The sequence below is a fragment of the Argiope bruennichi genome, chromosome 6 (genome assembly GCF_947563725.1).
Source record: "Argiope bruennichi chromosome 6, qqArgBrue1.1, whole genome shotgun sequence".
In the NCBI taxonomy this organism is placed as follows: Eukaryota; Metazoa; Arthropoda; class Arachnida; order Araneae; family Araneidae; genus Argiope; species Argiope bruennichi.
Genome location: NC_079156.1, coordinates 105,781,908 through 105,926,086, shown reverse-complemented (window position 1 = coordinate 105,926,086; position 144,179 = coordinate 105,781,908). Strand labels below are relative to the sequence as shown.

General features: G+C 29.5%; 1 protein-coding gene across 1 annotated transcript; it reads right to left on the bottom strand.

The window, feature by feature from the left end:
• Window positions 1–35,579: 35,579 nt before the first annotated feature.
• Window positions 35,580–101,818, bottom strand: LOC129972871 (uncharacterized). Its single transcript, XM_056087171.1, has 2 exons — window positions 100,700–101,818; window positions 35,580–35,723 (listed from the first exon to the last, which is right to left on the bottom strand). Exons 1-2 carry the CDS (start codon window positions 101,816–101,818, stop codon window positions 35,580–35,582), a joined length of 1,263 nt encoding a protein of 420 aa, XP_055943146.1.
• Window positions 101,819–144,179: the final 42,361 nt, after the last annotated feature.

Below are 144,179 nucleotides of genomic sequence, written 5' to 3'. Positions count from 1 at the left end.
TGCCAGCTGAGGTATCGTCCTCGTCATCTGACAGCGATTCAAAATTACGAGGTACATTCCAAAATAACCTTTGTGTCGCTTTAAAACTGGACGTTTAATATAACTAAACCAGACAAAACCAAATAAATATGAAAAAGTACTTTAAAACTGAAGTTTTGTTTTGATTCATTTTCTCTTAAAGTGTCCGAAAATAAAATTAAGATTGAATTGATTGATGAATAAATTACTAATTGAATTGATGAATAAATTACTAACACATCCGAATAAAAGAGTGTGAATAAAATGTTACTAAGTTATTTTCATATATGTTCCACCTTTTAAAAAAAGGAAAAACATAAAAGAATCTTAAAACATAGCAAGATAAATTTGAATTTAAATATGCTCAGCTTTTTAAAATTTACATCGAAAGCCAAAAAAAGCCTAGGGGGAAAAAAAGGTACAATTTTTTTTTCTTTTCTTTTTGCTTGTGATAAAAAATAAAGACGGGAAAGAAAAAAAAAAGTATTTTGATGGGCTATATTAGGAAAATAAATAAAAAATAAAAATAAATAAATCCCTTGCTAATAGAAACTGCAGAAATAAAGTCTTTCTTTTACCATGTTCTTCATCAGTCAATGTAAATTGTGACGAATCGTAGAAGCCGATAAGTTAGCACGTAGTATAAAAATTTCTTGGCGCTATTTTAGTGTTATGCAAATAGAACGTAGTTTGAGAGAAGACCGTTTATCTCTGTAACTCTCTTTTTTCCCATCTATTTTTCTCGTTCTGGTTAACTTATTCTAGAGTTATTTAGGGCGCGTAGAAATGCTGGAATTTATTACACTAGAGAACAAAATCACACCTTTGAATTATGAGATGATTTAAAGGATTTGAAGTAAAGTCCTAAAAAATTTGTTGAAAGAACCTGGATTCTTATACGTTATTAAAAGTTATTTGTTACTAAAAGATTATTTTGTTAAATACTAGCCGCCATTTTTGACTAAATGGTTAGATGGAATCGGGTATGTTTTTTACATTTGCAGAGAGACTAGACTCTTTATAACTTCATTATAAGGTTGATGAAAATAATCGACGAGTTATTTAATTATTTTCTAAGTTCCACATTTCACAGGACAAAACAAATACAAATAAATACGACATTCAGAATAAAATCTAATAATGAACAGCTAGAAGGATCATGGAAAATATACCTTGATGTTATTAAGGTAACGCCATCTATTGTATCAAAAGAGAAGCTAGTAGAGCAATGTAACCACTATACATTTAAACAAATTTCTTATACATTATTTGGCGTTCATGATTTCCCTGGGAAAATATATGTGCACCGAATTATGACAGATTATAAATCTGTATTATTTGAAGAAGTCAATATCTGTGTTTCTTCATTGTATGGATTACATTCCACAATAGAATCAAATCCCATGACGTCATAGAGCTCATAAATATTTAACTGTCCGCATAACCAATATTTTAATTTTTGCAGTGTCGTACTTTCTAACATTAAACAAAATTCTTTTTTGTTAGATTTCAACAATGGAACTAAATAATGTTATTTAATATTTGTTAAAACAATTATAAAAGTTTGAATCTCAATGCAGAAATCAAACCGTTGAAGATTAAGCAGATAATTAAAGCATTGTCAAAATTCAGGAAATTTTGTGCACAAAAATTAAATTGCTATCACTAAAAAAGCAATTTCGAAACTTTAAAACAATTTAAATATCAGGTTTTGCAACAATATTTTATTGTAGGGAAATTTAAAATTCCGAATAATTTTTAATTAATTAAAATTCTAATTAGAAATTTGAATAAATTTCTTCAAGGTGCACATTTCACTTTCCGAAGTATATATATATATATATATATATGCCAAATTTGCTAAGGTAAAGTGAAATATATAGAAAAAAAATTAAGAAAAAAAATATGTAGTTATGTGAACTATAAATTAACATGAAATCATTCAACTGTTAAATTCTAAACGTTTATTACAACCATAAAATTTTTTTAGAATGATCATATTAAGATTGCATAATAATACATAACAAGAGACATATTTAACTCTCTAAAGTAATATAAAACTAATACAAATGAGGTACGATTACGATTTATTACGATTACGATTATATTAAAATACTACTCATATATTCGGTGTCTTGAAATAAAAATAATTTAATATAAATTTACAAATTTTTTATTACAAATGTTATACTAAATTTAGATTTAGACACTGATTTGATAAAATTGATGCATGCAAAATTTAGAATGTTAATTTTTCTTTGACATAATATTTGTACACTGTATCTCTTGTATGGAATCAAGCATTATCTATCATGTGTATAAAAGTACCGAAATATTTTTAATGATTTAAGAAAGGGCCTTAAATACTGAAGTGTAATAAGAAAGGAATTTAGCGATTTTTTATTCTAAAGATTTTTATTTAAAAATTAATAAATTATTTACCGAAAATAATTTTATTTTTTATCAGAATTCAAAAGAAATTCAATCGAAATGTTAGGATAATTTCGAATTAATGAAAAAATTAAATGCTCTCTGATGTGAATATTTTTGCAAGAATGATTTTGAAAAAAGCAAGCCAAATATTACTTGTATCAAACCATAGAAAGTTGCATGTTATTTATGGTAGTTATTTTGTATCGAAAACAAAAAACAAAACAAAACAAAATCAACTTTTCACTTGTGTTTTTAATAGATGATTTGGTTAAATTTGCCTGAATATGGATTTAATTTATTTTTTAGATCTTATTTACTAGATAGAGCTATGCACAAGTTTAAGTTATATTATTAAACTTAAACTTTTTAATTAGATAGCAATAATGCAATTATAGTAAGTTTCTTTAATCATTCAAAAGGTCATTTTCTTCTTACACTAATTCAAGAATTTTTTTCCTTTTAAAATTTTGTCGATTTTCAAAAAGTGGCATTTTTTTTTCATAAGTCTGTCAATATTTTTTTCAATTTTAATAGTAAAATCTATTTAGTTTATTCTCTAAAATAATTTATGGATTCTTATTTATCTCCTGAGATTTCATTTACAACATTATGATTTCTCTTTGTGAAATTTCGAAGAAAAATTTCACATTTTCTGTATGAATAATAATTTTTAGGCCAAAGCAAAAGTTTATTTATATGCAAGTTCCCTCTTTTTCTCAAAAAATCAAATACAAAACCAGATGTCATTCGAGTAAATTCTCTGATATTCATCATTCCTTCCAAACGAGCTATTCGATCAAGCAAGAAGAAAATGAAATCGTTTCCATAAATGGCAACACTGTAAACCACTTGCAGTTTTTCCCATATCCTCTGCTCCTTCCTTGTATAATACATTTGAGAAATGTTCCGTAAACTTATGGAACGCAAAAGCGAAAACTAAAAATACTTCTGCCAAATCCATTTCCAGTGATCATGCGCATGACCGTGAAATATGAGTTTCCGGACAGTCACGTCGCAAGAATTCACCCAATCAAGCTTTAATCCCGATTGGCGTGAGAGCTGCCTGTAACTCCAGGGAATATATTTCTTGTAAATTTGTAACATTTTCTAAGGACCACTGATGTTTCTTCAGTGTGACAAATAGGTCAACCGATTGGATGGAAATATGGGAAGTACAGCAGATGTTTTGAATTTCTTTACTCAACATTAGTTTTTGGAATTGTTTCAAACAAGGAAGAGAAATATTCTAGAAATTTACGAATTGCATCTTCAGAATGTTTTATTGCACTTCTAGGTATTGTTAACAATTTATAAAGAAAGATATATATATTTTTTTTCATATACTCAACATCAAACATTCATTTTTAGAATTGCTTCAAACAAGGAAGTGAAATATTCTCGAAATTTAGGAGAGGTATATTCTGAATATTTTATTGCATCTCTAGAAATATTTATTTATTAACAATTTATAAAGAAAGATAAAAAAAATTCGTATACTCAAAATCAAACATTAGTTTTCGGAATTGCTTCAAACAAGGAAAAGAAATATTCTCGATATTTAAAAATGGTATATTCTGAATATTATATTACATTTCTAGAAATATTTATTTATTAACAATTTATAAAGAAAGATAAAAAAAATTCGTATACTCAAAATCAAACATTACTTTTTGAATTGCTTCAAACAAGAAATATAAATATTCTCGATATTTACAAATGGTATATTCTGAATGTTTTATTATATTTCTGGAAATCTTTATTTATTAACAATAAATAAATACCAAATTTTTTTTGCTTAAACATAAAATTTTATTTAAATAAATAATTTGATATAAATTGAGTAATGGTTCAAATAATAGAAAATATTTTTTTCTTACATAATTCATTTATGATAATTTTAAATTATGAATTAAATACTCTTTTTCTTTATGACGTGATTTACTTTTCAAAGTATGAGTAATAAAAGACACATTACATTTTCTGTCGTATGCCTTGACACAAATGATGACACTTTTCTTGGCAATGCAAGCTTATTATATTTTAGAGATTAAATGATTGATAACTATTTACATATTTGCAATTAAATTTCGATTTAAATTTAAGCATATATCTCGGAGTTCCCATTGGAGCTCCTACTAACAAGCAGTCTTACCGGTATAAACCACATACTCCCGCGCAACTGTTACTCTCTCTTTTCACTTCATCTTCTTTTATCCATGCGGCCGAAACAGCTACATCTTCAATAATAAATAACACCATTTAACACCTTCAATAATAAATAACATGCGATTTTCTCTAAAAACTATTGACTGATAAATTTGCATCATTTTTTATTACAAATATTAAAAAACTCAATTGTATTTTATCAATATTTTTAATAAAAATCATGAATAGGATATAAAGATTTTTTTCTTTTGTTTAAAGTTGTTTGAAATAAATTGCTATGAATAATTAACAATGGAAGCTACCGTTTTATTTCTATTTTTATACCAAAAAGTTATATATACATTCAAACATAATTAGAATCTTTATACAAAAACAATCAACGTTCCATTCCAAGCCAGTTAAATTCTGGAATCAGTACTCAAAAAGGTAAAATTAAAGTCAAGAAATGAAGTGTGCAACCGAATAGGGATATATCACCAAAAACTCTACTATTAGTTTCCGGCAAAATGTTTTCAAATATATTTTTTTCTCGAAATGAGATAGTTTTGGCACAGAAAAATATGTCAGCCTTGAATCGGCTTTCATTTCATATTTAGTATAATTTGGAATAGGATTATTAATACCTACAATATCAGTATTTGATATTTCTTTATATGAAAATCTTTTAATTAATCAGAATTTTACACTATGCTAATTCATTAAACATATAAAGTTAGTTTTATGATTTTATCAAAACATTAAAAATTTTTTTAAGTAGTTATCACTTTTCTTCGTAACGATTTTTACATCTAGCAATATGACTTAACTTTAAATTATAGAAAAATTTCTCATCTGGCAATATAATGTCTTCACATTAAATTATAGAACAATTTCCCATTTGGCAACATAATGTCTTCATATTAAATTATAGAATAATAACATTCCAGTGATTTTTTTTTCATATAAAGGTTCTCTAATCAAAGAAAGTTGTTTCAAAATTTATACTGAAAGAAACTACTGGAACTTATAGACATACTATCAAATACTAATTCGGTTTTAGAAATTTTTTTTTCAGATTTTCCCTTCAAATACGTTTAATTATGCCTACTTCAGAGATGTTGCATTTAATAGTTCAAAATATTCTCGATATTTCTCGCTTTCTGACTTCTATCAAGACTGGAACCGAAAAATAAGAAGCCCTAAAAAACATATTCAAGCCTTAAATCGGAATTTTATATGCATAATGCTAATTTGGCGCGAGCGAATTTTTCTTATACGTCCTTAACTTCATCCCTTCTCCTAACCTTGCAATTATGTTAACTGAAGAAGAACAAGAGAGGGAAAAAAATCAACACTTGCCGTATGTAATAAGTCAGGGATTCATTTTGGTTTATTTCTCCATTAATCCCATCTCAGATATTTTTTTCTGAACTTTCTCCTACCGTTTTTTTTTCTCTTTCTTTTTTTATTTCAGAAAGAAAAAAAAATGAGCATTTTTATACGTTTTTTTATGCTCATTTATGCACTTTGTTATAAATTTATTAAAATAGTATAAAGTATAAAGGAAGTATTTAAACTTGAATTCTTCAACTTAAACTAACATGCAATTCAAGTATGTTTAATGTTAAATCTTAATTTTTCAAAGAGATATATAAAAGGAATAATTTAACAGAGAAAGTACATTTGAATACTGCAATAATAATCAAATTTTCTTTTTCTCTCTCTCTCTCTCTCCTCCCTCTCTCTCTCTCTCTCTCTCTCTCTCTCTCTCTCTCTCTCTCTCTCCTCCCTCTCTCTCTCTCTCTCTCTCTCTCTCTCTCTCTATATATATATATATATATATATATATATATATATATATATATATATATAAATTTCTTAAGTCTTAGGAATAAATGTGGTGTATTTGAAACAAAATATAATACATTACAGCAACTTATTTTATAAATCATGAAAGTAAAGCTAAATCAGCATGAAAGAAAAAACGTTATTTCTTATGAAGCACGGAAAAAGTTCTCGCAAAATATTCAGTAATTCCAACTTTCACCGACTAATTATTTTAAGTAACTCATTTTTTGTGCTTGATTTTAATTAATTATTTCATGCATTACTTTATATTCATTGCTCCTTTTACAAAGTACTTTTATGTTTCAAATTGCGCTAGAATTGTAAATATACATGATAGAGAAATATGATCAGTGTAGCCGATAATATGCATGTTAAGACAATTCTTTTATCTACTAAAAATACAATATTCGAACATACAATATTCTTTTTGTTGGTAAGGAAAGTTGAGTAAAGGTGAAATACGTGGCACATTTTTTGCATTCCGCTTCATATTGAAACCTATTTTAATTATTTATTTGTATTCCAAATATATTCACTTTATTTAAAAATAAGTTAGTTTTATTTCAAGCAAAAACGAAAAATGAATCGTTAATTTTTTATTAATTTGGCACAGAAAATTTTTTTTGCATAAAATTGCCGGATATTTTTTAGATTAATAATTTTGGAATATTTTTACTATTTACAATGCTATCAAATATATTACTAGAAAGCATTTTGCTACGCTTTTAACCCTCTCTAGGGCCGTGGAAAGTATGCTTCCCACCAAATTTATCAATCTTTGAATGAAATTATGTAGGTTGGCATAAGTTCTGACAATTTTTGGTAGTAAGTGAGTCTTCAGTTCTTTATCTCAGATAAAATGATGTGTCTTATTACTTAATTGTTAATGAACCAAATTAATTAATTAATCAAATTAAATTTATCTAATAAGCTAAATGAATCCCTTTTCTTATTCTAATTTCAAGCCTAAAATTATTTTAACATAATATGACTAGAAAAAAAGGGCCATTTAAAGGGTTAATAAACAACCAAGAAGTAGAAATTTTATTTATTGTAATAATTTCATACTTTTTTACTTTTTATTGTACGAAATGCAAAGAAAGCTTTATAATAGTAAAAAATTAAAGAAAAAAAACCGATTTACAGACTATGATGAATTTCCATACCTGAGTTATAAAACATATTTTGTTTTCTTTCCCGTTTTTGTGAATATGATAATATAAAAGAATTAGGAGCTAGATAATTGAAATTTGGTTTATATATTTGCGATTGAATTTGTAGATTTTTATTTAACTTTGAGAGATATTCATTTATACGAAGTTTATCTGTTTGAGTACATGTAGACTCGATAAATACAAAACTCAAAAATCTTGATAGATGAAATTTCGTACATAAATCTTGTGTCTGATATATAGATTTTTTTTCAAATTTTTAATCGAAACTGTCAAAGGATTGGCCGTCTGCCGATCTGTACTTTTGCATAGGCGCCTGAAAAATTCATAAATAAATGAAATTCTGTACTTTGTCTTGTGTTTATAATTGCAGTTCCGTATAGTTTTTTTTTTCCAATCCGTTGGAAAAAAGACGTCTAAAATGTATTTTTTGCTCAATAGATTCTGTAAAAATGCTTATTCAAGGGTCACATTTTTATGCTGGAGGTGGTGAGTATGTGAGAAAATTTCGTAAATTGTTGAGTAAAGGAGAAAATTACGTAAATCGGTGAGTATGTGAGAAAATTTCGTAAATTGTTGAGTAAATGAGAAAATTTCGTAAATCGGCGTATATGTGAGAAAATTTCGTAAATCGGCGTATATGTGAAAAAATTTCGTAAATCGGCGTATATGTGAGAAAATTTCGTAAATTGTTGAGTAAATGAGAAAATTTCGTAAATTGTTGAGTAAATGAGAAAATTTCGTAAATTGGTGAATATGTGAGAAAATTTCGCAAATTGTTGAGTAATTGAGAAAATTTCGTAAATTGTTGAGTAATTGAGAAAATTTCGTAAATCGGCGAGTATGTGAGAATTGTTAATATAACTTCCTCTGATTATATTTCAGATTTCTGATTAATAGCTTCATATATCACACACCATTCATATCAATTATTTCTGCTAATCAATTATTTCCATTTAACCCATTAACCGCTGGTGTTGCGTTGGCGCAACGGTAAATATAAATAAATATAAAAAAATAACGATTTAACAAATTTTTGAATAAATTACAGTTTTATGTTAAAGAAAAGCACTACTAACAAATCAGTGAAAAAATTGACTGAAATAAATTATTTTACACCTAATAATCAATGTTTTACTTTAAGCATTTTTTTGTTCAAATTTCCAAACTCATTTTTTTTAGAAAAAATAAAAATTAAAAACAAATTGGGGTTTGGCTGTGAAATACATTAGCCAAGGTCACTCTTTGTCAGTACATTCCACAAAGCAGGTGTTTCTGTGGGGGAAGTAAAAACAGGTGTTGCGTTCGCGCAACGTCAGCGGAAAGGGGGTAGACTGTTATTCTTCTTGAAATATTTCATTTCAATGCTGTGCGCCTTATTGGTAGCAATTTTTTTATCCTCTGTGGTTTAAAATGCGTAGAACAAGATATCTTACGTTAAAAGAAGCTTTGGAAAAAATTTTCGAACAAAATTCCGATGACGAAGATGCAGATGCAGATGAGACCGATATTGTTGTCGTACCTCCAGAAACAGCAGATGCTTATGATGAAGAAGAAGGTAATGAAAATATTTTAAATAACGATAATGAAGTTTTACCTAGAGATACTGCAGGGGAAGTTGATGTAAAGAAGAAGTTAGATCCTCCCAAAAGTTCTGCTAAAAAAAAAAAAAATGGAAAAAGGCAGAATTACGATAGACAAGAAAGGAACCAAGGAATTGATAGGCCTCAACCACAAAAGGAATAAAAAGCTTCAATTGATTATAAAACAAATCAGAGAAGATAAAACTAGTACAGATATTTTCAATCTTTTTTTTTTCAGTATGAAGAAAACAAAAAGGTACTTGCTGTTCGGTGGAACGACAACTCTGTTGTGACAATAGGGTCAACGTTTGGAAAAATTGAACCACTAAAAAGTGTTTCTCGATACTCTAAAAGTCAGAACAAGGAAATATTAGTAGCCCAACCTCACTGCACTGAGCAATATAATCAGAAAATAGGTGGTGTAGATTTGTGTGACAATTTTGTTTCCAATTACAGAATTAGGGTCCGTGGCAAAAGATGGTGGGGGCCGATATTTTCGAATTTCATCGATGTTTCACTCACAAATGCTTGGAGAATATCAAGATTTTCTGAAGAAGGAAGTAAAAAGTAACTGTTGGAATTTAGACTAGAGGTTGTGCTTCATCTGTAACAGACAACCTTGGAGAGTAAGATAAATAAGAAAAGATCAGCTACAGGACGTCCGAGCAAATTCAGCCTTACAAAACCAATATCCGAAGGACATTTTATTTTTAAGTCTACAGACAGTAGAAGACTACGTTGCAAGTATTGCCACAGCCAAACTATTTCTCGCTGCAATGTTTGTGAAGTTGCTTTACACCACAATTGTAGTGAAGTATATCATACTTGAAATTCATATCACCTTATTCTTACATAATAAGCTTGACAATTGCATTTATTTGTTAGTTTTTAATAAATTAAAATTTTCAAAGAAGTGTTTTGACTATTTTACACCCTTTAATAAGCTCACAAAAATTTCTAGTTTTTAAAACGTGAAGAAAAGGCGGCGTAGTGCTCGGTGATAACGATCAACCTACGTACTTCTTTTCCGCTGACGTTGCGCCAAAGCAACACCCTATATTTTTAAATGTAAGTGCAATTTTTTTATTTTTACATTAAATTACTATTATAAGTGATCAAAGTAATAACTTGTATTGTTTGCATCGAAAACAAATAATGATTTTCAGTTTTGGCGTTTAATGAGTTAACTGGATCTCTTAGAATATTGACCATTGTTGATTTTAGTCAAAATTTTTAATCATAACTTGATATTAATGTTTCCGTCAGTGAAATATTTCCAACTTTATAGTTAAATAAAACTTTTAATAGCATTATCTTATCTATCTCAAAACTTTCCTGCTCTTAATTTTTTTTATTATTGATTAATGTCCATAAAAATGAAAAAGTCGCAATAAATCCATGTCTGATTTTCTTTCACGCAGGCTGCTTAATGAGGTATTGTTACTTCACTATTTTATTTTCCATATACAATTGTATCCAACATTAAATTGCTTTGTAGCTTATTACCTAGAATAAAACATTTTGATAAAAAAATGCAGAATACTTTATGAAATCATTCATCCTGTAGATTTCACACACACAAAAAAAAAATCAATAAAATAAAATTAGAAAGAAAAAGATTCATTACAATATTTGAAAAAATTTTAAGGGGAGATAAACTATGTTTTTTTGTTTTTTGTTTTTTGGTCTTTTACAACAAAAAAATTCCCGGCATTAAGTGTTTGATGAGTAGCTGAAATTAGTTGTGTTATGACTTATGGTACTTTACAAGCCCGCTGACAGTTATCTGTCAGCGCTTTAAGTCGAAGGAGCATCTCTTGTTTTTTCAGTAGCGCCGACTAGGACCAAGAGTACGACTTAGTTACTTCATGTATCACTTTCGCTTGCAAAATCCCCTTTTACAGGGGGGCCCAGGTCCACGCCTCACAGATAAAACACAGAAGAACAACCATGTCCAAACCGGGACTCCACCGGGGGGCGTTCAGATCACGGGGAAGAAGCGCAATTCCAATGCTAGGAAGTTAGCTAGGTGAAATTAGTTTGAATTGCATTGCAAAGTTTAGAAAGGAAGAATAGTTGGTGAATTTGCATAAACATTTAACCAAGTTAGAGAACAAAGTTACATAACAAAATTGGCAATATTTAAAGGAAATGGTGTAAAAATACTTTTTTGTAGTTTTGTGTTAACACTGAATTGATTCTGTTCGGTGTTAAAACTGAAAAATATCAAACTCGCAATTAATTTTTAATTAATAAAATAAAACTCCATCCATCAAATAATATTCGTATAAAACCTGCTAACTCTAGATCAGATGGCCTATCTTGTGGTACGCGCACACATTTCCTCCTTTTTTGTAGTAGCAGCTAAGGGAAATAAAGTAGAAGGTTTTTAACCTAGTTTAATAAAAATAATCTTAAATTACATCTTTATTGCATTCTGTTTTTGAAGAAATTAGAATTTTCCACCTCACTTGTTTCAAAAAAGCATATCACTCCGATCATGGCGATATACAATAAATTACTGAAAAACTTTTTGCTTGAAGGAACACCAATTACTGAAGCGAGAAAAAACTGTGTTGTTGCACTTTTGGCGATTTTATCAGAAAGATTTATAATTTCCAAAATTTTTAGTTGCCATTTTCAAACTGACAGCTCATTAAATTTCTTCTAGAAAAGCAATTTTCGCAATTAATGATTTGTAAATAACACTGTTTTAAACAGGAAGAGATTCTTTTCGTCCAGAATGATCGAAGACAATGATATGTTTTTATCAAATTTTGTACTGCAAGACTACATTAATTTTAGAGATTAGATTAAAATGCGTGCGTAGGTTAATTATATCTGATGTCAAAATCTATTGTTGCCACAAAACTTGTAACTTTGGTTCCATATGTTACTAAACATTTTTTTTTTTTTTTTGTATATTTTGCTGTGTTTTGTTTCAAACATATGAAATGCATCCATGTTAATTACAATTTTTTGTGAGTATTAAAAAGTCGGTTTTAAAACATGAATTTAATCCTAATGAACTCATTTATAATGAACTAATTTTATTCTGTAAGGAACTTGTGGATTACGACCTTATTTAATTGCAAAGAAGATAATGTACAGAATGAAAAGAAAATTTGTTGTTACCAAATGACTGAAAAAGATTCCAGTGTGCTATTTTAAAACATAAATGATTTATTTCTAAGATATATATTATGATTCTCTTATAATTAGACGAGATATTTTCACTGACAGATATAAAAATTTCAGAAACATGCATTAAATCAATTCTGAGATGTTTTTTTTAAGTTGTTATGATTAAAAGTTTTGAAATATTGATTATTCGTAAGTTTTTCCTCGTGTATTCATTAAAAAAGCATAATATTTCATTTCTACAAATTTTTTGCAATTTTTTATTTTAAACAATTTAGAATAAATTAGTTAATATTTTGTAAAAGTTTACATAAATTGGATGGTGAGACAAATTGGAACAATCAAAATAAAGGTGTTTCCAATTTTATATATTTGTTAATATATGTGTATATCAGAGACATGCATTTAATCACACCTTGAACATATTTATTTCTTTTTTTAGGTTGTTATGCTTAAGAATTTTGGAGCATCGATCATTCGTGCGTTTGTTCCTTATATATTCATTAAATATGCACAATATTTTATTTCAGTAAATGTTTTGCAATTTTTTTATTTTAAACAACTTGGAATAAATTGATTAACATTTTGTAAAAGTTACAGACAGATTGAATCTATTTTAAATCATTGTATAGATGAATGGAAACTTTAAATTCATTTTTCTCCATGTTGTGATTTTCCATTCTCCATTTTTCTAAAACCTAATGTAAAGTCTCGATCCAATAACAGGTAGCGTTATGATCAAATTCTTTATTTACAGCTTTATTACATAAAAACAACTCTTTCTCATCTAGGTTAAATGAATGATGCTATTTATAGCACGAAATTTAAACAAGAATAGTTCCTCGAACAAATTTGGAGAAAACGCCTTCACAAGAACAGCTAACAGGCGGTTGACGTCTCAGGCTACTGCAGGGTTAGCTCTAGGAATCCACCGAATTTCCTTCGGGTTGAATTTTTCTCAGAAGTCCACTTCATACCAAGCTCCTCTCTCTTCTTCTTCCGAAAAATCTCACCTTTTATCTTTCTCTCAGACTCCACCCTTCCTGTCCACTCCCTGTTACCCAATCACCGTTCAGAACAACCTGAATCGTCTCTGGTCGCCCGTGGGAAATGTCCATTGATGATCCACCCTCCACAATGGGAAAAATGAAGGACATCTGGACATCTGGAGTGTTTGACACTCTCGCCTTTCGAAGACACGATTTATTTCCCTGGGAAACGCACGTGTGGTTCCTTATCTGGATTAGCACTAATTGGCCAGACGACCGTACTTAAAAGGAGGGTCTTCCATTTGGCAATCTGGAGGCACTTAACACCGTGGGAGTTTCGTTGATGAAGAATGGCCCGGAATGTAAATTATCGAGTGTGGGAAAAAGGAATGTCACAGTGGTCACCCAGGGAAGAAGCTGAATCATTACACTAAGGTGTGTGTTTTTTTTAAATTAAAGTAGCGGTGCGAAATTATTTATAAGTTCTCTAAAACATACGTTTTTTAAAACTTGCTATGGAATAGACTCTAAGGCTTGAAGTATATTTATAAAAAGATTCAGAATAAAAATTAATGTATTTTTCAGAATTCTTGCGTGTTTCACAATAAAAAGAAAGTTATAAAAACTTAAATATCATTAGCAAGAGGAAATTCAAAGCAAGAGTTATGTAGAATATACAAATACTAGTATTATGTAGAAAGTACTGGAAATAATTTGTAAAAAAATCAGCATTTTTAAAAAAGTCACAGGGAGTTTTAAAAATCGTGAAATTCTTTTTAAAAATTAAATTTTACATTTTTAAAAATAATTCAAAAAAATTTTGAGGAGCAGTTGGCCTCACTACTAGGGCCGTTGCGGCCTGGTGGTAAGGTCTCGGCTTGTGAGCCGTAGGGTTTCAGGTTCGAGACCCGATTCCACCGAAGAACCGTCGTGTAAGGGGGCCTGTTGCCCGTTAAATACGTCATGCCAAACGTCCTCCCGCTGGTGTGGTGTGGAGAGGGGGGTGCCAGCTCAGGTGTCGTAATCGTCATCTGACCGTGGTTCAAAATTACGAGGTCCGTCCGCAAAATAGCCCTAGTGTTGATTTACAACGTGACGTTAATATAACTAAACTTAACTATAGAATACTATTCTACGCAAAAAAAGAAACATTTAAAATATAATTCCATGCACTAATTTTTATTAAAAAAAAAGTTTAAATGATAATGTGTCATCTTAATCCAGTAAAAAGTGCTCATTTGGAGCTAATGACTAGGAATGGATATTATAATAAATTATCATCTCGTTTAAAAATGATTTTATTGTGAATATATGAAATAAAGAAAGTCGACTAAAGTAAAAAGTAGATTTTATTTGATTTCAAAACCCACAAGCAGGTACACGACTGGACATAGTGTATTCCCATCAAGATAGAGAGTTGAAGACGTTAAAGCCGAAAGCAAAGAGGTGATAAAATACACGGTGTCATTTCTTCGCTTAGAAAAACAACAGATACACACAATACATCGATTGCTACAATACTTCACTGTGCAACATCGGTGTGACATGCAATGACAACGAACATCTTGCACAAAGGTAACACAGAGCCGGTGAACTAAAAACTATGGTAATGCCATGAGTAAACAGTGAAACAATGAAGAAGTCGAAAAGTAAACTACGCAAAACCTAATGATTTTTATGCGCATTCATTGAAAATAATGAGTTTTCCTTATACATTTCAAAATTATTCATAGAATCATCAGAAATGATTAATCGTTCATTTTTATCATGTAGAAATTATTAGTACCAAATATTTTATAAAGTTCCAAATAACAACTTTATGTGCCAAATAGTTACTTAGAACCTTCAGTCGGAAGGTGATATTTTTGAAATAAATTCGTCAATATTAAGTTGCTTAATCAAACGATTTAGCATTATGATAAAAAGTTCTGCATTCTAAATTGAATTTTCGCGAATCTGTAAATAAAATTATTAAAGTAATTGCTTACACTTAATTTTATTTGAAAAGATGATTCTATAATTTATCCGATTCTGTATGTTATTATAAATAACGATTTAAATTTTCCAAATATCGATGTTCCATATTAATTAATGAAGATTATATATCATATTGATAATATATTATGTTTCATTTCTTAATAGCAAAATAAAATTTTGAATTCGCAGAAAATGTTTCAGTGTTTGTTTGATTTTCTTAAATAATAATAGGTAAATATAATTCAGAAATTTAACCAGAATATTTTATATAAACGGAAACGAATAACATGAAGTAATAGGAAACAGTTAATATCTTTAGCTGAGAACGTTTAATTTCACATAAGAGTAATTGAAGACTTTTTAAGTCCTATGAGTTGACGAAAGTTAAAAAACGTTGAAAGAATATTTAAAATAAACACATCTTAACTGAGATTAAAATTCTAAGCTGATATAAAATTTAAATTGTCATTATGAATCATAACGTTAAATTATACAAAATGAACTTTATATTAAAGCATTTTCGAATTTCTGAAAAATAATTTTTGATTAGGATTTATTAATAACTATGTATTTAAAAATTTCTTTTTTGAAATAATTTTATCAAAATGGTATGACTGTTTCAATTAAATTGTATTAAGTTAAATTGTATTAAGTTAAAAACTTTTTTCGACACACTTCTGAAAAAAAAAGCTTGATTTAAAAAATGTTATTATTTTAGCACTTATCATTACTTTCAGCATTAAACATCATTTAGTATAACTTCCAGTAAACATGCAGAAGTTTTTTGTCATAATGCTGATTTACAAAAACAATAGCTACATTTAACAAAAATTTGTTCTATATGAATTCACAATAATCAAAAAAGAAATTTCGACTTGCATCAAACGTCCAGATATTACATTGAGAAATTATATTTTCTTTTGTCTATAGAATAATATCCTATACCAATGACATTATCTAGCTATAAACATTATGAATAGAATGAAAAAATATCCATAGAATATATATTAAATTAAAACTGTTCATTCCATAATATTTTAAGTAAATATTTCAATGTACAAATCAACGTACAACATCTAGTAAATTAATGAATGTACAACGTTTAGTGATTAAATCAACGTACAATACATATTGCAGCAATCTTGTTTCTGTGATTTTTGTGATAATGGCATATATATTTTTTGGGATATATATGTACACGTTTATATGAACATATATGTATTACTTCCAACAGCGTCATACACAATCATTTTGTTTATATATTTATATATATATGTATATACAGAGGCACGTAGGGTAGTTTAAGTGCTGAAATCTTATAAAAGTATCTTTGCTTTTACTTTGGCAAATACAGTACATATATAAGGTGCTCTCAGGCTTCATATTGTAAAAGCCATAGTAATATATATTGATATTACTAAAGAAACAGTGACTCGGTGAATAGAGAAATAAAGAGTGTACAAGTGATTATTATGCAGTTTATAAGAAGTTTAGGATTAATTCCCGGTCCAATTTTGAGAAAACCGATTTTATAATTTCACAATGATGACCATGGTTTAAAGTGTTAATAATTTATTACGATGTATTTATTTATAATAGATCAGAACATTCAGAATTATTTTAAGAGATTATTTTTTCTTTTATTTCATGTTAACTTTTCTGAGAAAATTCTCTGTAAGTAAATTTAATTTTACGAACTTTAGAAAAATAATTTAAATAATAGTAAAATATATTCTTCGTCTCTTAATAAAATGGAGTTAATAATAAAAATCGCTTTCAAAAATTAATAGATGGTTATTTAAGGTTGATTTAATCTAGAATATATATATAAGTGCATAATAATTTTGACAAAACATGCTCTTTAACCCTTTAAAAGGATGTTTTATCTAATCGGGGTATATTAAAATATTTTTAGGATTGATATTGATTTAAAAATGTGACTTGTTTAGTTTAATAGACAAATTTAATTTGATTGATTAATTAATTACGTTAATTAATAATTAAGTAATAAATCAAGTTGCACCATTTTTTGTGAAACTGAAGCATTTAAATGTCTGCCTTATTGAAAAATGTGTCAAAGATTGAAAAATTTGGTGGGAAGCATACTTCCCATGACCCTAGAAAAGGTGAGATTAAGAGTTATTAATAACATCTTTTACTACTAATCACATTATATGTAATCATTAAAAAATGTTTTTTACAAATGGGGAGAATTAAAACTTAATTTTACAATAACCTTGAAAAATTAATTCAAGGAATTTCAATCCATTTGAATTTCTAACAACATATGTCAAATAGAGGAAGTTAAGCTTGATGATAAATTAATGCTAATTTTAAATCAGTTTGGTATAGCGAGACATACTCCGTCTATTATAAACTATATCTTCATAAATTTTGTTTTTAGTGTAATTAAGTTATATATTTTGTTTTAATCCATAAGTGAAGATGTGAGATGCATTCATAATTTTGAATATAATTTATTCTTAACTCGACTCAGCGTTAATACACCAAGATTCTACATTAAGTAATCCTCAGCACGTTTTTAAAAAAGAGCAGAGAGGTTTAACCACATCAGACATGTGATAAATTTTCCACAAAACTGGAGTTTTGATTTCCAAACATTTGTTGGAATCAGAGAAAGCAAGTCGCCAAGCCATAGAGGCATAAGTGGCATAGAAATTGTCATACATTTTTTTTTTATTATATTGCAGTTCTCAAATATTGATGGCACAGTTTCCCCAAAATGCCGTTAATATAAATTAGAGATTCAATATGATATGTTTAACGATAATCTCATACATAGATTTACGTTACATAGATTAATCTCATACATAGATAAGTTTAACGATAATCTCATACATAGATAAGTTTAACGATAATCTCATACATAGATTTACGTTACATAGATTAATCTCATACATAGATAAGTTTAACGATAATCTCATACATAGATGAGTTTAACGATAATCTCATACATAGATAAGTTTAACGATAATCTCATACATAGATAATCTCGTACTAAGTTTAATGATGTAGTATGACAATTATTTATAGCAATTAAAAGCATGGAGAAAATGATACATAATGTTTAAAACGAATGACGTGAACATAGTATGACTAGATAGTATATATAGATAGTTATCTTTATAATTTTTTCAAAGAGATATAAGCTTTCACGATGGATTTAGCAAGCATAAAGCGATATTTAATTTTTCGCTTAAAATAAAGTTGACAAAAATTATGGTATGAAGTTTAAAATCGAAGAATATGGATCCGAGTATATTAATTATTTAAAGACTTTTCATAAATGAATAAGGGTAGCTCTCGTTTGAGATACTAAGGCTTAAATTCAGCAATATGAGGCGTCAAAGGGGCTTAGAGTCGCAATTACTTCATAGTTTGAGCGCTTTAGTTTTCAATGCCGCCAGAGGGCTTTAATAAATGGCAGAAATTTCAATTTCAGAACTAGCCATTCTTATTGCAGCGTTAGAATATTCTTAAATTTGAAAGCAAGCTGCATTTTTTTAAATGTAAGGATTATAAAACGCATTTAGATTTTACATTTAAGAAAAGAAACAGTTTATCCATTTTCTTCTTTTTAACGAAACGTTTAGTTAAATATGAGATTTTAGAGATTCTTATTTCCAATGCAGAGATTTCTCACATTTCTGTTATAAGATGAAACGTTTAAACGAGCATTTTGAATAATAAAGTATTTGATCTTGCAATGATACTGTATAAATTGTAAAACAAAATATCACATATATGCTCATTGCCTTTAAAAACTTTTGATATTCTATAATTATTTTTCTGGAATTTAAAGTAATTTAAGAATTTTGAAATGTTTTAATTAGGATAATTACAAAAACGGATAGATGTTTAAAAAGGAATTCGTTCTATTTAATTTCAAAAATGTCGAAATAAACGTGTCACTCTTTATTTCTAATATTTTCACAAGAGCCACTGTTTAATACATTCATAAAATACAATTACAAAACGGCACAACATCCACATATCATCAATATCAAACTAGCCAATACCTGATAGTAAAATGTAATAAATTTTGTAGAAATATTGAAGATAATATATATGCAAGAGCGGTATAACATCATTTTATTTACAAAGCAGTGGTAATAGCATATAAGCGGACAGATACAATTAAGGATGGGATGCAATGGCATAGGGTGACTTGCAAAATATATACCACCAATTAGCATGTTTGACATAAATATATTCACACAATAAATATCAGTTTCTTTCTATAGAAATCATTAATATATATTTATGGCTGGTTAAATATTTACATTGAGCTGTTGAACAAAATTTCATAAAAGTAGCTGTGCGAATTCAATAAACTACTCTGCATTTCTAGATTTTTTTTAATCGTAATAGCAAATAGCGATACTATATTTAAAATTTCCACTGCAAAGCCAAATAAGAAGTGGTTAAAACGGTGGAAATACATTAATGATTTAAGAAGTCGAAATAGCAGTGCGATCCAGGAAGATACAAAAATATCATATCATAGCATTTGTAGCTATACTATTTATAAATAGTGCAATAAACTACACTGTTTAATCGCTACCTTTCTCATTCAGATGCGATAAACAAATTGCATTTCTTTTCTCTCATTGCAAATATACTGTTATACAGTACAAGTACATGTATATATCTGAAAGGGAATAATATTATGTACAATGAATTGGCAAAAGAAATGTTTAGAAAGATACAAAGTATTTTTCAAAAAATTATTTTCGGTAGATAAAGTTTGTTTTATTCCTTATCTATAGAATTAAACATCCAGATTTTTTTCTGTTTTATTCCTTATCTATAGAATTAAACATCCAGATTTTTTTCTGTTTTATTCCTTATCTATAAAATTGAACAGTCATACTTTTCTGTTTTATTCCTTATCTATAAAATTAAACAGCCAGAATTTGTTTTTTTGTTTTATTTCTTATCTACAAATTTAATCAGCCGGATTTTTCTGTTTTATTCCTTATCTACAAAATTAAATTGCCCGATTTGTCTGTTTTATTTAAATTTGGAAAGAGTATTGTTACCAATAGCTTCTTTTTCTTAAATTAACATTGAAATAAAAAGGAATTTTGGGAGAAATAATGAATTTTTTTTTTCATTTCTAGGTAAATAGCAAAAAAAATCATGAATATTTTTATGATTAAATTAAATGTGTATTACAGAATCGTAACTAATCAGCCTTTTTCTCCAGATTTTTATTCTTTTTAAACACATCATTCCAAAAAAAACACTATTAAAACGAATTCAATCCACATATTTTCTAATAACGTGTCATAACTAACAAATTTATTTTTAAAAATCAGAAATAGAAATTTATTTCTTTAAATATTTAATGAAGGGTGACAATAACATTCTTACATTATAAAACTTGAGGTGATTAACATTTCTTAAGTGAGAAAAGTTGCAGATTTGCCTTCGCTTTCTGCATTTAATGAAAGGAAAATCTTACATCGCTGTCTACCCTAGGCCATTCATCGGCACAACAAAGCCACGGGAATGGGTTAAAAAGCGGGCAACCAGCACCACAACCTGAAAAAACATGCATATAGATATCTCTCAATGCGAAAGAGATCGTTCTGCTATATATTTTGAATTCCAGACCTTTTATTGTTGTTGGAAGATCTTGATATGTTTTGTTTTTCTGGCTGATGCTAGGCTACATACAGAGTAGGAACTAAAAAGTCAGAGAAACCGTTCGACAAAAACATTATTTTTTTTTTCATTAAAAAACTTATGCTTGCAATTGAAACAAATTTACTATGATTTCAATAGACAATGTAAAGAAATTCTTCTCAAGAAATGTTAAATAGATAAATTATGACGTCAGATAAATTATTTAAATTTCATTTTCCGATATTAAACTTCCGTTAACTATCCGTTATAAATACTTGATTTTAAAATGTTGAAGCTTAGAAAATAAAATTTAATATTTAAATTACTTTATTTGAAAAGCCATGTATTGAATATAGAATTAATGTTAAATTCATGTAATTGTAGTATGGTTATGGAAACATTACAACATCAAAGAAATAGCTATGATGTATCGATCCAACGTTATGAAATAATTTTGAATGAGATATAATCTAAGTACACTTTTACATTATTCAAAGTTGACTGTCCAAAGTAGAAAAAAGAAGTAGGCTTTAAATTTATGAGCCAGCAAGGCTGTGTTTATAAATACAATATTCTGCTTCTTAGAAAATTTTTACAATGCCAACTGATTCACACACTTTATTTTCTAATAGTTTTTCTTAATCAGACATGAAATGAAAGGTGTTTTACGTTATTTAATGATTCTTAATTAATAGCTTAATAAAGAATTTCAGGTGAATTATTTTGAAAAGACTACTCGCCCTAATAAATTCGATTTTGAATTTAAATACACATTATTAATTTTTGGAAATAACATCTTTTAAATAAACTGAGCTTTATAAACTGCAATCATTAATAGGAAGATTTTATGATCAGGTTGAATATGATGGCCTGGAAATATTAGATTAAGAATACAGAAAACGCAAATAAAGTTTCATTACATTTAAAACATTGTTTTCATATTTTAAAAATCAAATACCTGAAAAAAAAATAAACTTAAGACTTTTAGATTTAGAAAGATTAAGTTGGTTAGACATACCGATGATGAATTTTCAAAACGTCTGTGCTAAATAAACAAGGGAAACAAGTTCTCTATAACATCGTAAGTCTGTTTTGTTTATTTATTTATTTATTTTTTGCAGATATAGAATCATATTTTATGATTGGTCAAGTGGTCAATTAAATTTAATGCTGGAGCACTGATTTGAAAAACGTTAAATCTTATAGTTTCAAACACCCCCCAAAAAAATCAAAAAAACTTCATATTGTATCTATAATATGTATTTAAATATTTTTAATCGTTGGATATACATTGGTTTATTTCTTGCGTATACATTTTTAATCGAACTTCTAATATTTATACATTATATGAATTATTATAAATTGGGAATTATTGTAATTTATAACAAGAAGATTACATTTCATTTTGTTACATGAACTACTTACAGTTTAAAACAAAGAGACCTTTTAATATTTTAACCTATGTGTTGAAATATCAATTAGTTTTGAATCGACAACAATTATAATACATTCTGAATGCAGTTTCATTAGATTTTATGTATTAATGCATTACATGAGCTATTTCATCACAATATGTATACTAATATATGATCACCAATATTTCACTCAATACTATCTTAAATGTATTATTTTAGGTGCTTTTAATTATTGTTATGTCCAAATTTGCTTATTATTGTACTAAATATACTACTTCATCGAAAGTTGCTAATTTTTTATATACTTTATACGATTTTATCGATTTTTGTTCATAAAATTTTCATCGAATGGTTTCTCTGCGTCAATATCTCAACTAACAAGTCTAATTCTACGATCTAACATTTAGCACTATACTGGTTAACCTATAACAAAGCGACATGTAGGAAGCAAACAGTTACTATTTGGTCCCCGGAGAAATTGCGGCTTCAAAATAAATTTGGATAAAAAATGTAATCAAATTCAAGAACATTCTATGATAATATTATACCATGTGATGGGATAAAAAACCAGTCGAGTCTCTGCAGCATTTTTGAAGCCAATTATCTATATTTTTCCTGATATTTAAAATGCAACCTTTGTTACAGCAATATGAAAAATGCCTTTTGAATTTAAATGAAATGTAAGAGTATATTTATACGAATTATGAATTAAATTATGTTATTAATAAAAAGAAAAATCGTCATTTAAAATTACCTACCAATTAATAATTTTTCATTTGATTTTAAAAGAATTAGAAATTTATTAGTGGTAACAATATAATTACAGCCGATGTCACACGGTTGCAGGCGTAAAACACCTATAATGAATGCTTTGATGAAATCACTAGTATTATATGCAGCTAGTTTCCAATGATGTGAAATCCATAGAATATTTAAAGTAGTGCCTGTCGTCTTGTCAGATCTTATAGAAAAATATAACGTTTTAAAATTTTGGAACATTTTAGTAGCGAATTCCACGAAAAAAGTTCCACCTTTTTGTGAAAAAATCCTCATTTGAGTTTAAATTCCAGTGGAACAATTTAATGTTGTGAAACCATACAGTATTTCAAGTAGTACCTTTCATCTGGTTAGATAATATAGAGAGACAGATCCTGTAAGAGTTTTGGAACATTTTAGTAGCGAATTCCACGAAAAAAGTTCCACCTTTTTGTGAAAAAATCCTCATTTGAGTTTAAATTCCAGTGGAACAATTTAATGTTGTGAAACCATACAGTATTTCAAGTAGTACCTTTCATCTGGTTAGATAATATAGAGAGACAGATCCTGTAAGAGTTTTGGAACATTTTAGTAGCGAATTCCACGAAAAAAGTTCCACCTTTTTGTTAAAAAATCTTCATTTGAGTTTAAATTCCAGTGGAACAATTTAATGCTGTGAAACCATAGAGTATTTCAAGTAGTACCTTTCATCTGGTTAGATAATATAGAGAGACAGATCCTGTAAGAGTTTTGGAACATTTTAGTAGCGAATTCCACGAAAAAAGTTCCACCTTTTTGTGAAAAAATCCTCATTTGAGTTTAAATTCCAGTGGAACAATTTAATGTTGTGAAACCATACAGTATTTCAAGTAGTACCTTTCATCTGGTTAGATAATATAGAGAGACCGATCCTGTAAGAGTTTTGGAACATTTTAGTAGCGAATTCCACGAAAAAAGTTCCACCTTTTTGTGAAAAAATCCTCATTTGAGTTTAAATTCCAGTGGAACAATTTAATGTTGTGAAACCATACAGTATTTCAAGTAGTACCTTTCATCTGGTTAGATAATATAGAGAGACAGATCCTGTAAGAGTTTTGGAACATTTTAGTAGCGAATTCCACGAAAAAAGTTCCACCTTTTTGTTAAAAAATCTTCATTTGAGTTTAAATTCCAGTGGAACAATTTAATGTTGTGAAACCATACAGTATTTCAAGTAGTACCTTTCATCTGGTTAGATAATATAGAGAGACAGATCCTGTAAGAGTTTTGGAACATTTTAGTAGCGAATTCCACGAAAAAAGTTCCACCTTTTTGTGAAAAAATCCTCATTTGAGTTTAAATTCCAGTGGAACAATTTAATGTTGTGAAACCATACAGTATTTCAAGTAGTACCTTTCATCTGGTTAGATAATATAGAGAGACAGATCCTGTAAGAGTTTTGGAACATTTTAGTAGCGAATTCCACGAAAAAAGTTCCACCTTTTTGTGAAAAAATCCTCATTTGAGTTTAAATTCCAGTGGAACAATTTAATGTTGTGAAACCATACAGTATTTCAAGTAGTACCTTTCATCTGGTTAGATAATATAGAGAGACAGATCCTGTAAGAGTTTTGGAACATTTTAGTAGCGAATTCCACGAAAAAAGTTCCACCTTTTTGTTAAAAAATCTTCATTTGAGTTTAAATTCCAGTGGAACAATTTAATGTTGTGAAACCATACAGTATTTCAAGTAGTACCTTTCATCTGGTTAGATAATATAGAGAGACAGATCCTGTAAGAGTTTTGGAACATTTTAGTAGCGAATTCCACGAAAAAAGTTCCACCTTTTTGTGAAAAAATCCTCATTTGAGTTTAAATTCCAGTGGAACAATTTAATGTTGTGAAACCATACAGTATTTCAAGTAGTACCTTTCATCTGGTTAGATAATATAGAGAGACAGATCCTGTAAGAGTTTTGGAACATTTTAGTAGCGAATTCCACGAAAAAAGTTCCACCTTTTTGTTAAAAAATCTTCATTTGAGTTTAAATTCCAGTGGAACAATTTAATGTTGTGAAACCATACAGTATTTCAAGTAGTACCTTTCATCTGGTTAGATAATATAGAGAGACAGATCCTGTAAGAGTTTTGGAACATTTTAGTAGCGAATTCCACGAAAAAAGTTCCACCTTTTTGTGAAAAAATCCTCATTTGAGTTTAAATTCCAGTGGAACAATTTAATGTTGTGAAACCATACAGTATTTCAAGTAGTACCTTTCATCTGGTTAGATAATATAGAGAGACAGATTCTGTAAGAGTTTTGGAACATTTTAGTAGCGAATTCCACGAAAAAAGTTCCACCTTTTTGTGAAAAAATCCTCATTTGAGTTTAAATTCCAGTGGAACAATTTAATGTTGTGAAACCATACAGTATTTCAAGTAGTACCTTTCATCTGGTTAGATAATATAGAGAGACAGATCCTGTAAGAGTTTTGGAACATTTTAGTAGCGAATTCCACGAAAAAAGTTCCACCTTTTTGTTAAAAAATCTTCATTTGAGTTTAAATTCCAGTGGAACAATTTAATGTTGTGAAACCATACAGTATTTCAAGTAGTACCTTTCATCTGGTTAGATAATATAGAGAGACAGATCCTGTAAGAGTTTTGGAACATTTTAGTAGCGAATTCCACGAAAAAAGTTCCACCTTTTTGTGAAAAAATCCTCATTTGAGTTTAAATTCCAGTGGAACAATTTAATGTTGTGAAACCATACAGTATTTCAAGTAGTACCTTTCATCTGGTTAGATAATATAGAGAGACAGATCCTGTAAGAGTTTTGGAACATTTTAGTAGCGAATTCCACGAAAAAAGTTCCACCTTTTTGTTAAAAAATCTTCATTTGAGTTTAAATTCCAGTGGAACAATTTAATGTTGTGAAACCATACAGTATTTCAAGTAGTACCTTTCATCTGGTTAGATAATATAGAGAGACAGATCTTGTAAGAGTTTTGGAACATTTTAGTAGCGAATGTCACAAAAAAAGTTTCATCCATTTATGACAAAATCCTTATCACTTGGGTTTAAATTCTAATAGAGCAATTTAATGATGTAAAAGTCATAGAGTATTTGAAGTAGTACCTGTACTCCTGCTAGATCATATATATACAGATATATCGTTTAAGAATTTTGGAACATTTCAGTAACAAATGCCGAGAAAAAGTTCCATCTTTCTGTCACAGAATAATTTAAATTCCAGTTAAGCAATTTAATGACATGAAAGTCATAGACTATTTCAAGTAGACCTTTCATCTTGTTATATCATATAGAGAGACAGATCCTTTAAGAATTGTGGAACATTTTAGTTGCGAATGCCATGAAAAAGTCCCAGCTTTCTGAGGCAAAATCAATATCATTTGGCTTTAATTCTAGGTGAGTTCTTAATTTTAATGATGTGAAAGCCAAAATTTCAAGTAGTACCTTTTCTCTTGTTAGTCATACAGAGAGACATATCGTTTTAGAATTTTGGAACATTTCAATAACGAATACCACAAAAAAGTTCCATATTTTTGAAACAGAATCATTCTTTCTTGAATTCGAGATGAGGAACTTCCAGTTTCTGCTTCACTAAGTGAGAAATCAATCTCGGATTGCTTCTAGGTTATTGAGGAGATTCTTAATTTATAAATTATTTCATTCGAATAATAAAAGATTTGATACTATTTCAGGTATTTTATGACTTCCTCCAAAATGGAATTTAGTTGCATATAGCTATTGTGATATCATCAAAGAACAAGCTGTCACCAGTTTCATATCGACTGCAATTAAATGGTTACTGCAGACTTTCAATCCTTGATGATTTTTGGATTTTTCATAGTTATGGGTTCTTCGCTTTTATTATTTACTTTATGATAATAAATGATAGTTGGCCTTCATTTGAAGCCTTATATTCGCCAATCCATAGATCGGAGTGAAACTTGGCGAGTTTATCAGCGAATAACTGCCCAAAGCTATGGCGGCGAGCAAGCTCACGTGCAATCCTTACAAAAAAGAAAATGGCTATTCTTGAGTTGACAATACAGTCAGTGCTTTTACAGTGTTGTAAATTAATCAGAAAGTAAATTATTCGTGGTATAAATCATTGCAAGAAGCTTTTCATCAAGATAGTGTTACCATTGCAATGAGTAACAATACACATTCTGGGAGTGTTTAAATATGCAGGTGAAATAGTAATTCGCTCCCTTCAAACATCAATATATTTATGGCGTAAAACATTTTTGTCGCCAAAAATATCTGAAAATGTTAGCGTAATCCAAAACCTGTCACACTCAAAATACTATCTTTACTGCCAAAGGACCAAATAAAGAATTTCATCCTGTCTACGAAGTTTCAATTAGAGTGCACTGAGTTCTAATATTTAAGAAATTCATTTAAGAATATAAGTACTAAATATTAGTGCAAGAAATAGAATAATTAAGTGATTTTTATAATTTGAAAGTATCTAATAGTTGTGCTTTAAAGGGGTCGTCTTCAATATAAATAAATTGTGAAGTTTGTTTTTATAGGAATAAAATTTTTAGTGCATGGATGGTAAGCATAAATATCAATAAAAATTATATAATAAATGTTTTATTTAATAAATGTCGTAGAATAATTTGTACGTTTTGCAATTGCGGCTGAGAAAATTGAAATGTTGTGGCACTGCACAATTTGGCAAATATTCATTTTATAAAGCATATCAATGTAAAAATTGTTCCATATCATCAATGCATTACTTTAAAAATTTTAAAATAAATTATAAAAAAGCGATTGTAAAAGCGGAAATAAAATTTTCAGGCTTTTATATTTTCTAAATAAGCATATTATTTCAGTCTTGTTTTACTTTAGAAATCATTTGCCCTGTTATGATTTCTAAAATGCTCACATTTTGTGCAGATATACGAGCAAATATATATTGTCTTCCGAAAGCGCTTATTTAATATTCCGAATTGCTCTTCCAATAATAATTATGAATTTTAATAAGTTTCCAAATTTAAAAAGTAAAATTTCAGCAAAATATACAAGAATTACAAATATACATTTTCATGTAGAAAAAACTGCAATAAGGTTATATAAATTATCTATTTTAAAAAGCCAGTATTTGTCGAAAACTTTGTTTTTTAAAAGAGCAAGTAGTCTGTAAAAGGGATTTGCAACAGATAGAGAAATAATAAATATATAATTGCATGAAAAATCAGAATAGTGTTTAATGCCTTCTTACTTTATTATGCGTAAGAATATATGGAATAAACATTTTTAGAATCACAGAAGAGTCTATAACTTAACAATGAGTAGAAAGATTAATAAAATCAGGGAAGTGCAATTTTTAATCTGTGAATAGAACCTTTTCTGTGAAAAAGCATTTACAGGATGATTATAAAGTGTTACGACAAAATTCAAACTTTGGTCAGGAGCATAAAACAAAAGAGCTTTAAAGGGAACTTATAAATGGCTTGATTAGTTTGGTAACGTTCAAGAAATCCATATTTGTCCTAAAATGAAATTGTTACGACAGCCCCATCATTGTTATAGTTAACAATGTAATGATGACTGTTTGGAAACTGAAATGGCAGCAATGAATTTAGTGCATAGCTAATGAAAATGCCGAACATTGATCGCGAAAATTATTGAACCCGAGTGAAAATCATTACGAACTGTTTCATATATCTTGAATATGATGTAAAAGGCATGCATTTCCAGTATCTAATATTATATTCTGGTCATATTATTCAATTAATTTGTATTATATCATTGGAATATTATTTTTATATTATTTGGGTAGACATACGACGTTCCCATGAATATGCTGTTGAGCAAAATTAGTTTTTTTTTTGTCACCACTTCCGTATTCTTAAAATTTGTTGAAACACTTTTAAATCACCCTGTATAATTTAAAAAAGAAGAAATTACACTCAATCCTCCCTTGACAAGATTTGTTCATTAATTGTTACAATTAAAGTGTGAGGAGCTAAAGCAAAAGGCTGTGAAAGAAAAACCTTTGCTATGAGATGAATGTTCAATTTTTGATACTTTCGGATGAGAAAATAGAATCTGCCAAAAATCATGCTATTGAGGAACATTTACAATTCTTTTTTACTTAAATGGAAACCGTGTTATCAGAAATAAGGTTTGAATGCTTAAAACCTGAATTGCAGAAAAAAGGAGTAAAAAAAGTATCTTTACTAACTTATTAAAAGTTTTTATGTATTCATTCTTTAGTACCAGTTAAATTTCTTACGCAACAAAATGGTTTTGTTTGTAAGGAAAAAAAAAATAACATGGATAGAAAGTATTTAAACAAATATCAATAGCGAGTCTCATCCTCTGGAGATAACATCCCTAACTGATACGTGAAACGAGTTATTATTAATCGCGTTGATTTCCCATTCGGCTTTAGAGTCAATTACTTTATTCTGTGTGAAATCTATTTTTCCTGCTTATTGTTCTTCTCTTATAGTGGACATATTCAGACACTTTTATTTTTACATAATAGCATTGTATCGAAAAACGTGAAGGTCGAATAAAATATTTAAATAAGAAAGAAACATAATAAAATACCGAATTAATCCTCGTTTTTATTTTCAAATTCTCCTTAGAAAATAATATAACTTAATGTTTAAAAAAATCCCCCTAGAAAATATTATAACTTAATAATAAAAGAATCTCCCTAGGAAATATTGTAATTTAATGTTAACAAAAATCTCTGTAGAAAATATTATAACTTAATGTTAAAACATTTGTCATAGAAAATATAACTTAATGTTAAAAAAAATCTCCTTAGAAAATATTACAATTTAATGTCAGAAAATTCTCCCTTGAAAATATTCTAACTTAATCTTCAAAAAATTTTCATAGAAAATATTATAACTGAATGTCTGAAAAATCTCCCTAGAAAATATTATAACTTAATGTTAAAAATATCTTCCTAGAAAAAATCATACCTTAATGTTAAAAAAATATCCATAAAAAATATAAATTAATGTCAAAAACATTTCTATAGAAAATATTATAACTTAATGTTAAAGAAATCCCCCTAGGAAATATTATAACTTAATGCTAAAAAAATCTCCCTTGAAAGTATTATAACTTAATGTTAAAAACAATCTTCCTATAAAATACCGTAACCTAATGCTAAAATAATCTCCCTAGAAAATATTATAACTTAATGAAAATATAAAAAAGTGTGTCTGCAGATAATTTTCTGCATTGAGATATTTGGAAACCAGAACCTACAAATTCTAGCTCAATATCCTGAAACTGCTTCAAAATGTATAAATGTTATTTATTTTTTATTTATATCAAATTATCTTTTGGGTTTTTTTAATGCAGGCAACAATTTTGGATGCGTGAAAAATGTTTTATTTATAAAATCAATAAAGTTAGCATAAGCAACATTTAACATAAACTGTCATTCTTGAATTTTAGTATTCGTTTTGTACAAAATGTTGAACTATTCTATAAAACCTCAGGGATGATTTCTTCAGAGGAATACATATGTTAATATAATTTCAAAATAGCTCTTTGAATTTTGTACCAATGTGAAATTGTATGAGATAAATATATTTTCTGCCAAATGTGTTTTAACTATTACAGAAAAGTAATTAAAAATGAATTACAGATGTGTAGTTAAAAAAATTAATTTCAAAACAAACATTTAGTCTTAAATAGGGCAAAGGAAATATTAGATAAAAAATATATTAAAATATATAAACAAGAATATTAGAACAGTAGCAGCGCTTCTATTAATATCCGCTTTTGTTCCATTTAATTTGAATTCCATTTCCACTTTACATCCTCCTGATTTAGTTGTAAATGCATTCAATAAAGAAAAGTACCCTTCCAAAATAGACTTCATTTGGACCAACTCCAACTGCTAAGTGATTGCTTCAAACAGAAGAAGCATAACCTCACACTTTAAAAAAAATAAAACGCAACGATGCATCCATTAACATTATTGAATAAAAAGAAACACATTGAAAAAAAGAGTGAATTCATTAAAGAAACGAATTCATAACGTGCTAGAAAAACACACAAGTTCTGCTCCTGTGACCTAGACAAGAGAAGAAACGGTTGATTCAGTTTGTTTAAGTGTAAAGAAATGCTTGACAGAAGGACAGACACCTTCCGTATGTGCAGACAGAGAATGCTAAGCGACGGTACACTCCTCTCGATCGAGGGAGTGGTAAGAGTTAGTTTGGTAAACGCGAAACATTATCCCAAACTAGAGTGGGGACCATGATTCGTCTTCGGACTCGGATTCACCATCGGGTGTTGCAGAGCGTCTCTCATCATACGTATTCGGACTCTGAGAAGCTCTGTTCCTTGGATAAGCTCCTTTCATAGTAGTGGTCCGGGTAATACTCGTCCTCCAAGTCACCTGAGTGCTGGGTCCTTGACTGGGCCACTGCCAGAGACTTCTGATAGCTGAACAGCTGTCTTTCCAAACTGTAGTTCTCCAGTTGAAGTGCAGTGATCTCACGTCTGGAAAAAGATTCACATTAGAAATCATAGGTGGAATGAAAATTCATAAAACTACATAGCCTCAAATTTAATTAGCCAGTGAAAGATCCTTAGTACTTAAACATTACTTTGAAATGTAATTATTTTCAATACATACTATAAAACAGTTTTTTTCACTCTCTAGGTATAAACTTCTTGTGTTCCAACAAGCCTTACAAACGTAATAAGAATCACAAACTGACGATTCCGACCCGCTGGAAGGCACACGGAAAAACTTGAATGACCGGATTAGAATATCAGGTATTTTTCTATCAATACTGATTTATTCCCAAAATAAAAGATTTTCAAATCCGATCTAAAAATCTGCATTGCATTATACAGTGATTTATGCCATTGGTAAGAACGCCATAATAAACACATTTCGAAACATAAAGTTTTTAAGATGATACCATGGAGTGTATCTGGCTGTAAATGCATTTTTGGTAGTAATAATCTGTAAGGAAATAAACCTAACATAATGCTGAGATGAGTTACTTCGTCTAAGTCCGCTGACGAATATTAAATGCTGTGTAATCCCGATTGCTTTTCATGCAATGTTTATAATTATTACAAAGATTAGATACTTCTCCGAAAGTATTCGATTCTTCAGTATCCCATTTGTGCATGTGTAGGAGTTACAAAGGAGACATAAATTAAAAAAAAAAAATTAGATTTTTAAAATTATTTCATATGGTATATATATGACTGTAACAGCGACTTTTGTGGCAATAATTTATAAAGAAGCAAACATAACATAGTACTCCATTAAAATATTGAATATATAATGGCATTAAAATATTGGGTGAACACGAATGTTTTTCTTCGAATGTTTACATCTCTATTCGAGGGAGGATATTAAATGGACTACTTCATTTAATATACGTTCATTAATATCATTAAAATGTGGGATAATTACGAATGCTTTTCTCCCAATGTTTATTCGTGGGAGGATATTAAATGGACTACTTCATTTAATATCAGCTCATTCATATCATTAAAATGTGGGATAATTACGAATGCTTTTCCCCAAATGTTTACATCTCTATTCGTGGGAGGATATTAAATGGACTACTTCATTTAATATACGTTCATTAATATCATTAAAATGTGGGATAATTACGAATGCTTTTCTCCCAATGTTTATTCGTGGGAGGATATTAAATGGACTACTTCATTTAATATCAGCTCATTAATATCATTAAAATGTTGGATAATTACAAATGCTTTTCCCCAAATGTTTATTCGTGGGAGGATATTAAATGGACTACTTCATTTAATATCAGCTCATTAATATCATTAAAATGTTGGATAATTACGAATGCTTTTCTTCCAATGTTTACATCTCTATTCGTGGAAGGATATTAAATGTACTACTTCATTTAATATACGTTCATGAATATCATTAAAATATCAGCTCATTAATATCATTAAAATATTGGATAATAACGAATGCTTTTCTTCCAATGTTTACATCTCTATTCGTGGAAGGATATTAAATGGTCTACTTCATTTAATATACGTTCATGAATATCATTAAAATATCAGCTCATTAATATCATTAAAATATTGGATAATAACGAATGCTTTGCTTCCAATGTTTACATCTCTATTCGTGGAAGGATATTAAATGGTCTACTTCATTTAATATACGTTCATGAATATCATTAAAATATCAGCTCATTAATATCATTAAAATATTGGATAATTACGAATGCTTTTCTTCCAATGTTTACATCTCTATTCGTGGAAGGATATTAAATGGACTACTTCATTTAATATACGTTCATGAATATCATTAAAATATCAGCTCATGAATATCATTAAAATGTTGGATAATTACGAATGCTTTTCTCCCAATGTTTACATCTCTATTCGTGGGAGGATATTAAATGGACTACTTCATTTAATATACGTTCATGAATATCATTAAAATGTTGGATAATTACGAATGCTTTTCTCCCAATGTTTACATCTCTATTCGTGGGAGGATATTAAATGGACTACTTCATTTAATATACGTTCATGAATATCATTAAAATGTTGGATAATTACGAATGCTTTTCTCCCAATGTTTACATCTCTATTCGTGGGAGGATATTAAATGGACTACTTCATTTAATATACGTTCATGAATATCATTAAAATGTTGGATAATTACGAATGCTTTTCTCCCAATGTTTACATCTCTATTCGTGGGAGGATATTAAATGGACTACTTCATTTAATATACGTTCATGAATATCATTAAAATATCAGCTCATGAATATCATTAAAATGTTGGATAATTACGAATGCTTTTCTCCCAATGTTTACATCTCTATTCGTGGGAGGATATTAAATGGACTACTTCATTTAATATACGTTCATGAATATCATTAAAATATCAGCTCATGAATATCATTAAAATGTTGGATAATTACGAATGCTTTTCTCCCAATGTTTACATCTCTATTCGTGGGAGGATATTAAATGGACTACTTCATTTAATATACGTTCATGAATATCATTAAAATATCAGCTCATTAATATCATTAAAATATTGGATAATTACGAATGCTTTTCTTCCAATGTTTACATCTCTATTCGTGGAAGGATATTAAATGGACTACTTCATTTAATATACGTTCATGAATATCATTAAAATATCAGCTCATGAATATCATTAAAATGTTGGATAATTACGAATGCTTTTCTCCCAATGTTTACATCTCTATTCGTGGGAGGATATTAAATGGTCTACTTCATTTAATATACGTTCATGAATATCATTAAAATATCAGCTCATTAATATCATTAAAATATTGGATAATTACGAATGCTTTTCTTCCAATGTTTACATCTCTATTCGTGGAAGGATATTAAATGGACTACTTCATTTAATATACGTTCATGAATATCATTAAAATATCAGCTCATGAATATCATTAAAATGTTGGATAATTACGAATGCTTTTCTCCCAATGTTTACATCTCTATTCGTGGGAGGATATTAAATGGACTACTTCATTTAATATACGTTCATGAATATCATTAAAATGTTGGATAATTACGAATGCTTTTCTCCCAATGTTTACATCTCTATTCGTGGGAGGATATTAAATGGACTACTTCATTTAATATACGTTCATGAATATCATTAAAATGTTGGATAATTACGAATGCTTTTCTCCCAATGTTTACATCTCTATTCGTGGGAGGATATTAAATGGACTACTTCATTTAATATACGTTCATGAATATCATTAAAATGTTGGATAATTACGAATGCTTTTCTTCCAATGTTTACATCTCTATTCGTGGGAGGATATTAAATGGACTACTTCATTTAATATACGTTCATGAATATCATTAAAATGTTGGATAATTACGAATGCTTTTCTCCCAATGTTTACATCTCTATTCGTGGGAGGATATTAAATGGACTACTTCATTTAATATACGTTCATGAATATCATTAAAATGTTGGATAATTACGAATGCTTTTCTCCCAATGTTTACATCTCTATTCGTGGGAGGATATTAAATGGACTACTTCATTTAATATACGTTCATGAATATCATTAAAATGTTGGATAATTACGAATGCTTTTCTCCCAATGTTTACATCTCTATTCGTGGGAGGATATTAAATGGACTACTTCATTTAATATACGTTCATGAATATCATTAAAATGTTGGATAATTACGAATGTTTTTCTTCCAATATTTACATTTCTTACAAAAATTACAAGCTTTTTTCAAAAGTATTCTAAATCTCTGCCTCACTCTGCACAATGTTTTGTAGCAATTGCAGGAGCTTCACAGTTAATTTAAACTTAAAAAAGATTATATTTTTAAATTGATTCCAAGTCGGGGTATCTGAGACAGTTAGGCACAAAATATACTTCCATGGCAATAAGACATCAATAACCCAATTTAATATAAAAACGCGTCGGGCTTACTTCATCTGATGTCCATGTATTCTGCAGACGTCGTCGTACTTGTGGTAGAGGGCGCTGAAGAGCAGAACAGATTCCAGCCACTCTATGTGAACTGTTAAATGCGTGTTGTTCTCCAAGTAGGCACTGTTCATCTCGTGCACCTGCAAAGAGAGATTTTTCTATGAATATTTGTCCTGATAAATATCCGAATAGCTTAAATTAAAACCAGATAATTATTGAAAATGATAAATGTTTAATAAAATATTAACTGAATTAATTCTCTAAGTAATTATTGGATTAGTAATAATGAAAAATACATTTCTTGTTTGTCAGAATGTCACATTTGTCGACAACACTGCTTCAAGATCATATCTGGTGCAATTTATCGCAATTGTAAAAAAGTAAAAATATTGTTATTTGGTTGAAAACTATTGGATTTTAAACTATTGATAGCAAATGACCATGAAGTTAAGAAAGTCTAAGAAATTATTGGATTAGTAATAATGAAAAATAAATCCATTTATTCTTTGGAACAATGTCACATTTGATAACGACACTACTTCAAGATCAGTTCGACAAGTTAAGAAAGTCTAAGAAATTATTGGATAGGTAATAATGAAAAATAAATCCATTTATTGTTTGGAGCAATGTTACATTTGAAAACAACACTAATTCAAGATTAGTTCAACAAGTTAAGAAAGTCTAAGAAATTATTGGATTAGTAATAATGAAAAATAAATCCATTTATTCTTTGGAACAATGTCACATTTGACAACGACACTACTTCAAAATCAGTTCGACAAGTTAAGAAAGTCTAAGAAATTATTGGATTAGTAATAATGAAAAATAAATCCATTTATTCTTTGGAACAATGTCACATTTGACAACGACACTACTTCAAGATCAGTTCGACAAGTTAAGAAAGTCTAAGAAATTATTGGATAGGTAATAATGAAAAATAAATCCATTTATTGTTTGGAGCAATGTTACATTTGAAAACAACACTAATTCAAGATTAGTTCAACAAGTTAAGAAAGTCTAAGAAATTATTGGATTAGTAATAATGAAAAATAAATCCATTTATTCTTTGGAACAATGTCACATTTGACAACGACACTACTTCAAAATCAGTTCGACAAGTTAAGAAAGTCTAAGAAATTATTGGATTAGTAATAATGAAAAATAAATCCATTTATTCTTTGGAACAATGTCACATTTGACAACGACACTGCTTCAAGATCAGTTCGACAAGTTAAGAAAGTCTAGAAATTATTGGAATAGTGACTTTGAAAAGTAAATTTGTTTCTTCTTTATAACAATGTCGTGTATTTGACAACAACACTAGTTCAAGATCTTATCTGGTGCAATTTATTGAAAATGTAAAAAACAAAGTATTTGATATTTTATTGAAAGTTATTCACTTTTAAACTATTAACCACAAACGGCCATAAATTTAAGAAAGTCGGAGAAATTATTTGATTAGTAATAATAAAAAATAAATCAATTTCCTCTCTGTAACAATGTTACATTTGATAACAATAATAGTTAAAGATCATATCTCGTACATTTTATCGCAAATGTAAAAATGGAAAAATTTATATATATTGATAATTTGTAGATCATTATTGTATTTTAAACTATTGATAGCGAACAATCATGGGATTAAGAAAATCTAAGAAGTTATTGGATTAGTTAAAATGAAAATTAAATCCATTTCTTCTTTGTAATAATCTCCCATTTGACACCAACATTAGATCTAGATCATATCTGGCGCAATTTATCTCAAATGTAAAAAACAAAAAATAATGATGCTTTGTTGAAAGTTATTGATTTTTAAACTGTTGATAAAGAATGACCGTGAAGTTAGAAAGAATGAAAATTAAATCCATTTTTTCTACATAACAACGTCAGATTTGACAACAACACTAATTCAAGATCATAGCTGGTATAATTTATTGCAACTGTAAAAAGCTAAAATATTAATATTTTGTTGAAAGTTATAGAATTTTATACTATTGATAACGAAGACCATGAAGTTATAATAACTTAGAAAAAGAAGTGCATTTAAAACAAATGGAATTGCTAGTGATACGTTTAATCTAAGATATCTTCATTCTTCTTCAAAATATTTAAGTGGAAATATAAGATGTGTTGGATTTGTTGTACCATTAATTTCTAAATTTCCATTTCAAATTTCTATTGTATATTCTAAACACTGAATATGTTATTAAATTTGAATTTAACATAAAATCTTTTCAGTGTAGTTTATTTCCTATGGTACTGATTCGATATGGAAGATCTAAAAGAAATTCAGGCCTGTTTTCCATTGTCATATATATATATATATATATATATATATATATATATATATATATATATATATATATATATATATATATATATATATATTGTTATGGAAATTCCGAGGTTCATTCCTATTTGTTGGTCGATGAAGAAACACACAGCTAACAGGCTTCAATAGCAAACAACGATAACTTTTACAAAACACGAAGGTTATGAATACATAGGCAGCAAATGCACAGCCGAGACAAACACAGGCAACGCGCAGTATCAGACTACAACAAACCCATAAGTAGTAATCGGAAGTAATAACAACCACAGCACACAAAGAGGCCAAACAGAATTCAGCAGGAGGAGGGAATCTTCGTAGCTACTCTCTAAGATTTCTTCAAACTCCTGCAATTCTCCACTTCTTCTCTCTTTAGCTGTATCCAACTGCCGACTCACTACTACACGACTGGCTACTTCACGCATGACTCGTTGCTGCTTCTACAATAAACACCAGGACTCGTGTTTAACAGCAAACAATTCAGCAATCGCCTGAACTCCACACAACGTTTGCGCTTCGCTGGACTGATCCAACTATACCGCCTTTGACACTTTCTACGATTCAATACACGAATACCACTTCAGCTTGAGACTGCTGGCCTTTTATAGTTCACGGAGGCCGGCAGAGAAGGTTCTGGGACCATCATGCATGTCTCGATTCCTATTGGATCAGTCCTAAAATTCTAGAAGATTCCAGTAATATCTATTTCGTAGCCAAAGTCGAAAATTCATTGCCAAGTTGCCAAATGGTCGACAAGTTTATCGCCAAGCTCTGAGATCACTGACGCGGCACCCTATCAGCACTCAACAGAGCTCATCGTAAAAACGGCCTTCCCAGTGATTGAACCATTCGTGGTGGAAAGCAATATTACAGAATCGTAACAATATTGTCCTGTTGGAACTTTTAAGATTCTTTATGAATTTATTGTTGCCTTATTTATTAATAACAATAATCAAGGAAGGATATCACTTATTTTCAATATAGTTCATTTCCTTTGGTAAAACTTTGATATACAAGATCTAACAGAAATTCAGAACTCTTTGCCATTGTTTTATATATTTTCCTGTTGGAACTTTTAAAATTCTTTATGAATTTATTCTTGCTCTTATTTATTAATAACAATAATCAAGGAAGAATATCACGTTTTTTTAAATAAAATTCATTTGCTTTGGCAGTTTTATATAGTGTTCTGTTGGAACTTTTAAAATTCTTTTTTCTTGCTCAAATTTATAAATAACAATAATCAAGAAAAAATTTAAAGAAATTAAAACAGAAAGTAGTTAATTTTATCATGATTGCTTGAGCGGTTTTTGGTTATCATATAATTATTATTTAACAGTGGTTAAGGCATTAAAAGGCAGGAAAGATTTTAACTTCCATTGAGATTCTGAGATAAGGTTGTCCAATATCTAATTTCGCTGCCAGAATCGATTTTTAAAAAATATTATTTCAAATTTCAACTTCTCATCAGGTTATAGATAAAATAGATAAATTTTAAACACCTCTTAACATACACTTGTAACAGAAACTTTGCTGAACACCTGGTCTTGAATCTTTATTTCGTTTATACGATTCCGAAAATTTTCCCGGAAATCGGAAACAAATTCCGCCTTCCTCTCGATTTCGTCCAAACTATCTCGAGTGTCTCTAACTAAATTAATTCCGATTCCTTAAATTAAAATTAACAACCGTGCTGCCACCGCAGAATTACCTTCCGCCCAAAACGACTCGAACTGTTGCCACCGAGACTATCAATATTCAGGGGTAAACGGAGCTTAAACGGCGCCATCATATCACGTTGGGATGTTGATGCAAATGAGAATGAAATGCGGTGATCGTTTGGAGCTTTGGATGCTGGAATGATGTGTTTAAGATATAGCCACTTGGAGTTCCGTCATTAGGTGCAGAGTGTCAGGCCACCAGGGGAGGTATACTGGATAAAATATGGAAATAGGGCTCTGCAATTGTGACTGGCGTGCCAATCTTGGTTCGAATCGGGTGGAATTCTAACTGAATTAAGTGAAGTATGTTTAACATTTCATTGTTTCTGGAGTGATTAATTATGGGAAATAGTGTTGGTTTAAATAATGGTTCTATTATTTAAATGTGGAAGTATGCGTTTTCTTGAAGTTGGAATTCCGGATTTCTCCTTTGTTAAAAGATTCTTTCTTCGTTTCTATTCAATTACCATTCCGTTGATTGTATTATAATACTTCACATAATTTATATAATACTGTTGAAGTTGGAATTTCGAGTATCGCTTTTATTTAAATTTTCTTTCTTCGTTTCTATTTAATTATCATTCCGTTGATTGTATTATAATACAGTTTAATCTAATGATTATTAGAAACATCCGGTTTTAAGAATGGATAAAAGAAACAGAGAATTTGCTTTATTTATCATACAGATTAAAATATGCTTACAAAGGCGTATAATTTTAATTTTGCGCTACTTGTGAAACTAGAAGTAATCAGTAGTGATTGATATAAAGATTTTATTAAAAGTTTATTTAAATTCTTCTGAAGTTTTCAAATTTCCTCTATCTATTTATCAGCAGTAAATGTATCTCATTTTTAAAACCTGAATATCTTATCAATATTTCATCTAACTTTAAAGCAATTTAATTGAGCTGTAAGAAAATATAATGTGTGGAATCTTATATCTAAAGTAAAGTTCGGCCATACAATTAACAGAAAAACAGTGAATACTCTTTTAACGCTAAATGGCGAACATTTTTTTAAGATTCAAATAACTGTTTTTAAAATAACAAATAACTGTATTTTATTTGCAATTGAAATTCTGAAAATTAATGACATCCCAACATTACTTTGAATGGCATAGATCTTCTTCTAAAATTAAAGATCAATTAGAAGATATACATATATTTAGAATTCTTTCTGAAATTATTACAGTATTTATTGTATTATTAATGACTCTAGTTGTGCCATCGTTGGATATGCAATTGTCATGACTTTTTTAGCTTTATTAAGTAATAAAATAAAAAATATTTATTTTTGAAGAAAAGAAAAGTATTAACTGTTTATTGATGAAAACTATTTCGTAATAAAATAATACAACTTTAATATCAAACGATAATTTTAATTATGATTAAATAATTGCTGTCAGAATTAATTTTTTCAATCCAAAAACGTTTATTTAATAAGTTAAGAAATTTTAAGAGTAGGTTATATATATATATATATATATATATATATATAAACCTCATCTAAATTCATTTAGAATGTCTCTTAAGCAACCAGGAAAAAGGTAGTATTCATAAAAATGCTTGAAAACTTATTATTTTCTGAGTTTGTGATAGCATTTCTTTAAATCTTCACTAAACTCATTTATAAAATCCGGGAATAAAATGATTTCAGAACCATGTTTTCAAAACGCATTTTTTTAGTGTAATGAGCTTTTTGAACATTATGTTTCAAAATTTCATTGAAGAATTATTCGAATTCTCGGATTCGTACAATTATCGCATGAAGCATTTACATTTCTTTCTTGCTAACCAAAATTTCATAAAAAAGCTTAGAATTACATTCCAAAAAGCAAATATAACAGATAGAGAAAAATTGTTTTAAAATCTTTTTTCAGAAATCAAGAATGATAACCTCAATGTAATTTTTTTTTTTAAATATAAGAAAAATTAAATATAAAAATAAAAAGATTCTGCAAACAACGAAAATGTGTTTCATAATTTATAACTGTATCCCGTCAAAGAAATTATAATTGTATCACAAGGAAATACTATAAAAATTGTACTCAAAACCCGCAATTTTTACATTGCTTACACTTTATCTCAACACAACACTTATTTTATCTTTAAAATATGTAATTATTTTTCTCTGGACAATATGAAAAGATTTTTAAATTCAATAAAACATTCTTCCCTTTTATGTAAGAACACAAATGATAAAAAACAAATTCAATAAATGGCCACGCCGGCGTCCTTGCATAGGGGTAGCGCATCTTCCCTGTGATCTGGGCGTCCTGGGTTCGAAACCCGGTTCGGGCATGGTTGTTCTTCATCTGTGTGGTATTTGTGAGGTGTGTAAATGTGTCCCCTTGTAAAAAAGGGGTTGTGCAAGCAATATGTGAGTTTCATATTCATATGAGCTAGAAGTCAGATTTCTGCCCTCGGGTGCTCAGGAGTATTTACCTTCAGAAGCTACTACACCCCCTTTCCGTGGTAACGCGGACACGACGTCATCAATAAATGGCCATATATTTCCCAATTGTTTTTTTTGTTGTTATTTTAAAAATTATTAGTTTTTATATTATATGTATTTTTATCACACATAATTCCAACGAATAGTTTTGCAACTGTATTTTAAAATAGTTGATCGTTATGCTTTCTCGTATACGTAGTACTGTGAAGTGTTATAATCGTCAAAATATTCAAACTTAAGATTTTGACGAATCTCCCCACTAGGGATTGCAATACCGGACCAAAATTTCAATACCGGTATTCGGTATTTTATAGATCTTAATACCGGTATTAGAAATTTTAGAAAAGAAAGAAAACAAGGTGTTTCTTTGTTTTATTTGCCAGTTTTATAAAAGAGTGTAATATCACAAAAAATAATATGGAACTTATAAATTATAACAGTATATAAAGAATCACAAAAAAGTAAAGAAACAACTTATTTATTTAAATCACAAAAAAAAAAAAATTGTAAATACCACTATTCAGTCTGTGGTACTAATACAAATTTTTGAAATATGATCTTAAAAAACATAATGCATCAGTTGTACTGTCATTAAAGCTGAAAAGTAATTTTGTGTAAAAATTACCAGCTGTCATAAACGCTCTTTCGGCATCTACGTCTACGTTCTTCAGATAGTGATTTGTGCTGTTCTTTCATGATTGCAACATGAAATTTATTGTTGCATTAACTGTTAATAAATTAAAATCTCTCCGACATAATGCCTCTATAGTCAGTTTTATTGGAAGTAGAACTGGTATAGTTCTGGATATTAAGACGAATTCACTGTCTGAAAAAATTAATTTGCAGGTTTAAGTTGATTATTGCTCTTTGGATTGGATTTCTAAATTTCAAAAACCGTTCCATCATTAGGAGTAAACTGTTCCAACGTGTCTTAGAATATATTATTGACATATATTCTGTTTTATTTTCAGTTAGTATATATATTTTTAATATGAAATTTTTTGTAGGGGAAAGTTTAAATATCTTAACAATTTTTCGAACTTTATAAATTATAGGAAACAATTCTTGATGGGTTAATATTTCATCCTCATTAGCAATATCTTCTTCCACAATTACATTGTCATTATCTTCATTGTCAATATCACTCTCACTCTTACTCTCTTCAATGTCGGAATCCGAAGTTTCTATATCCACAATATTTGGATTCTTCTATTCTTTATTTTTTTGATATATTTGGTATTTGGTATTTACTCTTAATTGAAATCCATGAGCAAAGCACAATTGCTGATTTGCATCAATCAACTTTAGAAATTTTTTCATAACTGTTGCTCCATGAGTCGTTATAGATACAATATCTTCTTTCTGGGATAATCCATGTTTCGCTAATTTAGATTTAAGCAATTAATTAAGTCATTAATTAGCTAATTCATTTCGCCAGTTGGGGAGACATAAAAACAAAAACGTATACTATTTTGCTATGTTGGCGATCCCTGTGGAGACAATTTAAAATATTTCTAGTAAATACCGAAAAACCGGTATTTAAACTTGTGAATAGCGGTATAACGAAATTGTAAAATGGCTCAAAATACCGGTATTCGGTATCCCGGTATTGCAATCCCTACTCCCCACTATTAGACCTCTCTGAGTTCGAAAATCATATTTTTGAAATATGTCCGTCCATTTGCCTATCTGTCTGTCTGTAAGAAAAATAACTCAAAAACGCTTTGAGGTAGACAGATGAAATTTGGTAAGCCATCTTTACACCAAATTTATATATTTCCATCAAATTTTATGCTAATTCCGTTCATAATAAGTCTGTTTGTCCTGCTCTTTGTATATACGTTAGCACCATAATTTCCAAACGAAGAGAGATTGATGGTAAAATTCAATACACATACTTAACATGTGTAGTGTAGCAATCTATTAAATTTTTAGCCAAATCCAACAAGAGGTTGACTGTCTGTCGGTCTGTAGTTTCAGAAAAATGTTTTTGTGATAACTCAAAAATTCAATGACTTAAATACTCCAAATTTGGCATGTGATTTTGTGACTACAGTTATAAATCTGTGTCAAATTTTGGTGTCAATAAAGTAGGCAAAAATACATATAAAGCAAAAATTCGATTTTCTGATGATATTAACCGTTTGTTAGGTTTTAATCGACGAGAAACTCGCCAAGGAACACACGATAGGTTCAATAAAAATCCTAAATTCACACCAAAGTTTGGTATTTCACAGCTCAATGCGTGCAAGGCAATCTCCAGGATAATACCATTATTAGAGAGCGTGCGAGACAATTTGAGGGAGACTACTCTCTTCTTCAATTTATATCAAATTTACTTTTTAAGCATAAATCCTTTGTTATTAACAAAATGAAATTTAAAACTTATAATATTGTTTGAAAACTTCCTTAATAATAAGGAAAGTAATTTACATTTTTGAAAAAAAAGAAAAAGGCAATTTAAAAAGTTTGATCATTACTACAAATATTTTGATAAACTTGTTAAATAGTATATATTTCGTTTTTAATTAGACAGTTAATTTTTGTTTTTTAATAAACATTTGGAATTAGTATTCATAGTGATCACTATTCGGTTTTAAATCACATATAATAATAAATTTGTCTACAGAAGATGAAGATTTTATTCTAGAGGTACTATGAAAATATGATTCTCATAGATTTGAATTGTCCATTACAAAGCAGTAACCAAATAAAAAAAGGCAATAACATAAGACATAAAATCTCCCACTCTTAAAATTAATTCTTCCTCATTTCTCTTAATATTTTATTCCATAGGTATGTTCCAAATGTTGGGAGTGATTGCCAAATTAATCGCTTTCGTCATCTGACTATGGTTTAAAATAAATAAACGAGTCCATAACTAGTCCACATTCAAATGTAGGCGCCGTATCCCGGTCGTAAGACTTCGTGTTCGGGACCTGGGCGTTCCGAAAACGAGGACCGATTCCATTGACTATCAGTCATGTAAGCGGAGTTGGAGCATGTTAAATCAGTCGGAGACAGATGTCTTCCAGATGATCTGTCTTCGGTGTTGTATGAAAGTTAAGAGAGGGGGTGCTACCTCAGGTGTCGTCCTCATCATCTGATCGCGGTTCAAAATTACGAGATCCGTTCCAAAATAGTCTTAGACTTGCTCCAAAACGGAACATTAATATATCTAAACTAAACACTCGGTTGTTTTCTTAATAATAATGTAATATAATATAATATTGTAATATAATAATAATGTAATGTAATATAATAATGTAGTACAACATTTACTGTCTTACAGTTTAAAGACAAGATTTTTTTTTTATATGATTGGCACAGATCAATTTCATTGTAGGAAATAATGAAAATAATTTAAAGGTTTAAATAATTAAGTTGCTTTACGTAGATTTACATTTCAAAAATTCTATCAAATTTTTACTCAAAGTCCACTATGAGCTTCAAAGAAAAAATTGAGTTCTATGCAAATAATATTTTCATTTAAATAAATTTGAATGCATCTGTTAGTAAAAGAGTGATGTAATAAAAATAAAATTTACGAGTTTGAAACATCCCATGGTCGAGGTCCATCAAGAACAGATGCTTTGAAATCTTCTTCAAGGAAGCCGGAACTAAAGCATATACACTATTCACCGTTTATATAAATATATACGCTTCAGCTCCATTCTGAGTATTACTAAACAAAATTCTACAGAATAAAATGAATACGAAAACTTTACATCATCAACAGATACCGTGCATACAATTTATGACTAGTCCCTCCAAGTAAAAATTGCAGAGTAACTGTACCCTCTGTGCAGTATTGATCTTCCCTATGGACAGTAGACAGTAGCCGATGAGGCTTCCAAATCACCTGGTGCAATATTTCCATATTTTAATATCGGAAAATATATCTTTCTGACGGCAAACAATCCCAGATATCTCTTCGCCTGTAAGAATTATTTGAATTCGAAAAGCTCTTGCCGAGTCTAATGTGTCTGAGAGGTCCTATTTCGAGAAACGAAGACTTCATTTACAGCTGTGAATTCGAAGGAGGTGTATTTCTGTATGAGGATGCACGAATTCTTCTTCTGAATATTTATAGGAATTTTGTTGGATGGTATTGCCATGGAAGTTTTCATCGGAAAGAAAGTTAATTATGCATATTAAATATATTGTTAAGTAAACTGGGAAGGGGGACAGATATTGCGGTTTGCAGTTAAATAAGTTTTAAAAAGAATATTATTAATGATTAAATTAAAGTTTTTTTTTGTTTTGTTTTTTAATTCTGGCTCATAGATTTTTATTTTATGAGATCTGACTACAATAGAAACCAAAATGGATGAGAGTGTTCTTCATAAATTATATCTTGTTAAGAAACCAGAGGGAGTGGTCCCTTTAAAACTTTCTCATATATTCTCTAATAAACTTGTCATGCCAGAGAACTTCTAATATGGCAACGGCGTACAATAATTGCGAAATATTTACTTTTGACAAGAATTTAAAATATATTCTTGAATTTATCGTGTTGTCCTTGGGGAGTTATTTAGCAATTAATCCCTGAAATGCGCTAATAATATCGCCACATTGAAGAAAGACAGTCGAATCTCCATGGCATTGGTCTCATGATCAAGAGACCTGGGTTCGAATCCCGCTAGAGATAATGCGATTAATAGTATATGTAAATACTTAATTCCTCGATTTTATGTTCTTATAGTCACAAAATTCCATACCAAATTTCATATATTTAAGTCACTGCATTTTTGAATTATCGCGCCTACATATATCTGAAACTACAGACCGACAGATAATCAACCTGTTGACGGATTTAGCTTAAAACTTGATGAAGTATCTACACTATGGATGTTAAATCCGTGCACTGCATTTTTAATATCAAGCTCTCTTTGGTTTGTAATTATCATGTAAACTTATATTCAAACAGCCAGGTGGTACAACCTGGCCCGGATAGCCTGATTAGTAGAACATTGGATTCGCGTCCCTCAGCTTGCGAGTTCGAACCGCCGACCGAAGATTCCCCGCGTGCTTGGTGGCTTGCGCGCGTATAAATCTTTCGTGGTCACAAAATCCTCCATCTCGAGCGTAATACCACTGGGGGTACTGCATCAGGGGTGATCGTTCTCTGATTCAGGTCTAAATTACGATCTGTGATTGAAGTCCGCGCCATAAAAAGGGTTGTGACGTATGTGTAACTAACTCGTTCTCTTGGAACTAGATGGCGCTACTATTAAAACAAGAGACGCTCCCACACCGGCTTAAAATCGCTGTCTTTGCAACAGCGGGCTTGTCCATGGCAAGTGTCATAAGAAACAACAACAACAGATGGCACAAAGGTTTCTGAACATATTTTACTCAACATTTGACAAAAATCTGAAAATTTGTCGTAAAGACCGTGTACCAAATTTCAACCGTTTAATTGAAAGCTTTCCTGAGTTGTCTTTGTCAAGGACGAAGCATTTTTCCAAAAATGTGTTCTTTAAACAGGGAGTTTAAAAGTGGAGATTAATCACAATCGCGAGATCATTTTTCTTGATGAGTATGCATTCTCTATACTACGCATACGAGAAAGTAAAAGTAATATAGAAATCACTTTTTCGTGAAATATTTCATGAAATTACAGTCAAGTTAAATAGAAAAAAAAATCCTCCATTATAATATTTGATGGGTTTTTTTTTTTTTTTTTTTTTTTTCCCAAACCGTTTTGCTTCTTATTGATAATGCATTCACCAATAAGTCTTTTGCATGAATATAAGTTTTAAAAATAAGTCTGTAAATGAAAAAAAAAAAAGATTTTTTAAAAATATTTGTTTATAACAAATAAGTAATGCAGAAATATTAGACAGTTTAGGAGTACTTTTTAATTTTTATTTTTTATTTTTTTTTACAATTTTCTGTTTAGGACAGTTCGTATAAATAATTATTCAAAACTTAAAAGAAAACTTCTAAATTTTAGTAGTATTGTACGGAAGCATAATTTTTACGATTTGTTGCTAATTCATTTGTGGAAACGCTTCTTCTTACTTTCAAAAACTGTTCATCCGTTATTAAATTAATTGCTTGGATTATAATATTCCATTAAGAGCAAACAATTAAGCACTAGTTTCATAACTGTTTTAATAAAAAAATAATGAAACAAAGAACAGAAAAAGAAGAAAGAAAAGAAATGAAAGTGGGAGCATTATTTTTGAAAATTGGAATTCTGTGTTAGATTTTTTTTTAAATTAATAGACTGCAATTCATATTCATTCACAAAAATAAAAATTTAAATGATAAATAGTGAAACAACGAGAAACAATGAAAATTTCTTCCATATTAAAAAAATAATTTACTCATTTCGGAATAAATATTTCAATTATATCTATCGAAATATATGTTTACACAATATTTTTAAATATATGTTTACACGCATATTTAAAACATATGTTTAGACAATATTTTTAAAGAAATTTTGTTACGATACTACCAGTATTGGCATAGTGCAACCGGGATTAGGGATTGCAATACCGGACCAAAATTTCAATACCGGTATTCGGTATTTTTCAGATCTTAATACCGGGATACCGGTTTTAATACCGGTAATAGAAATTTTAGAAAAATAAAGAAAACACAGGTGTTTTTTTGTTTTATTTGCCAGTTTCATTAGAGAGTGTAAATGTTACAAAAAATAATTTGTAACTTATAAAATATAACAGTATATAAAGAGTAGCAAAAAAGTAAAGGAACATCTTATTTATTTAAATCATAAAAAAAAGTGTAAATATCACTATTCAGTCTGTGGTACTATTAAAATTTTTTGAAATTTGATAATAAAAAACATAATGCATCAATTGTACTATCATTAAGCCTGAAAAGTAATTTTGTGCAAAAATGACCAGCTGTCAAAAACGCTCTTTCGGCATCTACGCTAGTTAGTGGTACTGTTAGGAATGAGCGATATACTTTTTCCAAGTATTTACCTATATATCCCTAATATTCAACTAAATAGATTTCTCGTTGGGTGGTTTTTGATATAGCTGATTTCTGTATTGTAGTTTGGTTCTTTGAAATTTTTTTTATCTATCGCTAATTCTAATTTTTGTTCGAGACAATTCATTTTCACTATTGACATTGATGTTATCATAAACTTCGATAAGTGAACCGTATTCTTCTGAATGTGTATAGGTTTGTGGGTAAAAACATTTAAGAAAATTTACTACAAACTTAATCAGATTTGAATTGGTTATTTTCTTTTCTTCTTTTTCATTTTTAAAATCATTATAATTAAGTAAATACCATAAGACATTTTCTATTTCGGTATGCCTTTCAACTGTGTGATTTTTCAATGTAATATATAATTCTTCAGATAGTGATGTGTGCTGTTCTTTCAGTGACTGCAACATGAAATTTATTGTTGCATTAGCTGTTAATAAATTAGAATCTATCTGACATAATGCCTCAACAGTTAGTTTTATTGGAAGTAGAGCTGATGCAGTTCTGGATATTGAGTCGAATTCACTATCTGAAAAATTAATTTACGAGTTGAAGTCGATTATTGCTTTTTGAATTGGATTTCTCAGTTTCAAAAATCGTTCCATCATTAGAAGTAAACTGTTTCAACGTGTTTTACAATCTAATATTAACATATATTGTTTTATTTTCAGTTAGTATACATTTTAGTAATATGTGATTTTTTATAGGGGAACGTTTAAATATCTGAACAATTTTTGAACTTTATAAACTATAGGAAGCAATTCGTGATTGGTTAATATTTCATCCTCATTAGAAATATCTTCTTCAGCAATGAGATTGTATTATTTTCATTGTCAATATCACTCACTCTCACTCTTACTTTCTTCAAAGTTGGAATCCGAAGTTTCTATATCCACAGTATTTGGATTCTTCTGGTCTTTATTTTTTGATATCTATTACTCCTAATTGAATTCCATCAGCTTAACACAATTGCTGATTTGCACCAATCAACTTTCTAACTTTGTTCATAACTGTTGCGCCATCAGTCGTTATAGATACAATATTTTCTTTCAGGGATAATCCATGTTTCGCTCATTTAGATTTAAGCAATTAAGCCATTAATTTCGTCCATTAGGGAGATATAAAAGCAAAAACGTATACTATTTTGCTATGTTGGCGATTCCTGAATATTTAGTGGAGACAATTTTAAAAATTTCTAGTAAATACCGAAAAACCGGTATTTAAACTTGTGAATACCGGTATTACAAAATCGTACAAATAGCTCAAAATACCAGTATTCGGTATCCCGGTATACCGGTATTGCAATCCCTAACCGGGATATAATGAATATTAGCGAACTACAAACAAACACACACACAAAAAAAAATCTGCGACAGAGTTCATCAACTCTGACCACTGGACCCATTAAAAAAATTTGATTTTATATGAAAGTCCATGATTTATAGATATGTTATTAGTGATCACATCCCCCTTATCCCCACCCTATTTTCCACCAAAATCGACAAACTTTTCTTCACTTCACATTTTCGAAGTGAAAAAATGACTGCGTTCAGAAACAGACATTATGCTGAAGAAGAATCACCTCACAGGTACTTTATTAATGATCAATCGCCTTTCACGTGAGATACAAGCTTAGTATAAGATGTATCTAACCATTTGTTAGAGCCAATGAATTTTGACTCCAATGTTGAGTTGTAATTTAATTATTATTAAGTGAATACATTTGTACAGACCTTTTGTTTGATTTAAATTTTGCCCATAGTTAAATTCAGTTTATAGAAACATTCATCCATAAACATTCATTTGTCCCACACTCTTCCTCAATTTAAACAAGTGAACATTCTCGACTTGTGAGGTTTTGCCAACCGACAGTTAACAATTCTGTTTGCCTAGACAGCACTTTTTATATATATATATAAATTTTAATTGGGAAAGGAATTGTTTCTGGTTTTTAGCGTTTTGCTTTGACAACATGTCAAATCAATGAAAAAATAAAATTTCTTATGAGGAAATTTTTATTTCTTCACTGGCTGAATCAGCGAAAAAAATATTTCAATTCATCAGGAAAATAATTCATTAAAAATCAGTCAATGAAGGCATTTTTGATCCTTCTTGTTTTAAATTAAAGAAAAATGTTCGAATAATCACCTTAGAAATTTTAAATAAATAATGGAAAGAATAAAATCAGATATAGAAATTTTAATTTCATTCCTTTAAAATTGTTGGCGAAAAGTTCATTCTTAATTTTTTTTAATTCAGAAAATTATGTCAGAAATACAAAACAATTCTTCTGCAGAGGGGCAATTAACTGCTCTTTTTAAAAGTATAAAAACTTGCTTCGTTGAAATCATTAGAAATATTAGTATGAATATAGATTTGTGATCAATCATTCTAAACACTAAATATTAAATAAAATATTTTCTATATAAAATTTTAAAGTTTCGGTTTATAGTTTATAATATGACTATCTATGTATCAGCTATCATTGCTGTAAATGCGATAGATTTGTCTGGGCATCACTGACACGTACACGTGTACACAAACATAAACAGACAAAAACATTAGCAAGTACTTTCTTTTACTAATATAAATCATGTGAAATATTTAATTACGTATGTATAAAATCTGAATGGAAGCATATTCTCTTCTCATCTTTTTATACAATTATAGAATCAGCACCATATTATCGTTCTTCACCTATCCTAAACTTTATCCGTCTAAAATTAATTGGGGTAAGGGAAATGCAAGTCTGAAGGGGTTTACTCTCGAGTATCAAAGTACTTCAGAGCCACCTATTCCAAATTTCGAGTGAAATTGATGAACAAGATTGGTTCAGTTTGTGCATAATAATTTAATGCAGAAAATTGATTATGATCATCTTTGGAATTTGGGCATTTTTCTTTTAACAGAAATGATCCGAGATCTTGCACGGTTTTACAATTTTACCATAAAACCACATACCAAATTGCACTGATCTAAGTCGTGGTGTTTCAGAATACAACCAAATGCGAATAAACATGCCAACAAAACAATCCCTACTTTGATTTGGATTTGTTTGTGTGGATTTTTCTGGCGCCAAGAGCCATGTTTTTGACTATGATGCACCAAACTAGGGTTAAAATCATATTAATGTATAATACTCAAAAACGGATACTGTACAAAAATACCCCAAAACAAACAAGTTTAAATAAGTGCATAACATTTTATGGATTTTAAAAATGCAAAAATTTGAGTATGTGGTGCCTTACCAAGTAAGAAAGGTAATGGAGTGTTCATGTTTTGAAAAAAAATGCAAACTCTGGACATTGAAATTTGGACATTCTGACAATATACGTTTGACAGACATTTGACAACATAGATGGGGTTGTTCACCTAGCAACATGTGGAGATGGGTGAATCTAGTATGTCCAATACGTAAACGGGTTAACACTGAGTTTGCTTTTCGATTCGGTAATAAAAAAGACCACGGTTGTACATGAGGTTTAATAGCATGTAGTTTATTGTTAGTTTCAAGGTCCCACTGAGCTTGTCATTTGGAATAAAGAAGCCTATTAGTGTGCTTCTTTATGTCGCTTACAGGAATAAATGTTATCGCTGGAATACTTGCCAATTCAGCAGCCCTGTCTGCTTCCTGATTGCCCAGAATTCCTACATGAGAGGGTATCTAACAGAATAAAATAGTAAAATCACGAGAAGTCAGTTTGTTAAAAATATCTAGAATTTTTAATATCAAAGGATGATTATGAGGAGGAAGATAATATGATTTTAGTGATTGTAAAACACTTAGAGTACACTACTTTACTCTTAGTACACTAAGAGTACACTACTTTGAATACCTTCATTTCTGCATAACCAAGATTATTCTTTAATTACAGTGATTTCATCCCATAGTTTTCATTGAGTGTATAGTCTCATAGTATCTTCATTGAAAATACTGTCTTTAGATTTTATTCTCCATAAGGGGGTTTAAACCATGATAGTTAAAGGCTTTTAATCCTATTGTAAGACTGCGTCTCAGTGTTACACAATGCTTTTCAGTCTACAATTTTTATTATTTTTCAGTTCTTTTTTCTTCAATTAGTAATATTTAATTAATTTATTCATAAGTAAGGGCCTTTGAATATCAAAAGGCTGCATCTGTAAAAATTATTTTTTATAAGCTCACCCGATAGTCATTGTTTGCTTTTATTTTGTTTCTGTTATTTTTAAAAGGTTAAATGAAGTTGATCAGGATGTAACTTCTTGGAAACCCCGTAGGAAGTTTGACGATTTTTTTCAACTTTTGTCCTTCCAAAGGATTAATTAATCTTAGCGTTGGCCTTAGCGGTGTTATGTGTGCGAGAGAGAAGATAATCTGTATGGTTTCTTGCATTTTTGTCACATGTATTCATGCAGCCAGACAAACATTCATTACTTCGATTGATTTCGTCTAAAGTTTTGTAAAAAATCTTTACATTTCCTATTAAGATTAAATACAAAATTACATTGCTCTAAATTGCATATATACACTGGATACATACAGTTTTGAGTTATCAACATCAGATAGATAAACTGGTTGATATAATTATAAAAATATGTTTTTCAGTGAAATCTAAAGGAGGGAAATTCTTAAAAATCACGAGATCAAATTTTTTGGGAATTACAATATTTCCTCTTAGTATCTTTCTTGTTTGCACTTACTGGCTCTTATATGCAATAATAAAAGTAAATTGTCTCATTTTATTTATAAAGGGATGACAGTTTACATAAAATTACAATGAACAATCACTGTCAGATATTCAAGCGCATTCCATTAATAAATATTGCATACATAAAATAAGGAACAGATATCCTTTTTGAAATTTTTGTTAAGTCCCCACACATCAAGAACTGTGTAGTAAATTGTTCCGTCATGCAGTATTGATCTCGCATAAGGGCAATGCACTGCAGCAAAGGATATTTCCGAATTTTCCTGTGCAATATTACCATATTTTATTACCATAAAATATATCCTACCAATGACAAACAATCCTCAATATCCCTCCGCCTGTTAAATATTATTTGAATTTTAAGAGCTTTCGCCGAATCTAATGTGTCTGGTTACTTCTATTTCGAGCAACGAAGGTTTCATTTATAGCTGTGCATTGCAGGCGATTGCCTTTATGCAGAGTTTTCTTTCTGAAGAAACTCGAGGTTTGACTATTTCGCGGTGATAGTGAGAGGAGACTTGCTTAATGTACTTAATTTTGTACGTTAAACGTTATGAGTAAATTTGAGTATATTAGAAAACGTGTGTAAAGTAAATGGTAACTAATATGGTATATCTAACTACTATTATATTATGTCAGATGAAATGGTTTCTGTTGAAAATGTCTGGCTGTTAGTTTTGAAGACATAAGTTGAAAAAGTAGACAACTAAAAGCTGCAACAAATATCGGTAAGAAGATGCTGCCTGCCTGGCGATCAAGTTAATATGGGTAAATTGCAACTGTGTCAAATGACAGAAATTACAAAATTAATACGGATAAACTACAACTGCACTTAATACTGGCATTTCAGAATTGATATGGACAAAATAAATTTCTCTGAATTCCAGTTGTTTTGAGTATAATTAAAAACTTTTGCTGTGTTGTTGTTTCTTATGACATTTGCCATGAACAAGCCCACTGTTACGAAGGCAACGATTTAAGCCGGTGGGGATGCGCCTCTTTTTTTATTAGTATCGCCAACTAGGGCCATGCGTACGACTTTGCTACTCACGCATCACTCATTCGCTTGCACAACCCCTTTTTACAGGAGGGAACATTCACACATCTCACAGATAGAACAACCATGCACAAACTGGGACTCGAACTCAGGACACCTAGATCACGGGGAAGACGCACTAGGACGACGGGTTAAAAACTTTTAATACTAAATAGATTATGTCTAATCAAATGACGATTCTGCAATGGCACATCTGATAAATAGATGAAATATCGGTGCTTTTAGTGTTAAACAATAGAAAAATTTGATAGTTTTACTTATATTAATAAACGATGCATGAAATAAAAATGCAACTCAAGAAGTCTTTTTTCCCTCCAAAGTTCAATGAATGCTTAAAAAAATTTACTCTTTAAACAAAACAATAAATTATATATCAGTTTAAAAGAAATATAGTGATACTGAATTCAAGACTAGAAACGCATAGTAAATTTTTGCATTATGAGTAGAATTTGCCAATTTATGCCACACAAGTAAGCATATATATTTATATATATATATATATATATAATGTAAAAACAGTGGCAAATCTAAATTATCAGTTAGTCCTAATTTTCCCTTTCACAAACCAAAGAGAAAGCCGTAAGCAGAAAGGCCACGTGGTAATAGTTAATCTTAATTTCTGTTTGCGAAACAATGATATGACAGTAACTTGCAATGTCATGTGGCAACAGCAAATATTAATCTCCGCTTTGTGAACCAATCAAATGACAGTAAATAGCAATGTCACGTGGTAGCAGCAAATCTTAATCTCTATTTTGCAAACCAATGAAATGGCAGTAAACAGCAAAGCCACGTTGTAGCAACAAATCTTAATCAATCTCAGTTTGCGAGTCAATGAAATAGCAGAAAACTTTAATGTCCCGTGGTAACAACAAATCTGAATCTCCAGTTTGGGAATCAATGAAATGGCAGAACCTCTCTATTAACACAGAATATTGCATGGCAGTCATATTATGTCATTCGATGTTCTGAATGCCATCCAATGTCAAGAAGATATTTTAACAATGTTGTGTCGGTATTTTGTGCTAATACAGCTGCAATGTCAAGTGGTAAAAGCAAACCGTAATCTCTGCTTCGCCAACCAATGAAATAGCAGTAAACTGCAATTTCACGTGGTAACATCAAATCTTATTCTCCGTTTTGAGAACCAATCAAATAGCAATAACTGATCAACTTTATGCCTAAGAATAAGATTAATTTTTAAGTTATTTCTTGGATAGATTAAAGTTGTTTCCTAGCATTACTGTTACTGTTATTAGTGCTTTTTATTCAAATCCCAATATTTAAAGATTGGACAGAAATACAACGTTTTCTTTAAGTTAATGAATTAGATAATATATTTTTAAGATATCTGCTATATTTTTTAAAAAATCGTAAACTTCTGAACAACAGATATTTTGCTTTATATCTCTTTTCAGTAAAATAAATAATAATAATAAAAAAGAACCCTTCTTCCGTTTTTAAAAATGATTTTGACATTTAACAAATACATTTAAGTTTCATTGACGTATTTTCACTTTATTTGAAGCAAAGATTCAAATTATAACTATTTTGAATTTCTTTTTCAAAAAAATAAAATCATTCAAAAAGTCTTTACATACATATTTCCAGCAAAATTGAATTACAAGAAGTGACTGCCAGGAAAAACTCTATTCCATTTGTTTTCAGTAATCCATTTCCTTTAAAACACTCAAATTTGATATACATATCAAATTTTACTCCACTTCTATATTCCACATTTTCAATTTAAAAGAATTAATGCAATATTTCAGAATTCAAAAATATTAGGATTTATATTTTCACAAAGAACGTAATTTCAGTATATATCAAAATACTTGAAAAAAAAAACAAATAAAAAACTCCGTCTTTACAAATTAACCTCATTTAATATCTTATGCAAAAGGATTACGTTAAATAAAGTAGTGTAAAAGAACGAAACAATTTCTCAATAAATGCAATTATATTTACCTACTGAGTATTTCTTTTGCCAATTTATTTCAATAAAACATACACTTAAATAATTTGGTATACATTTTTAAAACCTCATTTTACATTAAGATACATTGCATTACTATGTTTAAAGAATAACGCGAAACGGAAGTACAAGATATAACTGTCAAAAAAATACTCTTATTCTTTTACATAAAAAAACGAAAAAAAAACGCATTTCTTACAGCACTTTTTCTGTGAGACGTTCCCATAAAAGCACTCACATTAAATAAATGTATTAAACTTTATTTTACCTCTAGAAGCAAGACAATATTAATTTTAAAATAAAAGCTAAACCTCTCAGAAACTCCCTATGGACAACGAACATACAGAGATCCAAACTTTAATACATTCTACAACAAAAATAAAAGCCAAGCCATTTTGCAGTAGAAAACATTTCTCTCGTCGCATTCTTTCAGGAATATAATGTCAGCGAAAGAGAGGGATAAGTAAAATAAAGGCAAAATTTCAAATCGATGGTCCAATAATCCTTATGGGCTCGCTTATACGGAGCAATATCTTTTCTGCCATACATTTCCGCTGTCATACTAGAGCGGGCAGCCGGCAGCAAATGCTTCCCCCGGAAGCTGTTAGCTGTAATCGTAACTTTCACTGAACAGATGTTATGTGCTCTATTTTCTACATATTAAGGCCTTAGGACACGTGGCGGATTTTACCAGTGTTGTGGGGAAAAAAAGATACATCTCTTTTCTGCTTTTGAAGAATGAATAGGAGGTAGAATATTATATTTGGGAATCCACATATAAAGTTTCATTTTTTAATTTAAAATATATTTATATAGTTATTTATTTTCTTATATACGTTTTATAGAGAAAAAGCAATAATCGTAAAAAAAAATCGAACTCAAGATTGACGAATCTCTACGCTACAGACGTCTCTGAATTCGAAAAATACAATTTTGGAAAATGTCTGTATGTGACAAACAGGCGGACAGCTAAGCTATACAGTTTTGAGCTAGATAGATGTGATTTGGTATACGTTTTTTACATCAAATTTGCCGACTTCTATCAAATTTTGAGAAAAACCTGTTAAGAGGAAGTGCGTTTGTTCGTCTGTTAGAATAAAAGTTAACACGATTTTTACAAAACGAAGAGAGCTAGATAGATAAGATTCGGTACACATATTTAACATTTATAGTGTATACAACTTTGAAATTTTGAGCGGAATCCAACTTCAGGCTGGCGGTCTGTATTTTCAGAAACAAGTAAACGCGATAATTCAAAAACGTAGCGGCGTAAATATATCATATTTGTTATGTGATTTTGTGTTTATAAGTGTATTTCAGTGACAAATTTATGTTTGAATTGGCTGAGAAAAACTTGTCTAAAACTCAAATTCGATTTTTCGATACTATTAACGGCATGCCAAGAATTAATCGCCAAATAACTCGCCAATAATTGTTAATATTCAGGTCAAAAATTAATATTTCGTAACCATTGCACGCCAATGCCATGTATGCCATTGTCTGGCATGACAAGTTTATTAGAGAGTATAGGAGAACGTTGTGGGAAGATTACTATCGCTTATTTGATTATTATTTCTTTCTTTTTAGAGAAATTTGTCATGGAAGAAATAAGAATTTACACTGATTATTTTCTTTATTTTAGTTTTATTTGTCTTAGTAAAGATGAAAAAATTTCAATTTTTTACCAATTTTCTGAATTTTTAAATCTCATAGTCTTCGAAAAATACATTAATTTTACTTCTTTTTAGTTTAATTATCAATAAATTGATTATTTTTTATCTAAATTAGCATTCCACATGATTGGTTCCATCTGGTAATGAATTTTTGAATTAATGACTATCAAAGTCCGTTGTAATTATAGTGAATTTCCATAAAAAATAATAGAGAAAAAGAAACATTATATATATATTAAAATAATTGATGAAAACAAAGAGCCAGTACTCCGTCAAAAACCACCGTTCCGATTTCACTGATTTTTATTTCACACAAAAACACATGATTTTTAGTTATACATTATTAATGGCAACTGTGTTTCGCCATCTTTCGTTTTTGAGATAATTTATTTAAAAAAGATACACACACACACACACACACACACACACACACACATATATATATATATATATATATCGATAAAAATGCCATGAAAATTTGATTCACTGGAGGTCTGTATTTAATATAATTTTATCAGTATTATGTAATTTCAATTTTATTTATAACATTTTTATTTAAAATCTTTACGACTGTAAAAATTTAATAATCTATAATAGAGTACTTTAAAGGGAAATAAATAGATATTCAAAATTCTTATATTTCTAACAATAAAACAGTCGTTGTATATTGCAGCAGTAGACTAACTACAGCTAAATTAGTGGCTATAATGATCCTTTGTCTTAGTCGATTAGGAATATCAATTTGGTCTTTCAAAAGAATAAATAAGATAAATTCCGAGTAAATAATAAAAACATTTGTTCAATCTTGTGCTTAACTACTGAATTCTAAACGAATCGTTAGTTTAATTACGAACGTACCAACAGATGGCGCTCAAAGTCAAGCAAAAAACAACTGAATAAGAAACCACATCTTGATCAAGTTAGTGCTAATAGTTTTTAAATAGCATTTAGCACGCACTTGAAATGTTTAAAAATGAATAATGAATTTATGCCACAGTAATTCAGTTGATGCTGCTGAAATATGCTCAATATTCATGCAGAGTCCTTACATAGAAAAGTAAAATGAAAATAGCTTTTAAAAGAATAGCAAGATGTTTTCGTAAGTATGCTGTTAAGACTAGAAAGAAAATAAAAGTTATTTTAGAGTGATATAAAGTCCTAAAAATTGTTGAAAATGAGTGGCAAATTTATTTCATGTGATATCGCAACTAGGGTTTATACAAAAACCGACATTTTGAAAAACCGGTTTTCGAATTCGATATTTCTAAAAAAACCGGTTTTAGCCGGTTTCCGAATTTTTGTCAAAAAAAATTGAATAGGGAAAAATAAAATATTTTTCCCTATTCTATTTTTTTAAATTTTAATTTATATAAAATAACAAAAAACGAAATCAATATCGAAGTCAAAATATAAAAAAACAAAATTAAAGATTACATATACATATTACTTACAGAAAATAACGAAAACAAACAAAAATTTCAAATAATATTTATATTATTTTCACTAATTTTAATTTCTCCTAAAAAATAGGATTTAAAAAAAACATAAAATATCCACTGAAAGGTGGCTAAGTCTCATTCTTATTTTGGACACAATATTGCCTGAAATTGAAAATACTCGTTCACTAGTTACTGAGTTTGGCATCAAATTACAAATCTAAGTTTTTTGTTCTTTTATTCGTTTGTTCAAATAATGAAAATTCAGCTTTCAGTGTCTTTGTGTGTTCAGTGTCGTTTTTCTTCAGGGTCTTCAAGAAATTAAACAATTATATTATACCCGACAATTATTTTATGAACTGCTTTCAAATGATTATGTAGATTGCTCGTAAATGATCCTTCGCAGCTCAACATTTTATTACAATGATTTCAGATTGCCTTATCTATCCCGAACTTTTTGAAATTATCCCAAACTTCCGACTAACTTCCCAAATTCTATCTAAAAATGAAATTAAAGTTATTGAATAAATATTTTCGACGTTTATTTTACAACTGTATTATTTTAACTATTAATATTAATGCAATTTAAAATAATCTAATCTATACATTTTCTAGGAATTTTGAAAAAAAAAAAAACACTTCTTAATCTAATTCTGATGCTTGCTAAAGACATAATTTATGTTAAAACGTTGCGAAAGAAAAATATGGAATATTTTAACACCCTGTATTTTATTTAAAATTCCGATTTTATTTTAATTGAATATTTTGTATTGATATGGCTAGTTCAAGTGGTGTATTAAAAAAGCTTTCAGGAGTGTTACGAAAAAATTTTTATGTGATATCATTAAATACTGTGATCAGGAAGCAGAAAACGGGGAATTATTTATTCCTTTCACACTTTCTTCCAAACGAGCCAATCAAATTGCTGACGTTTCTATTAGCATCGACTTCATACCGATAGACAAATCATCCGACGAGAAGCAAGAGATAAACTTTATCAAACTTTTGTTCACCTAGAAAAAAAAAAGTGAAAAGGGATGTTCAAGAAAAACATAAATTGACGAATTCGAGGCACAACTGTGCAGTGCACAAGTACTGGCCAACGCAACTTGCAACGTTGAAAAAATGTGTTTGCTGCCCGTTGCATAGAATGAATAGCAAATCAAATAAGTTCACAATTAATTTTTACGTAATAATATGAATTCTTAAAACCGGTTTTCTTAATTTAAAAACCTGTTTTCGAATGTGATAAATTTACTTTAAAAAACCGGTTTTTTAAAACCGAGTTTGAAAACCGTCAAACCCTAATCACAATCCACAATGCAACCTAACTGTACGTGTGATTTAATTAGGTTCGGGATTTTTTTTTTTTTGAAAAACACTTTAAAAAATTTATATTTTTGCTTTTATACTCATGCATAAAAAAGATTGAAAAAAAATTGATACAAAATTAAAAAAGTTTTTTTTTTATTGTTAAAATAAACCTTTTTGGGGCTAAAATTAATTGTAAAGAAAAAAATCTTTTATTGTTCGAAAGTTTATCAAATGATTTGCTTACAATTTTGCAGATCGTTTAAAAAAATATTTATTAATTTTTAAACAAAAAAAGCCATATTCCTATACAGTTTTTAAATACTGAGGTTAGAATAATAAATAAAGTAAAAATTACAATATTTTATAATATATATGAAGCCTTAAGCTATGGAAAATTTCTAAATGTATACATTATTTATTCCTTAGTTCAGGAGCAGGAGAACATACTAAGAAATTGGCATATCAAATTTGAAAAAAATATGCATCATATTTTAATTTATGAGGTTTTTTATATAAAAATCCCACTAAAGATTAGAATTTGAGAAAATGGCTTTTAAAGATATGAAATTGCATTAAAACTTATATAAATCTATACTTATAATAAAGCTCAATGTGTGTGTGTGTGTGTGTGTGTGTGTGTGTGTGTTGGCGCTCTACAGGCCAGGTCATTTGACATACAGCTATCAAATTTGGTACATGTATACCTTAGAGGTCGGAAATGTGCACCTGGGGTCCCTTTTTTTGAAATTTTAATTAGAATTTTAATTATTAATTAAAAACTACCTTTCCCGCCAAAAAAATCTTCAATTTCCCCACCGCCAACTTTTCCGCCAAAAAAAAACTTCCCCACCGCCAATTGAGTAAGGCTTCAGTTTCTTTTTTCTCCCAACAGTAATAAGGCTAGGGTTAACATTTTTCGGCGGATTATTTCAAACGATTCTGTTTATTTTCTTAATGTTTTATGCATTTAAATTTAAACATTGTTAATTAATCCATGTTTCAGATTCATTCTGAAGTACTTTTGAATTAAAATAACACAGAATAAAGGAAATTAAAAATGTATAATCTGCATAGCGTTACCCCAACTGGCGTAGAAAAATTCACGCATTTGCGTTAACGTAACTGGCGAAGAAAATTCACGCATGCGCACTGTGTTCTGATTGTTGACATGACAACCAACGGATGATTTAAATTACTTTTAGGTTAGTTGCATGCTTTTGTAAGTAAATTGTATTTATGTTAGTTATATATTTTTTGTATATGCTTATAGTTTTAAGTACATCGTTTTTTAAGTAGTTTTTTTTAACCTGTTTTCAATGATTTAAATTATTTTTAGGCTAATTGCATGCTTTTGTAATTAAATTGTATTTATGTTAGTTATATATATTTTTTGTATATGCTTATAGTTTTAAGTACATCGTTTTTTTAGTAGTTTTTTTAAATCTGTTTTCGACCGATTATTTTAAACGGTTCATTTTATTTTCTTAGTGTTTGATGCATTTAAAATTAAACATTGTTAATGAATCGATCTGTTCATGATGAATCTGAGAAATTTTTGTGGACAAATTCTTGAGATATTACATAAATTAAGAAAGATATTCTTTAGTGCCCATAAAGTTAAAACACTCAGTGACTATTATCAGTAATCATATTATAAAAAAAATGCTTTGTTTCAGTAAAAAATATTATTATATTAATTGCAGATTAATCATTTACACTTTAATTTAAAGCATAATTTCTACGAGGGGTAACAGAAAAATAGAGAGATACATATCACGCTATGACTGAAGGCCTTTATAATATTATGAGTGATTTATATGACTATCAAGATGTGAAGTTTTAAAATATTTTGCTGAAGAATCTATTAAAGTTGGAATTGCGTAAAATATTTAATGGTACGACCGGAGTCTAACCCCCTGCTTGGCGAAATTTTTAAAATTCGCCAACAACGGCCTTGCGAAATGTTCAAAAGCAAAGGAGCAGATGTTCAATTATAGTGCATAATAAAGATTGCCAGCTTTGGCGCGTTATCGCAACTTGGCGAAGAAGGGGGTTAAACTCCGGTTCAACCTATTTAATTATTAAAATTTAAACGAACATTAAGATTGGTGAACCGGCTGGTCGCCAAAGGCGGCTAGTATAAATATAAAATTATGTGCAACAACTCAAAAATGGACTTAAAAATATAATTCAAAAAGGATTTATAAAAGCAACGGTTCAAATACTCAGAATATTGGATAAAAAAATCACAAAAAAAAAGAAAGATAAAAGAAAATCAGCTTCCCAACGTAGTCATACATAAATGTAAACCACTTTGTATTGTTTCATTTTCGTCCATAAAAATGGGGAGAAATTTTTCAAATCAAATTGGTTAGTAGATGTTGAAGGAAAGGATTTCAAAATCATTAATGATTAACCATTAATTTGGAAAGTTTGATACCAAATCCTAAAAATTAAAAAACATTTAGAAACAAAGATACAATTAATCGTGTGGTATATTAAAATTGGATCACAATCGAAAATTTATTTTAAGTACTGCCTAGTTACTGTAAGCGTACGCAGTTTTCTAAGAATATTGTTTCTTAGAGAAACATATAACCTTTTGTTTTTAAATAACCTTAATTTTTTTTATTTGTTCAAAAATTGTATGAACTTGCAAATGCAATTGAGTCCGATGACATCATAGTGTTAAATACTGAAAATGTAATGTGAGCATAGTCTCTTTACTAATTGCGTGTCATATTTTATGTTACTGAACTCTTCTATCTTAATACTCATATACAATGAAATAAATGATTAATTATAAATTATAAAAATAATATAAATATTATAATAAATGATAAGGAACAGAATGTCTTTTCCATACTCAAAAATAGAAGAAAGTAGGACAAAAGAAAATAAATAGAGATAGACGAAATGCAAACGATTAAATATCGGACTAAACAATAAAAAATAATGTGAATTTCATTGGAGCAATCAAAAGAGAATTAGAGGAATAATTTACATAATAAATTAGCTTGCACTTTGAGAAAATATAATTAATTGTAAATCAAAAAAGCAAACATTTCTTACTTCTGATGAAATTTGAGTGAAAATCTCACCGTATTTTTAATTTATTATTCAAATTAAAATTTGAAATAATCACATAATGATATACATTTCTAAACCTAAATATATTATATACTATTTGTAAGTTGTAGGTCAAACGGATTGGCTGGTGAAACACCAACATACACAGACACGCATATATTGTTTTTTATTAGTAGTAGAATTTATGATACACAATTTTTTATGCCATGCAGAATGAAATTTCTTTTATTTAAAGAATATTCTTTTCAAATCGTAGTATGAAAAATATTCCTGTTCTTTTAAATATAAAATAAAAATAATCTTAACAGAAAAGTCAGGCAATTTTACATAAAAAGAATTTATGACTTCGATTTCAATTTCTATATTGATTCTATGAGACGTAATTCTAATATTTTTGGGATGATAATATAATAAAATATAAAACATGACTTTTAGATTTTGGTGAATTATTTTTATTTTGACGTTTATTTTCCCGTCATCACACCAGCAACTTCAGGTAGCATTGCTTTTATTTTGTATGAAAATCCATTTTAAATTCAGTTCTTTACATCAGCCGTATTCTCTTTAAAAAAGTTGAGCATCATTTTAATCATTTAAATCTTCTTTACTGTGAAATACAAGTTAAAGAATTATTTGTAATTTTTTTAGACAACAAAAGAATAAGAATTTTTGTATAAATTTTTCTAAACATAAAATAATATGAAAGGAGCATTGGGTGATAAAATTGAATTCCGAGATCATTTTGTTAACTGTTAAAGAATACCATTTCTGAAATTTTCAATTATAAATATTATAAAATGCTTGATGAAAACAAAAGCATCATTCTTGAATTAGCAATTAACATAAATTGCATATTTTTTTATTTTTTTAAAAATAACTCGTGATTAATTAAGTTTAAAACCAGTCTACTTTCACTTTTTTATGAATGTTTAAAATGGAGTGTATGAACACACATTTCATTTAAACAACTTTATTTTTACAGTTATTTTTTGCTCAGAATTTAAATTATCGTCTGATATTCAAAAGTTACATAAAAATACAAAATTATATTCTTAAATAAACTGGCCATTATTTTAGTTTTTTTAAAGATAAATATTTCTACTTCATTGTTTAAAAACACTATAAGAGTAATAAAATCTACCATTCTGAAGGCAGATTAAATCATGGCACAAATAATATAGGCCATGAAAGATTCCAAAAAGAAAACAATTACATATATCCAAAGCTTAGGCGAATACTTTTAAATTGATATTTAATTTTAAAAGAAAACTCATAATATATGATTAATAAGGAGATATCATTAAATATTGAGCCTCAAATATAATTAAAATACTAAACAGAAATTTGAATTAAAAAAATTATTTTCAAACTTCTTTTTCAGATGCGTGGCCTATTATATATGGGTGGTTTCATTGTAGATATCAAATCCAAATAATGGAGATAATATTTTTTTTTTCAATTTTTAAAAATCTAAATACTTTTTCCTTATTTATACAATAGAACCCTTTCTAAGTCACAGCAATTAATACAAACTGTTCAGGTCAGATCCTATTGTGTTCCAGAATTAAGAGGTTTATTCCAAAATAGCCCTTCTGTAATTTCAAAACGAGACAATAATATATATTACTTCTAATAATATATTCCTTCCTTTAAATAATAAATAATAAATAAAATAATAAATAATAAATAAAAATTCCTTTTAAATACTCCTAATTCTTTCTACTTCTTAATAATAACATTTGCACTATTTTTAATAATAATAAAATTTATGTAAAATTACATTTTACATGAAATAATAGAAATAAATTTCTCATAAAGTAATTCCTTTTCATTTTCATTTCGTTTTCTTTATATAAATCAGTTTAAAAAGAGGTGTAACAATCAAAGCACACAAGAAGATTTAAAAATTATTAGATATAATTTGAATTGGCACTACTTTTTATAATCAGAATAATTTTACAAAGAAACAATATTATTTCGGAAAGAAAAATTTCACGTTAGGCCTACAAAAGTGCGATCTCTGTACGAATGTACATATAAATGTATTAAAAGCTTTTTGAAATGAAAAACATCATTTTGAGAGGTCTGCGTTTGAAATGCAATTATCATATCGTCATTTTACCAAGATTTAAATTAAATCTCAATGGAAAAAATTTCACAAATATTATAGTCAGAAATCGTAACAAAAATTCACCAAGGATCTACAATCTTATTGCCATGGACTATGCTAAAATACAACATTACAAAAAAAACAAAAAAAAAAAAAAGAAAGAAAGAAAAGAGAGAGAGAAAGAGAGAGATTATATACTTCTGCATGCTTTTTAGAAAACTATCCGTTTACTTAAGCTTCAAAATACAGCTCGCAGAGCATCTTAAATTCTTAAAACTAAAATAATACTCCAAGCAATTTAGAATTCCATAGGCTTTTTTATTCTTTCAACATAACAGCGTATCTTACAAACATTGCCAGATTCAAAAAGGCTTACAAGTGATCATCAGCTATTATACAAAAAATAAACGAAATAATATTAACAAAATATGTTTATCAAAGAAAAAAATCGTTTGCTTTCACTTTTTAATAATATTTTAACAAAATAAAAATAGTGGCAATTATAAAATGTCTGAAAAGGAATCGTCTGCTAAATGTCTATTAACAGAATTAGATTATGATATTTACCGAACATATACAAAGGATTTTTAAATATAATGCACGAAATCATTTCGTCAATTTTTAAGTGAGCAAAAACCAATTGCACTGTCTCATGCACTTTGAGTCTTTTGCTTTTCGTTTAACTTAATAACCTAACCGTAATACATTAAATTTTTAATTTGTCTGGAATCATTTGAAATAGCTGAACACAAATAATTATTTTATTCGGAAAATGCAAAACTTTAACATTTCCTTAAATGAATTTTTGATTATAAAATTTAGTTTTTGAGTTACAATTATTAGAAATAATATAGAATAAAATGTACTATTTAAAATGTAGTCCACCTTTATCTTGCATTGCCTAAAGATAACGATCTCTCAACTAAAACGTCAAAACTATTCTTCTATTAATATCTTAAGAACCATGTTATTATAATATCTGTGAAAATCACACTATAGATTGAAAATTATTTGAAATATTTACGTGTATGAAATTTGTTTTGTTTTTTAAAACTTGTGAATAATTATGAGCTTTACATATAAGTTTGAATTTATAAAAATATCTAAAAGGTTTCAACTCTGGATATTTTTATAAATTCAAACAACAAAGAACATTTTTAGAGAGTTTAGTGGAATACAATTCGTTTTTAAAATTTAGAATTATTTTTTACTAATTACTTTCGATAATTAAGTGCATATTCAATTAGTACCAGTACCGTAGCAATATTATTTAAGATGATATTTTCTCATTTCCTTAGTATTCAAATAATAACGTATTATAAGTTACCTATCAGGCTAAGAACAGCTGTTAGGAGTTACTTGAAAAAAAAAAAAGAAATAAGCAATTCGAAAAATACTGTTTCGGAATTGAAATCCCTTCAACATGTTATTATAATTACGTTGAAAATTATATTTTAGATTGAAAATTCTTTGAAGAATTTAAGTATATAAAAATATGTTCTTCAAGCTTGTTTATAATTATTTTTGAGTTGAGTATTTTGAGTCCAGAACGTTTCAAGTCACAAAGAACATTTTAGAGGGTTTAGTGGAATGCAATTCTGATTTAAAGATTAAAATTATTTTTTATTCATTGCTTGATATATTTAAGAATATATTCCATTATTGCCAATACCATACCAATATTATTTAAGTAAGTATTTCCACATTTTCTTAGAGCATACTTTATTCAAATAATGACGCACTATATTAAGTTACTTATCTTATTGAGAACAGCTGTTGAAAGTTACTAGAAAAAAAAAGAAATAAGCAATTCGAAAAATACTCTTCGAAATCCCTTCCGGCTACAAAAACAATTATCACCCCCAAAGAGCAAAAGCTTGTAGTTTTCCTTAAGTCAACACTTTAATTCAGTCTTTTACAAGCCACAGAAGAAAAAGAATTGAACAAAAGTTCTTCGTGTAAGAAAACAGGACCAAAGATAACTAAATCTCCAATTCCAATTAAAAGTAACAACCGAAAACAGTAACTCCTTTTATATCTTGTTTTCCATCCTTCGACCAACCTTCCACTTGGTTGCCATCTGCTGAAGAGAAACTTCAAGTTTATCTGTCGCAACTTCATTCCGTCTGTTTGATAGAAGCAAGCAAACAAACAATAAGATGCTTTCCAAACTGGCTCTGTATGGCCTGACAATAAAGGGATGCGAGTTTTTCCTCTGCTATTGTGTTTCTAGGCTTGCTTTTTTTTTCACCTGGAGGGATCTGCACCAGTACACATTTGATTCCAGATCAGCATCTACCATTTTTATTCTTTGGCATTCATTTGTCGAGATGGTGAAGTCTCAATATTGACAATAAAAGCTTTTTTTTGGGTGAATAACATTATTTCCATGTTCCAAATGCTTGGGAATTACGTATAATGTGAAGATTTAAGTAAGAGAATACAGAAAATACATAAAAAGAATACAAGCATGCTTCTTGTTACAGAATTAGCTAACTTTTTCTATCTGAAAAAGGAATAAACTTAACGCTGAATAATAAAGAATGAAGATATATCAGTATATTTTTATTCAGTATCCGTGTAAAAATTTGCATATATGAATATCTTTGGGAATGAAGCAGAAAATAAATGATTTCACAAAATCGATTTTAATAATTTGCATGCTTTTTTTATCTTTCCTCTGTACAAAACATGTAACCATCCTTTTTTGCTTTCGCGAGTAGTAGCATAAGAAATTAATATTAGATAAAGGGAATTTGGTTGAAGATTTAAGTAAGAGAATACAGAAAGTAAATACATAAAAAAAAGGCAAGCATATTTCTTGTTAAAGAACTAGCTACCTTTTTCTACCTTAAAAGGGAATAAGCTTAATGCTGAGTAATAAAGAGTGAAATATATTTTGTTATATTGATGTCAATATATTTTTATCGCAATATTTGTGTAAAAAATTGAATATATGAATATCTTTAGAAACAAAGCAAAAAATGAATTTTCTCACAAAATCGATTTTAAAAATTTACATGCTTTTTATCCTTCTTCTGTACAAAACATGTATTCTGGTAGTACAACTTATTTCACAATATTGTACAATATTGGGCGATATTCTATAATATTAATTAATATTCCACAATATTATACAATATTGCGGATATTTATCAGTGTCATACAATGCGGTATTTGTGTGCTGCTATAATAGTAATTAATATTCCACAATATTATACAATATTGCGGTTATTTATCAGTGTCATACAATGCGGTATTTGTGTGCTGCTATAATAGTAATTAATATTCCACAATATTATACAATAGTGAAGATATTTATCAGTGTCATACAATGCGGTATTTGTGTGCTGTTATAATAGTAATTAATATTCCACAATGTTATACAATAGTGCGGATATTTATCAGTGTCATACAATACTGTACGGTATTTGTCTGCTGCTATAATAGTAATTAATATTCCACAATATTATACAATATTGCAGATATTTATCAGTGTTATACAATGCGGTATTTGTGCGCTGCTATAATAGTAATTAATATTCCACAATATTATACAATAGTGCGGATATTTATCAGTGTCATACAATGCGGTATTTGTGTGCTGCTATAATATTAATTAATATTCCACAATGTTATACAATAGAGCGGATATTTATCAGTGTCATACAATACTGTACGGTATTTGTGTGCTATTAGGGATCCATCGCTTTTTTTATTGTTGTTTTAGTGAGTGTTAGCATAAGAAATTAGTAATGGATAATGGAGGATAGAGGAAAAGATTTTATTTAAAATGCTTTACAATATGAAACAATTTGCTGCTTGAATATATTGTATCCTGATGCATATCTTGGTATGGGTTGCCATTTTCTAGTAAACAGTCAAAATAGCATAAGCAATATTCATGTTTGGTAAAACCTGTTATTGTTTACCAATCAGGCATTGTATATGATTACATCTCTATATATTTTCCATGTGATAAATTATATAAAAAATCAATAAAATATAAAAAAAAAATCGAAAAAAAATGTTTGGCCGGCCAAAATAAATTTTTCTAAACTTTTAAAAACAATATATTACAGTTTAAATATATGTTTATAAGATGAATGAAATTGCGATTTCATACTTAAAAGTTACTTATATTGAGGTTCGAAGTGAGATGCACTGATTCTAAGGAACGAGGCTAAATGCTCATCTGTTAGTCAACTTCTGCAATAATTCTTTCTAAGGTTCATAGTTGAAAACACTTGTTAACATATATAAGATGAAGCAAACATAGCACTGATTTCTGGGCTTGATATATTAAATTTGGGAAACTTACTTTCGATAGTGATTTGCAAAACTCTAACTTTTGTATATTTAGAAACAACTGCTTGAAATGATTGTTAAATTGCAACTAAATTAATTAAAGCTGCAAATCGACCTCACTGCTTCACAATTTACATTGAGGACATGGCAAAAATATCCAATTATGTTTGAAGGGCACTGAAATCTTGAAATCTGCGCTCGAACTCAAAATGCAATTTTTTCAAGCCATCTTCTTAAACTTCTCTTCATTTACTGAGGGTATTGAATTTAACCTCGGGAAATGAGACAAATCGTTCTTAGCTAGCTGCCCAGCAAACAGATTAAGTTTTAGTTTAAATGCTTTAAGATTAACCCAGATATCGTCGATAAATTGATTTTTAGCTTGCATCTTGACATCAAGTTGCTCATATGACAAAGAAGCTTTATGAAAAATGCAAAGTCCTGTAAGCCATTCTGTATCTTCTAACATTTCGCACTCCACAGAACACTGTTTCTCATGGAAGGACGACACAATGTCGTCTTTCAGCTGCCAAACTCGCTGGAAAACACATCCTGCACTAAGCCATCTTTCATGTAATACAGTACATCAGAATATTAAGATTTCCCGTACTAAAGAAAATCTCGAAATTTCCTGTGAGTAAGCCCATGAGATTGAATATTATTTACAAGCCTGATGACTGCATCAAACACGGGTTTCATATTCAATGCATATTTACATAGGGAATCTTGATGTATAATACAATGTAGAAAAACAACATTTTTCCCGGGAAGGTTTTGATCAAAGAGACCAAGAAATCCAGATTTTTTTTCCTGCCATGTTTGGTACTCCATGGATCGTAATATTACATATATTTGTTATAGACACTTTCAAAATTAAAAGCCCTTCTTGAAATTCACGAAAAATATGACATCTCTTTGTAGTTCACTTCTAAGAAAGCAAGCCAGTTCATCGGTAATTTCAAAGTTTTCATCAACACCTCTTATAAATAATACTAATTGAGCAGTATCATTTATATCAGTGCTTTCATCCATAGCTATGGAGCAAAATTTAAACTGGTCAATCTCTGACTCTAATTGTGATGTCAAATTGGTATCGATGACTTCGATTCTAGAAGTCACCGTTTTTAGAGATAAGCTTACAGTCTCAGAATTATTTTTTTGTCTGGACATAGAACATCACAAACTTGGAGCATGCATTGTTTAACAAACTCCCCATCACTAAGAGCTTTATTATTTTTAGCAATATTGTTTGCTACAATGTAACTTGCATGTGTAGCTGCTTCTTGGATATTTCTGCTTTCCTTATTGAAAAAATTTTGTCGGCCTGGTAATTTTTTACAAAGACTTTCTGCATTTGGTATTCTTTCATATTCGGACATTGCTTCGTAATTTAAATTCTTATGCTTAGATGTAAAATGACGGGAAATGTTATATTCTTTGAAGACTGCTACAGCTTCATTGCAGATGAGACACACTCGTTTATCTATTACAAATGTAAACAAATATTTCGAGGTTCATTCATCATTAAAAGCATGGCACTCTGAATCAACTTTACATTTTTAGTAGCCATTTTGGGGTTGAAATATTTTACAAATAGCCCAAACAAGCACTAGCTACTCTATACTTTTAATAATTTCACCACTATTCACATTGATGCTGTATGCCCGCAATCTTTTCATACGCAATCAGTAATATTAGAACTCGCGCCAAAAGAAAGAACCGCTGGCTGGAGCTTAAAATGCGCATATTTGTGGTCTAATTCACCTATATTGGATTCCCATATGTCTGCTCCCCGAGAAAGAGATAATGCTTGTTGGCACCAATCTACAGCTATAACTAACAAAGAACTTCCTATTTTAACACTTTACTGATTAAAAGATGTCTGTGCTTGCGATTTTCGTCTATTTATGTTTTGTAGAACAAAAGTCGAGAAAGTAAAAAGATTATCGGTCCTTTGAAAAACAAAAGGAATAAAAAAAGCTAATATTTAATCAAAGGAGAAAAGGAGATTAATATATAATATATAAATATATATTTCTTTTAATTTGCCTCTTTAACTTAACATCTTTCTTTTGAATAACCGGCAAAATAAAAATTAAATCCGTGGGCTGGATAGAACCTTCCGGTGGGCCGTAGTTTGCCCATCCCTGCTCTATTGAGTTTAGATTTATCCTCAAACCATATCTCAGATCAAGATTAAACAGGAATAACAACAATACAGACAAAATTTATCCAACGTAATTTCTTGAGTCTTTAACTACATAAATAATCCGTAATAAAATAATAAATAAATAATAATAAACTACGCAATAAATAGATATCCATAATAAACTGTGTAATTCGCAAGCAACTTCATACAATAGTTGAGACTATTAATGATAAGGCATGTTGCAAAATTTTCCAATAAAAAGCCAAATAAGGCCATTCTGGTCGGGATAACGCTTTCAACTCTAACTATATTTTAACCTTCTTCAAATACCTCGAAGACGCTCTGTAGTGATTAGGTTTCTCTTCTAATCACATATGAGATCAGGACGAAGCAGGACTAATAAAAATACAGAGAAAAATGATCTAAGATCATTTTTCGAATCATAAACTACATAAATAATCCGTAAAAAAATAATCATAAACTACGCAATAAATTATTATCCGTAATAAACTACACAATTTGCAAACAACTTCATACACTTTTAATGATATGGAATATCGTCAGCATATTTTTTGAAAAATTTAATTGTCCATTTGCACTTGGTATGCACATTATATAGAAAAGACTGCCCATAATATTCCCATATGAACATGAAGTTATAATTATTGAACCCACTTCGCAAGCTCCTTTATAAGCCCACAGTCAGGACTCTCAGATTTTAAAATGATGTTTAAAATAGTCTTGGTTTAATATTATTACTCACTTAAATTTAATTAAAATGAATTAAGGTAGAAATTATTATAATAAAAGTCAGTTAAAAACTAAGATAATATTATGATGGCGAAAACTAGTTCAGTTAATTTTTCTGCAGTTGTAAATTTAAGTGAGCGTTATGTACCATTAACATTTTAAATTTACATATATATGATTGTTATTTCCATTAGTTGTGTTGAAAATTTTCATTATAAATTCAGCAGTATTATATTTTTAATTACTTTGAAATACATTAGACAACCATCAAGCAAAAATCCTAGTTACCACATCTAGTTTCGTCACAATGTAAAACAAAATGAAGTATAATATAAGCTAAGATTTAAAATTCAGAAAAGTTTAGAAAGACAAACTTTTTTGTCAAAGAAATTTCTATTTGAAGATAACTGCTTTCAGTTTAGTATTCAAAATTAAACTAATTTTAATGCATTAAAAATTCTTAATTATTCAATTTGACCATAGTATTAAATTAATATTAATTAAAATTATTAAAATTCCGAACTAAAATTAATATTTTCTATTTAATTTTATAATTAAAACATAATAAATTTTATTCAATTAATTTCATTTTATAAAATTTGGATTAACATAATAATTTATTATTATTTAAATTACATAAAACTTTTGTGTTTGTAAAAACTGAACTTTTGTATTTGTATATATATAAAAAAAGATTTTGTATTTGAATAACAGTTATATACAAGTTAAACTTTGTTTAACTTGTATATAACTTTGACAAATAAAGTAATAAGTGTTAAGATTATTTGTATTTTTCGCATGCATGTAGACATTTATCAATCAGTTCATCATTTTTCAATTATTTTTACAGAACGTCCTTCAAAAATTTAAACCCAATGCATCAAATTTTAATTTATTTCTAAATTTTATACAGCAATTGACTTTAATTAGCAGTCATCATATTTTTCTAAAATATACTAATTGTAGAAACGTGAGAAAAGAAACTGTAATTGTTGGAATTTTTATTTTATATCTAATTGGGGTTTTTTGGTAATGCAATAAATTTAGAAAAATCGACTTGTAATTAAATAAAGTATCAGAAAAAAACACACATAAAAAACAAATTATAAATAGAACAGACAACATAAAAAACAGATTATAATATAAATAGAAAATATATTTGAACAAACAGTATCAATAAAAATAAGTAAGACGAAAATGGGTTTTTTTTAATTGATAAACATATTAAAAATCTTATTAATTAATAAACATATTAAAATCTTGATAACTTATGTATTTAAAAAAAAACTGAAAAACTCATGACAATCGTAAAAAAATGCTTAAAAAAATCCAGTCATTGAATTTAGATCTTAACTAATAAATAATGTCTCATCCCCTTAGCCCCTATCTGACGAGTCCTTTCCCTTCGCACAGCATGACTTGAAAAAGCGCTCATTAATCATTTTCAAGGTTAGAGGACCCCCCCATAGCGAGCATATGGTGCGCTCATCGTGAAATAAATCTCACCCTTTAAATTCACCAAACCGCCTTAAAGTGCCTGAGTCAGGTCTCTGTTGGGCGGGAAGATCTCGTGCGAGTTTGGGTTCATAGGGTTATATTAGAAAAGAAGCAAAGATTCAATTGGAAGTTCTTTTATTTCATGTTGACCTGTGGTTAGTATGCATCCTATCTTCACTGACATTACCTTAAAGTTTATATTAGAAAAGAAGCAAAGGTTCAATTGGAAGTTCTTTTTATTTAATGTTGACCTGTGGTTAGTATGCATCCTATCTTAACTGACTTACCTTAAAATTTATATTAGAAATGAAGCAAAGATTCAATTGGAAGTTCTTTTATTTAATGTTGAACTGTGGTTGATATGCATCCTGCCTTAAATGAATTTACCTTAACGCTCATATTAGAACCGAAGCGAAGATTCAGTTGACAGTTCCTTTATTAACTGTGGACCAGTGGTTAATATGCATCCTGCTTTAATTGTTCTTATCTTAACGTTTATAGTAGTACCGAAGCAAAGATTCAGCTGACAGTTCCTTTATTAACTGTTGACCAGTGGTTAGTATGCATCATGCTTTAATTGTTCTTATCTTAACGTTGATAGTAGTACCGAAGCAAAGATTCAGCTGACAGTTCCTTTATTAACTGTTGACCAGTGGTTAGTATGCATCATGCTTTAATTGTTCTTATCTTAACGTTGATAGTAGTACCGAAGCAAAGATTCAAGTGGCAGTTCTATTTTAACTGTTGACCTGTGATTGATACTCATCCTACCTTAACTAGTAAAATTACTTTAGAGTTGAAAGCGTAATGTTGTGATGGCATTTAAGGAAAATAAGAAGTTCTTCAAATCAAATTTCATTCAATTGTTTTGTATATTTCATTTCCAGATTACAGCAGCCTGAAAAGTGAATGTAATTTCAAAAAAACATTTTTTTTCCCCCTCATTTCCGAAATGTTAAAAAGTTGATTAAAATATGAAAGTAAACTTTTTTTTTCGGTATCAATCTTTTACGATTGCATATTTCTTATAAGATAAAGTAAAAAGTATATAATGAAAAGTTTAAACCAATAACATATTCAAATCATATTCTTTTCAGATTTTGGATAAAATTTTTTTACATAATTCCAAATTATTAACCTTTTAGAACAAAGAAGGTAAAATGAAACAAAATAATTATGCGAGTAATATCTTTTCTCATGAAATTTCTTTACAAGCATATAATTCCAATTTTCAAAGAAAATGCAAAACAAAAGTGCATGTTGAAGGAGAGTTGGAATTTTAACGACGTCTTAAGCTGTTATTAAAAATCCCAAACTAATTTGCATTCAAATGGTCTCTGATGAGGTTTCAGCGTGACAATAAGGTCTGCATTTAAAATTGGACCTTCTTTTCCTCTATTTTTAATTCTCGGAGAAGCTTAGTAAAAGGAAAATCTTTTGTTAATTTTCATCTTAATTTTTGATTGCAGAATTCATTTATGTGAGTTCTCTATTTTTTAAATATTTTCTTTATTTCTGTTGTTGTTAAGGAATTCTTTTGTAAAAGCGCTTTTTCATTCAAATTCTTGGAATTCCTGGATAAATTAGCATTACTAAGAAAATATTTTGTTCTTAGAAGTTATTCTTAACAATTTTTAAAAAGGTATTTCTTTTTATTGCTGTTAGTTTAGCAAAATGTGAAACGAAAAATTTGAATTTCTTCCAAATAATGTTTTTAGCTGTCAAATGTTAACTTTGCAAAAAAAAAAAAAGTTAAAATATACGGGATACATTTTGTCGTGATCTTGCATTGCATTATCTTATACTTATTTAAAATATTAAATTGTTTAAAAATTTTGGAAACACTTATTGAATATCTAAAAGAAACTTATTTGGGTGGAATTAAAATTTTTCTTAGACATCTTGAATTTTTACTACAGGACAAATAAAATAACTTTTTTTTCTCTCTTCACGTTTCTAAGATTTTTATTTTAAGTTTTGAATTTCTTAATTCTTTAAGAAGTGATTATTTCTTAAGAATCTATTGATTTTAGAATTTCTTTGCTGGTAGATGGGGAAAGGGCGAACATTTGGTTTAGTAAAAATGGGTAACGGAAAATTTGAATTTCTTTCAAATAATGGTTTTAGTTTGTCAAATGTTACCTTTTCAGAACAAAAACCATTTAAAATATATAGTTTCATCGTGATCTTGCATATATATCTTATATTTATTTAAAATATGCTGTTTCAAAGTCTTGGAAATCCTTATTGAATATATAAAAAAAAACTTATTTGGGTGGAAAGGACATTTTAAATCAGGTATTTTGAATTTTTACAACATAACAAATAAAAAATTATTTTCTCTCTCTTTCCGTTTATCTGATTATTATTTCAAGTTTTGAATTTTTTAATTATATTGAAGGCGGGAATTTCTTATGAATCTACTGCTTTTAGATTATTATTATTATTATTATTATTATTTTTTTTTTTTTGCATTCAGCTGGGGACCTTAGAGTGAACTATTTTGAAAATATTTTTTCTAATATTTAAGTGCATTAGCATAATTTGAGATCTCCATGATTCTGTTCATTATTATGAATACCTAACATACTTGGCAAAATATCGTTACAATATTTTACATCATTTTATGGTCCTAGGAAATAAAGAGAATATATAACAGTACTATTTTTCTTTATTTTCAAATAAAAAAATATACTCGAATTAACTAAATAAAAGATTTGAAATGGGAAATCGAAATATCCAGAAGAAAATTCAAAGTTTTCATGCTTCAACCTAAAAATTCTTTGATATTGCTGTCAAATTGGCTGATAAATTTTGAAACACATAGAAAAAATCCCTTTTTATATCCTCCAAATAATTACATACTTATAATTAGTACTTTCCACATGTAATTGACCCCCGGGGGGCACCTCGAAATGAGGTGGAGATGCTTTCGGCATGGTGGTTGGATCTCGCCACCCTGGAGGGTACACTAATCTGGCTCCTCCCATCGATGACGGGACATACTTCCTTCGGGGAGGGTTGTACCGTGGCCGGTGACGGCCCTTAGAACTCAACCACAGTTCCCACCAATGTTGCTGTTGCGGCGGTCCGGTCATTCAGTTTTTATTGTTTAAATCCGTGTGCCTTCCTGGCGGGTCGGAGAGTTAGATGGCTGACTTTCCACATGTAATTATTATTTTCGCTACATTATTTCCTTTCTTAACGAAGTGATTTATACAGTACTGAGTAAAACATAATAATAAAGGAGAGCGAGTATCCCTTATTTCCCTTATTTTCAATTGAAAATTAGGAAAATAAGGGATACACGCTCTTGCTTATTATTAAATATCATCTTCATCATGTAATCGCCATTCAAAACTTTTCGGATTCAGTAATGCTGTTTTGCCTCCAAATGGGGTTATTTCGCAGGACGATTTGAATACTTTGGTTGATCAGCTTCCAACTCCTTTCATTTTGCTTGGTGATTTTAACGGGCATAGTACTTTGTGGGGTTCGGATAGCACTAACTCCCGTGGGCGACAGATAGAACAATTCATTTCTGATAACTGTCTCTGTCTGCTCAATAACAATGAAAAGACATACTTTCATGAACCCACTCGTACTTTCCATTCCCTTGACCTCGCTATTTGCTCTCCGGCAATTTTCCCATTATTGAATTTGGCAGTTGAAAGCGATTTACATAATAGTGATCATTTTCCTCTTGTCATCTCTCATGATGATAATAGTAATTTGATGCAAAGCCCACCAACATACATTTTCCAAAAAGCAGATTGGGCTACATTTACTAAGCTTGCATTGATTACAGAAGAAATGATTTCATCTGCCGATATTAGTGAGGCTGTCCAAAATGTCACTGATTGCATTATTAAGGCCGCTGATGCTTCAATTCCAAAGCGTACCCCTCTTCCACGCAAATTTCGCAAACCATGGTGGAATGATGAATGCCGTAATGCTTATAAGGAACAAAGAAAATGTTGGGGTATTTTCCGCAGGTATCCTACCACGGAAAATCTTGTTGCATTTAAAAGAGCAAGAGCAAATGCTCGTCGAATTCGGCGCCGCAGTCAAAAAGAATCTTGGCAAAGTTTTATATCCACCATCACTTCCAATACATCTAGTGCACAGTTGTGGAAGAAAGTTAAAGCGGCAAACGGAATTTATAAAGAATTCGCTTTCCCCATCTTAAATACAGAAACGGCTTCATATTCCTCGCCACTTGATATTGCAAATGTTATTGGAGAAACCTTCGCTGATGTTTCAAGCTCTGTTCCTAATAATCCGACTTTTCGTGCGATTAAGAGACAAGCTGAACAAGTGCCTTTGAAGTTTAGAACCCGCATGGTCCTCTCTTATAACAATAACTTTAAGATAGTGGAATTAAGGAACGCTCTTTCTCGTACTCGAGATACTAGCCCAGGTGTCGACGGGATTACCTACAATATGCTTCGCCATTTAGACGAAACCTCTCTTTTGCATCTCCTGAACCTGTTCAACAGAATCTGGAGTGAGCAAATTTTTCCTGAACAATGGTATGAAGCCATTGTGATACCTATCCTTAAACCTGGAAAGGTTCCTACCAATCCCTCAAACTATAGGCCAATTGCTTTAACTAGTTGTCTCTGTAAAACGCTCGAACGCATGGTAAATGCCCGTTTACTCTATGAACTGGAGAAAAATGGGTATATTTCACCTTTTCAAAGTGGTTTCCGTCGAGGACGTTCTACCAATGACAACTTGGTTATGCTTGAATCTCAAATTCGAAATGCATTCGTCCGGAGAAACCATCTAGTTTCTATATTCTTCGATATAGAAAAGGCGTACGATCGTACGTGGCGGTATGGCATCCTCCGTACTTTAGGAGATTTTGGTTTTAAAGGTAACTTGCCAGTTTTTATTCAAAATTTTTTAAAATTTCGGACATTTCGAGTCCGTATTGGTAATACATTTTCTCATCATTTTATTCAAAGTGAGGGTGTTCCTCAAGGAAGTGTTTTGAGTGTCACCCTTTTTATTCTCCATATAAGCCAAATTATTCATGTTTTACCATCATCCGTTTGTGGAACACTATATGTGGATGATCTACAAGTCTCCTGCCAGGGGTCTAATATGGTTTTAATAGAGCGACAACTTCAGAGGGCTGTTAACAAACTAATTTCATGGTGTGATGAGAATGGACACACGCTTTCCCCTGAAAAGAGCCGCTGTGTACACTTTTGTCGGAAACGGAGTCTCCATCCTGATCCTGTAATACAAATTCGAGGTGTTGATATTCCAGTCGTTGAGGAAGTACGTTTCTTAGGGGTCATATTTGACCGGAAACTCACTTTCCTTTCGCATGTTCTTCATCTGCGAAAGAGGTGTGAAAAATCCCTCAACATCCTAAAAGTTCTCTCGACTACAAGATGGGGGGCAGATCGAACATCTTTACTTCGTATCTATCAGTCTGTTATTCTGTCGAGAATTGATTATGGATGCGAAATATATGGTACAGCTCGTTCTGGTGTTCTCCGAAATTTAGACACAGTACACAACAGTGCTTTGCGTATATGTTCTGGTGCTTTTCGTACATCACCAGTTCATAGTTTGAATGTGATCTGTCATCAACTTCCACTTTATCTGAGACGGAAAAAATTATCTGAACTATATTTTTTCCGTATTGAATCTTTTATCAATCACCCTATTCGTAGAATTAATTTACCCATTGGCCTGGGACGATTATATAATGCACGTCCTTCTAATATCCTACCTTTTCGTGAAAGGGTAAAAAGAGCTTTTGCTGATGTAAATATTTTAAATCTTCAGATTCATAATACTACTGCTCTTGCTTTGCCACCCTGGGATGTCCCAGAAATATCATATCTTAACCCTTTTCTCACCTATGACAAGTCTACCACTTCATCTATTGTCTTTCAACAACTTTTTCTATATCACCGCAATGAATACTCTACGCACATTCCTGTTTTTACGGATGGCTCAAAGACAGCTTATCATGTGGGTTGTGCTGTCGTCATTGCTGAGGACACAAGCAGTTTTCAATTGAGTACTTTGTGTTCGGTTTTAACTGCTGAACTAATGGCAATTATGATTGCTCTTGAAAAAATTTCTAATCTTAGTGACCATAAATTCTGCATTTATTCTGATAGTATGAGTGCTCTGGAGGCCCTCAGCCATCCTCATACTAAAACACATCCACTAGCTATAGATATCTTGCATCTTTGGAGAAATTTGCAAACTCGGAATTACCAAATTTTATTTTGTTGGTTGCCAGGCCACGCTGGCATTTTTGGCAATGAATCTGCCGATTCTGCAGCAAAGGCAGCATCCACTTCTCTACAACGAGCTATTCCATACAGAGATTTAAAAAAATATATCTCTCAAAGTATTTTTTATTTATGGAAAGAATCATGGGATTTGCAGATTTCTAATAAGCTGCATTCTATTCAGCCTGACATCACTTTGTGGCCGGTAGTTCCAGTACGCGAGTTGGACGTCAAATTGACTCGGCTTCGCATTGGCCATACTCGCCTCACACATAAACATCTTCTATTTGGTGAGCGATGTCCAGTCTGTAATGCGTGTGATGTTAATTTAACTGTTATTCATATTTTATCACAATGTCCAATTTTTAATTCTCATCGATTACATTTATTCGGTACATCATCTTCAAACATTCGTGACTTGGTGGGAGAACATCCCCATCCAAATATTTTTACTTTCTTGAAAGAAATTGGTTTTTTCCATTTTATTTAACTAGTAAAATTTTATCTCCGCATTTCTTGGTTTTGCAAATTTTACTTTAACTTTTTAGAACTCCACTGAATATTTTTTATATTTAACCATATGTTTGGCGCAGCTTAGCCAGATTTGGCTCTTGTGCCACAAAATCCAAAATAACTAACTCAGTAATGCTGTCTAAGTGCAATATTGTTAACTTTGGAAAATTTTTATTTATCCTGGAATGAAAGCTGAAAATGAAATTTAAATTTGTATTAGGAAATAATCATGTATTAACCAATACCAAGAAAAAAAATTCAAGAATAATCATATCACTTTTTCTGCATTTTATTTTTCTTATATTTCTACATAAGTAAAAACATTGAGTTCAGGAAGATTTATTTCAAAATATTAACTATCATCATGTGATATTTTTTTAGAAATAATTTTCACCTAATAATATTATTCTTACTATTAATATCTCCCCTAAATATATTGGTTTAGATGCTCTTTAAAAGGGAAAAGTCTATTTAGGTGAAGTATGAGAAAAAAAAAAAAAAAAAAAAGGATGTGATAAAGCTACTATTCAGTTTTGAAACAAAGATTGCACAAAATACTCATTTCATCCTCTTTACTAGTATGACCATTAATTTAAGAAATTTTCGGCAACATTTTCCATAAGCATGTGCATTCCAGCTTTTTTTTAAACACATGTAACATTCCCCGTTTCCCAGTACTGATAAGACATTTACAGCCAGATGTGTCGTCACTATTACTTACTAAACTCCTCGAGATTGTCAGATGGTGTATCTTTTCAACTGGGTGGTCTCGCATCTGTCCATTAGCGACTACAGTGAAAGACTACATGTGGAATTCCTCGTCCAAGAGGTATTAATAGTACCTTCAAAGAGAAAGGGGTGTCAAAACATCTGGATGCTAAATGTTTCTCATTGTGAAAGGACCTTCCCACGACCCACTCACGCCGCTGAGGAAGCATATTGCTGAACCCCAATTGGCCGAAAGAGAGCTAAAATGACCAATGTAAATTAAGAGGTGGAGACTGTCGCCGAAATAAAGTGCGGATATTTATTTTAGAGGAGAAGAGAAGAAACGAATTGCAGGCAGACTGTTGGACTACGCCCACAAGTTCAGAGTCCGAGAACCAACTGAGTTTCAAGAAAACCCTTCGACATCGACTGTTGTGTCTCCTACTACAGGTGTAAATAACTATTTATTTAACCAAGATTAGAACAAGTTGTTCTTTTGTATATATAGGGCTGTAAAATAAAGAATTGTCTGGAAATTCTGCTTCGTTATTTGATCAGTCTAGATTAAGACATTACACATAAATAGAAAAAAGTAGCAGATAATAATTGCCATGTTGCCTTTTAAAAAATAATTTTCAACTAATAATATTTTTCTTACTATTAATATATATTTTTAATATGTTGATTTAGATATTTTGTAAACGGAAAAAAAATGCTGTTTAAGTGAAAAATGGAAGAAAGGACGTGATAACGATACAATTCAAGTTTTAAACAAAGAGTGCATAAAATATTCATTGCATCATCTTTCATGGTCATTTTTACTAGCATGGTATAGAATTTTTTAACGATATTTTGCATAAGCGTGCGTACTTTTGGTTTCTTTTAAACATATACAACAAGTAGCAGAAGCGAAAATCTCTTTATTAAGCATGCTATCATCGTCTTTCAACCCCCCATCGAATATATTCACCCCCATCACTTTTTGAAACAGACTCTTTCATTTGAGATGTAATTTTATACTTTGATGGTTTGACGTCTGACATTCTAAAGATTGCCTAATTAATAATATTATTCTTACTATTACCATTTTTTTTTAATATGTTGGTTTAGATATTCTATGAAATGAAAACGGCTATTGTGTTGAAGTATGGAAATAAAGGATAAAACTACAATTCAGTTTTGAAATAAAGATTGGATAAAATATTCATTTCATTATCTTTACTATCATTGCCGTTCTTATCAGCACAGTATGAAAGTTTTGACGACATTTTGCATAAGCGTGTGTACTTTTGGTTTCTTTTAAATATTTATACCAAGCAGCAGAAATGAACTTCTCTTTGTAAACGAAGAATACAAAGAAAAAGTATCGCAAGAATCAAAACATTCGGTCTCGCCATTTTGCCGAATCTTCACTTTTCCCCTCCCCGAATTCGAAAAATATATTTTTGTAATCATGTCTGTCTGTCAGTAACTTCTTCATTATTCAGAATTTTATATCAATTCAAACTATTCTTAACTATCGAAAAGTGGATTTTTATGTTGAGTTAAAGAAGTTTAAAGCAGTATCTGAGTAATACATTCGCTCTGTAGATAGCATATGCCGTCCATTCCTAACCACGGCGCTTCTAAAAATAGGCAAATCGTTACATTCAAATATGAAACGGCATTTCCAGCCTTTGGTATTTTTCAATGCTTGAGGAATGACAGTTACTATTTTGGGAACGTGAAAGCGAAAAAGGGGGAGGGGGGTGAATAGTGAAATATGACGAAAATAGGAATTCTTTTCAAAAGTTTCACTCTTCGCTTTTGAATGTTTGGTGAGTGAGCTTCACGGCTTTCATATGCGTATATTTCATAGATCCTTTCGTTCAATATGTGGAATCAGATGTTGTCAATTTTTTTACTTTTTCATATTCTGTGTGTAGGAATTAAAACTGGTGAAGAACTACTGTTGTTTCAAACAAAAGACCCGCATATTGGTTACAGGAGACAATGTATCAAAAGTAATAGACAGCGTCCTATGTTGTCTTATACTTTTGCCAGGCTGTATTAAAAATGGCAACCGCTCTCATTAACGAAATTTAGAAAACCATTACCATTGCTTTGCTAAATAATAAATTTGTAAATGTAACATTTTAAAATAATTTGAAAATGATTCGTTTTTACCAGAATATCTAAATTCAAACCCATTTTGTGAAAAATTCTGATCTGACTGACAAAAATGGATGCAGCGTTTGAAGTTAGCGCACGAAGCAGTATAAAGGTCGATTTACTACTCAATCAGTGGTAAGACAACTGGCTGAAGAATTCTGTCCGGTCCATGGCAAGTACTTGTCCCGGCGGGACTGAAACATGTCTCGGTATTGAATTTTTTTCTTACTGCGCATGCATTTGTAAAATTCGGAGGGTTTTTTTTTTTTTTTTGGCATGTAAAAAATGATCACTTAACGTAGATTAATTCCACATTTTTTGCTCTTTGTTCTTTCTTATACAAGGCTGGTTTTTTTTTCATTTCATTTGCAATTGTTTTTTTTTCATTTTATTTGCAATTTTTTTCTATATAATTTCAAAATTTAGGTATATTGACTTTTTTTTTATTTTACCATGTTTCTTTGTGTAAATATCCCTCATTTCAATACGATACTCAGTAAAAAAAATTCACTAACGGCAAAACCGCAATTTATATCCAAACATGGAATGCATGAATCTATCTTATGAAATTGTGACAAACATAAATCAGTCCCTCTCTGTTCATGCGTTGTCTTACTGGCCGTCTTATAATTGCCCGACCTTAAAAATCAGTTCTACATTTTAAACACCTTTTTATGAATCAAATTTTGCCGGCTTGTATAATTAGTCAATTATTTCACACAAAAAGTACAGACCAGACAAATGATTCCAATCGGATAAATATTTGATCGGATAAATATTCTTTTTGCAATTAAATATTCAATTGAGTGCAATTGAGTGTTTCTGTTCCTAATGGTAAACTTAAGCCTCACCAGGGATATCAAGAGACATTTCTTTGACACCTTCATGTTTCTGCAATTAAAAAGACATTTCATTTGACAGATGCGCTTAGAGCCGTTCTCACTCAAATGAGCAATTTCTTCAGATAAATTGCCCTGCAGGACTACATTGCAGATCCCCTCCGGGGCCTGTGGGAAAGAGATAACTGAATCCTAGAGGATGCATTTGCCTTCGAAAGGTCCTTGGCCCATTAATCTTATTCATGCCTTCCAACACCTCATTGGAGAGTCAACCATTCGAATCTATTGATTCGTTCTCACTGATAGGGAACTTTATATTGTGTTAGGGAAGAAAGGCATCCGTCCTATGAAAATGGTAACAAATTCATTTCATGTTTGGATAGGATAACGAAGAATTGTTGAATAGAAGGGATAAAAATATCCAAAATTTTTTATTTCTGATTTACAATATTACAACGAAACTTTTTCGAGCTTGGCGTGGACAAAATAGCTCTGTGATTGAATGCTATGAACTCAAAGCGACAGTTCGCAAGTTCGTATCTGACTGCAGGAAGTTGTTAAAAATTGCTTTGTGTTTGATTTACTTTCAATTATCGTTTGTTCTAAAATGTTCTTGTAATTTCTGTACCTTTCTAAATCTGGAAGATTCGAGTCATTTTGGTCTCGTGGGTAAAAACAGATGTAAGGTTTAGTTTTTTGAATAAAGTCTCGAGTTGAGATAAACGAATGTTATCTTTGACTTTAGATAAGTCATGGTTTATCTATGCCACCTTCATCGACGGGACAATATTATTTTTTAAAAAAGAAATTACATTTCCTTTATCGCAATTGTATAAGGAATTGCAGCTTTCTAGAAATTCGTGCCGTCTTATCGGCATATTCAGTGACAAAAAAAAAAAAAAAAAACTGAAGAGCAATCTATGCGTTGTTCCTAAAGATTTGAAATATGTTGCCATAATTTATCGAAGATCTGTAATTTTGTTCTGTAGCTATACAGCTTTTTCATATCTGAATTGTCCTGTTTACAAATATATAAGTAGGTATATATAAAGGCATTTTATCTATTGAAGGATTTAGTCCAATTTTTTTATAAAATTATATAATATTTGGGGTAAAATATTGTACCAAATTTCATCCATCTTCCAATTGCGTTTTCGATTATTATCTTATATCATACAAACTGTCTCTATTCAGACTCAGAGAAGTCTTAAACATGAAGACTGTTCAAGGTATCGAGTTCAAAATAAACTTGCCGCATTTGGCCACTTTGTTTGCTTAGATTAGATCATTGACTTAGGTTGAAAAATGTCCTTAAAATATTAATGTGGAGTATACATTTTTTCGAAAAATTTCACCTTTTTATTTGATAAAACCGAAGAACATGTGTTTAATAAATAAGTAAAAATTAATTATAACGTGGGCAAATTTTTTAAAAATATGCATATTCTATGAAATAAAAGCGAAAAACTGAAAATCTAACTTCGGAATTATTGTCCAAATAAAGCAGTTTCTTATTTTAATTTTAACTTTTGCAAAAGCACGCTATTTGAATATTTTGATGAATGGTGTTGAATTTCTTCATAAAATTAACTATTATAAACAGTACATTACATTAAAAAGTTAATTAAAACTAAACGAAACATGGTACAGATAAGAAATTGATATGATTAAAAAGATAATTTTTTGAATTTTTAAACAGGATAAAAACTATTTTTAAGAGATAACAATTAGAAGATATTTCATTACTTTTTATAAATAAGTCATAGAAACGTCTCATTTCACAATGATTAATCCTATTTTCAGACTCTATTAAGCTTTGTTTGAAAACTATTTCATAATTTCTTTTCATCTTCTTTCCTCTGAGTGAATAAAGATTTTGTGAGTCCAATTTTAAGAATTTCTAATAATGTTTTGCAGCTAAATTAATTAGCAATGCGTTGAATTAAGTGCAGTTAGAAAAACTTATATTTAGAAAAAAAGTAAAAATAAACAAAACATGATACATACATAAAATATATATCATTAAAAAGATATTTTTTTAAGTTTTAAAATAGTAGAGAAACCATTTTTAAGAAATAATAATATTGGAAGCTATTTCATTATTTTTCATAGATAAGTCATAAGAGATTCTCATGTGCCAATGGTTAAGCCTAATGGTCACTCTGGATAAAACTTTATTTGAAGCCCATTTCTTAATTTCTTTTTATTTTCTTTCCTCTGAGTGAATAAATTTATTGGTGAGTCCTGTACTCAGAAATTCTAATAATGTTTTGCAGCTGCTTTAATTAGCAAAGTGTTGAATCATGCGCAGCTGAAAAACTTTGAATGAAGAAGACTGAAACGTTTGTATAGTGATTTATTCACATTTGACTGTTGTCATTCGTCAATATGGAAGAAGAACAATTTCTGTGCTATTACATATTTAGATATTTGTGTGAATAAAGTTTTTAGTGAGACCTATCCTAAGCATTTCTAATAATGTCTTGCAGTTTCATTAATGAGTTGAATCAAGTGCAGCTGGTAAAACGTTCAATAAATCAGACCGAAACGTTCATGTAGTGATTTATTAACATTTGACTGTTGCCATTCGAAGAAGAAGAAGGATTCATGTGCCATTACATTAACGTTTTATAGATTTATAACGTTTATAGATATTTGAGTGAATAAAACTTTTGTTAAATAATACTTTAAGAATATTTAATAATGTTTTTCAGCTGAATTAAGTAACAAAGCATTGAATTAAGTGCAGCTGGAAAAGTTTTCAACGAAGCAGACTGAAACTTTCGTATAGTGATTTATTCATATTTTACTGTTGCCATTCAACAATAAGAAGACCGATTCCTGTGCCTCTGCGTTAACGCTTTATATATTTAGATATTTCATTAAAACTTTCTTTCTTTTTGTAATTTTCGTATGTAATAAAATATAAAGTAAGAAATAATATGAATGATTCCGCTCTAAATAAGCGAAATTTTTGCTACTAATCCCAGGTATTATGCTATTAGAGATTCAAGAAGACGGCGGCCTCTTTAAGTCATTTTTGCGAAGGGTTATGGAATTTTTAATGTATATGTATTAAAATATAAATAAGTAAAATTTCTTTTTAAAACTTATTGAAACGAAATATTAATTACATATATATATATATATATATATATATAATATATTAATATTATATATATATATATATATATATATAATATTAATATATATATATATATATATATATATATATATATATATATATATATATATATTAAATTTGAAAAAAAATCTGGCAAATCAATTTTTAGTTATTTTTTCCTTACTACCAATATAAACTTATTTGGAGTAAAACTGTGCATGATTTTGTAAATCCAATCAAATGCCAGTTATTTTAGAAATAATATTATACACAATTATTGAGTTTTCATAAGAATTTTATGTTTTTCGGAATTGGAATTGACTTTTAAATATCTAAAAAACCTCAAAATATAAAATGCATAACATATTTTCTTTAAATTAACCAAAATCTTTATTATCAATTCTATTGATTATTTCCTAAAATTAAGACACCTGGAACCTTTCAAATATATTTAAATCTCATTACAATATCTTTCTAACAATAGTAATTAAAATGTGCTTTTTTTTTCTCTAGGCCTTTAAAATATTCCTTTTATTATTCAATAAATCTTATAATATTATTATAGTTGAATATAAACATATATTTTGGTGAGGAAGCGATTCCATGTTTCTACTGTCCTCTTAATGAAACATTTTCTTGACACCATTTCTCAAGTCTCATGTTTCTGCAATTAAGGAAGACATTTCATTTGATAAATGCCCTTAGTGCTATTCTCACACAAATGGGCAATTTATCCAGATAAATTCACACTGTAGAACCTCACTTCAGATCCACCCGGGGCGTCTAAGAGAGAGATAACTGAATCCTCGAGGATACATTTGCCCACGAAAGGTCCAGGCCTTATTAATCTTACTCAAGACTCCCGTCACCTCGTTGGAGAGCCATCTTTTCAAATCTACTGACTCTCCTTCCATTTCGAGAAGTTTATCTTAACTTTAAAAGGAAGGTATCAATCATGTGAAGTTGACTATTGAGGACGTATTCCTTTCAAGTTATATATGGATTCAAAAGAGAATTAACTACTTATAAAAGAATGCTTTCATAAAGTCTCATATAAAAGTATGCGTTCATAAAGTCTCATATAATAGAATGCGTTCATAGTCTCATATAATTTGTTTCATATGTAATGATTTAATTTAAGATGCATATAATCAGGTTCTTTAAATATTTGCATATATATTATCAGGAAATATATTTTCTTGTTTATTGTATCTCTAAACCCCAGAGAGTTTAATGGGAATATTTGCCGCGTTTCATTTCAAGTACATCTTTCACGGATAAATTGAGCTTCGTGATTCCATCAATAAAGTATTTTCAAAGTGAACTTGTGATAGTTAAACATACTTATTTTAAAATTAAAAACTTGTTTAGTAGCCTTACACCTGCTCTACTTGTAATGTAAATTAATCTTTCTAATACAATCAAGCCCATTTGATGACATCATCATTCATTAAACGATCAACTCATATAGAAACACAAACCTTTCGAAATTTTCATAATTTTTTTTTCAAAAAATTTCAATAATCCAAGAGATTATTAAATCAACAACTATGGGATAACTGATTAATTCAGAATATTTTATTCTTGGGAAAACCAAAAACATTAACCGGATTTTTAATGTAACTAAGGTAAATCGCATGAATAATAAAGTTAAATTAATCTAAGAGTAACCTTCTAGATAGTCAAATTCCCATTCACAAGCACAATTTTCATTAGGAAAACGAGCTTCTGCTTTTAACTACAATTTTTATGAAATTTTTCATATTTTCTGAAATTACTAAAGTTACGACCGTGACTTATTCATTTAAAAACCCTTCTTTGCTATTTAAACATCTCTCGAGGCAGATTTTCCCAACAAAATTCCGCTGCTGAAATGCAAATCCCAATATTTAATGAAGTCTTTTATGGCGCTGAAGAGTTTATAACAATGGGCGTTTAAACTCCCGAAACGTTCGAGAATTACATTCAGAAAGAATGAGATAATGAAATGAATGAGAATGCTAGAGATTGCTAAAAAAAGTTGCACGAGTGATAATATGCGGTAAGTATTCAATGGAATAAAATGGAATTTTTATTTTGTATTTATGGAGAACTTGATGATACTTAGAATGGAATTCATTTACGCTGATGTAAATGTGGAATAATTCGTATTAATTCACATAGGGAATTATTTACACATTTTTCAGTTATTCACGTATTAAATTAAGAACTATTCTTTTGTTGTTTGAATTATATGTAAATGTGCTATTCATGATTTTTTTCTTTGATAATTTAGTTTTTTTTTAATAGCTGAAAAGATGTATATGGTTTTGATAGCATCGATATTTGTAATTTAGTTCTGTTTTATTTAATCGAGTGATACGCACTTTTTTTTTCAAAAATAATAGATGATTTGACTCTCTAGAAAATGATGCTATAAATACAAGTCCACTTTCCATTTTAATGCAAAATGCAGCAAACCAACTAGACTGTCTCCCCAAAACTTTCTCGCACACTCACTTGTCATGTCAAAGAAGCCTTGGCATGATACTGGCCTACAATAGTTACGAAATATTAATTTTGGCGTGAATTTAGCACTTTTTACTGAATCTGTCGCGCCATCCTTGGCGAATTTTTTTCGCGATTAATCCCTGCCTTGCGGTTAATAGTATACAAAGATTGAATTTGTTCTTTACACATGTTTTTCAAAATTGATTAAAACAATGATTTCATATAAAAGTGCTCTTGTATCACAAAATCAGATACATATATTTAATATATTTTGTACAGACAGACATACAGTCAATACGGTCTTGTCTGAAACTTTGAAAATGAACGTTAAATCGGTGCACCAAATCTTATCTATCGAGTTATCTTCGAAGTGTAGTTATCAAAGTCCGGCTGTTAACTTATATAAATTCGAACAGCATCTCAATAGATTTTATTCAAAATTTGATATAAATCTGCAAATTTGTTGAAAACAACATACACCAAATTTCAACCATTTAGCTCAAAGCAGTTGTTAGGGTTTATTTTTGTCGCAGGCGGACAGACAGACGAAAATTTTCAAAAAATGTGTTTTTCGAATTCAGGAAGTTCTAAAATGTGAATATTCGTTAAAATCTCGAGTTTGAATATTTTCACGATTACTAAACTTTCAATATATACTTTTATGGGGAAATAAAAAGTGAACAAAAAATATTTTAATTCTACATTAGAAATGATTGATTTTCCAAACTTTTCTTTTTATTTTTCTATATATATATATATATATATATATATATATATATATATATTACCTTGCCTGATATTTACTCAAAATTCCTCTGATATATTATTTCTCAAATCAAGAGTCAATGTAAGCTGCTTATTTCGTTGGTAGTATAGAATGTGTTGAAGCAATTGATTTGTATACAATAATTATAGCTTTATAATAAAACAATAATTGAAAAATAATTAGACTATAGGTATAAATTTGGAATTATGTTTCCTTACATACTGATTTCAATACATGAATGCCAATAATTTATTTATTTTATAAGATACGAGTGCTTTTAATAAATGAATTTCAACTTCACATGTGCGATAGATAGAATATTTTTTATTTTCTTTTATAAGTATGAGATCAATTATATATTGTAATTTTTATAAATATTTTTATCGAATAAAATTAAAATTTTGGTACATGGTGGCATTACAGATAATCAATTTTCAGCAACTTTCTATGAGAAGTTAAATGATGCGGGATTTTCCGCAAATCGATATTTATTAAACTCGAATTTTCTTTTGAAGTACAAAATTTAATTTCATGCCGGTGGGTGTCCAAAAGTACCTAAAATTTCAAAACATTGTGATCCTCTTTTTAGAAACCAAATCTTTAGGAGCCTACTTCCTTATCAACGTAATGAATTTTATTTGGGGCAGACAGGGCACGTTCTTTTATATTCGTATATCTTATGGGCCCAAGGAAACTTGCAAAGTAAAAACGTTTATATTGTTACGGAATTTTCCCGGGGTTCGTTTGGATAGTGGGAGTTATATGGTGTGGAGAACACTCAATCAGCAGGCGCAGTAGAAAATGAAACAACGACGTTTATTTACACGAAGACTCACAGGACAGCACAAAGACGACAGCTATATACAGCACAGAAGACGATTATCTTCAGCCGAGACGTGCAGCATACAATAGTATACACAGCAGCTCTACTCCGTCGCTGCTCCGCTAGTCCCTGGAAGACGAGTTCTTCACCGTCGCTTCCGACTACTCTTCGACTCCACTGGTCCACGACTCAATTCACCGTCGGTTCACCACTGCTCGGCAGCGGCAGGATTGCTTCCTTTTATAGGCATCAGGAGGTGGGGCTAAAAGCCTCTCAACCAATCAGGAACGTTCGAGGCTTATCTCGGTTCCTACTGGACGGATCGGGAAAATTCTCGATGTTTCGGGTATAATCTATTTTGGCGCCAAAGTTTCCAAATTCGTCGCCAAGTCACCAGATGGTCGCCAAGTTTGTCGCCAAGCTCGAGGACCTCCAAATAGAGGATGGATACACACATATTCAAATAGTTATTCATGCTAGTTTCGAAACTCAGCCTAAAATGTGCTAACTCTCATTTAGCGAATTTGTACCCATGATTTCTGTAATCTTAGCGAGTGGAGGAAAATTAATTCTAGCTTGTACGATCAGGTTGTGAATTTTCAAGACCTCTGAAATTACTTCTTGTGTCTCAATTTCGTTGGGACGTGACATGCACTTTCCCGTAAGGACATTATATGTACGCAACAAGGAGAGAGATAAAGGTATTCGTAGAGAGTATTTCTCATGGTAAAAAAATAATGATTACCGCTAGGTATTGTCCGTGTAATTAGTAGACGTCAAATTAGACAATTATAATGTAAAAATACAAAACTTAGTTAATTTTTAATTTTTTTTTTCAAATTGTCTCCTTTTCTAATTGTTTACTAGGGAGTAATGAATTTTTTTAATAATCGATGCAGTTATTTGGAATAAACATGTATACCTAAAAGTATACTGAGTGTTTTGCCAACATTTTTTGAAACAGCTGTCAAAATTAGATAATCAATTCTGCCAAATTTATTCAATCATCCAATTTTGCAAATTATTTCTGTTTGAAGTTCATGTTTCAAAATCATTAAATCTATGTGCACTCTATATGTGAAAAAAATCTAAACTGAGTGTCCCATCCAAAACCATTGAAATTCTACCTGTTTTCATTACATTTGAAAAATCAGAACCTCTATATACGCCATCAGTTATCATCTATACCTTACCTTTCTTCATATTTGAAGGAAATAGCAAAAAATAAAAACGATCTTGCCACAGCCCACAGTCTTAACAACTCAAAATAGTACTTTGCATAGAATGTGATAAGAAGTAGTTGACTAAAGCTGATTGACATGATCAAAATAATGCTGTGAATATGGAGGAAAAATAGTGGGTCTCTTCAACCGAGAAGAATTTATTAAAAGTTACAATTTATATATCCTTTACTGAATAAGATATAGTGAATTTATATATACTTTTATTCAAATTTGGAATATCAATAAAATGCTGAATACTAAGCCAAACTTTTGATAAAAAATAGAAAAAGATCTATTTATATCACCTGCACATGGACATGCTTATATGCATGTTTATGCCTATAAGCATTTACATTAAGACGACCAGGAATTTTAAAAATAGATATATATATATTTTAAAAATTCTAATTAATTTGAATTCTGAGAGAAACACCATAAAAGGTATCAGGAAGTATATCGTTGGAATTGTTTTTAAGCAATTAGTTTGGTTATAATTTTTAATTACAATTTAGAGCCTTTATGATAAAAGCCTATATGCCTTAATAATATATCAGTGATGACATAATGACCACTAATTATCCGAAAACAGTCTAAATTTTTCTATTAATTATTCTATTTTGGAACAAAATTGATGTTCAAATTTCTGTTTAAGAAAATAACTTCAAAATAAATGCATGTAATAATGCAAAACTATTGATTTTGATGGAAACTCCGTGCAATGTTTAATATAAAAAGACATAGCTACATGTTAATTTTAGAATAACTTCTCTATGTCTGACGAAATCTGTTTTCCAAACGCTTTTACATATCTAAATAAAATTTCACGAAATATGAAAACAATTTGAAGCATCTGAAATATTTTAATGTTTGGAAAATTCTATTCACTTTTTATATTTTAAGAAAACAACTTTTTTTTAATGAATAAATACTATAAGTTTGAATTTATACAGTAATTTCTTTTGTGCATTTAAGACATTTGTATACATTTAATTCACAGTAAATATATACACATACGTTTGAAGCATACATTTGCTGCAGTATAATCCAATTAATATATAGTTTTTAACATGGTAAAAATTTCTTAATTTATCTTGTTCGTTTAATTGTAACACATGGAGATACAAAAATATTAGTATAAAAAATAAGAAAGTTGTTTATACACATCTATTTCAAATTTATATACCATTATACGAATAAAACAATTTTTAAAATAATGAGGCATTAAGAATAATTTTTAGTTGTCAAAAAGGGGTCTGGTACTTTATGTACTAATTTATATATTTCTTTATTCGTCCGTAAGTTATAAAATTACAAAATATCTCTTTTAATATTTAGCTTCTGGCATTCTCTAAAGTTTAGCATAGAAATAAAAAAAAAAATCGATTTTTTTTTTTGTTTCAAATATTTTAGAAAAAACAGTTTGGTTACTTTAAAAGAAAGAATACATTCTATAAGATGAAAAAAATCCCACTGTTTAATAATATGGATCATACACTATATAAAATCTATATAATAAAACATTTTCAGTCTCATAATATTTATTAATTGATACTTACATGGGGAAGGATACAGATATTATTTAGTGTTTAAACATTCTCTCTTTTATGCCCTTTATTTTTAAACTGAAATGCTCTTTAAGAAGACTGCATTTCTTTTAGAATGAATATTTGCTTTAACTTGTAATTTTCTGCACTTTAATTCTAACTGTAAATGATACCAGAACATAATCCAGTGCGATAGAAGATCCCACCAACCATTTTCAACTTCCCCATTTACATTTACCGCGAAAACGACCAACTGGAATTCAACAGACGACTTTTTCGAAATTGAAAATCCCCCTGATTATGAAAACAACCACCAACGATTCGCTCAAACTAAATGCCCCTTCTTTCCCATTTTGTATTTAAACAGCACTCGAAGGCAGAATTCCAGCAGAAGTGCCCGATGCCGGAATGCAAATCCACTTCTTAATTAAAGCTTTTATGAAGCTCGAGAAACCGAGACAATGAGCATTTGAATTTGAGCTCGAATGCTCTCGAAATAGTCGAGAGTCACAGTTTTAAAGATAAAAAGAATTAAATGGGAATTTGAGAAAAATTTTCCGAGAACAATGGAGAAAAGAAAGTATTCGGTTGAATGAAAAGTAAGTGTTTGTTTTGCTTCTTAGTATAAAAGAATTCAACGATCCTAGGAATTTGAATAAATTAAAAAATGCTTGGGCGTTTGAATGCTTAAAATGCATTGTACTTTATGTTTATTTGCTAATTTAAACATCTTTTGCTAAGTTGGAGTTTTAAATTTAGTTTAAATATTTTATATTTCATTTAACAATGTATATAAAAATAAGTTTCTTGAAAAATAGGAGCCACATTTGTGTCAATGAATATTAGTTAGGGAGCTGATAATTAATTTTGTAATTTCAGATGTCTGAAAAAGTGCAGAAATGTATTTTTTTTTTTTTATTCAGAGTCAAATTGGGGATCTGGAAAATTATATGCTTAAAGACGAATAAAAATTCAGACAATGTTCAACTGTTTTTGTACAGATTCGAGCACTAAATAAAGATAAATATTTGCTTATTCAGCAACTAGAATAACTTATTAAAGTATTCTACTTAAGTCGTATTTTTTATATGCTGTCATGTACAATTTAGATTTTTCAATGCAACATATATAAATCTCGTAAGACATAATAATTAATTTTGTAATTTAAATTGTCTGCAAAAGTACATAAATGCTTTGTTAAATTCAGAGCTAAACCAATGATCTGGAAAAATATTTACTTAAAGATAACAAAAATTCAGACAATATTCAATTGCTTTTTGTCAGCACTGAGTATCAAATGAAAACAAGTTACATACGAAGAAAAACATTTGCTTATTCAGCAAAGAAATAACATAGTGAAGTATTCTATTTAAGTAATTTTTGCTTATTCAGCAAATTTTTGTAAATATTTGCTTATTTAGCAAACAACATAATTTATTGAAGTATTTATTCTATTTAAGTAGTAATTTTTTAGATGCTGTAGTGTACAATTTATATTTTTCAATGCAAAAAATATCAATCTCGTGAGACATAATAATTAATTTTGTAATTTAAATTGTCTGCAAAAATACATAAATGCTTTGTTAAATTCAGAGCTAAACCAATGATCTGGAAAGATATTTACTTAAAGATAACAAAAATTCAGACAATATTCAACTGCTTTTTGTCAGAATTGAGTCTTAAATGAAAACAAGTTACATATGAAGAAAAATATTTGCTTATTCAGTAAGGAACATAACAGAGTGAAGTATTCTATTTAAGGAATTTTTGCTCATTCAGCAAATTTTTGTAAATATTTGCTTATTCAGCAAAGAAAATAACATAGTGAAGTATTCTATCTAAGTAATTTTTGCTTATTCAACAAATTTTTGTAAATATTTGTTTATTCAGCAAATAACATATTATAGTGAAGTATTCTATTTAAGTATTTTTTGCTTATTCAGCAAATTTTTGTAAATATTTGCTTATTCAGCAAAGAACATAACATAGTGAAGAATTCTAAAAAAGTAGTATTTTTTTATAGGCTGCAGGGTACAATTTAGAATTTTCAATGCAACATATATTAGTCTCGTGAGGCATAATAATTAATTTTGTAATTTCAATTGTCTGCAAAAGTACAGAAATGTTTAGTTTTATTGAGAGATAAACTGAGGATCTGGAAAAATATTTACTTAAAGATGAATAAAAAATCAAATAAAGCTCAACTGCTTCTGTATAGCTGTGAGTATTAAATTAATAAAAGTTATATATGAGGATAAATATTTGCTTATTCAGCAAAGAACATAACTTAGTGAATAATTCTATTTAAGTAGTATTATTTTATATGCTTCCTGTATTATTTAGTTTTTCCAAAGCAAAATATATCAGTCTCGTGAGATATGATAAGGGAAATTTCAATAAGATGTCTGGCATTCAGTGCATATATAATCATAGAATCATTGTGCTCTTTGCTGAATAAATAAATATTTATTTTGATATATAAATTATTTTTATTTAATATTCAAACTTCTACAGAATCAGTGGAATATTGCATGAATTGTTATACTTTTGGAAACAGAATAGTCTAAAATTAGATTACTCTTATAAATTTCCGATTAATGTATCCGAAAACAACGTTATTAAAAATCTACATTTGCTTGACGCTTTGAATCAAAATATAATGAATACAGCTGTACGTTAAATACATAATATTAAAAAGATTTTTTTTCCATAATATCTGTTTTATGTAAATGATTTAATTCTATCAAATGCTTATGTGACTTAAGATGATATAGAAATAAATTTAATGTGTCATACAATATCATAGAGACTAGCAGCAGAAATATATTCTTTCAATTTCACTAGTAATATTATATGTACTTTTTCAAATTAAGAAATAATCTAAAAGTTGAAATGATAATTCAAGTACAGTACTGATGGAGCAAGAAAATTTCAGAACACTGCAAAACATGATGCTAAAATTAACAGTTCTTTTACCAACTATATGAAAGTTTTAAAGTGTTTGTCTTTCTTTGTAGTCTATCGAGAATTTGGAGGGGATATTTTTTAAAATGGTGACCTGTTCCTCGTTTAATAGGATGATAGATATATAGACTAATGAAGAGGACTGTCAGAGATTGACCAATTTGTGGCTGGGGTCCAACCACCTATAAGATGATATCAGTTCAATGAATCAGTGTTGTGGAAGGGTTTTCATAAATACAGCAGTTGGCCACATTCTGTCGTTCGTTCATTGATGGCGGGTTGTCCGATTGTACACAACAAGAACAAGTATAGTATATATTGCTGTTTGGAATATGTAACTTTGAACTGTTATTTATTGTTATAATTATGAAGTACGTAAACATTTTAAAGTAACTATTAGGGTTTGACGGGTCTTCAAACCCAGTTTTAAATAACAGGTTTTTTTAAAGTAAATTTGTCACATTTAAAAAGCAGTTTTTAAATTAAGAAATCAGTTTCTCGGAACGCCTGGATTTTCCTTTTCTTCAAATAAATAAATATTTTCAACTTTATCGGTTGGGAACAATTCGTCCAGAATCTGAATGCTTAGGGCGACGAGATGTCAGTTTATTAACAAATGAAAGTATATTTGAATTTCTGTTAAATGAACTAAAAAAAATTTAAACACTGAAATAAGTTTGAAATTATTATATGAAGAACGAATTCAAGAAAGAAAACAAGTATAATTAGCAACTCTTTTGCTGTATTTGCAAAATCAACAAATCATTTCTAGTTCAGCGAAGAAATCTAGTATACTTTCTTTAACTTCAAAAACCGAAATAATTAAGTTATCTGGAAAGATATTGACTAGAATATTTCCAAATTCTTATATGGAAACCGATTCTGATGAAAAGCAAATCGAAGAAACTACTCATCAGAGTACTTATTTTTTTAAAAGAATCACGGAAAAATCAATTCATAAGTTTCTTGAAGGCCCTGAAAAAAACTTACAAATCCAAAGACACTTATAGCTGAATTTTCATTATTTGAGGCAACGAATAAAAGACTTAGATTTGTTATTTGAAGCCATGAAAACTGTAAAATCAAGCTAAGTTGTCAGTGAATGAGTATTTTCAATTTCAGGCAATATTTAGCCCAAAATAAGAACAAGAGTCAGCCACTGTTCAGTGGATATTTTATGTTTTCTAAAACCTATTTTCTTAGAAGAATATATATATATATATATATATATATATATATATATATATATATATATATATATATATATATATATATATATATATATATATATATATATATATATATATATATATATATATATATATATATATATATATATATATATATATATATATATATATATTGAATTTGATATTGATTTCGTTTTTTGTTATTTTATATAAATTAAACTAAATATTTTTCCTTATTCTCTTTCTCTCTCTCTCTCTCTCTCTCTCTTTTTTTTTTTTTTTACAAAATTAGAAAACCGGCTAAAATTGAATTTTTGGGAATATTGAATTTGAAAACTGGTTTTTCAAAAAGTCTGTTTTTGCATAAACCCTAGTAACTAAGTACGTAAATTATGTAATAACTGTGCTGAAAAATTGATGCTAATTTTTAGTGCTTGTATCCGAAAAAGTAACTTGCGTTTACGCATTTTTATACAAAAATACTTTCCTTAAATTACTTCTCATGAGTTCTGAGAATCTAAAAGAGAGAAAAATGTAAGCGTCATAGCTCTTGAAACCTATTCAATGATTAGTTCGGAAAAATTTACAGGAAAAAATGATGTAATAACAAAATTATTCTGATAATAATAACTAAAATACATTATAAACGTACTATAACATTTTTTCTTTCATAATACTTCCAAGTGAGCTTTTGATGATTAATAATCTTCTTGCAAAATTCTTGTGCTAAAACATATAATATTTATTCATTTTTAAAATTAATTAGGTATTATAATAGTCAGGAAATGGAATAAAAGTTTAAGTAGGAATTATTTCATTTTTATATATTGATCATTCCATGTATGTGAAGAATCTAAATTTATTTTTAAGAATACATTTCTTTTAGATTCAACACTTCAAGTATGTTCCAACATCTTTTAACCAGATTCTAACTAGTTCGAACTGAACACAAATTAGTAATATGAAGTTCAGAGAATTCAAGTCATACTGACCTGTCTCACTGGTATATTGGTCTCCATAATAACGCCCATGTCCACCCCATCCTGCACGTAATAACTATTGTGGGGGGCGTTCATGACGATTACGCTCTCCTTGGTCCCCGTGCTGGGATGGTCGCGGATGACGTAAGCGTTCCACGAAACCGACCGCAGGTGGTTCCTTGGTACGTTGTGCATGTCCGAGTAGAAGAGCTTCAGCCTCAGGAACTCGCACTCCATGTCTGCCTCAACGCACCATCCCTGCTTGTCCCGATCATAACAGTTCGCGGTCGAGTTCGGGTCCCGGGTAGTCGGTACTTTTGCCTCGCTGATAGTGTTCGCGCACATCATCTCCGTGTGCACACGGAGGACGGTCCGCCGGACGATGTCGGGCACCTGGCACCGCAAGGAGAATCCCCGGATCCGGCCACTCATGTCCGAGATCTGGTCGAGAAGTCCTGAGTCTATCTTCCGCTCTCCTTCTCCAAGTATCACCCGGTACATGACCCTGCACTGGTGGTCGAATCCCGTCAGCCGGTTCAGCAAGACCCGGGGGCGAGTGCTGGTATCGGCCTCGTCCCCGTGGGGCAGGATGGACACGTTCCACTCGAAGTTCCCGAAGGTGAAGTACGAGGTCTCCAGCTTGACCCTATTCTTGTGTCCGCTGGAAGAGTGGGGCACATGCGGTATCTTCACCAGTCCTTCGAAGACCGTCATGGCGTTGCTAATCGAAAGTTCCATGAGGAATTCCCAATTCTCGTCTGTGAACCTTCGGGACTTCAGCTCTGACATGAGCATCCATTTGCTGGTGCCGTGGGCGGGTTCCTCGACACTGAAGCAGGCGTTCTTCTGCGGGTAAACCTCGTTCTTGGAGAAGTGCTCTCGGTTGAGGAGGGTGAAGGTGTAGTCGACGTAGCACTTGGTGTCCTCCGAAGGGTTGCGGAGGATTAGGTAGACCCCCAGGATCTTCTCGGTGCGGGTGAAGGACACTGCCCAGCGGTGGTAGCCGAACACGAAGTCTTTGGTAGTAGCGTCACGGTGGACGTCACGAGTGACGGAACGCGTCACAATGAAGGTGAAAACGCCAGTGTTGGAGCGGTCGTTGAGGCGGGAGAAGCGGTACAAGAGGGCCATTGCTAATTTTTCTGTCCGGCAACCACCCTATAAAGAAAATAAGAAAATATTATACCAATAGGGCTTATCATTAAATTAATTACCATAATTAAAATGGTGTTTTTAAAAAATTGTTCACTTGCAATTCACGATTTCTTCTTAAGATTATATTGCATTATTGATAATGAGTAAGATATATGTTATTAAGCATTGCTAGGTTAAATTGTGTCGTTCAATTTTTTTTAAATTTAATTTTGTCTGCAGCATTATATTTTTTGTAAATGATAAATTCATCTGCACCCAAATTTTAACTATATATTAAAGAAGAATATTTAAATATTTTTATTTCTTAACTTTTTTCTTGTTATGACTTTTATGAGGAAGGTTGCCGAAATAGTTTGATTGACTTATTTTAATTAAGTTCAGTAAATACAGAAATGACAATAACAAAATTTTACTTAAATTCTTGACTCCAATACTAGAGAGAACTTGTTATGGATTCTCATTATTCGAAGATGAATGCACTCTTTAAAAACTTTTTCTTCCTAACATTTTATAATAAAGAAAAAAAGAGACATTAATTTAATTAATTTAATGAATCATCATTATCTTAATTAATTAGGATAAAAACATATTGTTTCAAATGCCTGTGACTTAGTTAAAAAAATATTAATTATACTTATTTAGGATAAAAAGGAGATTTAATTCCGTTTTTTTTCCTAACAGAACATGATATCATAATTTCTCCATATTGCATGCACCAACAAGTATCATGAAATATTAACACAACACCTCAATTTAAGAATAATTCATCCCTTCCACATTTAGACATTACTGAAGAAAAAAAAAGAAGGGTAATATTCTTTCAGAAATAGTCAATTACCATAACTGCAAAGTGATAATTTCTTGAAGCCTTGATAAAAATTTCTCTATCATAGATATTTTTGACACTATAATTAGGCAAAAAAATAATCAGTGTTAAATCCATACGATTAACATAAATGTTTAAACGCATCTTTCATTGTTTCCGTAATTATACTTTCTCAAGAACACAAGCATCGAATGGCAAGTCCTCTATTAATAATTCAGAATCCTTCTGATAATTCTGACACCTGATAAGGATATTAGTTTATTATAGACTCTCATAAGTAATCCCAATGGTGAATGTAAGCTGTATCTCCGCTTGTTGAGATACAGAGCTTAATCCGTAAATCTACTGCTGGAAAGCTTTAGTGCAATTGTAAGTTAATTGACGGAAAATGCTCACTGAGATTGTAAATACTGAAGCTCTGAAATATTCTGCATTGTGCATGCTAGTGTTTTAGAGCATTCTAAGTGAAAAATAGCAATGGAAGCTAATTTTAATGTTTCATATATTTTCCTTCCATTATATTGCTTGTTAAATACGTGGCAATGGTACTTGTTTGCATGTTTTTGAGCCTCTGTTTTGGGGATTAGGAAAGCACTATAAAAAGTAGAAGCAATGGGTGATTCGCTCTCTCAACCATATTACAGCACCTATTAGCAGTGATTTTTTTCAGGCTTTGCCGAGATGTTATTCCGTGAATCCTAAAAATATTAATAATCAGTTCTTTTAGATTGTAAGTTACGTATTAATTTAACTTACGTTTGTGTAATGTTATAAAGTTTTTATTATTAATATTAGGTTACATTACATCTAGGTCATTAAGGTCTTTTTACATGTTTACAATGGTATTCTTTGAAATGTAGTGAGTATGATAGAATTATACTCAAATAGCTACTTCTTCACATTGGTAACTTTCACTTCATGCCTTCCTCTTACAAATAAATGGATATTACGAAAATATCAGAAAAAAATGTCACTTATTGAAATGTAATTATCCGAACGATCAAAGCGGATATTTCTGAAGGAAAAAAAAGGAAGAGCAGCTAAATAACAAAGTTGAAATGAAAACTACATTTCAACTGACACAATGGAAAAATATTGTTTAATCTCGTACTTAATTCTGGGAGAGCAATAAACCAGAAGGTATTTTAGTTTGTCAATAATAAAAAAGATTAACATGTAGGTAACTATTTATTTGACGCCATTCTTTGAAAGCAGGGGGAAAATAATTTCTCACTGTGCCGAAATACGATGATCATTTGTTGGAATAGAAAAATATGCGCAAATTGGAATCCGGAGGTTCAAACTTAAAATAAAATAAAATAAATCATTCATAGTTTTTTAAAAACTTGTATAGACTATTAAATATTTGTAAGTGATGAAACTATAAAAATAAATCTATTAAAATTTAGAAGGATAATGCGGTTTGATTTTTTGTTTTGGATTCAATCAAATGAAATAAAATAAAACAAAATATATACGGCTGCAAAAATTATTTAATAATAAAGATACTGATGTATAAATTTATAAACCTAAATGCAATTCTCAGATAGAAAATGTTTGGGATAATCTTGGCATGTTACAATCAATTTGATGTATCTTCATAAATAACGATGTAGAAATTTAGAATCATAAACTACAATTTCGTTATGTTTTTGTTGTTTCGTATGGCACTTGCCATGGATAAGCCCGTTGTTACGAAGACAGCGATTTAAGCCGGTATCTTGTTTTTTTAGTTGCGCCCACTAGGGCCAAGAGTACGACTTTGCTTCTCACGCATCACTCCTTCACATACACAACCCCTTTTTACAGGAGGGCACATTCATACATCTCACATAAAGAACAACCATGCCCAAACCGGGACTCGAACCCAGGAGGCCCAGATCACGGGGAAGATGCGCTACCCCTATGCCAGGACGCCGGCATTTCGTTACGTATAATTATGTGCTAAAAAAACTTTCAGAAAATCAATACTATATTAAAAATTCACGTTGATACGGTACTACTACAGTTCCAGTTTTTAATTAATTAAATTAATAATTAAATTTAACCGTTGTTTAAATTTTCGAATGATTAATTAATCAAATTAAAAATAAAAAAACAAGGTAATCAATAGACTGATTCGAGGAAATTCAGCTTATATCTAATTTCAGAATACATCGGCGTTTTTTCCAATTTCCTCTTTTTAAACCTTTCTAGGGCCGTGGGAATTATGCTTCCCACCAAATTTATCAACCTTTGTTTGAAATTTTATAGGTTGGCATAAGTTCTGACAAATTTTTTTAGAAAGACAAAAATTTAGATGCTTCAGTTCTTTATGTCAATCAAAATGATGTGTCTTGATTTGTTACTTAATTATTAATTAACCAAATTAAATAATTAATCAAATTAAATTTATGTAATAAGCTAAATGAATCCCTTTCTTATTATAATTTGAAGCCTAAAAATATTTTAACATAATATGACTAGAAAAAAATGGCCTTTTAAAGGGTTAATATAATAAATCATTATAATCTAAAATTCACTAACCATACAAGATTAAAAGAGTAGAAAATCGTGCAACAGATCGAGATACATTTATACTGCATTTTTGGAAACCAAAATGGGCTGTAACTTTATTTATGTGGGAAATAAAGCTTTCATTCTAAACATCCAAGAGAACGCCAAATATGTGTTTCGGCACGAAACCTCAAGCTTAATAAGTACAGTAGGATTCATTTAAAAATCAAATGCTCAAGGCAATCGTGAAATAAAAAAAATGCTAAGCCAAACCAGAAAATCTTACTCTAAAACAAAAGTCGTTCCTCTTCATTTAATCGATGGCAACGAGTTCTGGAAGAGATGAGTTTCGGTCTGTAAATATTTGCAGACGCTTTTGAAAGTTCCAAATTGCACTGCTGTTTGATCGTCTTGTTTATTTTCTCTCGAAGAATGTCGTCATTTGAGAAGAAAATCAGCAGCAATATTACTAAGAAGTATTCACTTCGAGTTGATGGGATGGGAGCTTTCGTCGCCTTATCAGAGATTGGTGTTCCGGATATTCTGTTCAAGGCTACAGCTAGTGGAAGAAAGTTTTCCTTATCTTTGATCTTTGAAATTTTCATTCATAGAGCTTGATAAGATTCCTGATATTGAGATAGTATCCGAAAGGATAATACGCACAATGCAGAAAATTTTACTAATAGAAATTTGCTATACCTATAATTTTGATTATATCTTTGGCAAAATATTATTGTTAATTTTTACAAAGAAAGAAAGATTATTTTATTCAGATATTGCCAGCGATAAGAAAATTCAATATAATCATGTGAGAACATGATGTTATTTTGGTATAGGGTTTTTGAAGCCTCAAAATATGCGGGCAGAAAATAAATGGGTCGTAAGAAGGGTCGAATGGTAAGCAGGTAAGAATGGGTCGTCATGAGTCGTAAGAAGTTATCGCCCGAAGAAGCACAAAGAAGAAAACGAGAATCAACATGAAACAGCAAGGAGAGAAGTATCGAAATGTATATATATATATATGTTTTATCTCAAAATCTGAGATTAAATAAAGACATCGCTTTTCTAAAAATGAACGATTGTGCAATGCAATAGTCACGTGATCAGACCATTCCAAAACAGTTTAAACCGGATTTTCAAAAAAAAAAAAATGTCTTTCAGAAAAAGTTTTGGAGCTCGACCGATTTTGAGGTGGGAGAAAAAAACACATTTTTTTATCTGAATATTGAAACATGCATAGTCTGATTATCACGGGGTTGCTTCCTACCGGTAAAACCCGTAAATGATTAAAGGAAATATGAGTTTTTGGTAATTTTTATATTTCTAAATATTACTGCTAGAAAGTACCAGCAATTCCACAGAGATGTTGTCATTAATGAACAAGGACTCTTTCGTTCACCTATCTGCTTCGTTTGCTGTATTTTCTATCACAACTTGTGATAGAAATATTGCTCTGAATGATATATTGCTCTGAATGCATAATAATTTTAAATTTTTATTTCTATCGTACTGTTTTTGTGATTGTCAGCTTTTGGATAGGTCAATGATTAGGCTAATCTGATTAGCAGCTCTGATTTGTCAATGACTTCATATTGGTTCATTTTGATTGGTTATTGAGTTTCTTTTTAAAATAAATGGCCTAATTTTATGTTGTTCACTTGGAGATGAGAAATTCTTGATGTTTTATTAAAGTATTTTGGCGATTACAAAAACAGTATTGACATGAACCAAAGCGTTTTTGAAACAGTTTTTTCCAAAATTTGATTGGGGCCTGAAATTATCCTATAGACGCTAATGTCAGTTTTCAAAGCGGAAATTGTTCTAATCCACTGTAATCTATTATATTCGTGGCTATATCTTTGTCCATTTCAATCAAACTAACTGCCTTTGGCGGCCAACTTGTTTGTCCGGATTTTTGACTGCGTGCAATGCAAAATGCCTATATTTTTTTTTTAATTATCTTGTTATTTAATATCTAAAAATATTAATTTAACTAAATAAGTCAAATTTAAGTACAATGTGAGAAATTTATCAAAGTGTATATACTATGAAAAAAAGCGAAATTAAAATTCTTATTTTGGAATTAATGTCCGGAGAAAGCAATTTTTATCTTAATTTTAACATTGACAGAATTACGCTACTGAATGTTTTGATGGATGAGTTTGAATTTCATTATATTAAAAATTAATTGTTACAAATTGTGATTGGGAAAGAAAGAAATACATACAAAATATATGAAAAAAAAGAGGTAAAATCAATTTTTGTGTTTTTTATTTTAAAAATTCATTTGTGTCTTAAATAGTGTATACTTGCACAAAATGGTTATTCCTATGCTGAGACTATATTTTATTGACTTTGTAAATAACTATTCTTATATTTTTTTCAAAAGTATCTTATAATTAGGGATTGCAATACCGGACCAAAATTTCAATACCGGTATTCGGTATTTTTTAAATCTTAATACCGGGATACCGGTTTTAATACCGGTATTAGAAATTTTGGAAAAAGAAAGAAAACACAGGTGTTTCTTTGTTTTATTTGCCAGTTTTGTTAGAGAGTGTAAATATCACAAAAAATAATTTGTAATTTATAAATTATAACAGTATATAATCACAAAAAAGTAAAGAAACATCTTATTTATTTAAATCACAAAAAAAGTGTAAATATCACTATTTAGTTTGTGGTACTATTACAAATTTTTGAAATGTGATCTTAAAAAAAAACATAATGCATCAATTGTACTGTCATTAAGCCTGAAAAGTAATTTTATGTAAAAATTACCAGCTGTCGAAAACGCTCTTTCGGCATCTACGCTAGTGGGTGGTACTGTTAGCAATGCGCAATATACTTTTTCCAAGTATTTACCTCTAAATCCCTCATCTTTAAATAAATCGATTTCTCTTCGGATGGTTTTGGATATAGATGATTTCTGTATTTTATTTTGGTTCGTTGAAATCTTTTTATTTATCGCTAATTCTAATTTTTGTTCAAGAGACAATTCCTTTTCACTATCGACAGTAGTGACATCATAATCTTCGATAATTGAACTAAATTCTGAATGTGGATAGGTTTGTGGGAAAAATTTTTTAAGAAACTTTACTCTAACTTAATCAGATTTGAATTGGTTATTTTCTTTTCTTCTTTTCATTTTCATTTTTAAAATCATTAGAATTATGTAAATACCATAAGACATTTTCTATTTCGGTATGCCTTTCTTCTGTGCGATTTTTCAATTTATTATAGTTGGAATCCGAAGTTTCTATATCCACAGTATTTGGATTCTTCTGTTCTTTATATTTTTGGTATAATACATCTATTACTCCTAATTGAATTCCATGTGCATAGCACAACTGCTGATTTGCACCAATCAACTTTCCAACTTTTTTCATAATTGTTGCTCCATCAGTCGTTATGGATACAATATTTTCTTTCAGGGATAATCCATGTTTCACTAATTTAGATTTAAGCAATTAATTAAGTCCTTAATTAACTAATTAATTTCGCTCGTTAGGGATACATAAAAACAAAAACGTATGCTATTTTGCTACATTGGCGATTCCTGAACATATAGTGGACACAATTTTAAAAATTTCTAGTAAATACCGAAAAACCGGTATTTAAACTTGTGAACACCGGTATTACAAAATTGTACAAATGGCTCAAAATACCGGTATTCGGTATACCAGGATACTGGTATTGCAATCCCTACTTATAATACGGGATGAAAATGACACCAGTGTGTACTAATATTTTAAAAATGGGTGCGTGTGAGTTGAGCAGTTCTAGAAATCTAATAAAGATATTGGTTTAACTAGAAATTCTGGAAATGATTAAAAATTATATTGGCATGAAGTAAACATAATGTGCAATATCATGAAGCATCAGCACTTTAGAAAATGAACTGATATTCGCTTACAAAATACCATCTTTGCAAACATAATACTACTCAAATTACACCAACCTGTATAAAAATAGGGCAATCTCTAGAACAAAGTACCATTCTGTAACAAAACCAAGTCTTTTCATTTAATCGATGGAAAACGAGCTCTCTAAGACATGACTTTCAGAGTGTACATATTTACCGATGCTTTTGAAATTATTAAACTGTGCTGTTGTTTGATCATCTTGTTTATCTTCCCAGGGAGAATGCTCTAACTTGACAGAAAGTCCGAGGTCTTCTTTTGAATTCGAAAGAAAAACGTTTATTTCCATTCCAGTCATTAATGCTTAGAATATTATGTGGAAATAGAACGTTTTTATGTCCAACTATAGAAGAGTTTCTTTTTTATGTACTCGCCACTAGGAATGTTGCCGATAAACAAAAATATAAATATTGCGTATAATTAGGATTATTGTTCGATCAAATAACAGTGTTAATTTCAATCATTCAATTTTTTCATCAACACTGCGGTGGTATCATTGCTATTTAAAAGAGATAATATAATTTTGAAATATATTTAATATTATGTTTTATTAATCCATCATGGTGGGTAAAAAAACCCGACGGCATCATGCAATTAGATTTTGAATGGTATGCTTATTTAAGCATGTCATATGACTACAGTTCACATTATTTAGAGTAAAACACCCACAAAAAATATTTTTATAAGAATTTTGGAGAAAAAAATTTGTTTAGTATACTTTAGTTGCACGTATTCATAAGTTAAGTATATATGGATATGTGAAACGTAATACTAGAATATAATCACATCGATATTTTGCTTTCTTGTATATGTGGTATAGATAAAGTATAGTTATCGTCAAAAAAATTCGAACTGGAGATTTTGACGAATTTCGCCGCTTTAAACCTCCCTAAGTTCGAAAAACATATTTTTGGAAAATGTCCGTCTGTCTGTCAGTGACAGAGATAATTCAAAAACGCTTTGAGTTAGAAAAATTAAATTTAGGATATGGTCCTTAAGCCAAATTTGAAGACTTTTATCAAATTCTTATTTCTTGATGCAAAAAACATTAAGAGCACTCTACAGGCTGTACATTAAATAGAATGTGGCATTTCATTATTATTGCTAGCATATGTTTATTACAAAGAACTTCTTAGAATTTTTATTTTAAGTTTTATTAATTATAATATTCAAGCGTTAACATTTTAGCTGCAAAAAGGAATTTATATATATATATATATATATATATATATATATACAGGGTGGTCAAAAAAACTCCCCCTATATATGAAACTCTAGCAGCCTATCCGCTCAACCAATCGAACCAAAATTTCAGACATAGTTGTTTGATGGTATGTGCTGGAGATTGTGATGATTCTAAACAACACAGGGTTCACGGTTACGGTTACAGTGAGAGAATTTTGAAATTTTCGAATGGCAACACCCACTTTTTCCTTGCGCAAATTGATCAGCGTATTGAAAAACCACAAATGGCGTTGGAACGATTAGCGTGTGACAAAAATTGCCGCCGTAAAGCATATGCAAAGAAGAGCATTATAAAGGACTAATGACAACACAGAGAGGAAAGAGAAAAAAGTTTTTATTGGAATGGAAAGTTATAATTACAGGTTTTCAACGTGTTCATCTTCGCAGGTGACAACGCATTGCATTCGGGAGATAGTGGACAACAATGCCGAACGTCAATGCCGAAAATTTCAAAATTCTCTCACTGTAACCGTAACCGTGAACCCTGTGTTGTTTAGAATCATCACAATCTCCAGCGCATACCTTCAAACAACCATGTCTGAAATTTTGGTTCGATTGGTTGAGCGGATATGCCGCTAGGTTTTCATATATAGGGGAAGTTTTTTTTTGACCACCCTGTATATATATATATATATATATATATATATATATATATATATATATATATAATTTCGAAGTTAAGATTTTAGCGACACAATTTTTTATAATTTTTTCGCAAGTTTTAATTAATTTTAATTTTCCAGAATTAATTTGAAACACAATTTGGAAAATTTTTTATTGTTACAATAAAATTGAAAATAATTATATTTTTTTAATCAGGTCTTTCATTTGTTTCTTTTACAAATACATGTGACAAAAATTATATAAAAGAAGTTTCCTCGCATATTAACTCGAAAACATAATTTTATCTTTTGCCTTAATTAACGTAATAATGTTCATTCATTTCTATTACCAATAGTTCTGATGAAAGAATGTTTCTTTGCACATTAACTCATAAATAGAATTTTCATTTTTGTTTTAATTAACGTAATATTGTTCATTTATTTATGTTACCAATAGTTCTGACAAAAAAATCGTTTCTTTGCATATTAACTCCTAAATAGAATTTTCACCTTTGCTTTAATTAACGTAATACTTTTCATTCATTTCTGTTACCAATAGTTCTGACGAAAAAACATTTCTTTGTATATTAACTCCAAAACAGAATTTTCACTTTTGCTTTAATTAACGAAATAATGTTCTTTTACTAATAGTTCAGAGAAAAAGAAAGTTTCTTCGTATATTAACTGCAAAACAGAATTTTCCCTTTTTCCTTAACTAACGTGTGAAATCTTTTGGCTGATAATCTTTCTATAAATTGTGTGATGCAAAAGTCCAGGTCTATGTCTATCAAGATAGATGAAGACAAAATAGATAAATCAAGCTTTAAAGAACATGTCAACGTATCTGTGACTAGAATTTTGAATATTTTCTTAATTTTTAAAAAACTAGGCTATTCAAAACCACGAAGTTTCTTACATCCTATGAATACAGATCATTTTTAATTAATTTCTGCAGACTTAACAGGTATGACTTAGACTCTAGCGAAATACAGTCTTGTCTTTTAGAATACCACATTTGTATTTGAACATTTAAAAAAAACATAATGGATTTCCCATCCGTAAACAAATATATACGGAGAATTTTTGAATAAAATGTTTTATTCCCTTCTTTTACCAATAGTTTAGATTTAAAAAAAAGTTCCTTAGTACATTAACTCCAAAACAAAATTTTCGCTTCTGCCTTAATTAACGTGATAACGTTTTTAGTCTGATAATCTTTCTATAAATTGCGTGATGCAAAAGTACACGTCTGTGGCAGTCAAGATATATGAAGGCAAATATATAAATCAAGTTTTAAACATCATACCAACGTGTAAGACTAGAACTTTGAATATTTTCTCACATTTTTTTATATTTTAAGCTATTCAAAACCACGAAGTTTTTTTTAATAGAGATAATTTTTAATTAATTTCTGCAGACTTAGCATATATGACTTCGATTCCAGTGAAATACTGTCTCATGATTCAAAAACCCACAGCTGTGTTTGAACATTAAAAAAAAAAAAATCTTAATGAATTTCCCATAAGTAAACAAACAGCTATGGAGAATCATATTTGTGGCGAGACACGCAAGAGAAATTAATTTCATTTTTTTTTCTCAACGCAGATTGTAAACTTATTTACATTGCGTGACCGGGATTCTTTCCCACAAAACCAAGAATTCTTATCCCTTATCGCCAAAGACAAAATCAAACAGTGGTTTGGGCACGAAATATTTCGTTCAGCAAACACTTCTCGAAGCAACAGAGTGCACGTAAAAATCAAACAACAAGAATAAAATTCTTGGATAAGAAATATAATAAAGAAAAAAAATCGAAAGAAAGTTGTGTGAAACGTAAAAGAAGGGGAAAAAAATGGCGTTTCAGAACAAAGCAGCTCTTCAATATTTAATCGATGGCCACGAGCATTGGAAGAGATGAGTTTCGGTCTGTAAACATTTGCAAAAGCTTTAGAAACTCCTGAATTGCGCTTCTGTTTGAGCTTCTTGTTTATTTTCTCCCGAAGAACCTCGTCATTCGAGAGGAAAAATCAGTAGCAATATTGAAGTGAGGATTCGCGTTAAGTTGATGGGACAAAAATAGTTGCTTCGTTTGCGTCTTGCATGATAACGAATATCTGAGAAAATTTTCGTATATTGTTACTCGAGAGCTGAAAAGTTGTAACTTTATTCGAATGCATGTTGGAAAAAAATTAGTTTAGCAATTTTACTACAGAAAAAATAGGGAAGTATTAACTGCAATCATTGTCAGTTTAATGGTTTGTTATTTGTATTGTATCTAAAGTAAGAAAGATATTTTATGACATATAGCTCAACTCTGTACTTTTTCACTTTTTGGTATACAAAAAACTGTAGCGATCAAAATTAATTTTGGAAAGGATTTTTGGATTTTTTTTTTTTTTTTTTTTTTTTACATTTTTGAGATTTGAGGGATCATAGCAGTTTTTTAAAAGAAATACCACAGATCTTTATGCCATTTTTAAGATAATTTAATGAAGAATTTATTAGAATAATTTTAGAAAGATTATTTGTGTTGGAATAACAAGTATTAAGAATAAAAGAGAAACACAGGAATTGCTGCATGTTTAAGAATTCTAATTTATGGTTACTAGCTGGCAGCCTTTGACATTAATTATGACAATACATCCCATAAATTCACCAATACCTAACACATCAATTCTTTTAGTTCTCCATTTATTATAATACGATACCATGATTAAATTATAGCTTAAATGAAGTGGATTTTATAGCTGGTTGCAGCTGCGTAACAAATTTCTTTAGCCGTTTAATAAATTTTAGATTTGGTTAATGTTTGGGCCATTCTAGAAATGAAATATGATTATTTTAAAAACAATATTTATATATACGTGAAGTGCTTTGATTTGTTGAGAAAGTTAGATTCATTACTATCTGGTATAAGGTCGCTTGCAGTATGCAACAGTTTACGAACGAATACTTGATTAATGTATTTTGGCCATTTATGATATTATAAATAATACAAATTCTGCCCATAGCTTTTGATATTGTAGAATCAATTATCTGGGAAGCCATTAACATAAATAATGTCTCTCAATGCCTTCCTACAGATTTTACTCATTCTTTTAGTTCTTCTCTTTTTATAATATGATATCTTTCTTTGATAATAGGATTTTATTATTTTATTTTAACTGTGTAATACTTTTTTAGCCAGTTGGTAAATGTTAGAATGGAGTAAGGTCTGGGCCATTCTAAAAATAAAATGTGATCGTTTTAAAACCAGTACTTATATATAGATGGAGTCTTTTGATTTATTGAGAAATTTAAATTCTTCATTGTCTGGTAAAGGGTCACATGCAGAAGTCAACAGTTTACGAATGACTATTTCCTTAATGTATTTTAGATATTTATATCTCTGTCAATCGTACAAATTCTGCCCATATTTTGATGTTGTTATAGAATCTCCGATCAGTTAGAGCATTTACCTGTGAATCCTTTAACATAAACAATGTATTTCAATGCCTTCCTATGGATTTAACTCATGCTTTTAGGTCTTCTCTTGTTATAATATGGTACCTTTATTAAATTCTTCTTTAATCAATCGTATTTTATTATTATGTTTCATCTGTGTAATACATTTCTGAAGCTAGTCGGTAAATTTTAGAATGAAGTAAGATCTCGGCCATTCTAGTAATAAAATATAATCGTTTTAAAACCAGTATTTATATAGAAATGGAGTCTTTTGATTTATTGAGAAATTTAGATTCTTTATTGTCCGGTTAAAGGCCGCATGCAGAAGTCATCAAATTTTTGAAGGAAAGTCAAAGTTGTATGTTTCAATGGTCATGTGTTCATTTTAGAACTACGCATATTAAACCCTTTTTTTTTATCAATAAAATTTTATCCATTCAATGTAATGAAGCTAAATCTAATTTAAATGCTAATAATAATTATTAGAACAAGAATTGTTTTAATAAGAAAAAACAAACATTGAAAGCATTGGAACTAGAAAATTGATTTCAGTGTTACAGCTTAGTTTATTACGGCAATAGGCAGAAATATAAAAATGCGCAATATGTTTTATTGAATCATTTGATATTCCACTATTATAAACAAAATTACAAACAAGCAATGGAAAAATGTTCATTATATAGTTCGAATTGTTATGAAGAAATATCAGATAAAATAGTACTCTTGTTAGTTGTTCCAATGCTAAAGACTGGAACAAAAGGAAATGGGTTATACTTCAAGCTTGACAAACTGTAGGATTCTTAAAGAGTTAAAAATAATTTTGAAGTTCCGTTTCCATTTTGTTTTCATCACAGTTCCAGTTGCCTTTCGTAAACTAGCAATTTTAGCCATTATATTAAGGATTTCAGTTTCATTTGGTAATGGCCGTCAATTTTAAATGTTACAATACAGAAAAATGAAAACATTAATTACGATGAAGACACGGAACTAATTGGGAAATAAAAATAAGTAAACAGTTAGAAAAGTTTAGTTATAGTAACGCCCGCTGTAAAGCAATACTAGGGCTATTTTGGGATGGATCTCGCAATTTTGAACCGCGGTGAGATAACAAGAACGACATCCGAGCTGGCATCGCCCTCCCCACACCACAACAGTGGGAGGACGTTTGGCCCTGAAGGATTTAAAGTGCAGCAGACCCTTTTTCACGACGGTTCTTCAGTGGAATCAGGTCTCGAACCTGAAACCTTACGGCTCACGAGCAGTATATATATATATATATATATATATATATATATATATATATATATATATATATATATATATATATATATATATATATATATATATATATATATATATATATATATATATATATATATATATATATATATATATATATATATATATATATATATATATATATATATATATATTAGAACTATACTCAGGCTTAGTAAAGAATAATCTTCGCGACATCTCATATTTTTAAAAAAAATCATTGTACTGATTGTATTTTTAAATTAATATGAGAGTCCAAATCATTGCTTTTCATTTCATGTAAAATATTTGTTATTTTTATATATATATATATATATATATATATATTTAAAAGCGTAAACTAGGGAGAAAAAATAACAAATATTTTACATGAAATGAAAAGCAATGATTTGGACTCTCATATTAATTTAAAAATACAATCAGTACAATGATTTTTTTTAAAAAATATGAGATGTCGCGAAGATTATTCTTTACTAAGCCTGAGTATAGTTCTAATTTTAATTAATATAATTATTTATTAATGAGCTAATTATAAAGCACATGATTAATATAATACTAATTCATGAAAGAATGATATAAAATTTAGAAAAGATATTTTTTCAGTCTGTAAAAAATGGAGCAGAAGCTTTTAACTAAAAAGAGAATCTTAGAAAAAGACCTGGGAGAATGTTCTTTTAATTCAATGAAAAAAAAATTAAAAAAAACGAATAAGAATTTCTTGCTTTCAATTTAAATATCGGAAAAATGTACAAGATTTTCGAAAAACAAACTTACATTTTATCGCAATAAAAGTAAATTATGTTTAAGTTTTAGTTAAAAAATAGTTAAATTAGATTTAAAATATAAAAGTATTATAATACAATACAGCAAGAAAAAGATAATGCTTTTAAATTAATGTGTCATAGTTAAAAATATATTTCAAACAATTTTTCTGACAAAAGAAAAACATATATTTGCAAGATTAGAAAATGTTGAAATTGATTTTAGCTTCCATTACGATATTATAATGTAATATTACTGAAAATATGATTTAAGAAGTTTTTAAAAATGTTTTATACGGTTTTAAATGTTTAAAAATGTATTTTAATGTTTTAAATATTGTAATACGGTTTAAAAATGATGAACAAATATTTTAAATAAGGTTTAAAATGTTTGTTCCACTTTTAAAATCTTTTTACATTTAGAGGAAAATTATAAAAATATAAATTTGACACCATTTTAAAAATATATTTTGAATCACGCATTGACTCATTATTATATAGAAATTAAGAATTAAGAAATTATTAAGACTCAATATTATATAGAAATATTTTAGAAAATTTTCATGGAAAAACTGTGAAATTATATATAATCAATTCAAATTTTTTGGAGGATATCACTCTTAAATATGTATTCCCAAGATGAAAATTATCTGTGTTCAATTTTATATCTTTATAAGTATTGTTTCAGACATTCACTCTCATTATTCACATATATTTTTTTATTATTAATAATTGTAATTTATTGCAATTAAAAAGAATATACTAAGATATTTACCAGTCTCTTATTAGCCATTATTTGTTTCCAAAATATTATAATTTAAATTTATCTCATCAAGAGGACCTATATTAAAGAAAAATTACTAGACAACCCCTTTTTAACTACCTTATAATATTTCTTTTTTTTTCTTTAAATATGAAAATCTATATTGGTTTCTGTAATCCAATACTGTTTATTTTTTACTTTTAAAGGTAACAAAAAAAGCGGGAGTGGTTTCTTCAAAACTTTATCACATACTGTCTAATACACTTGTCATACCAGAGAAAGTCTTATATGGTACTGGCGTACAATAGTTATGAAATATTAAATTTTGTGGTAAATTTGACGTTTTTACTGAATCATGTCATCCTTGGCTTGTTATTTGGCGAGTTATCCCTGTTTGGCGTTAACAGTATAAAAAATCCCATTTGCATTTTAGGACGTATTTTTCCAAACTGATTGAAACAAAAATGTGACAAAAAACTGGACTTGTAGTCACGAAATCTCATATCAAATTTGATATATTTAAGTCATTGCGTTCTTGAATTATCACGTTTGCATGTTTCTAAAAGTACAGATTGACAGAGAGTCATCTTATTGTTGGATTTCGTTTGAATTTTAATGGGTGTCTACACTATTGATATTAAATATGTGTATCGAATCTTATCTATCTGGCTCTCTTCGTTTTGTAATTATTGTGTTAATTTATATTCTAACAGCCGGACAAATGGACTTCCTCCAACAGGTTTTCTCAAAATTCGATACAAATCTGCAAATTTGGTGTAAGGACAGTACACTAAACTACAACCATCTAGCTCACAGCGTTTTTGAGTTGGTAACGAAAAGGCGGATCAATATGCAAAGTTGGCGGCACAGAAAGAGGGTGTTGATATGGTTGTCCCCAAATCAAATGGTGTCTTAACATGGGAATTAAGAGAAGAAATAAAGCTGCATTGGTTTGACAGATGGTATATGTCCAAAAACTTTAGATTTTATTCCTAATCCAGAAATAAAAATAAGAAGATACCATCCACTGATAATTCAAATTATATCAGGACATGGGAGATTTCCTGCATATTTCCAAAGATTTGTAAGATTGCAGAAAAATAAATGCATTTGCGGAGGAATCGGTAGTGTTTACCGCTATTTAAAGAATGCATTGAAATCTCGGAGTTAAGAAAAAATCTGAAAATTATTAATAATGACTTAAGTACAGTACTGATGGTACCAGGTAATCTTAAAACTCTGAAGGATATGATGTCAAAAATTGTCAATTTTTTACCAACTATTTGAGAGTTTGTAGATAAGGAAGAAGGACAATAATTGATCACTTTGTGGCCAATTACCTCGAGGAGAATGTCTGTTTGACAAATCGGTCAATGCAAGGATGGACAATGCTCAAGATAGCAGTCGGCCATAACAAATCCTGTCGATACTGCTACGTTCAGTGGTGGCGGGGTGGTTGGCTGTATGGAAGAACAAGAACAATCGTTTTTGAGTTACCTTTTTTGCAGGCAGAAAGACGGACATTTTCCAAAAATGTATTTCTCGAACTCAGGGAAGTCTAAAACCTGTAGACATGCCAAAATCTGGAGTTCGAATTTTTACTATACTTTCTCTATCCAACTGTGAGGGCGCTGAGTACGATTAGAACCAGAAAACGAACTGAAGGGAAGAGTGTGGAGAAGTAGTACCGCGGGAGAGACGGTGCCGAGAAAAAGAAAGATGGATTTTCGGAGCTCTATGAGGTTCACGTACTAAATTTTGTAATAGTGTTCTTGTATGTTATGTTTCGTCCTACGTCAATTAAATGTTGTCAAAAAAATTTTAATATGGTGTCATACCAATTATTTTCGTTTACATTTACCTACTAAAAGGGCAGTCTTTGCCTTATTAATTTTTCTGATGAGAATCAAAAATTAAAAAAGCTCGGCAGCGCCAACACCTACGTATACGAGGAAGTAAAATTTCATAAAACTTCATAAATGATGTAAAAATTTTAAAAGATCACAAATTCTTCGGTCTTTATACATATCCCATGACTGCACATAATAATATTGCATAAGATAATAAGAATACATAAAGATTCTTTTCTCACAAAATCCAAGATTTCTTATACATATCGCCAAACGATAAATTAAATATATATTCCACCACAATTTTTTTTTGTTCGGCAAACAGACTACGTACCGTCAAGTAACGACTTTCGTCAAAAACAAATGGCGAAAAGCGAAGCTAAAACCTACGCACACAAAAATAAAGCTGAATTAAAAACAAAACATTCTGAAGAAAAAAAAAAATGTCTGGAAGTCACGAAAGTCATAATAAAAAAAAGTGGTACTCACTAAAACAAAAGAAGATCTACATTTAATCGATGGCAACGAGCACTGGAAGAGATGAGTTTTCCGCGAGTAAACATTTGCAGAAGAGTGCGAAAGTTCCAAATTACGCCACTCTTTGATCTTGCTGTTTATTTTTCTCTCAGAAAATGTTCTCATTTTTGGAGGGAATCAGTAGTTTATATTACCAGCAGAGATTTTGCTTCAGTTTGATAGGGAATTGAGATTTCGTCATTTCGACAGAAAATGGTGCTTCTGTTATTCATTCAAGTTAGTAACTAGCAACGAAATCTTTCATGAAATTCATTCTTCTGATCTCAATGAATGGAACACCATTGAATAGAATCTATTTTATAAATTAATGAATCTATATTCTCGGATATAAAATGGAATAAATGACGAGGTAAAAATTGTGGTTTCTCTGATTTCGGTTGTTTCTGTGCAAATATATTGTTATTAATCCTCGTCTGCTAGCATATACAATTCTAAGTTCCAGCTTTGCAATACTTAAAGTATATAAGAAAGGAAGGTACTTGTTTATTTTTAGTGTTCCCGAATTTACTTGGCGATTTTTAGGTTAAGCCAAGATCGTTAAACATCTATTATATATAAGATACCAAACTTTCGCCAAAATGATTACATTTCTGGATTTTCTTGGTGAATTTTAGATTACGTCACGATTCCAATAACTATTATGCAGAAGATATCGAGTTTTCTTCAAGATGATTACATTTCTAGATTTTCTTGGCAATCTTCAGATTACGCCAAGATAGCAAAGCTCTATTCTACATAAGGTGCCAAAACGGTTGGCGATGATTTATATTTTTTTTTTCCATTAAAAGCAAGGGCTGTAAAAAGAAACACGTACTGAAATGAATATCTTACTTTAACTTTATGAACTGAAGTATTATTTTAATTTCAGTTAATTTACAAAGTTTTCGAGTTTGTAATCACGAAATTAAATGTCAATAAGAATAAGACAATTATTTTTGAGTGAAAATAATTAAAACAAATATTATAAATTATATTAACAAACAAATATTATAAATAAATGAATACAAACAAATATTCAAATTACGTCCATTTGCACATGAAATGAAACTAAACTTAGATACTTTTAATTTACATATATCGGAAATTAAACATAAATAACCCAAACAGCCAAAAGTTTTCGGTTCCTTAGTTTTGCTCTAAGGAACTATCGACCTGACGACTCGCAGCCCAAGACGCATCCATTAAGCCATGGAAACACGTGTAGGGATCATCAAGATGTGTCAATATGTTGTTGAATTTAATTTAAATAACACCGTTTTGAATTACCGGACGGTTGTATATCATATGTAGATTAGGCTGTTGGTCATATGATGACAAAGCCTCGTTTTCTCACCAAACTCAAGCATTATTTACAATTGAAGAATGTTTCATGCATTTTGAATTTAACAGGCACCAGCATAGTTTAACTTTATTTGTTTGATGTTCTAAGGAAATTAATTTGGGAAGGACATTGTAACTTTGAACCGAAATCCAAGAAGGCATCACCCTCTCCACGTTCTTGATATTCAACGTCAAATTTGAATCAGGTCACATACATCATGCATCTTTGAAGGAATTAAGTTTGGAACATGGAACTTCCCTTTCTTAAACACGAGCCTTTATCTCTAGGCAAATATAAACTCCTATCGGGATCCCATCCCAATAGATGTCACAATTTAGGTCTTGATTTGCAACCCACCAGTCAAAGCCACCAGTCTATGAGCCTATTCCAGTGACTTCACATCCAGAATTATGGATGTGAAGCCGGAATTCTGTTACACAATGACACTTCCCATCAGGCAACACCTCAAATGCGGGAATGAGAATCTTCCGTTACGGTGGTTGGTTCTCGTTATCATGGCAGATATAATAATGATGTGGAGTTGAGTTAATATCTGACTATGATGGAGCATACCTGCTATGGGAGCACTCCATAGCAGATGATGACACATAGATTAAGACCATTGTTCCTGTCTATTGTTGCCTATATGTTGTCATGCTCATTCAATTGAACTGTATGCCTTGGGATGGTTGGGGTAATTCAAGTATGCTCCCACTATGATACTTGATTATTTTGATTGCAGTATACAAATTTGTAATTTCAGTATTTCCATGAGAGAAGATTCGTAATTGTAACGCTAAAATGTTTGCCACAATTCGTTGTTTAATGCCGTAATATCCCACGCCAAAACAGAGTGAATAAAAACTATACCTCAAATGTTCAGTTGTATTTTGCATCCATTTTGTATCATTTAACTCTGACTGACAATGGCCGTTTCTGTAAAACTAACACTCATAAATGTTGCCTTTTTTTAGTTTTACATTACGGTAAAACGATTAAACCTATAATTTAGAAAAATATCATTCGAAGGATTAAATTGCTTGAAATGAATAATTCCTATTAAAGATACATCAAGCATGCTTTTGTCAGTTCCGTATAATGCTTTTGTAATGTATAATGTCAGTACAATGTATAATGTATTTTGTCAGTATAACGCTTTTTTAATGTATAATGCTTTTGTCAGTATTCATTAGAATGTCATATTGCATATACCTGTAAACACGCTTATTTGCTGAATATTAATTTAGTAAATGTTTTGCTTATGTTATTTTCTTGTATCTTAGCAACATTTTACAGAATATGACGAAATACTTCTCTTAGCACATATCGTAGTTTGATCGCAAACACATTACCGTGTCCTTATTTGTGTTGTCTATATTTTGATCATGAAAAGCTTGCAGTGAATTTGTTTGAAATAAAAAGCGTAAAAAATTGTTTGTCCTGTTCTGTGATTCCCTAATATACATTACGCATAAAAATAGCATTAAAAGGCACGCATTTCACCGATTCATTTACTAAAAGAAAAACCGAAATCATTTTGTTGACAAAGTATTCATATCGAGTTTACATCGAAGGCTATTTATTGTTTATTTGAATCGTTTTTTCCTTCAAACTGTTGAAGTATATCTATTTGGACATTTAAATCTCCATAAAGTGTTTTAACTTGTTTCATTCTGTACTGTTCTATATATATTTTTATGCATATATTATTTCATAGCGTGTTGTGTTATGCATACTGATATGCAGGTTTTCATCAGTCATATCGCTATTTTAATTATTTTGTCTATGTTTTGTTCTGTAACTTAGTTACTTTCTGTTGAGAATTATACATTCATTTCGTGTATTTAATGTTTTAGTTGCAAACACGATATGTTTCTGATGTTTGATTTAACTCTTAGTTCGTTTAACAAAGACCTCAGAATGTTTTTGAAAACAAGAAAATGAGTCTTTGTTTTATATATATCACGTCTGTTTAAATTTCATTGTTTTTGAAATCCTGCATTCAATGTACTTTTAAATGCAAAGCAAAATTTTTGACTCTTGGATTTTACGTCTACATCTTTATCAATTTTATACAATTCACGCATCTACAAATCTTTTTTTTTCTTTTCGAAGCTTAAACCGGATTTGGATTTGGATTTTTTGGATTTTATTGGCACAAGAGCCATGGTATTGACTAAGCTGCGCCAAACTGTATTTATTTTAGGATTAAAAATATGATTTCAACTTTAAAAAGCAATGTAAAAGAATGAAAAAGATGAAGATTACTTAAATATGGGGGTAAAAACCTACTGATTTCAAAAAAGCAAAAGAAGCTTAAACCGAAAGGTTGCATTGTGAGAATATTTTTTTTATCTTTAATTTCAACAAAATGCTTAGATGTATTTCTACAGCGTTTTTTACAAGATTCTGCTTTAGTACAAGCAGAAAACACATCCCAAAATCCATTATTCCAGATCATTATCAAAAGGTTCATACATCATTAAATAAACGACAATTAGATCTGAAAATATTTAACATCAGACTCTTGCAAACAACAACGCCTTCTAAGCATAAAAAATGGAGACTTTCTTATACAACTTTCTTACCAGATTCTGCATTAATACAAGCAGAAACACACCCCTAATCCATTATTCCAGAGATTCATACAATCGTTAAATAAACGGCAATTATAAGGGCAAATATTTATCAGCAAACTCTAGCATACAGCAACTCCATTCCAAGCATAAAATTGGAGACATACTTATACAACTTTTTTAGAAGATTCTGCATCAATTCAAACAGAACAAACATACCAAATCCACTATTCCAGAAATTCATTAAGTCATTAAATGAACAGCAATTATAACTGCAAACATTTATCAACATGTTCTAGCATAAAACAACTCCATTCTAAGCATAAAACTGAAGAAGCATTTATAGAACTTTGTTACAAGATTCTACATTAGTACAAACAGAAAACACATCCCTAATCCACCCCTAGAGTCTTTCGTCTTATTTTTTTCACCCTCACTGATTGCTTGTTGTGCCAAGATCTCTTCCGGGCCATTTCCGTTTCACAAACAACTTCAAAAGATTCGCCTGTGTCTTCCAACAAACTCCAGTAATTACTTCCGTAATCGTCTTCAACTTTCGCCCCCAAGAAACGGAAAGGAATGTTGACAACTTTATAAATCGTAATTTTCTCCTTTCCTGCTCATCTTCTCCATTATTCATCTTCGGGTGCATTATTTTCGCATTACGATCCCGGATCTGTGCTGGCAGATGCTTGGTATAATAGCGCGGTTTAATGGAGATAGAGGAAATCTGAACTGGAGTTTTAATATTGAAATTTATGGAAGACAGAAGAAATAGAAGGTATGATGCATTTCTTGTGTTTGATTGAAAATAAAGAGTAGGTTTATAATATTCTGAAATATAGCTGCTTTAAAAAAATTTATAGAATATCAAATATGATATAATATTTCCTGAAGATAATGGACAGTAATGGAAGAATTTTTAAGTAGCCGTGTTTGGTGACAATTTGGTTCTTAGGCAACAGGGATTTTAATATTGAAATTTATTGGAGATGGAAGAAATAGAAGACATGGTACAATTCTTGTGTTGGATTAAAAAGGAATAATTTATAATATTCTGAAATCTAGTAAGTTTTTAAAAACTTTTGACAGAGTATCCAAATATGATATTAATTGAAGATAATAGGTAGTGATGAAAGAATTTTTAAGTAGCCGCCTTTGGGGACTATTTGGTTCTTAGGGAACTGGAGTTTTAACACTGAAATTTATTGGAGACAGAAGAAATAGAAGACATGATACAATTCTTGTGTTTGATTAAAAAGAATAAGAAGGTTATAATATTCTGAAATTCAGTTACATTTTAAAACGATTTTTACAGAGTATCCAAATACGATGTGATATTCCCTGAAGATAATGGGTAGCGAGATAAGAGTTTTTAAGTAGCTGCCTTTGGTGACTATTTGGTTGTTTGGGCTGAATAGTTTCTGAAAAGTTCAAATAAATATTTCTTGTAACTGGGATTTAATAACTTCCTTAAAATATAATTTTTAAGTTCACATTCTGTTAAATGTATAACGTACGACACTTTAGAAACTTAACAATATTTTGTTAATTTTGCTATGAAATTTCATTATTTTCTGTTTACATATTTATATATTCAATTTATTCACACAAAAAAAGCAGCAGCAATTAAAAATTTGCTCATTTCAACACTTATTATAATTCATTGATTTTGAAGTTAAACAACAATTGTAAGTACAATAAAATTTCTAAAATTTTATTAAAACTGCTGTATAAATAAGCCGAATCACCACTGAGAATCCACAAGAGAACAAATAACCAGAATGAAATATTAGAAGCAACAACAAAAACTATTTCAGTTTTATTTCAACAATGAAATGTATTATAGTAAAATATGCTTAAAATAGTTTTTTTATGTGTTAAAAATAGAAAGTTAAGGACAAAAATTAGTACTAATTAAAAGATAACTTTTAAAACTTTATGACAAGGATAAATGTGTTCTGTGATATTTTCGGAAGTTATCGCGGATAAAAACGAAAAATGTGTTTAATTTTAATTAATTAAAATTTTATAAGCTTGTCCACGCGAGGTGCGCATGCTCACACTCCAGTGTATAAATGTGGCAAATTTTGTATGGCCTAGCTTGTAGAAAGTAGATAAGCACATTGATCGTTATTACTAATAGAAATAAATTTTATGCAAATTTTGGTAATTTATTTAATTAGTTGCAATTATATTGTTAATGTAAATGGATATTACAAGATGTATGAACGTTTATGTTTTATACAATAAATGTCTCGGCAGAGAATATATTTCAAAAAGGATTTACAGAAATTGCCCGGTAGCTGCACAGTGTAAGAAATCCGTCAAACTCGATGATGTAAAAGGACGCATTGTACCACAGAGATTAAACATGTACCGCAGAGGAAGAAAGCATAAAGTTGTACCACAGAGATGAAGAGGAAACACAACTGAAGAAGGCACAAAGAAAGAGCACTTGCACAAGCAAACAGAAGATCATTATAAAATAGCAGTAACAGCGTACTAGCACCCTTAATACAGCTAGAGAACTTGCTCCACTATCATCACTGCAATAAGAAACAGCCCCTGCTCTTCTGAGCGCTTCCACTTATATATATTTCCATGATAGGAAATGGAAGGTTTTGGTTATTGGTTCTTATTAGGAGTATCACAATATTTACTGTTAAATTAGCAGATGCTCTACAAGGTAGGAATTCAGTCACCCGACATCCATTCAAAATCCATTAAAATAATCTATAAATCAATCTGCCTAAAATAAATGCGTAGGGAGACAATAATACAAATTTGTTACATAATGTAAAAATTTTTATAAATTAATTTTTTATTTACATTTGATTAAAATAATGACTATAGAATAAATGAATAAATAAATGACTTCATTGTAATGTATAGTCTTAGGTTGATAGCCGTTAAGTCGATTAAATCAAAATTTATTTATAAGAATCTCGAAAGACCTGGTTCATTTCCTTGAAGAATGAGTGCTACTTTGGTGAAATGTTTAAATTAGTTGCCTATCCATGATTCTATCTTTTTCTTGCACGAAAGTTAGGAGTTAATTGAGTGTTATTAATATAATTGCAGTTTCGAAAGACGAGCGCAGTCTCGAGATAATTGCTAATTCTTAGAATTAACGTTTATCGCCGTCCAGCTATACAGCATTTTTGTTCCTAATACAAAATTGGAGGATCCATTTTTCACGTCTCTTGTAACATCCTCCATTAATACCAACAGAAAACACATCCCTAATCCACCCCAAGGGATCCCCCTCATCTTGTTCTCTTTTTCTCTCACTGATTGCTTGCTGTGCAGATATCGCTTCTAAATGATTTCCGTTTCGCAAACGATTTCAAAAAATTTGTTTGTGTCTTCTAGAGATTCCAGTAATTATTTTCTCCATCATTTCCAGCGTTCGCGTCCGAGAAAGAGAAAGGAATGTTGACAAATTTTATGACTCGTAATTCTCTCCTTTCATGATCATTGTCATTATTATTTATTTTCGAATGCATTATTTTCACATTAGGGATTCGAAAATCAGGTAGAAAATACTGGTATAATAAAACGATTCAATAGAGTTCGACGAAAATAGAGATTGAGAATTCGAAAATTGAAATTTATAAAGAAGAGAAAAACATAAATCAATTCTGTCATTTTTCAAAGTTTGTTTATCATAAAATAGATAAGGTAGCATTCAAATACTGCAATTAATTTTTGATTTTCGGAATTGAGATAGTATAATAAATAATTATTCATGTTAAGGTTATTTTTAATTAACATTTCAAGTAATTTTTCAGATACGTTTTAGAATCTATGAATTTTATTTACTTTAAAAAGAATTTTATTAATGTTACATAAAATATGTATGGTACTTGTTTTTAAAATCAAAATAGCTCTGTTTTTTTGTATACATATAAATTGCTAAAGAAATCATTGTATGAATATGTTACAAACAGTTATAACCGTTATAAAAAGTAACATCTATCTGTTCTATATTGTGCTTTAGCGCGACCATTTGGGTTAAATATTCAAGTGGTTCTTTACATTAAATGTGTATTACCTAATAATAAACGATTTATTAATGAATTTCTCACCGTTATATACATTGTGTTAAAACTTTTCATCACCAGTGTCATATATTTTTCAGGTCATATTATGCATCATTTTTAACATAATATTTATAAGCTGGTATACTATCTGTAAATTCATGCTTGAAGCATAATGAAAAATCGTATAACCTGCTCTACGAAGCCTTTGATGAACATTACGAGACATCAATAGCTTCATTAATGACTTATCATCAATATATTCATCATGTTTAAAACTTTTATATTCAGAGACAAGTATTTTTTATACATGTTTCTGAGCATGCATAATAGCTATCAGATTTGTAACAATCTGAACATGTAATAATAGATAGAAAACTATCAGATTTGTAATAATCTGAACATGTAATAATAGACAGAGAACTATCAGATTTGAAATAATCTGAACATGTAATAATAGACGTAAAACTATCAGATTTGTAATAATCTGAAATGTGATAATAGACAGAAAACTATCCAATTTGTAATAATCTGAACATGTGATAATAGACAGAAAACTAACAGATTTGTAATAATATGAACATGTAATAATAGACAGAAAAATATCAGATTTGGTAGTAAGTTACTTTTAAGTAGTAGGTCCTCATTAATACAAGGATCTTAATTTTATTCGAATTTTTCGAATTAAAATAGAATTTTAATTAGAAATTAAGAGAATTTTTTTCACCATTGTTTATTAACTTCGGAGTATAGTATTACAATTTTTTTTTTACTTAAAATTTTTATATCTAAAGCTTTTTAGTGATATCCGTTTTAATAATAGTAGAATTTTCGTTTCCAATTTTGATAATTTTTTAAAATTATATTTTTAAGTATATTTTACTACAATATTTTATACTTCTTTAGTTAAGATGTATACTTAGCTACGTTGACAGGATATTAGATAAATGGTTCGATGTTTCCAACTACAGTTTCGTATTTCCTTTATTTTTACTATCCGAATTTTTTACAGGGCCTAAAAACCTCCAAATCACATTATCCTCTTTATAAGAATCATTCATCTCTAATATTGTCTTCTCTAATTAGAAAAAAATCAATTTTTTAACTATTAAGTAATAAAAATCTGTTCACTAGTCATTAAATGATAAGCATCTGATTGTCAGAAACCACCCAAAACGTCATTATAAGGATAAGAAAGTGTCTAATGATTGATTGAATGAATTTTTGAAATATTATCGAATGTAATTACAAAGATGATATGCTATCTTTATAGGTGGGACCTATCAGAAAGATAAAAATATTAAGTGAAAAAAAGGATAATTATACAAAAAAAAAATGTAAATGATCAGACTATAATTTTTTCTTTTATTTTAGCAACGAAATTTGGATAAATTTTGGTCCATATATATATACAGTGGCTCAAAAAATTGAGAGTACACCTTACTTTTACTTCATAAATCCGATTTTAAATATAAATAACACATTACCGGGAAGTGCAAACATGATTTTATTTTTACACATAACAAATGGTTTAAGTTAGAGTAAAAATAAAGAAAAATCAACGAAAAATTTCAAAATTGAAAAGTTTCAGAAGCATTTTAAATAAACATACGCAGAATTTTACCTCAAAAAATTGAGAATACACCAATGAAATTTTTGCAATATCACTCATAGAAATAAAGTATCACTATTAAATTGCATGTCTTTTGGCTCTTATAATGGCCTCTAAACGTCATGGTACCGATTTGACCCATTTTTGGTGGTATTTGAAGATATTTTACGCCATTCCTCTTGCACCACTTGTTTTAAATGGGTTTTGTTTCTAATTTTGTGTCTTTGAACGCCTTTTTTGGATATGGCCCATGAATATTCAATGGCATTGATGTCGGGGTACTGTGGTGGTGTGTGTAATTACTATTTACAATGAAAAAGACACCATATTTTGAAGTTACGTGTATTCTGCTTGGGGTCGTTGTCTTACTGGAAAATGAAATTTCCATCTAAACCCAAATTTTTAGCACTTTTCTTTAGATTTCTGCGAAGTATATCCAAGTAAACCGTATCATTTATAATGCCATCTATAAAAATTAAATTTCCTACCCCGAATGAAGCCATGTAACCTCAAAACATCACGGAGTCACCATCATGTTAAACTGTAGGACGTAAACGTTTTGGATACAAAGCAGTATTAGGCTTTCTCCATACAGTAAGATGGTTGTCACTGCCAAAAATGTTGAGGTTTCTTTCATTACTAAATATAGATTTCTTCCAAAGGTTATTGGTCTTCAATTGATGAGTTTTTGCAAACTTCAAATGCTTTTTCTGAATTTGCAAGCTGGTGAACGGTTTCTCTCTAACAATGCTGCTTTTATATCCAGCTTGTTTAATGGCATTTAGCACAGTTTCAGCACTTACACTTCTGCCTATGATTTGAAAAGTTTCTGCAACGTTGGATGAACCATATGGTAGCAGCAATCTAAAGGAAAGTGTTAGAAATTTGGGTTTAGATGGAAATTCCATTTTCTAGCAGGACAACGACCCCAAACAGAATGCACGTAACGTCAAAATATGATGTCTTTTTCATTGTAAACAACAGTTACACACACCACCACAGTACCCTGACATCAATACCATTGAATACTCGTGGGGGATACTCTAAAAAGTGGTTCAAAAATACAAAATTAGAAACAAAACCCATTTAAAACAAGTGGTGCAAGAAGAATGGCGTAAAATATCTTCAAATACCACCAAAAATGGGTCAAATCGGTACCATGACGTTTAGAGGCCATTATAAGAGTCAAAAGACATGCAATTTGATAGTGATACTTTATTTCTATGCGTGATATTGCAAAAATTTCATTGGTGTATTCTCAATTTTTTGAGGCAAAATTCTGCGTATGTTTATTTAAAATGCTTCTGAAAATTTTCAATTTTGAAATTTTTCGTTGATTTTTCTTCATTTTTACTCTAAATTAAACCATTTGCTATGTGTAAAAATAAAAACAAGTTTACACTTCCCGTTAATGTGTTATTTATATTGAAAGTCGCATTTATCAAGTAAACGTAAGGTGTACTCTCAATTTTTTGAGCCACTGTATATATTACACAGAAAAGTGACATTAGCTCTTTAGTATCAACTAAGAAAAAAACGAAAATGGAAACCGAATTTGAAAAATTATCATACATAAATTATGAAGAAAAAAGAACATTTTCGATTTCTATTTTTCAATTTTTTAATAAATTCAATTCAAAACTTTTAATACTTATTGAGTTTGCTCAAAATTTGATAGAAATTTACAAATTTGATATAAAGGTCGAATACTAAACTTCACCCGTCTAGCTCAAAGCATTTCTGAATTATCTTTGTCATAGACAGATGAATATGCATTTTCCAAAAGTGTTCTTTTCGAACTTCTTCTAAGATTCGTTTGAAGATTCGTCAAAATCTCGATTACGATTACGATTATTTTTTAACGATTGCCATACTACGTATACCAGAAAGTAAAAAGGAATACGACTTTCAATGAATGTGTATTGAAACAAAAAACTGTTTTATTATAAAAATAATTTAAAAATTAAGAAGAATGACTAAAAGTGTCTTCGATATTTTTTCGAAAATGAACATTTAATCATTTTTTCCAAACGCAAATATGATGTTCATATTTATTCTGATATCATATCTTGACATATTTAGAAATAACATTTATTTGAGATAAGTTTTGTAAGGTTAAAAAATTGCATATTTTTATTTGAGTCAATAAAAATTATACAAAAAATATATCTTCCTTTGCGATTCGCATCTTCTCTTTATCATATTTTCTGAAATATTTACATTTTTATCTAAAAAAAAAATATTATTAAATTGGGACTAAGTCTGACCGACTTAAGGGCCTTTAAATATAAATTTTAGAATATTTCAATAGTGAATTTATAATTCCTTTATAATTTCACTCATACTGTACATTATAATGCTCATTCATCCTGTGTTTTGTACTGGATGAATGAGACAAGATATTTTTAATTCTAGTTTTTTTTTAATTTCTTGTTATATTGTTTGTTTATGTTTCTTGTCATTTGCTTGTTTCTTTCCTTGTAATTGTTGTGCAATTTTTTTAATTTGTACTCAAGATATTTTTAATTCTAGTTTTTTTTTAATTTCTTGTTATATTGTTTGTTTATGTTTCTTGTCATTTGTTTGTTTCTTTCCTTGAAATTGTTGTGTATTGTTTTTTTAATAAAGTCCACCTACATCTATACCAAACTAGAAAGGGGACACATGAGCTCTAGAACTGGATGTGTGTTGTGGTGTTAAGTGTTAAGATGATGTTCAACTATTAATGAACCACATCTAGTAGAATTTAATTTGTAGAAAATCAACATCAGTGTAGTAAATAAAAACATCGTTGGATGCCACCGTCTTCATTACAGAGAACTTTCTCTGTATTGTAAAGAGGGACCTGGATCGAGTTTGGCTCCTACTATGCTATGCAATCAGAGGAATGAAAGAATAATATGTTTCTTGTTGGGACACAATGGATGTTTTGTGGTCGTTTTCATATTTTTAACAGAAAGAAAAAAATTGTTTGAACGTAGAAAATTTGGAATCTACAACAAACCAAATAATCTCATTTGACTTTTGTATTTCTAACTTATGACCTCCCACAGGAGGGGGTACCACAAAATTGAGAATTAGAAGAGTGGTTGCTTCTTGCCACCCTGATGGGTACAGGAATGTCGGGGGTTGGCTACCTCCTATCGATGAGGGGAACAACTCTTCCCAAGGAAGGGTTGTATGGTGGCTGGTGATGGCCCTTAGGACTTAACCATAGCCCCTCCCCCGGTGTTGCTGTTGCGGTGGTCCTGTATTTTAGTTAGGGTGGGTTGAAATAGATAATTTATGATTCCAAAATCAGGTCAAATATCCATCACTAAAAAGTAATATTTCTGAAAAAAAAATCTGTTTTTCTGATTGAAGTGTAGATAATTTTTTATTATCCTATATGCTTTAATTTAATTTATTTTATTGTTATAAATTATTATAACATTTATCGATATACAGAACACTCCAGAGTATCCGGTTCAGGACTATCCGGCTTAGTTTTCTTTTATCGTAATGTTTCCTGCATCTAAATTAGGCATTACAGAATTTATGTCAAAATGTGAACAGCTTATATACTTTAACATACTTTTTCTTTAATAAATTCCTGAAAAGTGGAATGCCGTATATAAACAAATATAAACTACCAGTACAGAACCTTCTGTTTAACTCTACAAGTTACCGGCAAGACTGCTTCAATGATTCATCGGGCCGCGACAGAGTTCACATTTTACTTGGCTTGAGATAAATGGAAGACTTAGTACTCAATAAGAAGTGAGGAAATACTTATCATAACATTGAGTTTTGATACAAAAAACTTTGTTTTCTGGTATTGGTGGGCAAAGAAATGAATTCATAGAACTCCGACCTATCCGGTTTTTTTGGTTATCCGGCCTGCCCCTCCGATAAATTACGCCGGATACTCGGAAGTGGATATATATATATCTATATGACATATTTTAGTTGCATCAAAATGCAGGTTTGTAATCATAGACGAGACGTTGTATTTTTAATTTCGTTTTATTCTCTCCGGGAGACAGGCATGTTTTATTTACAAGAAGGCGCAGTGCGCCACAAAAGCAGAAGTAAAGAAGAGGCAAAAGGGGACGGACCAAACGATCACTAGTCTTATATAACATGGGATCTCCGGCCACGTGCCAATTCAATACATGTGTTGACTTTCAGAAGGGCAACGGAAGTATCACTTTCACTCGATTCGTAGTACGGAGGGCGCCTTATTTTTTAAAAACGAATGAATTAAACCGAAAGTGGAATTAGATCAAGAAATAAGACAATATTTTACTATGGGCTAAATTAAGAGTTTAAAATATCATTACATATACATATATAATATGTATAATTGAAATATAAAAGTAGCTTACCTTAATCTATATTTCTCTTGCAACAGCTAAAGCTAGATGTTGTGTTGGATATTCACCAAAGTTCCTAAATAATGATTGTATTCACTTGGAAGCAATTACAGAATGTTGCTCTGCACTACCCAGGGTTCTTAAATGCATGCTAAACACGCATTTTTGGCAGTGGAAAACAAGTTGTGGCCAAATTATCTTTTGTAGAGCTTAAACATGGCGGTTATTCAAAGACTGTTACTGAGTTCTCAGATATCGGCGAAAGAATACTTGAATAAATCAGCTAGATCTGACTACCAGAGCTATGGTGAGTAGGTGTATTATTAGTTGGCGACACTAACCCTAACCTAATATCACCTACCCCTACATAAAGGTTGATTTTAAGGTTTAAAATTTCATTTTTATATGTGCTGTCCTCTTGTTGCGATTTGGATACAAAGTGACAGAAGAGATCATGGTATTTGTGCGGATTTTCTTCCAAGGCTTAGCTCAGTTCCTTGCCGAAAACACTTTGTCTGACAATGATTGACAATAAGAGGACAACCGAAGGGTAAAGAAAGAAGACATGACGCATTTTAGGTTCAAACGAGGAATATTTGAGGCGTGCTGGCGTCACAGGTGATTGCAGAGAGTAGGTTTAGAATAGAAATGTTTTTTCTCATATTTGGAAAATCAAACATCACTTTCATATCCAAAGCATCTTGTTTTTGCTGCCTTTACCTGAAAGAAAAGGAGTATTGATTTAAGAATACAGTATTTTTAGTCAAAGATCGGAATACATAAAAGGTAAACAAAACATACGTTTCTTTGTTTCAGGAAGGCTTTTTCATAAAAAAGGAAAACGGCCTATTTATAAATAGATATCAACTATTTACTTATGCTAGTCATCTGATTTCTTTGGAGATCAAGTAAAGAAATATCATTAGACTAATAGAAATTATGTGAGTAAAATCCATCTTTAAGGTTACTTAATTAAATGTTAAACAGTTAACTGTTTTTGACGGGTATACTCGTCAACGAAGGAGCACAAAATTTTGCGTTATGACGAGTTGATTCGCTATTAGTAATAAGTAGTTATATTTTGCTGTCTGAATTACAATTTCAGTAAAACTGAAATATATATATTAAATTTCAAGATGTTTAAAATATTTTGAGGCCAAGTAGAATTCAAATGAACTAATAGAAGATTATTAATAATTATTATAAAAAAACCGCATATAATATGAATTTTTTTTCTTAAATGTATCACTGTGTTGTATTAGTCATCTCATAAGCAATTAGGCAACCATAAATTATTTTATGCTATTCAATAAATAGAGCTCCTGGTAATAAAAGCCGTGATGAGGAGCCTTTTATACCATGCTTTTCTCAATTCCATTCTCTAATAGCAAATAAAAATGATAAATTAATTTTTTATGTTTCTTTTCGTTCATATGCAAAAAATATATATTAGTTTAAGTAAATAAATAAATTTGATTATTCAAATAAAAGAATAAGAGTCATTTAATTACAACATAGTTTTACATTACACATATTCTGTGTTTGATGAGTATATTAATCATCGCTAAATTTTTGTGACACAGTTTAGATGTAATTTTCCAAAGAGGTCGAAACAATTAACTGATTATGTATGTATTGAAAGAGTTGGAAAATAAGTGAAACATCATTTATATTTCTCTAGAGAGAATAATATTCAAACAAATTTATATTTCATTTAGTGCTCGCATTGTTAAAAAAATTGCCGAAAGCCATTATTTTTTTAATTAAAAAATGAATTACATTTTTATTCAGTTCAGAATTTTTAACTTGAGAATTTCTCAATAAAATATACATTCTGGGCAATATTAAAATTTATTATGAACACCAAATGCCAATTTAATTTTTGAAACTCACAGCATTTAGTTATATTAACAGGAAAACAAAGCGCGTACTTTCACTTAACGTCATGGAACACATTTAACATGTAACTGGAAACGGAAGTTAAAATGATCCCTCGTTTTCCATTTGGCTCTGCTTATCACTTTTTTTTTTCTCCTTCAATACATCTCCTCAGAACCTTCAAGTTGTTCTTCCAATAGTATGTTGGCAATATTATGTCTAAGTATGGCCACGTGCCCATTACCGAGTTATTCTTTTCAAAGTTTTTGTTGTTGCTTATGGGGACATGATTTCTCGTCTCTGACATTGCTTTTATTTGAATATTGCCGAAAGAATAAAGAAATATTCTTAAAAAATATTTTTAAAATATTGTATTCTTCATTTTTGTTTGTTAAATTCTAACAATTATTAACATTAATGTAATTCCGTATTATCTAAACGAAATAAATACTCATTAAAGGATTGTTTAGGTTTTTCTTATAACATCTTTCCAATATTCAATATTATAACATTTAACATTTTTAATATTATTATTTTTGGTAACTACAGAATTTCAAGAATGTATTGTGTTTTCAAAATAAATTCCAGTGCCGTTTACAAAAGGCAAAAAAAGGAAAATAACAATGAAGTCATTCTGACACCGTATCTCCGGCCGCGTGAGGGAATTCATGTCTCCAGTCACGGATTAATTCTTGGAAGTTAGTTAATTTCAACAATTTACAAAATCCATCTTTTGTATTTTTTTAAAAAATAAGATAAACATTTTTGATCTTTTGCAGACAAAATACAACCTGTGACCATTAAAAAAAGCGAGACAATATTTGTTTCCTCTTTATTAAAAACGTTTCCTTTACATAATTACATTCCAGATTTATATTTTATTTCAGAACTTACAGCCATACGCACAAAGACTCAGCTTTAAACAGTTTTAGTACAGATGAAGAAAATACAGAAAAGAAATTCTATCTCTTTTTATACATGGCTTGGCGTAGTAATACCACGATTGGCTGTTTCTGCTGTATGTTTGGGAAGCAATGCAAAAGCACAGCTGCGTGAGATAAAGAAAGATTGCTAGAGGCGTACTAAATTAAATTACCAGATAGCCTACGGTGCCTTATTCCTTTCGTAAACAATTGAGACATTGGTATTTCTTGCAAGAAAAAGAATCTCCTATCTCTTGATTCAGATGTACACCCATGAAAACAAATCATATGTATTGCATTTTTATTTTGGTAGTTTGGGAACATTGTATGGAGAGAAGGTTGAACAAAGTTTCAGTGTATTCTTTACATTTGGCGAAATATTTATATTTTGTTCAACGTTCATTTACAGATCCCAGAAGGCTATTGATTAATCGTATTAAAGTTTTAAAGGTTTAACAGCAATATTTATAAAAAAGAAAGATCGAGCATCTGCCAGATGTTCATGGCATCAAAGTCTATGTTAATTATGCTGTATCAATTTATATGTAAAGGGGTTGAAATAAAATTAATAAATGTGTCTGTTCAATAAAATTCACTCTTTAAAGAGTAAAACTCTAAAAGAAATAATTTATATGGGCTGAAATTTTAATAACTTTCATTGAGATACAAGTTGTTAAACAATTCACAGGATTCATTGGATACAAGTGGTTCGGAGTTTCTCTGTTTTGTATATTATATAGAATTTTTCAGACGTTAATTTACAGATTCCAGAAAGCTTTTGATTAATGATATTACTGTTTTAGTGTACTAAAAATCAATATTTATAAAATAAAAGCTCGAATTTCTGCCAGATGTTTATGGAATCAATATCTGTATTCTTTATGTGTATCAATTTATATATAAAGAGGTCCAAATAAAATCAATACATATTTTTCTTCAATGCCATTCATTCTATAAAGTGTAAGCTCTCAGAGATATAATTTGTGTGGATTGAAATTATGTGGAAATTTTTTCTTTTTATAAAAATTATTTAGAAATTGTCTGACATTAATTTACAGAAACCAGTGTTCCATGCCACAAATACTTTTAGAAGGTTAAAAGCAATATCCTAATATGATGAGAAAAGTGCGAGAAACCAGAAGTGTACCAAAAACAAAACTTTTGTGTTCGGGAGCATCAAAAACTTTTATTGGAATGCTTCATCAATTTCTTTCTCAAAATTGATGAAGGATTTCAATAAAGATTATGTAAGGGTCAAATAAAGTATATAAAAAAATATGTTGTTGTTGTTGTTTCTAATGGCACTTGTCATGGACAAGCTCGCTGACGAAGTCAGCGATTTTTAGCCAATGAGCGTTTCTTGTTTTTAGTAGAGCCAACTATGGCCAAGAATACGTTTCAGCTACTCATGCATCACATTTGCTTGCAAAACCCCTTTTTACAAGGGGCACATTCACACATCTCAGAGATAGAACAGATGAAGAACAAACATGCCCGAACCCGAACTCGAACCCAGGACGCCCAGATCAGGGGAAGACGGGACTATCCTTACAGGGGACTATCCTTATGCCAGGAATAAATATAGCCGAATTCAATAAATGCATGAAAGCGAAATAAATAATTCGCACAATAAAAACTATTGACAGGAGACACATAATTAATATAATAATTGTAAAATTTGAAAAAATTTAATCATCAGTACTCCAAAATTTAAAAAAAAAATATTAGGAATATGGAGAGAAAAATAAAAGTCTCTAAAGCGCAAGAGTCTGAAAGAAATAATTTATTCAATCCGAAAATTTAATAACATTTACCAAACTTGAAGTTTTAATGATATTTTAAAGTTTAGTTTAGTTGCAATACCATTTCATACTTTTTTATTTTTCATTTGCGTCTCCAAGTTTGATGAAGATAATTATTTTCTACCTACCAGCATATAAATAAAAGTGTTTTTTTTAAATTAACTTACAAATAATTATTTTTGTTTGTTTGTTCGTAATTAATTTTATAATTCATTATAAAGTTGGCATTCAATACTTATACACCCATTATTTTACAAATTGTTTAAAAGATGGTACTTCTCAAATAAAATAAAAAGTTTAATTATAACTGAATTATTAATATTTTTTGAAGTATGCAATTATGAAAGATTTTATTGCTATAGAGACTTATAGGAAACTAATCGGTTTAACCCCAAATGTACTTGCTTTTAGATGATCTATTTGTTTGCCAAAAGAACCAAATATATATATATATATATATATATACAGGGTGTTTATAAAGTCCCGGACCCATTTTGATGTTTAGTAACTTATAAAATAATAAAGATAGATTTAAATTAATAACATAAATGGTTAAATAGACTCAAAAAGTTTCATGACCCTTGTCAATGAACTTCCACGTGTGCCTCCTTCGTCGCACGAAGAATATCAAGTCGATAGTCAATTTCACGCCAGGTAGCGACAAGCATGTCGGCATCCACAGAGCCATTTGCACACATTATGACGATTAACAATACCAGAAACATGAAAGGATGCTTCATCGGAGAACATTATGCTCTTCAGAAAATCAGCAGCATCTTCTATCCTCCTTAGAATATCTGTTGCGAAGGCCATCCTCCTAGGCCTATCGTTCGGTTCCAAAACTTGAACAATTTGAACTTTGTATGCATGCAGTCTTAATTTTTTCTTAATAACCTTGTACACCGTCGAAATTGGGATATCCAATTCTGTTGCCGCTGATCTCACAGATATTCTAGGATTGTGTAAAAATGTCTCTCTGACACGCTCAACATCAAAATCACTTGTGCAAGGACGTCTGGAACGTTTCTTATCTTCGATACTTCCAATTTCTAGAAAATTCTTTTTCCACCGCAAGATGCTGTGTTTGGATGGAGGATCTTTTTGGTAAATTCTTCTGAAATTTCTCTGTGCTTGCACTATCGATTTCATTTCTATGAACCACCATAAAATCTGTGCTTTCTCTTGTGGTGTATGCATTCTCCTTAATATCCGCTAGAATAAAACATTACATACAAAAGTACTACATAGAACAAACACATCAAAAGTAAACATAACATTGCAATAGTTGCCAAAAACAAAAGAGAGAAAAATGCAATTAATAATCAGACAATATTTAGAAAAGTACAGATATTTAGACTGGAAAATGAAATTATCTGAAATTAACCACACGTGCAGACGATATTTACAAAAGTAAAAATATTCAAACCTGAAAAGGAAAATATATGAGTTATTCCATCAATAAATGCTATAAGTTTGTTTATATCTTTATTATTTTACGAGTTATTAAACATCAAAATGGGTCCGGGACTTTATAAACACCCTGTATATCGATAAAGAACTGAAGAAACCTCACCGAAATCGTGTCACACGAACCAATGCAATAGGTAGTCTTCCTATAGGAATATACCTAAAAGAGGCTTTTAGTTATATCGACTGCCTTTGAGAAAATTTCATATTGCCATAGAGGCAATAATACAGGGTGTTCATTAATTATTGTCGGGGTTTCCGTACCTCATAACTTTCGAATAAAAAATATTACGCAAAAACCGATTACGTATTCGTAAATTACAGCTCAAAGAATTTTATTAATGATATTAAAGTGTAAAGCTTGCACAATTTGCACTTTGTAGGCATTCAGCTGAAGGCGATTATGTATTCGTAAATTACAACTCAAAGAATTCTACTTGGCAACAATGCGATCTTGGCGCATTTGTTTTACACTTTTATATCATTAATAAAATTCTTTGAGTTTACGAATACGTAATCGGTTTTTGCGTAATATTTTTTATTCGAAAGTTATGAGGTACAATAATTAATGAACACCCTGTACAATATCATCAAGGTTTCGCTTGATGCTAATTTTGAAATGGTAAAAATTCTCTAATCAATGTTATTTCCATGTTAAAGTCCTAAACATAAACAAAAGTGTTTACTGAAATCATAAGATGTCAGTCAACATAATTTATAATTCATGTTCGATTCCCGCCACTTTTGAATTCTTCTTCCCCCAAACTTGTACCACTCTGGGGAAAATATCACACAAAATTCTTCGCCGCGTTTCCACCGAACGCAGAGGTAATCAACTGCCGAGCATAATCAAACTTATCAAAACCTGAAAAGTTCCCGCGAGAACTAAGGCGCAGGCCGCCTTTCAAAATAAATTATAATGCCGTCAGAACAATATTCGAGCTAATAGATTCGTAATTTCACAACTGAATTCTCGATGCATGGGAAGTTTTGGCGTGCCACGCCTAATGAATCATTCTGTGAGGCTTAGTGGAAAATTTTTGGAGGAGTCGATAGATGGATTTTGTTGTTTAAGACTGCTTGGTAAAGCGATCGTGGTAATGATTTTATGAAGCTTTTATCGATATGATATATGTCGTCTGAATATCATTACTTTAAAAAAATTAGTTGGCAGTTGATTATATTGGAATATTTTTCTTGGTTAGGTATAATTGTGTTAATACTTCCTGGATCACTACCAATAGTTTTATTTGATGATGCAATTCGGAAGTTTAAAAGTCAATTTGATTATCATGTTAAGCTTTTTCTGGTTTACAAAATTGAAACTTAAGGGGACGGTGAACTTTGACATAAGCAAAATTGGACGAAAACATAACATGTTTTATTTTTATCGTTTCATCACCGAAATGTATGTATTTTTTCAACTAAAACAGTGTCAAAAAATGTATTATTCAATAAAAGGAATATTTAAAGAGTCTAAAGAAAAAAAAAGACATTTTAATGACTTTTCTTAAAATTATATTTTAATTAGATTTAAATATCTTTGAAATGTTCCAAGTGTCTTAATTTTTTAGGAAATTAAATAGAATCGATAATATAGATTTCGGTTAAACATTAAAAGAAACTAGGGTATTCATTTTATATTTCAAGGCTTTTAGATAGTTAAAAGTTAATTTTAGTTTAGAAAAATTCTTTTGAAAATTCAGTAAGGGTAATTTTAGTTTAGAAAAATTCTTTTGAAAATTCAGTAAGGGTAATTTTAGATCAGAAAAATTCTTTTGAAAATTCAGTAAGGGTAATTTTAGATCAGAAAAATTCTTTTGAAAATTCAGTAAGGGTAATTTTAGTTCAGAAAAATTCTTTTGGAAATTCAGTAAGGGTGCATAAAAATATTTCTAAAGAGTTAGTTTTTAATTGGAGTTACAAAATCATTCACAGTTTTGTTCCAAATAAATTTATATAGGGTAATAATGAAAAACAATGAAAAAATTAAAAATAAAGGCACCTGAAATGTTTTGAAAATTTTTAAAAATAATTTTTATTTTATTTTTTTAAAAATAATAAATTTCATTTTAAAAGTTTTTTAAAGAATTTGATGTATTTATATTTTAATGCATAAGCATAAAAAATTTCAAAATTTTAAGGGAATAATTCGAAATAGTGCCTAATAGAGTCCCCTGTTCCCTAAAACACAATTCTGCTCAAAACAAGCAATCTTGAATTAATTATGATATATGTGAAATCATTGGCCATCGTTCTGTTTGATAATGAGTCTCAGAAACTTGGAGAATAATTTTGATTAATAAATTAGGCCTCTTCTTTTAGCAGAACTGAAATTTAAATATATTCAGTGAAATAAAATATTATAAGATCTTTATTATGGACTATAATATAAATTTTGATCAAAATGCATTCTTGAAAAATCATTAATTTGCTGCTTATAATATACCGTTATCATAATGTTCAAGGAATTTATTTTCATGGTTAACAATAAAAATGTAGATAATTAGGATGTCATTCATGGTTAGGTGTAATTGTGTAGATACTTCCTGGATCATTATCTACAGTTTTATTTGGTATTATTTCCGGAAGTTCGAAATTAATTTTGATTAGCATGTTTGGCCTTTTCTTTTTTACAAAAACTGAAAGAAAAACAATTCTGATGAAAACAAGCAATTTTGAAAGAATTATGATTTATGCTAAATCATTGGCCATTTTTTTGTTTGAAGAAGTGTCTCAGCCATTTTGAGAATTATTTTGATGAACAAATTAGGCATCTTCTTTTAACAGAACTGAAAATTAAATTTATTCTGTGAAATAAAATTTTAACTTTTTTATTATAAATAATAATATAAATTTTGATCAAAATGCAATCTTGAAAAAATTTCAATTGCTACTTATAATATTCTTTAAGTATGAAGTTCAAGAAATTTTATTTTAACTAATTTAATAGAAATTATGATTACTTAATCATCTCAATTTATTGTAAAACCATTTTTGTTTAAATTGGCACTTTTAAAATAACTTTGATGCGTGCTTTTTTTTTAAATCAAAATTTGTCTTTGCATTTTGCATGCTCTTTAAAAAATAATTTTTTGTAAAATACTGTATCCTTAAAAATATCATCATTATCATTATCGATCTTTTATGTCAAAATTTTCTCTCTTACTAGCAATGAATATCCCGATGTTGCCACAGTTAATTAATATTATTAACATGATATATTACGACTAATAATTCTAAATTTGGGCTTTTATAATCAAATATTTGTATAATGTCAAATATTCATAATAGCGCCTCTTGTTTCTATATATATATATATATATATATATATATATATATATATATATATATACCCGGAAATTTCGTAACAGTATCATTACCATAGCAAATGAAATGATAAAGATTCAGAAATCATTAAAATTTCAAAAATAATTGAAATTACAATAATTAAAATATAGATCATATTTATAATGATATAGCAGTACAATTTATCTTAACATGAAGTATCATTCATCGAAACAAAAGCATTTATTATGTTTTAGCTGAAAATGTTATTATATTAGCATTATTATAAATGGTGTATAAATATAATGTTGTTTTGAAAATATTATAAATTTCAAAAAAAATGGAATTAAAATAATTAAAATATAGATGATAATGATATAGTAATGCAATTTATCTTAATACGCATTTGGATATTAATATATATATATATATATATATATATATATATATATATATATATATATATAACATGTTTTAAGTTTCAAGTTTCAATATTTTCTATAAACCGGGTATTTTCAACATGGACAATTTTTAACTTGAAAAATTATTTTTTAATAAAATTTTTATTCTATACAAATTTGTTATTGTATAAAATAAATAAATAATAAAAACAAATAAATTAATTGTTGATGTAAATTTAAAACTTTTTAAACCTGGAACTTACAACTGAAGATCGAGATAACTTTTCGATTTTCGCCAAGAAATGTTATTACACTCAATTATGATAGCTTATTTTTTCGTTGCCAAAAATTGGATCAAACACACACATGAATATTCTAAATCCCTTCCAATTCAAAGCGTTAAATGATCAAATGGTGCTTTCATAGCTAAATAATCGCCCTGTTTTATAATTATTTCAGCAGTAATTACTTTTATGAACATTTTCTGCCAGGTAATAAAATTTTTAATTACTTTTATATCCTTTGAAATAAGGAAAATTCTAGTTAACACCATAAAAAAGACTTTTATATTTCAGATTTAAATTTATCGAACAATTTTATTTTATTTAAAAATTCTAAGGGCGTAATTTGATATCGGATTTCTCACTTTTTTCTTGAACACTAAAATTAAAATTTATTAATTATTTGAGTATAAAATTGAGAAGAAAAAAAGGATATTTTAATATTTTCTGTGTTTAATTAACAAGTAATTGATAAATCTTAATTCATTGGAAATGATGCTATATAGGATTCACATGAAAAATAATTAAAACAACAAAATATAAAACACGATGAAAATTTAAAAAATCAAATAAATAATATGACAAGTAAATAATGAAAGCATTTTTATTATGAAATCAGAAAATGCAAAATATTTTTAATAAACATCTTGGGGGCAAAACCTCTT

Coding starts and splice junctions, on each gene's coding strand:
- LOC129972871 (XM_056087171.1), bottom strand. CDS start 101,818: ATGGCCCTCTTGTACCGCTTCTCCCGCCTCAACGACCGCTCCAACACT. Junction 35,724..100,699: donor CCAATATACCAGTGAGACAG/GTCAGTATGACT, acceptor CTCTCTTTGCAG/GTGCACGAGATGAACAGTGC.